Here is a 144,179-nt window from a genome sequence, read left to right as displayed (position 1 = left end):
TGGCTATGCTTTAATTTCGTCTTTGACCTATGGCTATATCTTAATGGCTACACCCTGAATTTGGTGAGGAAACAGTTCCATTCTGCAACTGCAAAAGTCTAAGAACTTCAGGACTGTCAATTCTGTTTGCAAACCAGCCAGTTCTTTACTGAGTTCATTTCTTTCTTGTAGCACCTTATAAAATGCAACCAATAACAACTGACCCATACAAAAAAAAAAGCCTCGGACTCCCACTTTCTGTTGGCAGAAGGTAGGCTGAGAAAGGTACTCAGCCACTCTAGGGAGGGTATATTTTTAATGCTTTTTTTTCTGGAAGTCGGCAAGGAAAATGGTGGAAAGGAAGGAACTCCCAGAGGGTGAAACCAGGAGCCAGTGGATCTGGGAGCTGTTCCCAGAGAGCAGAAGCAGGACCTAATCCAGGAATATTGTCTAACCCCAGGGTAGGAAGACCTCCCAGTATTTTCCCCAAAGGAAGAATCTGCTGTGAACCCCTGTTCTGTGCTTCCTGCTTGTCCCCCTTTCAAATGGGACAGTTGTGGCTACTCTGTCCCAGCTCTTCAACTGTATATTGTGGTTTTTTGGTGGGTGAATTGGGGGCAAATACTTGTCTCTTTAGTTCATGGGCCTCTGGGTGAATAGGCACTGATGGAGACAAGACTTCCAGCCTGATGCTGTGATGGGATTGGAAATTTTTGAACCATCTGGGTAGGAAGTAAGTACATTTTGCTCGAGGGAGGGAAGTGAATATTTGTGATAAAGATGACAGGCTGAGGTAGATTGTATTATTGCTCAGCAAATAATCCCCAACTGACTCCATGGCTGAAGTGGACTTCTTACCCCCTTAGTTGGAGCTTTGCCACGTGCCTTCCTTCAGCCAATGGAATGTGAGTGGCCATGATATGTGCAGAAGTTAAATGTACTTCTGTGGTTCATCTTGGCCCTATAAGGCCTGAGAATTCACCCAGGTAACTGTGCCCCTGTAGCCTGGGTCCTGCAAGGAGAGCCAGGTGGATCAGACCTGAACCACGTGGCTCTGGATGGAGCAGAGCCTCCAGGGCCAACCCACGAACCTGTGAGCAAAAAGTAATTGTTTTTGTTGTATTTGGTTGTATTCCTCTCAAAAATTTACTGTAAGATAGACTGAAAAAGTTTATTATATATCTAATCAGATTTCCCAAAGATAATAGGAGGAGGATGAAGAATTAAAGAGATGATGGCAGATACTTTTCCAGAATTGGTAAAGTTGTTAACCCTCAGGTTTTGGAAGCCAACAAATTCCAAGTAGGAAAAGTAAAATAAAAATAAATAAATAAATATTTTTAAAAAATCACACTTAGACATATTGTAGTGAAACCGTAAAGCTCTGAAGACAAAGAGAAGACCTGAACGGTTGCCAGGAAGGATGAAACATATCTCCTGCCTGCATGAGTTCTGTGCCTGAGGGGCTGCACATAGGAACAAACACCTACACCCTTTATTGGGGAGATTTGCCAGGCACGTGGCTTTATGGGTGTTATGTTATCTGGAAGAAACCTTGGAAGGCCTCTAATCTGGCCCCCTCAATGAGAGATGAGGACACTGGGTTCAAAAAGGGAGAGAGGAAATGTCTGCATCTGTTGTCCCATTTTCTTGGCAGATATGAGACTTGAGGCCACAGCACCCACCTCCCAGCCTGTGTTTCCTATCACAGAGGCTGAATGTTCCTGGGCCTGGCCCAGGTGGGCACACAGAGAACAGGTGCTTCTCAAAGCCATGTGACAGGGTCTAAAGGCAAGGAGAGCCCTCTAAGACCCTGATGCATGGGTTGTGTAAGCAGACCCTCCTTGACTCATGATAGATGTGCCTTGGAAGAAACTGCCTTCGACGTGATAGCTGGCATTTGGGGCCTCTCCTGGCACTACACACCCCCAGTACCCTTCCCAAGAGAGCACACAGTCCAAACCAAAACCAACCCCTGCCAAAAAAAGGCATGCCCAACCCTATTCAAAAAGTCCCCAGCTAGCCACTCATCCATCTTGGAATGACCCTCTCAATGCGGACACAGCATAATCTCTCTCTTATTCCCCGCCTTGCCGAGGTTGTTCTAAGGAGAGTAGCCGACAGAAACAGCACATAAAAATGAGCCCAGGAACAAAATCCCCAACTCCAGAAAGATGAACATCTATTTGTGGGTGGTGGACCCAACTTTCTGGGATAGCTTCCCACAGCCCAGGGCCATCTGCCATGTCCCATAGGCCCAAAGGTGTCAGTGCAATGGGGTCTCCATAGACAACAGTTGTCTCGGGAATCTGTTCCCACACCTTCCTCCTGGGCCCCGAGAAGAAAGGACAGACACAGCTGCAGGTTTTACAATGGCCCAGCCAACATGGGATACCAGATGCAAATGAAGAGGCTGTGGAATGTGTGGACTGGCAAGTGAAGAAACAGCATTTGTCTCTGAGCAGAAGCTGCTGGGCCTGGAGGTGTGACTGAGGCCATTACTCAGCTCAGTGACAACCAAGGGTTTCCATTACTTTCATTGAAAAATCATCTGGCTAGTGTTTCACTACATGGCACCCCTGGAATCACCTCACAAGTGGCTACTTATGGAGAATTCACTCTGTGGACAGCCTTGGACCATCCATTCACACTTGGTCAACTCCTGGGCTCCTGTGTTGGCTAAAGGGTGTGAATTCTCACATTAACCTGCTGAAGTTAATGCAGAAGAAGCACCTCCAAGAAAAGAAACTGAAAGTCCCCCTAAACCAAATGTGGTTACAAGTTGATAACATGAAATGCAACTCTCAGGCAATCTTACCTCTTCAGGATGTTTTAGGGGCCAAGAAACAGGCCACAAGGTCTTTGAATGGCCCAAAAAACTGTCACAACTTCCATGCACTGAAAGGTCATTCCTCTTCCTCACAAGACACCTCCGTGAGAGCCAGTGATGCTTCCCCTAGCAAGCGGGTGCAGACAGGAGCAGCGGTGAGAAGGTGAGCAGGACCACCTGCAGGTGGACACCGACACCAGCAGAACACAACAGCTGCCAACTGGAGCAAAGGCACACAGGACCATCCAAACAGATGAAAAGCAACTTTTAAAATGTGGCCCGCCACCATTCCGGGCAGGGACAGTGCCACATATTTAAGCTCTGAATTATAGCACCCTTCAAACTGTTTCCATGTCCTTTTGACATGTCTGCATCCTTCTTTGAGCACTTCTTTACTCTCTGGCATAATGCAGTGCTCCTGGCCTATCTTGTACTTTTCCTGTCCCAGTCCTGGAATCAACCGTTTCTCCAAAGTCCTGGTGTCCTTAGCAGAAAATGACATTAGAAACCATCATTGGAGCAACTAGACATGCTATTTGTTATATAAGTGTCATTGCTTCTAGGCCTGCCTGCTCTGTTGAAAGAGCTCAGAAGTACGCGCGCGCACGCGCGTGTGTGTGTGTGTGTGTGTGACATAATGATATTTTAGTCAATGACCGACCACATATATAAAGGTGGTCCCATAATATCATAATACCATGTTTTTACTGTACTTTTTCTATGTTTAGATACAGAAATACTTACCATTGTGTTACAATTGTCTGCAGCATTCCGTGCAGTAACATGCTATACAGGTTTGTTCCTAGTGCTACAGGCCATACCATATAGCCTGGGTAGTAGGCTGTACTATCTAGGTTTGTGTGAGTACACTCTGATGTTCACACAGCAATGGAATTGCCTGATGACACATTTCTCAGAGCATCTCCCTGAAGTTAAGCAACACATGTGTGTGCATATATGTGTGCGTATATGTATATTATACATTTACATCTACACTTATTTCTATACTTACATTGAAAACCATGAGTTTACATCAATACCTCCAATAACACTGGGTTCATTTCTAACTTTCCCACTTCCATATCTATAACTCTTGTTTTCTAACAATGAGAGAACTGGTCTGTTACCCTCAGTATGTTTACTTATCTGGTCAATCCTCCTATATGTAACCAAGTTCTTGGACCCATCAGGCTGCCACCCACTCAGTTACTTTCCTCACATGGCATTCAACCTCTGCCAGGCCCTATTCCCTGTTTGGCTTGCATAAATACTTTTCTTTTTAAAAATAATTTTAACAAATTATAAATTACCATAAAATTAACTCACTTTTTAGTATATGATTCAAAGATTTTCAAGTGAATTTATAAAGTTGTGTAACCTCCACCACAATTCAGTTTTAGGTACTTCCATCATCCTCAACAAACTTCCCAGTGTCCATTTGCAGCCAGTTCCCATCCCCAGGCAACCCTGATCTGCCTCTTCTAGAAATTTTATATAAAGGGAATTATATGCCTTTTTTGCATATGACTGACTTCACTCAGCATAATGTTTTTGAAGTTCATCCATGTTGTAACATGTATAAGTAGTTCATTCTCACTGCTACATTATATTTCATTTCATGGATATATCACACTTTGTTTAGCCATTTACCAATCGATAGACTGGATTTGGATCATTGCAAGTTTGGGGCCACTGTGTATAATGCCACTATGAACATTTATGTACACGTCTTTGTGTAGGCACGTATTTTCATTTATCTTGAGTAGTGCTGTAGGCAGAATAATGGGCTCCCAGAGATGTCCAGGTTGCTACTCAGCTGACCTTAAGAAAGCAAGATTATCCTGGATTATCTGGGCAGGCCTTGTATAATCACAAGAGTCCTTAAAAGTGGAAGAGCCAGAAGAGGAGGTCAGAGTGAAACAATGTGAGACGGACTCAATATGCTGCTGCTGGCTTTGAAGATGAAGAAGGTTATGAGTCGAGGAATTGTGGGTAAGCTCTGAAAGCTGGAAAAGGGAAGGAAAAATATTCTCCCTAAAGCCTAGAGAAAGGAACATAGCCCTGCCAACACCTTGATTTTAGCCCAGTGAGATCCTTTTGGACTCTAACCTCCAAAAGTGTAAGATAATAAATTTGCATTGTTTTAAACCACTAAGTTTGTGGTAATTTGTTACAGCAACGATAGAAAACCAATACAGGTAGATACCTAAAAGTGTATATTGGTTGGATAGTAAATTTATGTTTAACTTTTTAAGAATCAGCCAAGCTGTTTTTCAAAGTGGTTGTGCCATTTTATATTTGTATGAAATGTATGATCTTGCTCAGTTTCTAGAGCCTTTCAGGTGATTTTTACTGATTTTCTCCAGTTTTATCATTGCTTTTGGGGGAGAGGATTTTTCAAACTTCTCATTCCACCATACCAGAACCCAACAATTTTTTGATTAAATTATCTAAAGAAAAGAGGAGGAAAACAGGGAGGAAGCGGGGAAAGGTCAAATGTTTGTTGTTGACTTACTGGCAATACTGGAGGGCAACAGATTTCAAGGGTTCAATCACCTGCCCGTGTCTCATTAGCTGTATGACCCTGGGCAAGTTGCCCCACTTCTGCGAGACTGTTTCCTCACTATAAAATAGTACTGGCAATTATAGGATCTGCCTCCTAGGTTTGTGATGAGGATTAGATAATACAGTCAAAGTACATAGTCAGTGCTTGGCCCCTAAGAGCTCTCAACTGTTGACAATGTTTTTAATGGTAAGGGCAACAAGAACAGGTTAAATTTTGTAATATCCTGTTCTATTTAAGTAGAAAGATGTGTAATTGGAAAAACCACAGAGTATGCGTTCCTAGAAATGTAAACAGCTGTCTTGCCTGGCATATTTTTCAACTCACTCATTGACTTCAGGCACCTAAAATCTAACTACAGAATTTTACAAGTCATCTGTTGCCAATGACTATCCATATACCACCATGTCCTTCCATCAATAACAACCCTATACAATTGTATATGATTTATACTTTTTAAACATCTTTTCAGTATATACTTTCACAAGGTCTTCAGCCCAGTGGATAGATAAACCAAGAATTCTCTCATTTGACAGATTAAGGAAACTGAGGAGCAGAGGTGTCAAGTGATTCACTCGAGGTTCTACAGCAAGGAGGTGGCAGAGCTGCTTCCATTTCCTCCTCTTCATTGAATGTCACTGGTTTCTGCCCACGGGCATGGTTTCCTCCTCTCTCTCACTGACATCATTCATGTTTGCTCATTGAATGTGTCAAAGATTAGCTTTCATCCAATTCAAAGATGCTAATAACACACTTAATGTCTATGAACACATACTGATTTTATTATAATCCTGCTCCTCTTGCTGGAAGCAGCCATGCCTGGCTTGGTGGAGATTCAAGACTCACCATTACAAAGAGTAAGCTATGCTTAGGTTAAATTGGCGTTTGTTCTGAGCCCAGTGGCATTTTTAATGCATTTATAAAAATGGAAATGAGTCAAGGTACCCAAGGCCGATTAAACAGGCAAGTCAAACACCCAAAGAGCCCACAGCAAAGGCTTTGCCTGCAGATTCACAGCCCTGCCAACAGCTCCCATGCTCAGTCCTTCCGAAGGGCTCGCCTCCTCCCACAAAGCCCTATCAGGCCTGCCATCTTAGACAAATCTTCACAATGGCCTTACAGCTTCAGTCCTGTCCCTCCCACATTTCACAGATGAGGAAGCAGAGACTCAGAGAGGTTAACTGACTTGCCTAAGACACACAGCTGGCAAGTGGAGTCAGGTCTCAAAATTCTATGAACTTCTCATGCTGCTCCCGTGTTCACTGATAAAGAGACCCCCTCCTCCTGCCCATTCCTTGCTAAGCCCCCTCTGATCCAAAGAGCACAGTGTACAGGCTAAATAAGTGTATAGTACAAGAGAAGGGGTGTGCAGAACCATTTCAGCCACCACCCAAGGCCATCTCTGTGCAGCCTCTGCCCTCCCCAGGTTCATGTACAAGGTTAATTTCTGATTTGACGCCCTTGAAACAAAGAAGACTTGGAGATAGAAGACACTGGGTACAGAGGAGCAATGCCTCAGGGTCTCATGAACTTGTCAGTTTTACTATTGCTACTATCGTTTTTTGTTCTCTTATGGTTTTCGGGTTTGCTGCTCTGGGAAAAGCTAATCCATTAAATGAGCGATGCCTCATTCTCTTGAATCAAGTGTTTCACTTTGTAGAGGGCATGGAGAACAAGAAAGTAATGTGGAATTATACTAGATCCTGTTTAAAACCCAGGATAGATCAGTCAGAAAATGAAGAGCCATGTGTCTCCTCTGTCTCCTCGTCCTCTCTCGCATGCACACATATACATGACCAAAGTTCACATTCCAGCCCTAAAGGATGTTTTCTCAAGGCCCCTCTCCAAGCTGTTCCAAAAGCCTGAGAAGGCAGTCCCTGCATTCAAGCCTGTCCTGCAGTGACAGCCCGCCTGGACACTGCAATAGCTTAGTGGCAAGGGCTGCACCTGCATGACCTCAGATGTCAGTGAGGGTCAGGGAGCACCCCCCACTCATCTTCCAGAAAACCTGGAGAGACAGGCCACATATGCAGCTCTCCCTTGTGGCCTTGGAGTGAGACCATTGAGATCACCTGGCCTCCAGGGCTGCTCCCCACATTCCCCAGGGTTAGGACAAGTTGGGGATATGGAAAAGGGGAACAGACGAGACACTCCAACCCTATTTTAGAAGGAAGGTTATTCACATTCATTCATTCAGCCCTAGCCAGGGCTGGCAGACAGCGCACTAGCAACTGGTAACTATCACTGGCACAGCACTTCATGGTTTCCAAAACTACTTATTTCCCACACATTCTCTCTGGTGACTCACACAGGGCTCCTATTGCCAGACAGGGTAAATGTCATGCCCGTTTCACAGATGAGCACACTGATGTCCAGAAGTGACTTGCCCAGATCACAGGGCAAGGGAGTAGCAAAGCCAGGCTAGGAACCCAGAACAGAGATGTGCAGGCAGGCCATACAGGCCACACCGCCCAAGGCTTCAGAGCCGTCAGGGTCCTCTTGTAGCAGGGAAAGTGGGCTGAAGAGTGACACATCAGAAATGTTTTGGCCTCCACCTCAATTCCAGAGATGGTGGAGGTCAACATACACCTCCCTGCCTGTCCCGTCAGCACTGGGACGATCCTTTCACCAGCCAATCCCCACCCCACGTTCCCTGCACCTAACTGTTCTCATCTTTAAATGCACACGTCATGAGTGGCTTCCTCATGAGAGCGCCACAGGAATTGAGAAGGATAAAGCCCACGTGGGTCTGTTCGCCATGCCAGGCACAGGGTGAAGCGCTCCCTAGACATCAGCTCAATGTATTATGATTGCTCCTCAGTGTCCAGCCTGGGCACACCATCAGGGCTCGGCACCTTCACCTGGATTGACCAGGGCCCCCAGGTCAGTAGGTTGGTGTCTTCCCTGCCCTGGCCCCCCAGGAGAGAGGAGGGCAGTGGAGGGAGGGAAGGAGGGAGAGGAGGCGTCCGGCAGGGCCCTGGGCCACCTCGTGGCCAGGCATTCCCGCTCCTCGCCTTTGTCTGCACCCCTGTAACTGAGAGGCCTGTCTAGACTGAGCGGCTACTAGAAGTAATCCAGGGAAAATCTCCCTGAAACCCAATCCCTCCCCTTATCGAGGGGCAGGCAGATTAGCCTGATTGATTGAACAATGGACGCCGAGGCTTTAACACAATCTCCATGTGTCTCCCGTGCAGAAGAGGCTCTGGGCAGATGCAGGGCCTGCCTAGTGGAGGAACCTGTCCTGTGGGGTCAGCACCATCGGCCTCCCAGGCTGCTGGAGGGAGAGAGCTGGGAGGACCCACTGCTACCCGGGCGACACTAGAATCCTGACCACCACTTGCACCATGTAGGGGCTGCTTTCCCTGCACGATCCAGGTCCCTGGTTGGGCTTACGTGCTCCACATTGTGAGTGCCTGTCATCTTCGTCATCGTCATCATCGTCATCACTACTGCTATTTCACAGGTAAAGGCACTGCGCCTAAGCAACTTGCTCAAGGTCACACAAGAAGAAAACGGTACAGTCTAGAGTCGGCGCTGGTCTGTTTGACACTGAGGCCTCAACCCTTGCCCGTCCTCACATCCTGCCTCCTTGGTGTTCACACTGTTGTGGTCAGTGTGACACAAGCCCTGGCCATTGTTCCAGATGACCCTCCGATATCCGTCAGCAAAGCAGTCCTCAACACCACCATAGGTGTAGAAATGCTCTGCAAGCCACACACACCTGGCAGCCAGCAGCAAGGCCAAAGGGCATCATTCTCTTTTGTTTTTATCTAAACCACCATGATTGGGAACTAACCTATAAACAAAGGCAAGGCTGTCCCTAGCTGCCTGCACTGAGAGCCTTCCAGAGTGTGATGTCCAAAGAGAGGGCAAGGATACTGTCACACATGGGGACCATCAGGTCAAGAATAAAAGGGTCATCCTGGCCACAATCCATGGGTCCCCACAGGGCTGGCTGCAGGGAAGCCGCGTTGGTACATTCTGTAATCCATGTGCTCTGGGACAGCTTGCAGGCAGGGAAGGCAGAGAAGGCAGGGAGGAGATGGATGGATGGATGGGTGGATGGACGGACGGACGGACGGACGGACCAGTCACAGCCCGGCCCATGCCCAGCACAGATGAGGCTAGCAGAGGGCAGTCCATGGCAGGAGCACCCAAGTGGGCCACACCTGACTTCCACATACCTCCACCAGTCACCTGTGACCCTGGGACAGTCACCTACCCTGTCTGAGCCACATCAGCTTCATTTTACAAACAAAATACTAGCCACCCACCCCTACCCTGCTCTCCCAGGATAGATAGAAATTAAATGAACCAACCTGCACCCTAAATGTAGGTTAACCTCTCTCCATGGCAAGAGACTCAACTCCCTAAGAGTAGAGGCCCCACCCAGAAACTTTTGTTAAAACTCAGAATTGACGTAACTTACCAATGAAATGTAACTGTCTGATAGCAACAAGGCAGGAAAGTCACGTTTGACTGTCCTTGGAGTGCTGATCCAAGGTGGTGCATGCCAGGCAGCCCTTCAACACTGCCCACAGCACAGGGCTAGGGAAGCCTCTCTATCTCAGGCACCACCTGTGTGGCTCTGCAACACTGAGCAGTGTCTGCTAACAAGAGGGCTGTGGCACATAGGCCTCATTCCACAGATGAGGAAACTGAGGCCCAGGAATATTTCATCAAGGAAATAACATAGATTTCCCCTTAGCTCTTAGCAAAAGGGTTTCCATGGAAGCATTATCAGCTCATTAACTAGAGTGAGTAACACTGATCCCCCAATAATACCACTTTGAGATTCGTTTGCAACCTGAACAGCCAGCTGGGGTCCTAATTCATTTCAGCAAATGACTTCCAGTGCATGTCTGTCCTTGTGATCTCGGGTTGGATAATCCCTGCACTTCTGGTTTCCTGTTGGCCAGGTAACACCTGTGCTCCCCAGCAACACCCTCCCCACCCTCTCACTGTGCCCCACGCAGATCTATGTCTGCCACCCTCCTTGCTGCCCCACAACCATTCTTGTATCTTACTCCAGCTAGACCCTCAGCTCAGGACCTGGCCCCATTCCACCTTTGGGATTGCAGTCCCTTGGGTCCTTTTTTCTACTGCCTCAGGCAGCCAGCCTACCCACTTTGGAAGACACCTGCCCACTGGGCCAGAGGGCAATACCTTCATCTCAAATAATGGGCCAATTTCTTCCTGTGACTTTATTATCAGGCAGGGAATGGCCACTAAGGCCAGCCCTCCCTTACGGATGAGGCCCATGCCAACTGGGGAAGGGGTCTGGGATAGTCCTGACACTGGCATGATACCAGGTAGGACATGACCACGAGGAACTCTGGGTGCTAAGGACAAAGGGGACACAAAGGTAGGTGTTTCCATGCAATTCAGTGTGCATGCCAGCCCCTACGTGGGCAGCAGGGGTGGGGAGACAGCCAAGATCCAACTCCTGCCCTCTGGAACCCCATCCAACCCAGGCTTAGCATGCTGAGGGCCGGGAGGGGCTGGTAGCTGAGATGTAATTTTGGGGGGTTGCTCCCTAGAAGTGGGGCCTCTGGGTTCTGCTTTGAGAGACAGGCAGGAGGTCTGGGGCACAGGTATCCCAGGAGAAGGCAAGATGTGAGGGAGGAAAAGGCACAACTCAGTGGGACTTCCTGGGGTAAGGACATGCCGGGCTCAGATCACAGGTAAACTGTGCACCATGGGAAAGGAGAAGCCACTGAAGATGCAGAGCAGGGCTGAGTTCTCCAGAGGCCATTCTGGGGGCAGAGGAACAGGTGGATGGAGCACGCAGGCAGAAAGAGAACGGCAGTAATGGGGCATCACAGCAGTTCAGGCCGCAGAGGGCTCCAGGCTCTTTACCTTTTACAAGCTGTGTGACCTTGGGCAGATTACTTAACCTTTCTGAGCTTTGGTCTCCTCCTGGGTCAAATGGAGACTAAAACAGCAGGGCTGTCATGAGGATTGAACCTGATAATGCATGAAAAGCATTTAGCATGGTGCCTGGCACACAGTAAATGCTCAATAAATGTTTGCTTAAAAAAACAAAAAGGCAAAGGCTGACTTCTTAGAGCCTCCTCCCTCCCTCAATCTCCCCAATCAATAAAAGCAGCCCTTTTATCTAAATCCCCGGGACCAAAGGGAAACCAAACACAGCAGCTGCTGCTCAGCCTCCCAAGACCTGCGCCCCGCCTGCCCGCGCTTCTCCTGCTGGGGGCCCACCACTGCGGCTGTGGCCAAGGAAAGAACGCTGGCGCAGTGACCTGGCCGTGAACCTTCCCCCCAGCCTCCAAACATGCACAAAAGCATTTCGTCTACCTAAGCAACACAGGCACCACCCAGCCCAGCTCACCCTGCCCCACTGGGGAGCCCACGGAACCAGGGTGATCTGTGCAGGATTACACACCTGCCTGGGTTTGCTGCCTCAGACCAACTCTGGGACACAAGAAAGAAAAAATGAAAGAAAAATGTGTTCTTAATATTCATGACTCTGGGGGTATTTTTGAGCACAGCGCTGAGTTCCTCCGTAAAGAGAGAAATTCAATCCAGTGTAAAATGTGCTTGATAGAGGAGAGGGTAATACAAGCTCCTGAAACCCTGAGAACGGTTTGTTGGTCTTTTCACAAGAAAACTGTGGGATCTTCCAGGTGGGCCGAGAGTTTGGGAGGCACACACTCTGCAAAATTATCGGGGAAACAGATCAGCCCAGACTCTCAGGAACTTCAGAGACAAGTCCTGCTGGCTGCTGTTCTTGGTGATGTGGCGGTGGCCTGCTCCCTCGCATGGTCCTCGGTGGCTTGTAAACCATGGAAACATGCAGGCAATCTGCCATGGGCAAACACAAGCAAGATGGCATTTCACATCTGACAAGAGGGGGACTATTTCTTTGGCCATAGTTGGGTCACAATTTACTTCCTATAGTGAGATGTAGCAGAAAGATCATGGGTTTGGGGGTGGGTAAGATCCCAGGTTTGGATCCTATTTCACAACTTAAACACCACATTGCTTACCCAATCTGACCCTCAGCCACAGGTAAAACATGAAGAAAATGGGAGCTACCAGTGAGGCCTCTTCTGAGGGTAAAATTAAACGTGATTGTGCTCATAAAGTACTGAGCCCTGTGCCTGGCCCATCACTGGCACTCCCTAAGTATCTGTCCCCTTCCCTCAACAAGTGTCCATGTGGGAACAAAGCACATCTACACGCCCCCACACCAAAGTGGGTCAGTGAATCAGTTCTCTAGATAAGGCAAAATAATTTTTCAATGACCACCACTAGATAATTGAAATAAGGGATTTTTTTCCCCATGGAAATTATCTAAATAAGTCTCAAGTTTCTTGTGGCTGCAATAGACATGGACTGATAAACAAGGGACTTATTCGCCCTGGATGAAAATCTAACCCCTGGTCATATTTCCAGAAGACAGAAGGACAACCTTACCTTTTCAGAAACTGGGATAAAAATGCAATTCCCAATCTCACAATAATTGTTTAGTACAAAGAACCAAGCTAGAGAATCCCTGGGGAGATACAAAATTCATATTAAGATAGTAGAAATTAAAAGTCCTAATGAATGTGACTTTACTTTTTGACTTCACCTTAAAGAGAAGCTTTTGAAAATTGATTTATATTTTCCATTTTTAAGTGAGAATACCTACAATGAGAGTAGGAGGGTCTAAAATCAGAATTTCCAAATTAGACCCTGATTCTTGTTACTTAGTGAAACTTTCTGTCCACCGAAGGGTTTGGTTGGCATCTTTTTTTAAACTTTATTGGGGCACAATTTACTTAAAGTAAAATGTACCCATTTTGAGTGTACAGGTTGTGGAATATTGACAAGACCAACCTAGCACAGGCAAGATCTAGAACAGAGCTCCCTAAAATATTCCCTCATGCTCCTTTGCAGTCAAATCCCCTCCCCCAGCCAATAGTTTTGTTTGTTCTGAAATGACATATATATGAAATTTTGCAAGGTCTACAGTAGTCCCGCTTACTTAGGAGGGATACATTCCAAGACCCCCAGTGGATGCCTGAAACCACAGATAGCACCAAACCCTATATATACTATCTTTTTCCTATACATATATACCTGTGATAAAGTTTAATTTATAAATTAGGCTCAGTAAGAAATTAATAGAACAATTATAACAATATACTGTTAGTAAAAGTTATGCGAACATGATGGTCCTTCTCTTTCTCAAATATACCTCACTGTACCATACCCACCTATTTTCCATGATGGTTGGCCTGGGAAAGCGAACCCTTAGGTAAGGGCACACTCCTGTGCTCTACGTACTGTACCGTACTGTTCTCCTCAGCATGTCCTTGAGATCCATCTACGAGGTCATGTACATCAGTAGCTTATTGTTTTTTATTGCCAAGTAGTATTTCATTGTATGAATGTACCACAATTTGTCCATTCACTTACTGATGAACAGTTGGGTTGTCTCTGGTTTTTGACTCTTGTGAATAAAGCTATTAATATTTATATAAAAGTCTTTTGGTGAATATATGTTTCCATTTTTCTTGAATAAATACCAAGGATTGGAATATGTTAAGTGTGTGTTTAACTTTAAAAGAAACTGCCAGCCCGTTTCCCAGAGAGGCTGTACAATTTTACTGACCCACCAAAATACAACAGTTCCAGTGACTCCATGTCCTCACTAGCACTTGGAATTGTCAGGTTTTTTACCATGTGAAATATATTCTTACTCTGCAGATTTAGTGAGGTATAAATTACAGTGAATAACATTTCACCTGTTTCAAGGACTCAGTTTGATTAACTTTGGTAATTGTATATAGTTGTGTAACCACAAGCAAGATAGAGAACATTTATTTCGCGCAAGAAAGTTCCCCTGAGCCTCTCTGCAGCTGATCCCCTCCTCTGAACCCGGATCCTCAGCCACCACTGATCTGCTTTTTGTAACTGTAGTTTTGCCTTTACTTGAAATTCATATAAAAGGAATTGTACAATATGTAGTTATTTTTACTTAGCTTATTGTTTTTTGAGATTCGTCCACTTTGTTGTGTGTATGAATATTTTGTTCCTTTTTATTGCCAACTAGTATTTCATAGTATGAATCCTTTACAATTTGTTTATGCACTCACCAGTGGATGCTAACTGGACTGTTTCCAGATTGCTTCCATTATTCTTGGGTAAATAAGGAGCTTAATTGCTGGGCTTGGCAAACATGTTTAACTTTATAAAACACAGCCAAATAAACTAAACTAAACTAAATTAAACTAAACTAAAATACATAGCCAAACCCTTTTCCATTTTGTCTAATTTTGCATCCTCACACAATGCAAGGTATGAGCATTCTAGTTGCTCCATGCCTTTGTCAACAACACTTGGCACTGTCAATCATTAAAATTTTAGCCATTCAGTGGATGTTATTGCATCTCCCTGCTAAATAAAGATGCTAAACCTACAGTCATATGATTATCATCCATTCATATATGTCCTTATGTGAAGTGTCTATCCAAATACCTTGTCTGTTTTAACAATGGATTTTTTTCTTCCGCTGTTTTAAGAGTTCTTTACCAGATATTTTGGCTAAAATATTTTGGCTAAAAGTCCTTCACCAGATATATGTTTTGTGAATATTTTATCCCAGTCTGTCATTTGCCTGATTAACTGTCTTTTTTATTAAGACAGTTAATTTTTTTTGATTATGTGACTTTCTTCTCAAAGAAAAGATTATGATTTTTTGATTAGAGTGACATCTTTATGATTAGTGACTTCTTTCTTCTCAAAGAAACTTTAGCCTATTCCATTGTTGTGAAGAGTTTCTCCTATTGGTTCTTCCAGAAGCTTTTACATTTTAGCCTTTACATTAAAGTCCATGATTCATTTGAGTTAATCTTTGCATATGATCTAAAGTAGTAAAATCAAGCTGCCTCTTCTTTTCTATATAGCTAGCCAGTTGTTCCAGTACAACTGTTGAAGCAAATATTCATTCCCTTAGAGCCTCTGCTGCAAATCAAGTGACTGTATACGTGGCTCTATTTCTGGACCCTCTGTTCCATTCTTTTGATTTATATTCTGTCCTTACATCAGTATACCACTGAAGATTGCTGTACATTTATAGCAATCTGGGTTTTGAAATCAGGTAGTTTAAGTTCTCTAACTTTATTCTTCTTTTTCAATATTGCTTTGGATATCCTATTGTGTTTCCATGTAAATTTCAGAATCAACATTTTGGTCAATTTCTATTGAAAAATATGCTGTGACAGATGTGGATTGCATTGAGTCTACAGGTAAATTTAAGGAGAACTGACATCTCAACTATACTGAGCATTCCAACCATGAGCATGGTACACTGCTCAATACTTTTTTAAGTTGCTTTTTCTCAGTAATGCTTTGTAGTTTTGGGGGTAAAGGTCTAACACATATTCTATTAAACTTATTCCTTATGTAGTGTTTTTTTGTTGTTGTTTTTGTTTTGTTTTGTTTTTTTTTTTTGAGGTGGAGTTTTGCCGTTGTTGCCCAGGCTGGAGTGCAATGGTGCAATCTCGGGTCACTGCAACCTCTGCCTCCTGGGTTCAAGCGATTCTCGTGCCTCAGCCTCCTGAGTAGCTGGGATTACAGGCACCTGCCACCACGCCCAGCTAATTTTTTTTTTTTTTTGTATTTTTATTAGAGACGGGGTTTCACCATGTTGGCCAGGCTGGTCTCAAACTCCTGACCTCAGGTGATCCACCCGCCTCAGCCTCCCAAAGTGCTGGGATTACAGGCATGAGCCACTATACCCAGCCCCTTATGTAGTTTTTAAATGCTGTTGTAAGTAGAGTTGTCTATTGAATTATGTTTTCTAATTGTTTATTGCTAGCATTCAGGAAAATTCTGATTTTTGTAAATTGACCTTTTATCCTCTAAATTTGCTAAGCTCACTTATTAGTGCTACATGCTTTTTCGTAGATTCCTTAGGATTTTCTACACACGTAATCATATTGTTCATGAATGAAGACAGTTGAATTCTTCCATTCTACCTGTGTTAGCCACACTTCTTTTCCTTGACTGATGGTACTGGTTGCAGTCTCTAGTTCAACACTGAACAGAAGCGGTGAGGGTAGATAACCTTACCTTGCATCTAATGTAGAGGAATAGACAGTGTTTACTATGGCACTATTAGGTGTGAGGTAAGCTGGAGGTTTTCTGTAGATGCCGTTTATCAGGTTGAGGAAGTCCCCTCTGCTTCTAATTTGCTGAGAGATTTTATTATAGTAACGAGTGTAGAATTTTGTCAAATGCTTTTTCTGTCTGAGATAATCACATGGTTTTTTCCCTTTAATTCTGTTAATGTGACTTACATTTATTGATTTTCAAATATGAACTCAACTTTGCATTCCTAGCATAAACACTGCTCAATCACAGTATATTATTCTTTTTATACATTGCTAGATATGATAAAGTTATATTAAGGATTTTTACATCTATGTTCATGAGAGATGTTGATCTCAAGTTTTCTTGTACATCTTTGTCAGGTTTTGGTATCAAGGTGATGCTGTCCTCATAAATAAGTTTATTCTTATTCTTACCCTTTCACTGTTTTTTGAGTTAGGGTAAGTTTCCTATTTTTCATCCCTTAAATTCTTGATAGAATTCACCAGTGAAGCCATCTGGGCCTGGAATTTCCTTTATAAGGAGGTTTTAGATAACATATTCAATTATTTTGACAAGTAGAGGCCTATTCAGTTCTGGCAATGAGTCCTTGGATATGACACCAAAAGCACAATCCATGAAAAGAAAATCTGATAAGTCAAACTTCATTAAAATTAAGAACTTCTGCTCTACAAAAGACATGGTTAAGAGAATGAAAAGGCAAGCCACAGACTGTGGAAAATATTTGCAAAACACATATCTGATGAATAATTTGTAAACAAAATATACCAAACACCCTTGAAACTCAAGAAGAAAACAACCAACCAATTGTTTAAATGGGTAAAAGATCTGAACAGATTCCTCACCAAGGGAGACATTCAGATGGCAAACAAGCATATGAAACGACATTTAAAATCACATATCATCAGAAATACATTTTACCACACATTTCAGTACACTCATGTGTGCATGCGTAGTATAAATTCATTAAACAAAACTTTCATAAAACCATATTCTTATTAACGTTATGTACTATGAAATACTATCTTCATACTATTTTAAAAAGCAGAGATGTATGTGATGAACATTATTTGGTCTAGAAATGTGTTTTTCGAACTCTTTGCCTAAGAAATTAAACTTATTATCTCAAAAATTCACTTCAACAGAACATCCCATTCCCTGAAATAAAACTATTTATAATTATCACAATGATGATTGTAATGACATTAACGAAAAGAAATGCCTAGTGTATTCATGCTGCTAGTCACTTTTCTATATTCAGTTCAAATTCTTTAAAGTCTCCAAGATAGATCTTATAACCTCTGTTTTACAGATGAGGAAACCAAGTATCTTAGTCTGCTCCAGCTGCCATAACAAAATACCAGAGACTGGGTGGCTTCAACAACAGATATTTATTTTCTCACAGTTCTGAAAAGTTTAGGATCAGGGTGCCAAGTATCATCAGGTTCGGGTGAGGCCTGCTTCTTGCTATGTCTTCACATGGGGGAGAACAAGGGAGGGTGAGGGGTGAGAGGGAGAAGGAGGCAACGCGCCCTCCAGTCTCTCTTCTTATAAGTGCACTAAGCCCATTGTGAGGGTCCCATTCTCATGACCACATCTAAATCTAATCACCTCCCAAAGGCCCCATCTCCAAATACCATCACACTGGAGATTGGGGCTTCAACAGAGGAATTTTGGAAGGATACAATTCAGTCCATAGCACCATGGTTCAAAAAAGCTAACTTGATCAGTAAGTGGTAGAGGCCAGGCTATGCCCTTGCCTACCTGACTTGAAAACTCATGTGTTCAGTAGACAGCATCTCCTGTTAATAAAGCTGGGCTCTGAGACAGCCTCCAAGTCTGAGCTCCTGCTTTTACTAATGTAACACATTCACTGAAGAAAGCCGAAGCTGAGCAATGAAAACCAAAGCAACAGCTTTAAGAAAGAGCATGGGGTTCATGTTCCCATACCACTCCTGATGCCAAGAAGGTCTCTTGTGGGAAAGTTCATGAGACTGGGGCACGAGGGGGAACAGCAAGAGGAATGAAGCAGGTGCCGTGGCGGCCTGGGGTGCTCCTCTCTGCTGGGTCATAGGCCATCCCAGCCTTGGGCCCCACCAGCGCCTGCACCCCAGGCTTGACCTCTGGATTCCCTTGGAGTGTAAGGAGGCCTGCAGTGAAGAGGCGTCTCTCGTAAGATATAGGACTTTTAGATAAAACATCCAAAAATAAATCGGCCAAGTCCTAATGTCTGCCTATCACCAAGAAATACAGTTTTAAGAAGTTTCATCACATCCTCCTCACCCCTACCTGAACCCAGGGCCTCTCCCATTCTTACAGCTTCCTATTCAGGGGTGGGGGTGGAGTCAAGGATATCTATTGTTCCCATCATTCAGTAATGAAACAAGCCTTGTAAGCTGAAATTTTAATATATTTGTAAATGTTTTTCTTTAGATGTCAAAATGTCCCAGTGTCAAAACAGCCAAGTCAACATGCCCTGCTTCTGAATGGCATCCCTGAATCAGTCATGTCAAAATGCCCATCATAACACCTTCCTGGGTGGTTACCAGTGGGAGTGACAGATACATTAATCCACACCCTGTACTCCCAGACTGGGGGCAAGGTCACCACCCAGGAAATGTGTGTGTCACAGAGACCTTTGCTGTGAATCTGCCTGTGCCTGAGATGGAGGGAGGTGGGGGTAAGGAGGAGGGGACAAGGCTTAGTAGGTCCCCGGAGGGAACTAGGAGGCCTCTGGGAGGTGGCTGGGCTCACACCCCTAACAGGCACCTGAATGTCCACAGGGCAGATTCTGAGGAGACAGTGGAGAGAACCCTGGACTGAGCCTGGGTTCTAGACCCACCCCCGTCACTAATTGCCTGGACCTCAGTCTTCTCTGCAATAAAATTAAATAGAAATCTTGGTCCTGCTCAGTTATTCAATGAGACACGCATGTAAAGTGCTTAGTGCCTAGCAAATGCTCCATGCAAAACACCAATATTAAAAAAGAGAGTAAACTATAGACTTTACACATTCATAATTAATAAATACTACAAACAGCTCTGTATCCGTAAGTTAGACAATTTAAATAAAATGAACCAATTTTCCTTGAAAGACACTCACCCAAGAAAAAGTAGGTAATCAGAATAGCCCTTTGTCTGTTACAGATAGTTTGAAACATTCCAATAAATAAAACTCCAGGCCCAGATGGTTTCACTGGTCATTTCAACATAACATTTAAGGAAGAAATAATACCAATTGCACAAATCTCATCCAGAACATAGAAAAGCGTGGAAGACTTTTAACTTTTTTCATGAGGCTAGCTTAACTCTAATACCCAAACCAGAGAAGCACATTACAAGAAAAGAAACTATAAACCAATATTTCTCCTGAACACAGATACAAAAATCCTCAAAACAACACTAACAAGTCAAATCCAGCAATACATTTAAAAAAAAAATAACAACTGAGTGGGATTTATCCTAGGAATGCAAGGCTGAATCAGTATCTGAAAGTCAATCAATGCAATTCATTGTTAGCCAACTGTATTAATATATTGTAAAGCTAAAGAGAAGAAGAACTGTACTCAAATACTACATTGTAGTCTGTGAACTTAGTTTCTCAGTTATGAACTATGAGAGTCACATAACATGTAAGCAACTCATACAGGGTATGAGTTAGCGATTTTGAAACAACATTCTATGTGCTAGAGTTGAACAAATAAATAGATGTAACTGGAAATAATAAACCCTAGGTTTCTCATACTCTGAGAAAGCAATTACAAACAAGCAAACGCAGAAGGCTAGAATGAACACTGTGGTAGTAAAATTAGAGTCATCGATATTAACTAACAATTTTTAAAATATATTCTCTTAGGTAAAAACAAACAGAAATGAACATATGCAAGTGTTAATATACACACATATTTCCAAGTTCTGTGCACTGATAAAACCTAGAAGCAATGACATCCCAGTAGCAACGGGACATCTACTGCCCAGATCTTAGTTTCTAAATACCATTCTCTAATTTAAAACAATAACGACAACAACAAAATCAGGGCTCCTTGATTCAGTGTTTTATTCCAGGGCTGGAACAGAGAAAATACAGAAGGAACCTGGAGCATCTCACAGTGCCAGAAAGTAAAGAAGTGCTCAAAACAGAATGAGGACATGCATGCAGGGCATGGGAACCAGCATTGAAGAATTCCCACTGGCCAAAGCTGAAACACTTGGAACAACAAAACGCAAAATAGAATAGCCTACAGAATAAAATAAATAGACGTGGGTCAATACTGATGTAAGTAAATAAGGGAGAAGGGATAGCTCTTCTTTATAAGAAAAACTGCAATTAATATAAGCAGAAGGAATAGGGAAAGAGAAGATCACCGTTAGAAAACTATAGTAACTTGCAAACAAGATACATGATGGATGTTTAAACAAGTGAGAGAAACTTTGAGCAGAGATGAGAGATTTGCATCACCTCAAAATATCTCTTTCAAAGTATTTATGGATTACAAAGGGAAAGTAGTAACCTCCAGTGGAGGGTCCTGTCCACCAGCACCTGAACTAGGTGATCTGTGTCAACACCACCACAGTATTAAGACTTAATGACACTATGTGCCCCTCGCCATAGGATAAACTGAAAAGGCCCATCACTTCTGGGGAATCTTGGCCTAAAATGCACAAATGTTGGTCTAGTCATGAGGAAACATTAGGTCCAGCTTGAGTGACAGTCTACAAAATAACTCTTCAAGGTGTCAAGATCATGAAAAACAGTAAAGATAAGGAACTATCAGAGATTAGTGGAGACTAAGGAGACATGACAACAAAGCACAATGTGGGAACATGAATTGGCTCCTGGAACAGAAAAAGGACATACTAGAAACACTGGGGAAACCTGAATAAAGTCTGTCATTGAGTTAGCGGTACTGTATCAATGTTAACTTCTTAACTTTAATAATTATACTATGGTTATACAAGATGTTACTTAATATTAAGTGAAACTCAGTGAAGGAACTCTCCATGCTAATTTTACAACTTTCCTGTAAGTCTAAGTTATTACAAAATTAAAAGGTCTAGAACTTCCTTTAAGAGGGATTTCGCTCTTTAATGCACCCTGTCTCATACACACACACATGAATATATACGAGATAATGACATATATATAAGTAAAACATAATTTAAAAATAGCACAAGGAATAGAATGGAGTAAATGGAACTGTACCGTTGTATAGTTCTTACATTATAAATGAAGTGTATAAAATTAAAGATGCATATCTTAAAACTTAAAGCAACTACTAAAAACTAAAATGAAATGAAGATGCACCTAATAAACCATGAATGGAAATAAATCATAAAAAATTCAATTATTCCCAAAAGGCAGAAAGATACTTTTAACAAAGACAGTAAAAACAAATAGAAAAAGAAACAGCAAGATGGTAGACTTAAACCCAATCCAATTATATTGATAATTACATTAAATGTAATTCCAAAACAGTCCAATAAAAGGCAAAGGCTCTCAGTATAGGGGGAAAAAACCCATCAAAACTATGTATTCTCTAAAGAAACCTACTTTAAAATAAGACATAGATATATTAAAGTAAAAGTGCATTAAAATACATAAAAGATATACCAGGCAAACCTGAATCATGAGAAATCTGAAGTGACTTTATTACTGAGACAAAGTAGACTTAAAAGAAGGAATAATATCAGATAAAAGTGTAATTTCATAATGATAAATGGGTTAATTCATTAAAAACTGTAATTCTAAATATGAATAAACTAAATGACAGTATTTCAAAATACAACAAAATGAGAAAATATTTTTAACCCCAATGAAAAGTGCATCATATCTAAATTTGTGTAAGAGTGCTAACATCATGCTTAAAGGGATATTTGTAACTTTAAATACCTACATCAGGAAAGACAAATGATCTATAATAAACATTGAGACTCTACCTTAGGAAGCCAGAAAAATAAGAGCAAAGTAAATTCAAAATAATTAAAAGGAGGAAAACAACTGCAGAGATCAATGGACTGGAAAATGAATAAACAATACAGGAAAGCCAATGAAACTAAAAGTGGATAATCTTTTAAAAATCAGAATTAGACTAGCCTCTTAAAGAAAAAAAGACACAAATTAATAACAGAAATAACAGTAGACATTAAAATATTCACCTACTCGTCATCTAGCATTAGGTATATCTCCCAATGTAAAAAAAAAAGGGGGGGGGCAAAGAATCTGAATTGACAGTTCTCTAGAGAAGATATTCAAATAGCCAATATGCCCATGAAAATAGGCTCAACATCATTAGCCATGAAAGAAATGAAAATAAGGCTACAATGAGATACCACTTCATATCCATTAGGATGGCTACAATCAAAAAGATAGGTAATAGCAAGTGTTGACAAGAATGTACAGAAATTGAAGATCTGGTACACATCTAGTGGGAATATAAAATAATGTAGCCACTGTAGGAAACAACTTTGCAGTTCCTTAAAATGTTAAACAGACTTACCATATGGCCCAATAATTCTACACCTAGGTACATCCCCTATAGAACTGAAAACACATGTCCACACAAAAGTGTGTACAAGAATGCTCATAGCAGCATTATTCATAATAGCCAAAAAGTAGAAACAATCCAAATGTCTACAGCTGGTAAACAGATAAAATGTGGTATACTGATATACCAGGGAATATTATTCAGCCATAAAAAGGCATGAAGTACTATTGCATGCTAACACATGGATGAGTCTCAAAAATTGTATGCTAAATGAAGGAAACCAGATACAAAAAGCTGTATAATGCGGCTGGGCACAGTGGCTCACGCCTGTAATCCCAGCACTTTGGGAGGCCGAGGCAGGCAGATCACCTGAGGTCAGGAGTTCAAGACTATCCTGGCCAACATGGTGAAACCCAGTCTCTACTAAAAATACAAAAATTAGCCGAGCGTAGTGGCGCATGCCTGTAATACCAGCTACTCCGGAGGCCGAGGCAGGAGAATCACTTGAACCCAGGAGGTGGAGTTTGCAGTGAGCTGAGATCATGCCAATGCACTCCAGCGTGGGGAACAGAGCGAGACTCCAACTCAAAAAAAAAAAAAAAAAAAAAGGCTGCATAATGATCCCATTTATATGAAAAGTCCAGAATAGGAAAATTCAGAGACAGAAAGTAGATTAGTAGCTGCCACAGGCTTGGAGAAGTAAAGAATGACAAGTGACTGCTAATGGGTATGAGGTTTCTTTTGGGAGTGATAAAAATGTTCTGGAACTGGTAAGTAGTCATGGTTGAACAACCTTATGAATATACTAAAAACCACTGATTTGTACGTTAACTTTAAATGGTGGATTTTATGGTATGTGAATTATATTTCAATAATGAAATGAAAACCACACACCAATATCTGTCTTAAACACAGATGCAAAAACCCTTAAGAGAATGTTAGCAAATTGAACCCAACAATATATAAAAAGGATAAAATGGCCATATGTTGCTTATTTGAAAATAAATATAATTTACCAATTAACAGAATAAAGGATAAAAATATATATAATCATCTCAATGGACACAAACTGACAAAATTCAGTGCCAGTTGAAGATGACAACTCTCAGCAAACAAGGAAAGAAAAGGAACAACAAAAATTTATAATTTCACAATTTCCAGGGTCAGGAATCTGGGTGTGGCTTAACTAGGTACCTCAGGCTCCAGTATCTCACAAGACTGTCGTCAGACTGTTAGCCTGGGCTACAACCAGTCTCTTCTGAAGATTTAAATGGCAAGGGATACATTTCCAACTTCATTCACATGGCTGTTGGCAGGAGTCAGATTCTCACATGGCTGTTGGCAGGAGTCAGTTCCTCACAGGCTGTTGGGCTAAGGACCTCCGTTCTTTCCTGTTGGCTAGAAGCCTCCCTCAGTTATTTGCCCTGTGGGCCTCTCCATAGGCAGCTCACGACATGGCCGAGTTGGTTTCTCTCACAGCAAGCTAGCAAGAGAGGGTGAGCCCCAAGATGGAAGCCACAGTCTTTTCATAACCTAAACATTAAAGTGATAGCCAATCACTTCTGCTGTATTCTATTAATTGAGGCAAGTCAACAAGTCCAGCCTACACTCAAGGAAGTTGTAGGGTGTGAAAAACAGGAGGTGGTATCTTTGGGGACTATCTTAGAGACTGCCTCTGACAAAGGGCTCATGAAAAACTACAACTAATAGTACTAATATATTTAATGGTGAAAAATTGAAAGCTTTCCTCCCTAAGATAGAGAACAAGAAAAGAATATGCAGTCTCACTAATTCCATTTAACATTATACTGGAGGATTATTTTCAGTGCAATAAAACTAGATAAACAAACCAAAACTAAATAAATAAATGAGGCATAAAGATAAGAAAGAAATAAAACTGCCTCTCTCCTGAGGATATGATTGTTTATAGGGTAAATTGTAAAGAATATACAAAAAAATCCACACTACTAGAAAAAAGAGAATTTCACAAAGTCAAGAATAAAAATCAAAATACAAAAATCAATTATATTGTTATATTCTAGTACCAAACAATAAATGATATTTAAAACAGAATACTTTATTATGTATATTTAACCACAATGAAAAACTGGGGAAAAGCACAATACTATTTTCTTTTTTTTTTTTTTTTTTTTTTGAGACGGAGTCTGGCTCTGTCGCCCAGGCTGGAATGCAGTGGCGCAATCTCAGCTCACTGCAAGCTCCGCCTCCCAGGTTCACGCCATTCTCCTGCCTCAGCCTCCCGAGTAGCTGGGACTATAGGCGCCCGCCACCACGCCCACCGTGCCCGGCCACAATACTATTTTCAATAACATCATAAACACAAAACACTTAGGAATAAATTTAATGAAAGATGTGCAAGACCTCTACACTGAAAATTACACCATATTATGAGAGAAATTAAAGAAGCTTTAAATAAGTGGGCAGCTATACCGTATTAATGGATTGGAAGACTCAACATAGCTATGGTGTTCATTCTCTTCTAATTGATCTAGAGAATTAACACCATCAATCCCAACCAAAATACTAGCAAGCCCACTTGTAGAAACTGACGAACTGATTCGAAAAAGTTATTTGGAAATTCAAAGGACCTAAATTAGCCAAAACAGTCTTCACACAAAAGAAATTTGGATACCAACTGGGCCAAACAGACCTATGCAGAGTACTCCATTCAACAGCAGCATAATATGCATTCTTTTAAAATACATGTGGAACATTTTCCAGGATAAATTATACGTTAGGACACAAAATAAGGCTCAACAAACTTAAGATGACTGAAATCATATCAGGTATTTTTTCTGACCACAATGGTATGAAACTAGAACTCAATGACAGGAGGAATCTTAGAAAACTCACAAAAATGTCGAAATTAAACAACACACTCCTAAACAATCAATGGTTCAAAAAGGAAACCAAAAGGGAAATTTAAAAATATATTGAAACAATGACAAGGAAACACAATGTACCAAAACCTATGAGATGCAGCGAAGGCAGTTCTAAGAAGGAACTTTATAGCAATAAACACCTATATCAAAAAAGAAGAAAGATCTCACATAAATAGCCTAATATTATGTGCCTCAAGGAATTAAAAACAGAAGAACAAACTAAACCTAAAGTAAGAAGAAAGAAAAATTTTAAAATCAGAACAGAAATAGAGAATAGAAAAACTATAGAAATAAATCAACAAAACTAAGAATTTTTTTGGAAAAAAATAAGCAAAATCAACAAACCTTTAGCTAGATTAAGAAAAAAAGAGAGAAGATTCAAATAAATAAATAAAATTAGAAGTAAAAATGGAGACATTATAATGGATACCCCAGAAATAAAAAGGATCATAACAGACTATTATGAACAATTATATGCCAACAAATTGGATAACCTAGAGGATAGATTTATGAATAAATTCCAAATACAGCCTACTAAAGATCAATAATCAGGAAGAAATAGAAAGCCTGAACCAAACAATAATAAATAAAGAGATTGATGTAGTAATTAAAAACCTCCCAATAAAGGAAGTCTAGAGCCAGATGGCTTCATGGCTGAATCCTATCAAAAATTCTTAAAGTTTTCCAAAACACAGAACTGGAGGGAATGCTTCTGAACATATTTTATGAGGCCAGTATCACATTGATATGAAAGCCAGACAAAGACACCATAAGAAAAGAAAACTATAGGCCAATATCTCTGATGAACATATATGTAAAAATCCTCAATAAAATACTAGTAAAGCAAATTGAACATGTCAAAAAGATTATATATCATTATCAAAGTATATAAATCAACCAATGTGATGCACTGCATGAAGAAAATGAAAGATTAAAAAACCCACATAATCATGTCAACTGATGCAGAAAAAGCACTTGACGAAGTTTGACATCCTTTATTGATAAAACCTCTCAACAATTTAGGTAGAGAAGGAAATTTTCTCAACACAGTAAAGACCATTTCTGAAAAGCCCACAGCTAATATCATAATCATAAGGAAAAACTGAAAAGTTTTACTCTAAAAATCAGTATTAAAAAAGAATACCTACTATTGCCACACCCACTCAACATAGTACTGGAAGTACTAGCAAGAGCAATCAGACAAGAAAAAGAAATAAAAGGCACACAAATTGGAAAGAAAGGGGTAAAATTAACCCTATTTGCAGATATCATGATCGTTTATGTAGACAACTCCAAAGATTCCACAAAACAACTGTTAGAAGTAACAAATTCCGTAAAATTGCAGGACACAAAATTAACACACAAAAATTGCATTTCTGTATACCAATAATAATCAATCTAAAAAAGAAATCAAGAAAAATACCATGTATGATAGCATCAAAAAGGAATAAATTTAACTAAGGAGGTAAAAGAAGTGTACACTAAAAATTCTAAAACTGATAAAAGAAACTGAAGAATACACAAATAAGTGGAAAGATAGTGTATGTTCATGGATTGGAAGAATATTAGAAAAATTCCTATACCATGCAAAGCAATATACAGATGCAATGCAACTCCTGCCAAAATTCCAATGGCATTATTTACAGAAATAAAAAAAAATTCTAAAATTCATATGGAACCACAAAAGACCCCAAATAGCCAAAGCAATTTTGCAAAACAAAAACAAAGTTGGAAGCATCACACTTCCTGATTTCAAATTATATTATAATGCTAATCATCAAAACAGTATGGTATCAGCATAAAAATGGACATATAGACCAATGGAACAGAGTACAGAAATAAATCCGAACATATACATTCAACTAATTTTTGACATGGACACCAAGAAGACACAATAGAAAGAGAATTATTTATTTATTGAAGTCTCTTTGATAAATGGTGCTGGGAAAACTGAATATCTACATGCAAAAAAAGTTACATTGGACCCTTACTTTACATCATACACAAAAATTAACTCAAACTGGATAAATGACCTAAAGAGGAGATCTAAAACCAAAAAACTCCTAGAAGAAAACATAGGGGAAAACTCCTTGATCTTGGCCACTATTTTTTGAGATGTTAGACCAAAATCTCAGCCTTCAAAACCAAATAAATAAGTGTGACTATAGCAAATTAAAAACTTCTGTACAGCATAGGAAATGATGTAAAAAATGAAAAAGCAGCCTACATATTAGGAGAAAATATTTTCAAACTATATACCTAATAAAGGGCTAATATCCAAAATATATAAAGAACTCACACAACTCAATAGCAGAAAAATGACCCAATTTAAAAATAAGCAAATGACTCAAATACACATTTCTCCAAAGAAAACATAAAAATGGTCAAAAGATATATGAAAAGGTGCTCAACATCACTAATCATCAGGGAAATGCAGATCAAAGCCACCATAAGATATCACTTTATACCTGTTAGAATGGCTATTACCAACAAGATAAATGATAAGTGTTGACAAGAGTGTGGAAAAAAGGGAACCCTTGCCCACTGATGGTAGGAATGTAGATTGGTGAAGCTATTCTGGGAAACAGTATGGAGATTCCTAAAGAAATTAAAAATAGATCTGCCATATAACCCAGCAATCCCTCTTTTGGATATATACCCAAAACAAACGAAATCCCCACTTTGTAAAGGTACCTGCACTCCCATGTTCACTGCAGCATTATTCACAATAGCAAAGACTTGAGAAACAATCTAAATGTGCATCGACCAGAAGAATGGATAGAGAAATTGTGGTGTATATGTAAAATGAAACAGTCTTAAAAAAAAAGATTCTGCTATTTGTCATAACATGGGTGAACCTGGAGGATATTGTGCTACGTGAAATAACACAGATACAGAAAAATACTGAAGATCTCACTTATTTTTCATGCAGGAAAATACTGCATGATCTCATGTGAAATGACAGATATGTTAATTTTCTTGACTAAAATAACCATTTCACTATGTATATCAAAACGTCACGTGACACATCTTAAATATATATAATAAAAATGCAAATTCAGGTACAAATTTGAAGAACTAACATACCTCATTTTAAGACTTATAAAACTATAGTAATTAATACAGCATAATGTAGGCATAAAGATAATCAAATATATCATTGGAATAGAATAGATAATCCAAAAATAGACTCACACCTGTCTGATTTTTGGCAAAAGAGCCAAAACTATTCAACTGATAGAAGAAAGCATTATTTTAAAGAAATAATGCTAGACAGTTTTTAAAATAGTGACGAACAATTGAATATTGATATGGAAGGAAAATGAATTTGAAATTGATGATAGGGTCAAAATTCATTTTTACCCATATCAATAACCAGTTGTGTCAGCTTTTCTTCCTCTCCAGTGCTGGGTGTTGTTAATCTTTTTCATTTTACACATTGATATTATCATGGAAGAGCAGCAAACAACATTCTCATGTACTGCAGGTAGAAGTGTAAAATAGTGAAACCATTTTGGAAAACTGACATGTCCTTAAAAACAGCAAATATATATCTATCTACGACACACAATTCTACTCTACTACTCAAAAGAATAAAAACATATGTCTGCAAAAACACTCTTGTTCAGAAAAATTGAATATAATTAAGACACAAAAATCCATACAAAAGATCAATGAAACCAAGAGTTGGTTTTCTGAAACAATAAGATTGGTAAACCGCTAGCTAGATTAACAAAGAAAGAAAAGACCCAAGTAAGTATGATCAGAAAGGACAAAGATGACGTTACAATTGTTCCCACAGAAATACAAAAGATCCCCAGAGACTACTATAAACAACTCTATGCACATGAATCAAAAACTCCAGAGGAAATGGATAAAATCCTGGAAACACAGAATCTCCTGAGATTGAATCAAGAGGAGATTGAAACCCTGAACAGAAAAATATCAAGTTCTGAAATTAAATCAGTAATTTAAAAAACCTACTGTGTCAGTCTGTTTTCACATTGCTATGAAGAAATACCTAAGACCGGGTAATCTATAAAGAAAAGGGGTTTAATTGGTTCACGGTTCTGCAGGCAATTCAGGAAGTATAGTGCCAGCATCTGCTTCTGGCAAGGGCCTCAGGAAACTTACAATCATGACAGAAGGCAAAGGGGCAGCAGGCATGTCACATGGTGAGAGCAAGAGTGAGGGAATAAGCAGAAGGAGGTCCCAGACATTTAAACAACCAGATCTCACGTGAACTGAATGAGAACTCACTTATCACCAAGGGGATGGTGCTAAGCCATTCAGGAGGGATCCGTCCCCATGATCCAATCACCTCCCACCAGGCTCCACCTCCAACACTGGGAAAGACATTTCAGCAGGAGATTTGCAGGGGACAAACATCCAAACCATATCACCTACCAACCAAAAAAAAATGCCCTGGACTGGAAGGATTCACAGCCAAATTCTACCAGACATACAAGAAGAACTGGTACCAATCCAACTGAAACTGTTCCCAAAAAAAATCAAGGAGGAGAGGCTCCTCCTTAACTAACTCTATAAAGCGAGCATCAGCCTGATATCAGGCAGAGACATAACCAAAAAAGAAAACTTCAGGCCAATATTCCTAGTGAACATAGATGCAAAAATTCTTAACAAAATACTAGGAAACTGTATCCAGCAGCACAACAAAAAGTTAATTCACCATGATCAAGTAGGCTGCATTCCTGGAATGCAAGATTGACTAAACATATGCAAATCAATAAATGTGATTCACCACATAAACAGAATTAAAAACCATATAATCATCTGAAGAGATGCATAAAAAGCTTTCAGTAAAAATCCAGCATCCCTTCATGATAAAAGCCCTCACAGACTAAGCATCGAAGGAACATACCTCAAAATAATAAGAGCCATCTACTACAAACCCGAAGCCAATATCATACTGAATGGACAAAAGCTGGGAGCATTCCCCTTGAGAACTGAAACAAGACAAGGATGCCCACTGTCACCACTCCTATTCAATATAGTACTGGAAGTCCTAGCCAGAGCAATCAGGCAAGAGAAAGAAATAAAAGGCACCCAAATAGGAAGAGGGGAAATCAAATTATCTCTATTCACAGATGATATTATACTATACCTAGAAAACCCTAAAGATTCCACTAAAAGTCTCCTAGAACTGATAAACGACTTTAGTAGTTTCCAGATACGAAATCAACACAGAAAAATCAGTAGCATTTCTATACACCAATAATGGTCAAACTGAGAGTCAAATCAAGAACACAATCCCACTTATGATAGCCACAAAAAGAATATGATACCTAGGAATACAGCTAACCAAGGAGGTGAAAGCTCTCTACAAGGAGAACTACAGAATAACACTGAAAGAAATCAGAGATGACACAAATAAGTGAAAAAATATTTTATGTTCATGGATTAGAAGAATCAATATCATTAAAATGACCATACTGCCCAAAGCAATCTACATATTCAACACCATTTCTACCAAACTACCAATGTCATTTTTTGCAGAACTAGAAAACTATTCTAAAATTCATATAGAACCAAAAAAAAAAAAAAAAAAGAACCCAAATAGCCAAAGCAATCCTAAGCAAAAAGAACAAAGCTGGAAGCATCACACTACCCAAACTTCAAATACTATACTATAAAGCTACAGTAACCAAAACAGCATGGTCCTGGTACCAAAAAAAAAAAAAAAAAAGGCACATAGATCAACAGATCAGAACAGAAAACTCAGAAATGAAGCCGTAAACCTACAACCATCTGATCTTCAACAAAGCTGACAAAAATAAGCAATGGGGAAGGGAATCCTTATTCGATCAATGGTGCAGGGACAGCTGGCTAGCCATATGCAGAATAAAACTGGATCCCTACCTTTCATCATATTTAAAAATTAACTCAAGATGAATTAAAGATTTAAATGTAAGACCTCAAACTATAAGAATCCTAGCAGAAAATCTAGGAAATACCCTTCTTGACATTTTCCTTGGCAAATAATTTTTGGCTGAGTCCTCAAAAGCAACTGCAACAAAAACAAAAATTGACAAGTGGGACCTAATTGAACTTAACAGCTTCTGCATGGCAAAAGAAACTATCAACAGAGTAAACAGACAATCTACAGGATGGAAGAAAATATCTGCAAACTATGCATTTGACAAAGGTCTAATCTCCAGAATCTATAAGGAACTTAAATCAATCAAGCAAAAGAGCAGATAATCCCCATTTTTAAAATGGGCAAAGGATATGAACTGACACGTCTCAAAAGAAGACATACATGGGGCCGATAAACATATAAAAAAAAGTTCAACATCACTAGTCACCAGAGAAATGCAAATCAAAACCACAATGAGATACAACTCACACTAGTCAAAGTGGCTATTATTAAAAAGTCAAAAAATAACAAACATGCTGGTGAGGCTGCAGAGAAAAGGGAATACTTATACACTGCTGGTGGGAATGTAAATTAGTTCTGCCACTGTGGAAAACAGTTTGGAGATATCTCAAACAACTTAAAATAGCTACAATTTGATCCAGCAATCCCATTCCTGGGTATATATCCAAAGGAAAATAAATCATTCTACCAAAAAGACACAAGCACTCACATGTTCATTGCAGCACTGTTCACAATAGCAAAGAAATGGAATCAGCTTAGGTACCCATCAACTGGATTGAATAAATAAAATGTGGTAAGTATACACCATGGAGTACTATGCAGCCACAACAAAGAATGAAATCATGTCCTTTGCAGCAACACCGACGCAGCTGGAGACAATATTCCTAAGCAAATTAATGCAGGAACAGAAAACCAAATACCATATGTTCTCACTTATAAGTTGGAGCTAAACATTGAGCACACATCGACATAAACATGGGAACAATAGTCACTGTGGACTACTGGGTGGGGGGAGGGAGGGGAATGTGGGTTGAAAAACTACCTATTGGGCACTATGTTCACTAACTGGGTGATGGGATCTGTATTAGTCCGTGTTCATGCTGCTAATAAAGACATACCCAAAACTGGGCAATTTACAAAAGAAAAAGGTTTAACGGACTCACTGTTCCACGTGGCTGGGGAGGCCTCACAATCATGGCAGAAGGTAAAAGGCACATCTCACATGGCAGCAGACAAGAGAAGATAACTTGTGCAGGCAAATGCCCCTTTATAAAACCATCAGATCTCATGAGACTTATTCACTATAATGAGAATAACACTGGAAAGACCTGCCCCCACGAGTCAGTTACCTCCCACCAGGTCCCTCCCACAACACAGGTGAATTGTGGGAGCTACAGTTCAAGATGAGATTTGGGTGGGAACACAACCAAACCATATTAGGATCCATGCCCCAAAACTTAGCATCACACAATATACCTATATAACAAACCTGCACATGTACCCCCATATCTAATAGGAAAGTTGCATTTTTTAAAATCTTGTTCAAGAATGTTTGTATCAGCTTCACTCATAATAGCCTCAGACTGTTAACAACCTAACCTCCTTCAAAAAGAAAATCAGTAAGCAAACTGGTATTTTTATACAATGAAAATACTGTTCAACAACTTAAATAATGAAATACAGATGCATGTGACAGTATGGATGCATCTCAAAATATGATGCTGAATGAAGAAACCAGACACAAATGAGTACATAGAGTACATACTGTGTGACTTCACTTACATAAAACTCAAGAATAGACTAAGCTAACCTATAGTGCTAGAAATAAGAATAGCTGCCTATTAGAAGTAGGTGGGACTGACTGGAAGGGACACAAGGGACTTTCAGTGGTAATGAAAGTGTTCTATGTCTTGGCTCTGGTGTTGGTCAAAGGTGTGTATATTTGTCAAAATTCATCAGGTTACATATTTAAGCTATATGCACTTCCCTGTAGGTAAATTTTGCTTCAGATTTTTTAAAAAAAAGTGATCATGCTGGCTGCTGCATGAGAATAGACAGTCAGGCTAGAGGGAGTATGGGCAGAGAGCAGTCAGCAGGCTGCAGCAGTTACCCAGGGCAGAGACGGCAGCGACTTGGACGCAGTGGCAGCAGTGGGGAATGAGACAGATTTGGAATGATAGTCTCCTCTAGAGCATCTTCTCTTGGGATGACAGCCCTCATAAATCTCCTCTCACCCCTTTACAGTATTGCACCATGGGGCCCATTGCACTAATTCTACAAACACTATCGACAGCCATCCATGCCAAGTACCTGATCATTTTCCTCTTCTCAGGATTCTGTTTATATATATTGGGATCCTGCCTGTGTTCCAAACCAGTCTCTATCCCTTATTAGTGCACAATCTTGGGCAAGTTTAGTAACTTTCCAGAGCCTCAGTACTATTTTTATGTAAATGGAGATAATACTTACGTTAATCCTGAGGACTTATTACAAGGATTCGACGTAGATAAAATAATGCTTATTCTTAGGTTTAAATCAATAATGGCAAAGTGGCTAGTCCGCTATCTGGCACACACTGTGTAGTGAAGAAGGGATACACCCTTCCCTTCTTCCCTAGTCTCCCTAACTAGGTTGGTGCTTCTATTCTTGTCTTCCAGACCACATAGTGAGCCACAATGATAGGTGTGCTGCAGGTCCTAAATAAATATCTGCTTTGGTTATTGGCCAAAAATATCACAAAATAAGATACTTTGTGGAGTGGATTCTGGGTGCAGATTTGCTCAGCTGAGAATGTGGTTTTAGAGAACATGGCTTTGCCCTAATTAGAACCCAACAAAACTCAAAATTTCAAATGTAACTCAGATCTTTGTGGGCTCAGCTCAACTTTGTGGTTGCAAAATTTTCAAAAAATGTGGTTCTAAATAAAAGCTAAGGTAAAAGGCTTGTTTTAAAAAGAGCTAATAAAGACTATTGACTTAAATAGTGCTTTATGAAGCAATATTATGATGTATTAAAAGCAAAAAGAAAGAAAGAAACATATGGATTAGATTCCCCTGGAAATATATCAAGTTTTAAAGTGTAGGGAAATGGCACTCAGGAAAATATGGAGGCTTTGTTCAACTGAAAACACAAACCATTTTCTGAGTTTATTAAGACGTTTGCATCCATGTGATAAGCTCAGAGTGGGCTCCCTATTTTTTGGTCAAGTGGTATCAGACCACTCATCTTCAAAAGCCAGTCAATGCATCATGCAGCAAAATCAAACATATTTGAATAAGATAGAGACATTTTGTGAAAACACCAGAGTTGAGGGAGAAATGGACTTGGAATCAAAGCTAACTTGTCCAATGGGCTTCTATTTGCTTTCAACAGAAGACGACATATAGCTTCCAGTCAAAGATGGGGAATTAAACATACATTTACCTGTAATCCCTCGAGAAACACCACTTAATTAACAGTCAAAAGAATTTTGTTATGGTATAATCCCCATGGACAGTGAGAACAGGAAAGAATACAAGAAGAAGAACATTTTGGAAGCTGGACAAGTGGTAACCAATTTAGCTGATCTAAACAATTTATTCCTAAATCAACAGTAATAAAAGCCAGAAATCAACTAGTCAGGAAATGGCCACAATGTTATCTCTGGAAGTGAAGACGAATGTTCATCTAAAAAGAGGAGGATTGGTTTACAATCGGTTTAGGAAACTGCCAAACCTTCAGATACCTATCCTCATTCCGTCTAGCCAGGTGACAGCCTCTCCACCACTCCCGCGGAAGACCATGAGATTATTTTCTGGAAAGGATGAAATAGTATTAAGATCACCAAGCACTGTTAAAGGTGGATGTATCAGAATGAAAACAGAAAGATTAAGTGAAGTTTCACATGCTGTTATGGACTGAATTGTGTCTCCCCACCAATGTCCATATGTTGAAGCCCTAATCTCCAGTGTGACCATATTTAAAGATAGGGCCTTTAAGGAGGTAATTAAGGTTAAATGAGGTCATAAAGATTGGGCCCTGATAGGACTAGTCTACTTATAGGAGAGGAGGAGACACAAGAGTGCAAGCTTTCTCTCTCTGTGGACAGGCACAGAGGAAAAGCCATGGAGGACATAGTGAGAAGGCTGCTGTCTACAAGCCAGGAAGAGAGGCCTCACCAGAAACCAACTCTGCTGACCCCTTGATCTTGGACTTCCAGCCTCCAAAACTGTGAGAAAATAAATTTCTGTTGTTTAAGCCACACAGTCTGTCATATTTTGTTATGGCAGCCCCAAAGGACTAATATGCATATTGAATAAGGAGATGACGAGCCTTCGCCTGCTAAACTCCCAGAATGCTGGTAGTCAGATATACATCCTCCAGGCAGAAGACCGGAGAAGATTTCTCCAAGCAATCTGATTAGTTTCAGAGAAAAGACCAAAAAGATACCAACATAGACCAACATAGAGGATTTCTATGAAAACAGCCCAGGTAGATGACACTACATGAAGTTTATGATTCAAACAGCCCCACCCAAGTACCTGGAGCTTTCAGGTCAGCTTTGTAGTTACCTTCACTCTTAAATATGAGCAACAACCAAGAATCACTAGGCATTTGAGGAAACTACCTAGTAGAAAATATAGTGTACAAAACAAATAGGTAAGGAGAAGAAAACTTTGATAAAATTATTAATATTAGAGAATATTACATCTATGAAACAAGATGCTATTTTAAAAAGGAACATTTAGAAAACAGAAAAGAATTCTTAGAAATGTTTTTAAATGATGGTAGAAATAAATGCAATAAAAATCTCAAAGATTTAAAGAAATGGCTTAGAAAACAGAGAAGGCAAAACGATGAAAAATAAGAGAAAAATAAGAATATGGGAGAAAAAATTCAATAGATCTAATATTCAAATACTAGGAGTTCAGGGTCAGGGAGGAGGGTGGAACATAAGAGAAAAATGAGAGAGAAAATTATCAAGGAAATAATTTTCACAAGTAATAACCAAAATTGAAGGATGTGAGTTTCCAGATTGAAAAGACCTACTAAATGCCTCACACAATGAGCAAAAATAGATCCAAATCAAGGAACCGTCTGAAATTTCAAAATAACGAGGACAAAGAAAAACTCCTATAGTAAGAGAGAAACAAACAGTTTTCATACAATAGCCTTCTTAGCAATCCTGGAAGCTTGAAGACAATGGCACAAGTCCACCAATGTTCTGAGAGAGAACTATCTCCAACCTAGAATTCTATACCCAGCCAAACCATCAATTAACAATGAGAACTTAAATAATTAAAAAAAAAAAAAAAAGAATGAGGATACAGGCCGGGCGCGATGGCTCATGCCTGTAATACCAGCACTGTGGGAGGCTGAGGTGAGGGGATCATGAGGTCCGGAGATCAAGACCAACCTGGCTAACATGGTGAAACCCCGTCTCTACTAAAGACTCAAAAAATTAGCCAGGCGTGGTAGCATGCACCCACCTGTAGTCCCAGCTACTCAGGAGGCTGAGGCAGGAGAATCGTTTGAACCGGGGAGGCGGAGGTTGCAATGAGCCGAGGTTGTGCCACTGCACTCCAGCCTGGGTAACAGAGCAAGACTCCGTCTCAAAAAAGATAATAATAAAAATAATAATGAGGACACAATAAATACATTCTCAGACATGCAAGGTCTCAAAAAAAATTGCTTACCTCTTTGTAAGTTCATGAAAAAAAAATGTGCTTCATCAAAATGATGAAGCAACTCAAGAAAGAAGAGAACATGGAACCCAGGAAACAAGATTAGTAGGAAAGGAAGCCTGAGGAATTGCCAAGATATTCATGAAGAGTAGTCCTCAAACAACAGCTGAAGAGCAGACCTAGGAAGCACCTAGTCTAGCTCCAAAGGTTCCAGGAGAGATGTCCTCAAAAAGATGAAATTGGTAGAACCAGAATTGTGGATATAATTTTGAGACAAATTGTATTCAACTTGGGGAGAATTTGGTGTTGGATTGGTGACACATACATAAAAAACTAAGCAGAGGGGGAAAAAGATTAACTCCAGGGAATAAATGTGGATCAGGAAAGTACAAGTCATCACAGCTCAGCTGTGAACAGCGTTTTCAGGGTCAAAGTTGTATAATCACTGAATATTGATCTAATAAAATTACACTATAACTGTTTGGAAAGATGGCAGATGGGAAGCAGGGGTGTCGACAGGCAGTGGGGAAAACAGCTAACTCTTCTTCTCCAGTGAGGAGTCAATACACAATGCTGAAAATGGAAAATTCAAGTAGCAGAAATATAAATATGACATTTAGAGATAAATATTTTAAAAATTAGCTAAATTACTAAAAGTAGATGCCTCTAGATAGTAGAAAATTGTTGCGGAGGGGTGATGGAGAAGTCCAGGACTTTGTGTGCTTGCACGTGTGTGTTTGCAACAAGCATGCTAGAGCTATTCTACCCTCTAAACTATGTGCAAAGGTAACTTTTATTTTGAAATTAAATGTAAAACAAAAACTAATTTAAAAAAAAAAACTTTAAGAGAAAAAAAGGAGGAGGAGGAAGGGAAGCAGGGTGGGGAATGAGAGCAAAAAAGGCATGGCTGCTGTGCCTGATGAGAAGCCACAGGCCAGCTGCACAGGCGGCTTCTTCCAGAGGCTCCCACCTGTCTGACTGCACTCCTGACAGAGGCCTCCGCTAGCTCCCAAAGATTCAAGCACAGAAAGCATACATTGTTCCTCAAATTCCATACACTTGAAAACTGTCTGGATGGCCCTCACAGGAAATGCAGATTTGCACACCCATTTGGAAGATTCATTTTAGTCAGACTGACCCCAGGGTCTCTCCCCTGGAGAACACCTGCTTACCAGCACAGGGGTGGGGTTGGTTCTGAGGGTGCAGACAGATCTCAGCCCTCACCCCAGCAGCTGTGTATCCTAATTCAACAGGGGGACTTGAGAACATACAACCCACTGCCTATTCTTCAAGGCCTGGGAAGAACAGGATTCCCTGGACACTGGCAAGTTCAGACCCAACCCCTTCTGTTTCACACTGGTCCAAGCACCGCAAGACCCCATTTTATGCTTGAACCTTCTAAATAGGTGACTATGCCTGAAAGCCATTTCTTAAATAGTTCTTAGTAGGATCTTAGAGGAAAAACACTATCAGTCCAAGCACACCCACAAAACTTGGAACAGCATTTTATTTCTTAACTACTAATGTGTAGTTCACATGGTTTGACTTCTTCCTTTATAATTATAAAAGTAATTCAGGCATACAATAAGAAATTCTGACACTATGCATAAGTAGAATAAGAAGGCTGTCTCCCTGCCAGGCTCCCAAGACCTCTGTCTAAAAGTAATCACTGTGAATAGTTTCTTATGCATTCAAAGAGGGTATAATCTAGACATATAAACATATGTATGAACATATACCTTTCATTTAATACCAGTGGGAGTATTCTCTACATTCTCTACATAATGCTCTGTACCTTTCTGTTTCTGTACTTGACATGTCTTGATGATATGTTAAGATCTTCAATACATTATAGGCCCTTCATGTTCTAACAGCTTCAGGATATTCCATTGCATAGATGTACTTGGTTTAATCAGTCCTCTCTCTGTGGACATTTACAGTTCTTTTTTTTTGCTGTAATAAACAGTGACATGATGGATGTTCTTAAATTGATACCACTGCACTCATTTATGAACACGACTATATCCATAAGATGAATTCCTACATATAAAATTGCTAAATCAAAAGGATGGTACATTTTTCATAAAAATTGCCCAACTTTCCTCCAAAAGTCTTATACCAATTTACACTCCCTGCCCTGACTGACCATGCCTGTTTCCCCACATCCTTTCCAACAAAATGCATTACCAAATTTTTAAATTTTCATCAGCCTGCTAGTTAAATGCTATCTTGCTGTGTTAATAGGCATTTTTAAAAATGTAAGTTTCTTTTCATTTGCTTATAAGCTTTTCGCTTGATTATAAATACTTCTTTTTCTGTGAACTTCCTGCTCAAGTCTTTACCCAACTTTCCATTGAGTTATCCTTTTTTTTCTGATTTTTAAAGGTTACATATAAACTCAGGAAATTAGTCAACTTTGAAGAATTACACGCCTGACTTATTAAATGCTTTTTTTTTTTTTTTTTGAAACCGAGTCTCTCTCTGTCACCCAGGCTAGACTGCAGTGGCCCGATCTCAGCTCACTGCAAGCTGCACCTCCCGGGTTCACACCATTCTCCTGCCTCAGCCTCCCAAGTAGCTAGGACTACAGGAGCCTGCCACCACGCCTGGCTAAATTTTGTATTTTTAGTAGAGACGGGGTTTCACCGTGTTCGCCAGGATGGTCTCGATCTCCTGACCTTGTGATCCGTCCACCTTGGCCTCCCAAAGTGCTAGGATTACAGGCGTGAGCCACCGTGCCCAGCCATTAAATGCTTTCTTAAATATTAAGTCCTATAAGAAACGGGAGAGTCCTCCCCGTCTCATGGAAGCACCTAAAAGCAAGAGAGCAGTAACCACAACAGCAGTGCTAACAGGTGCACATTTAATAGGTGCTACTAGTGTGCTGAGCTCTGTTCTAAATGTTTTTCATACATCATCTCATTTAATCTTTACCATAACCCCATAAGAAAGGTATCATTACCCCCATTTTATAGACAAAGAACAGGTCTAGAGAGGTAAAGTAACTTGCCTAAGGTCCCACAGCCAGTAAACAGCAGAGCAAGGGCACAAAACCAGGTTTGTCCCATTCTAGAGACCCAGTTATTAACCACTCCCACACTGTATACTGTCTGCTTCCCAATGCTTGGCAGGAAGTAGGGACTGAAGGTCAGGTTGGTCACTCCAAACCTGGTGCAGCTTGATGCCACCTTGGAGATGCAAACCACCAGTCTACCATGTGGGATCTGAGGGCGGGAGCCAACTGTCCTGTCCTCTGCTGTGTTCTCAGTTTCTAGGAAGGTCTCTGACACAAAGTAAGCATGCAGCAAATGGTGGCAGAGTGACAGCGTGAATGAGGGAATTTACCTGACTTCTCACTTGACCACAAGCTCCTTGAGGGCAAAGACTCAGCCGGTCAGCTGTTTCTCCCCAAAGCGTAGCCCAGTGTCTTGCACAGAAAGGGAAAAATCAAACAATGTTTGCTGAATGCAGTGAGCCCTCCACCGTTTTTGAAAGATGGCTCTGCCAAGCTTCAGCTTTCAGTCCAGGTGGAGGAACACCACCAACTCCAGGAAATATTTTACTGGACAACACTTGACGTGTCTCCCTGGGGAAACCCCAGGTAAAAGGGCTGGAGGTCCAGGGAAACAGGTCAGGAGGATGAGGGTGGCTCTCCCAACTCACAATTCAAGTCACTGATCCCCTTTCCCCTCCCATGCCCCCAAGATTGTGGCCATTCATGTTTCTCAGCTGAGAATAACAGCAGTCCAAAGCCAGCACACAGTTACCTCCTAGTTCACTGAGTACAGACCCAGCTTTCTACATGCATTAACTCATCTGCTCTTCAAAACAACCATATGCAACATGCACTATTATTGTCCTTATAGGTGAGGAAAGGCACAGAGAGGTTAAGCAAGTTGCTCAGGGTAACATAAGGCAGAACCAGGATTTTAACCCAAACACACCACTGGGCTTTTCTGCCCAGCAGCAATGCTCTCCTCTCCTGAGGGCCCAGCAGCAATGCTCTCCTCTCCTGAGGGCCCAGCAGCAATGCTCTCCTCTCCTGAGGGCCCAGCAGCAATGCTCTCCTCTCCTGAGGGCCCAGCAGCAATGCTCTCCTCTCCTGAGGGCAAACCCCTCACATCCTGTTCATCCTTCCAGACTCAACTCCAGCCCTCCCCGCTGAACAAGGGTCCCAGTTCCCACCCATGGCCCTTGGGGTCCCTCAGCTGGGCATGACTTTGCTCCTGGTTCTGTTAGCCGCGGCAGGACCAGCCTAGTCTTGTTATTAAGCTCCTTGGGGTGCAAGTACGGACTCTCTATGAGGGCTTGCCTCCCCAGACTTCCTGTCTTCTGTCCCCAGCACCATGTGCCTGGCAGTAGGGCCCTCAAGGGCAGCCTCCCTAGCCTAGAAGAAACCTGTCCCCTCAAATGGCTTAGTGGGTGTAGGTGCCACCGGGTGTGCCCTTTCCTCTCCTGTCTGGCCGAGACAGCCCCTGACCCTGAGGGAACTGCAGTGAGGCCGCAGTGAGCTGGGCCCCCTCTCTCAGGCCTGGCTCCTTTAGGCAGGCATTCCTGCCAGTTCTGTGACCTGTGCTGAAGAGCCTGGCTCTGGAGTCAGACATGGGTTTAAATACGCTTACTATCCATATGCCATTGGACAAGTTATTCAACCTCTCTGAGCCTAGGTTTCCTCAGCTGTAACACAGGGACAGTAAGTGTATCCACCTCACACCACAAGGGCTTGGGGAGGATTAGATTAGTTGTTAAGACCCCTTACTTTTCCGGAACCTACGCTGTAGTCAGGCACTGGTCTCGTATCACCACAGGGACCTGCATTATGGAGCCCTCAGAGTGCCGAAAGCCCTGAGGAGCCTTTTCCCTGGGGAGTGGCCCTCGGCCTCCCTGCCACTCCCACGCAGGCCCAGCCCCCTTTCTTCATTGCAAGCCCAGGATCCCTGACAAGACAAGTTCTAGTCTACAGCCAAGTCCTGCTGGAGAGGCCAGATGACCAATGTCCAAGGCCTGCCGTGGCTCCCTGCAGCTCCAGCCCCACCATGCTCCCTTCCCCAGGTGAATTCTCAAGCCTGGCAGGACCCCTGAGAAGGGAGAGCCCAGAGAGAAAAGCTGTGAGGAGGTGGCACAGTCCTCACGCCAGATCCTCCACACCACCTGTCTTGTCGTTCACCTGTGGGCCCTTGTCCACTGGGAGCAATAACAGCTCCTTCCTGCCATCTCCCAGCCGTGCTGGGCATCCCTCGCCCACCCTTTCTCCCCCCTTTCCCTTCCCAGAGCTCGACTGAGCTCGCTCTTAATTGGCCTGACAAAAACAGTCACCAGGGGAAGTCCTTGAAGTTGGAGATTTCAACAAAGCTAAACCACTAAATCCCACGGCCGCCAGCCTGTCTTCACAGCTTCTCCGGCTCTGCCAGAAATCACACTTACTCCCATGCAGAAACCACAGCCCTGGCGGCTTCAGTGTCCTCCCGGCCCACCCCCACCTTGGGCCACCTTATCAAGGCAGGCCAGCCCATCCTTTATCTGCCTGCCATCCCTAAGTGCTTCCATTCCCCGACATGCCCCATAAAAGCTGGTAAAAGACAAAGCTGCCCCACTTTTGACATCACTGACTTCAAAGGCCCCGCATTAGGTGGGGTCGATCCAGATGCCTTGTCAAGTTAGGAGTGATGCTTGGTACTCCTGGGATGGCCTTGCTGGTCTGGGAATCACTCTGAGAGCCCCAGAGTTGCTCAATAAATGCACAGAAGTGGTTAACGGCATGGACTCTGGAGCCAAAGCGGCCTTGGTTCAAGTTCCAGCTCTGCAACTTGGTAACTGGGCAAGTCACTTACCCTCATAGACCTCAGTGTTTTCACCTGCCAAATGGGGCTAATGAAATTTTCCTATCTGGTCCTCCAAATGTCACTGGGAAAGGCTTTACATGGTGCAGAAGGTGTGCTCCTGTATAGGGATGGCTGCTTCTCAGGACCCCTGAGAGCCATCTTTATAGGGTCCTTGGTAGCAGAGAGAACTTTCCTTTCTGGAGTGCATCAGGAAAGAATGAATGAAGAAAGGACCTCAGCCACATGATATCCATAGCATCCACTCCCAATTCCCCACCACATGCCCAGACCCATCAGAGTTCAGGTTCCAAAGCCCCTCATCCTTTAGTGACAAAAATCTGCCCTCTAGGGAATAGGGAGTTATCATTTAGTGGGTACAGGGTTTCAGTTTAGTAAGATGAAAGTGTTCTAGAAATGGATGCTGGTGATGGTTGCAAAACAATGTGAATGTGCTTAATCCCACTGAACTATACACTTAAAAATTGTAAATTTTATGTTGAATATTTTGCCACAATTGTTTATTTTTTGAGATGGATTCTTACTCTGTCGCCCAGGCTGGAGTGCAGTGGCGCAATCTTGGCTCACTGCAACCTCCGCCTCCCGGATTCAAGCGATTCTCCTGCCTCAGCCTCCAAAGTAGTTGGAATAACAGGCGTACGCCACCATGTGTGGCTAATTTTTGTATTTCTAGTAGAGATGGAGTTTCACCATGTTGGCTAGGCTGGTCTCGAACTCCTGACCTCAAGTGATCCTCCTGCCTTGGCCTCCCAAAGTGCTGGGATTACAGGCGTGAGCCGCTGTGTCCAGCCGACAATTTTTTTTTTAAAGTCTGGCTCCTCCGCCTCCCCTCAGGTAGAGAAAAAAGTGGAGACTAATAGAAATAAGGTGCTTAGCTCTTCCAAGGGAAGGCTGCATAAGGGAAGGCTGACAGTGGAAATGAAGCCCAAGCCAAAAGCTGCCTACCTCCTGCCAGCCCCCAAAGCCATCTGTGGCCCCTTTAGCCCCCTGTCTATAGGCTGACCACATGAGCACAGGCAAGAGGAGATCTTGGCGAGGGGGAGATCTTGGCGAGGAGGACATCGGCCATGCTCATGCCCGCCTCCCAGAGGCCCTGGAGTCCAATCCTGCCTGGCCATGCCCAGAAACAGTGGCTGCTCCGGACCCCTGCTCCAGGTCCTCAATACAAAGAAATAAGTGCAGAAAGGGGAAGAGGGAAGAGGGAATTAAGTCATCCTCAGCTTTCTCCCAGGTTTCACTGAGAAGAATCAAGGCAGTTTTTGGGCCCATTGCCCAGAGACAAAATAGGAGATGAAAATATTTATTTGTTCCTAAGGCTCCAGCAATCCCAGGCTGAAAAGCCCACCTTGGTCATAACTTACTGCAGCTCGGCTGCTTCCAAGGCAGGCCCTCCCCACAGGCAGCCTCCCCCTCACTTGGCTCTTGGGGAAGATGTTCCACTGCCCCACTGGGTGGGGGGAAAAAGTGGGATCCCTGTCCCAACAGAAACTGAATCTATTAAATAAGAATTATCCCCTATTGGCATCAGGGAGCCATAAATAGCCCAGCCACCCCAGTTGAATCACCAGAGCTAGCACTGTGTCAGCGTTTCTGTATAAACCGGGGCTTGCTAGGGGATTAGCTCACAGCCATAAAAAATTTGCTCCAGGCTGAAACTTGGCCTAAGGAAAATCTCAGCCCGAGAGTAGACTCTGAAAAGAAAGCCAGGCGACACCACCCCTGAGCCTCCTGAGGACAAGGGTGCCGGTGACCAGGACCTCTTACACTGGGCTCTGTGGTCACCAGCACAGAAGTAGTCAGTGATTTCATGCACCAGTTGGGGTTGTCATAATTCAAAATTTGGGTTGTTTTTATTTTTCAAGCTAAAAGAAGGGGCATTTTCTGCTTTGAGAACTTTGAATAGATCTGACTTTGAAAATGTGTAATCCAAACCCTCCCCTTTTCCCTCTGACAATTAAATATCAAGCAAAAAGAGATTTGCCTCAGCAGGGAGCCAGTGCCCGTGTTGTTGCCTGGGACACTGTTGGGACAGTGGGTGCTGCCTCCCACCCCAAAGTTTTGAAAGCAAGGCCTGGGAACCCAATAGATCAGAAGGGTAGAATAACTCCATATAGGACACAGGCGTAGTCAGTGGGAAAAGGATGTTTTGTTTTGTATTTTTCCTCCCCTATGAATGGTCAGTCCAACACCATCTATTAAATAAAGCCAGGCCCTTCCACATTCCATGTACATAAATAACTTCCTGGTAGATTCATGATCTAAATGAAAAGAAAAACTATTAAAAATATTTGAATAAATTTAAAAGAATGTATATGTAAAGCCAGAGTAGGAAGGGCTTCATAAGTCATTTTTAAAAAGTCATGAAGAAAGAGAATGTTTTAATATTTAGACAATATAATTAGTTTTACATTTTTAGGAAGCCAGATTTGTCACAGATAAAATGAAAACAATAGATGGGAGAAAATATTTGCAATACATATGGCAAAGGGTTTATATACTGTCATAATAAAGGACTCCTACAAATTAATAAGAAAAAGTAAAGAATAGCAGAAAAATAGACAAAAAAAACATGAAATGGCAATTTAAAGAAGATAAAATGCAAGTTGCCAACAATGATAAGATGTGAAACTCCACTGGTAGGTAGGGAAATATAAATAAAACAAATGTGAACCACCAGATGGACAAAATTAAAATAGATTGGTAATGCTCAGTGCTAGTAAGGGTATGGGGAATAGGAGGTCTCATTCATCACTAAATGTGATGAATTGCTACAACCTTTAGGAAAGGTATGTGGCATTTTTTTTTTTTTTTAAGACAGAGTCTCACTCTGTCACGCAGGCTAGAGTATAGTGGCGTGATCTCGGCTCACTGCAACCTCCGCCTCCCGGGTTCAAGCAATTCTCCTGCCTCAGCCTCCCGAGTAGCTGGGATTACAGGTGCCTACCACCACACCTGGCTTTTTGTGTGTGTGTGTGTGTGTGTGTGTGTTTTTAGTAGAGACTGGGTTTCACCATGTTGGCCAGGCTGGTTTCAAACTCCTGACCCCAAGTGATCCACCTGCCTGGGCCTCCCAAAGTGCTAGGATTATAGGTGTGAGCCACCGCACCCAGCCAGCATCCGGTAAAATTTAAAATACCTGCAGTCTCACTTTAAGGAATATGTCCTATAGGCCATATCTATAAGAATGCTTATTGCAGCTTTGCTTGTTAGGGCCAAAAATTAAAAATGAATGTCTACCAGTTAAAATGTTGAAAAAAGTATGTCTGTGCTATCGAATATAAATATGCAGCTATTGGAAAAAAAGAATATTTACATTTACTAACATAGAAAAATGATGGATTTTTTTCATTTTTAATTCCTCATATAACACATTCTCCTTTAACATCTTCTGCTTTATTAGGGAGTTTATCTCTTTTTCTTATTGTTCTTTTATATCCCTTCATATTTTTCAAAAGTTATTCGTATGTATCTGAAGGTTTGAATTTGCCCATGCCCCTTACTGATAGGAGAGATGTTTTTTCAGCAAGTTTACTAGCTAATGTAATACCATGATGTGGCATTCACTAAACAGCAATGTAAGAATGTAATGTTTAACAGGAGCAAATTTTTATTTTTTTAAAAGAAGAAAAAGGTAAAATCTCTAAGTATGCACCTATATTTTTATTTAAGTTTTTGCATGAAGAAAGGCATAGAGGTAATCACCATTTACTGTTGACACTGTAACTTCAGGGGGATGGGATTGAAAAGGGGGACTCACAAAATAATTGATTTTTTCCTTATCCATCTTTATGCTGGGTTTGGCTTTTTATAGCAAACATATATTAGTTTCATAATATTTTAAGTAGGAAACTTTTCAGTCACACCAAAATACAAAGTTTATTGGTAGAGGGGAAGTGGCTGCAGAACCTCAAGGCATGCTTACTATTAATAAATACTATGGCGTACACTCGTCAATAGCCACTAAGAAGCAGCCAGAGAAGTGGCACAGCTTCTACACACAGGAGTTCACAGACAAGTAAGGGAGACAAAATACATGATGCTTTGAGAGAACAATTTTTTAAATCCATAGGGTGCAGGGACAGACAAGATATGAGCCTCAGATATGAGGGCTTCATGGTAGAGGCTTCTAAGGCCTTGAGAACGGGAGGACATGGATAAATGGCGGATTAGGGCCGTGCGAGAGATAATGACGGCATAAACAAAAGATCTTTGGATCTGAATGAGGTAAGGAGAAGCCAAGGGCCTAAGGAAGGGCCTGGCACACAGTAGGTGCTCAATAATGCTTCCCAAGCTCTGCCTGGGAAACTTCCTACTCTTCAGAAGGTGGCACTGGTAAAAAGAGTTTGCACATCAGTCTGAAAACCGCCTCTGCAAGGGATTCATTTTGGTTTCCCTTTAAGAGCCTGGTTCTCTAGGGAATGATTCACAACCAGACCGCCCTCTGCCCCAAAATACTGAGCCAAAGGCAGGCTCTCTGCATGTCTGGGAGCCCCACCAGGGAAGCACAAGCCTGAAAGACTCACTTCTAGGGTCACAAGAACAGTATTCACACTGGGGCCCAGCCACGGTCAGTTCCCACAGCCACCCCCAACTCCAGGTCAACTCACCCCCATCAAAACACACAGTCAGTTGCTATCATCCCAGGTATTAAAGTTCCCGGAGAGCAGCAACCACATCTGTCTGCTCACTCTTCTACATCCAGTGCCCAGCCAGAGTGGGTGCTCAGGGAACACACACTGAATTAATGTTTGTTGAGAGAGTTGGTCTTTGCAGCTGAAACCTCTGACTTTTCTCTCTGGTCTCTGGCAGAGGGATACTACCACCAGGGTCTGGGAAGTAAGAGGTGGAATCTGGGGGTTACAAGACTGATAAACAATGTTTTGTTTTTAGGGACCAAAAGAAAATAGTGACCCACAGCAATATTCTTAAGAGAGTATTTGAACTATGGAAGAGGGCAGGCTGTGTGTCATTTTCAATGAGGAAGGAGGAAAGGGAAGAGTTTGCAAATTATTTTCACCGGAGGCACAAGCAAGCGGTCTGTTTCACACGTGATTTCTAAAGGAGGAATGAGGAAAGAGGGCAGTTTTCCCACAAGCACATCCTTAGTGAAAAGCATGGCGGTTTATTTGTTTCAAGCCCAGGAATGTCTTGGTGGGGTTTTGATCCTAGATTGCTCAGGAACAGCAAGGCCAGCCATGAAGTGAGACTCATCCCCTTCCTGCCAGTCCCGTCTCTCAGCCTTCAGATTATTCATTCCTAACCAGGAAGCGGACAGGCCTCCTTGCTACAGTGCATGTGAATACCCAGGAGAATCATGCCCCCAGCTCCCTCCCCATCTCCAGTTCACAACTGGAGGTATTCACTTCATCCTGCTTAGCCTACGCCCCTTCACTGTCCTAAGAGGGTGCAGGAAAGACAGACAGGAGCTCCCAGGCACACAATAGAGGGCTCGTCCAACCCACCCCCTTATAAATTCTAGCTCAAAACCAGAGTGTTGAGTGTCCACTCAGCATTAAGCAAGGAAAATCTGCTCATGGACTCCGAGCTGGCAATCCCCAATCTGAGACTTGTGGCTTCCCTCCCAGAACCCACGAGAGTGACGGCTCCTTCTTCCCTCCGAGGCACTCGCTGCTTCTCCCAAAACACCAAAGTACTGGCTCTCTCCCTTAATTTCAAAATCTTTGGTTTTAAAAATGTTTGCTTTCTGCTCAGAGGTACCAAGATCCCTTCATTTATTCAACAAATATTTAGCGAGTGCTTCCTGTGAGCTAGGCTGTGATCTTCACAGTGATGAGGTAGCAGTGAAGAAAACAGACAAAAATCCCTACCTTTCAGGGCTTAAATTTTAGCAGAGGAGGCAGAAAGAAAATCTAATTAATAAATAAGTCATTTACCTAAGTGCTCTAAGATCAAGCCAGGCCCAGGCGTGGCGGGGTGGGAAGGGATCATGTTCAACCGGGTGGTCGGGAGGTTCCTTCCCAGCTCCTGCCTGTCCAGCCTTTATCTTCCTGCCGAGATGGTGTTATTATGGTTCCCAAATGTTTGAGGTTCAAGTGAAGAGTTCATCTGTAATGGGATTATTTCTCGCCCTGTTTGCTTTCATTACAGACCCACTCTCTCCAAGCATGAGAATCTAACCTTACCGAAAGCATATTTTGGTAATCTGATATAAACTAAATTTAAACTTTGACCTCCAACAATAAAAACGCTACTTTCCTTCTCTGAAGACCTGAAATTCAGATTAAGGGCCTGCCAGCTTCACTTTCCGGGTTTCTAACTGACTTCTAATTAGATTCTAAGCTTTACCCAGAAGGGGCTGGGGATGGGCCGGGGCCCATGGCGGACGGCAGCCAACTGGCCTGGTTTCTCCTCATTCCCATTAGAAGTCAGATGCTTCTAGCTTTCCCACACCCTGAATCCTGTGTTTTTGGTATTGTCACAGAGTACCAAGCTAGTGCAGAAAACTTAAAATAAAATTGCTGTCTCAAGCTACATTGCAAATTTGCTCTGATCCCGTTTTGCACGAACTGCTTTAATCCTGCTGCGGGTAAAGGTTAAGTATGAGCTTACTCAAATCTGCCCCCACGTCATGTTCTAATTCCTGTAGGTTATCTTAGTTAGAAATTAAGGCAAGCAACTGCGAGTCCACATGGGGGCTGTCTGCGGCCAGGGCTGCTCGCTTCGTCTGAGCCTTCAACAGCCTCGCCTGCCACCCCACTCGTGAACAATTTTCTGTTTTTCAGAGCTTGACATTCATATGTTGTTCAGGTTTGCTACACACAAAATTAATGCCATGCATTTCTTTTTTTTTTTAAGAAAGATATTAAATAAATGTCACAGTCTGGACCAGAATAAGCAACTGAAAATTCAAATTCAGGGATGTCCTACATTAATAACTATTCACCGAGGAAGCATTTCCTGTTTATACGTTGAGCTAATGAGAATCCATCACTCCTGTCAAATACACTGAACACCAAATTCAAATGTCAAACCAAATGTAAGAGGTCACACATTTCCTTTGCTAACTAAAAGTGTAATTCATAAATATTATTGCTACCAAACTCTCCATCTACAACATTTGTTTAGAAATATGCACATGTAATATAAATTGTGATTAAGTTAAATGGGTATATTATTTCCTGTTTTAAGGGCTAACAGCAGCATGAATTATGCTTTACTGCAAAGAAGGGCTCAAGTCACAAGCGGGTCTGCTCGAGCCCAGCCCCACATTTTACACCCCCAGATTGTTTTTTGCACATTCATTCATAAATACTTTACATTACCCAGCCGCACTGATAACTTTCACTTCTGCTGCCTTATAAAATAGCTCTTACTATTGAAAAGGTCAGCTAAATGGACGTAAACTTTGTATCTAGCTACACTTAAAAATAAAAGTGGAAAAACAAAGATTTACAAAGCCAGGGTCTTCATTTACCTCCATAAGCACAGTACCAGGATTCAAATTAAACTGAAACTTCGCATCTGTGGCATGATTTAGTGAGATGAGACTTGTTAGCCTGGGAAGTAACAACACAGCATTTTAACTTCCAAAATTACCAGGGAGTACAGAAACAATTGGGAAGCGACCTTTCATTATTTTTGTCAGCAAGTAAATTCAACTAATATCCTTAGTTCAAAAAACCTGTATACACATTAATATTTGTATTACTTTAGGAGGACAAAATGTATTCTAGCAAGGAAAACAAGGAAAGCAGAAAAAACAGAAATAGATTCTCACCTAACAACCTGATAGGGAAATGTCCTCATGGCATTCAAATAAAAGGGTGAAAAGAGAGACCAGAATCAAAGCTGACCTTTCCTGGTCATGCTCCGGCAGTTTAAGAAAGGCATATAGTTTCATCCCCCCTGCCACCCCCAAAAATTATTACCAGTGACCAAAAATAAACAAATAAATAAAATTTAAAAAGCAAGCAAATAAACCCTACCCTCCCAGGCCTAGATTGAGAGGTTTTCTCCCTATAGGCAAGCAGGAGAGCTTTGCTCCAAATCCTAGCAGAGCCAAGCCAAATGAATCCCACATCCACATCAGCAAGGCTCTGGCCAGGTCTCCCTGGGCTGAGCCCATGCGGAGGAGAGCGGGTGGGTCAGGTGCTCCTCGGAGGAGCTCTGACTCATCACTGTGTTCCAAACCCTTTCAAAGGGGAGCCGACCTGACGCCATTGTGCCAGACGATTTTGCAATGAAACTAAGTCTTTGATGTCACAGACTGAGAGAGAGGGATAAGCTGGGCTCTTGAATAGATAACCGGGATGACTCCCAGCTTTTGAAGTCTAGTGAAGAGCATTTCATAAACTCCAGATTTAGAAGCAGATAATTAACAGATACCATTGAGGCTCGTATCCGTGGCTACGGCTGTGACTGCTGCCCCACAGCCAAGACGGACACCCTGCCCATGTGTCACGAGGCAGGCAGGGGCCCAATCCTTACCTGCCCTGACTTCCCTGAAAGCTTAGGCTGAATGGGCAGATTTTGGTTCAAGAACAGGTGCTTCTGGAGGATAGATTTCTTTAAAGCATGTAGCCTTCATTCAATATTTCGAATTAGGCTTCTAATAGTTTTATCCTAGCACTTGTCCATCATACTATGATAGTTACGTCATCGGTTATATTAAGTGTAGCAACTTCAAATTTGTTAATTGTGATTTGAAGTCCAGTGAAAGAAATGATTTTTATCTCACATTTTTTATTAAAGTATAATTTATATAAAGTCCAGTGCTCAGGTCTTAAGTGTTCTGATCAAACAGTGTTGATGAATACACATAAAGCCACAGGACATTTCTCACACTTCCCAGGCAATCTCCTATCCCCAGAATCAACCACTGGTTTTATTTCTGTCATCGTAGGTTAGTTTTTCCTAGTTTGGATTTTCTTATAAATGGATCCCATAGTATGCACATTTTCATATGCAGCTTACGTCACTCATCATATGTCTGAGATTCATCCATGATGGTATTAGTTGTTCATTCTATTACACTGCTTGGTATCCTGTTGCATGACTAAACCACAGTGTCTTTATCCATTCCTCACTCATGCACAACTGGGCCGTTTGCCAGTTTTTGATTTTTATGAATGAAACTGCTATGAACATTCTTATACAAGGATTTTTGTGGAAATATATTTTCATTTCTCTCATGTAAATACCTAGGAATAGAAATGCTGGCTATAGGTAAGTGTATTTTTAACTTTTAAAGGAAGTATTAGTTTTCCAAATTGGTTATACCATTTGACACTCTCACCAACAATGCATAAGAGTTCCAGTTCCTCCACATCCTCTCCCACTTTTAGTGTCATCAGTTTTTTTCACTTTAACCAACTTCTAGTTGATATCTAGTGGTCACTAACTATAATTTTAATTTGCATTTCCCTGATATCTAGTAGTTGGTGTTTAAAACTTTTTCTTGTGTGTATTGGCCACTTGTATATCTTCTTTAATGATATTTCTATCCAAGTTGTTTTGCCATTTTTAATCACATTGTTTGTCTTTTTATTGTTGAGTTGCAAGAATTTCTCTATGTATTCCGAATGGAAGTCTTTTGTCAGAGGTGTGTTGGCAAATCTGTGGCTTGCCTATTCATTTGTTTTAACAGTGTCTTTGATAAGCAGAAAGATTTTATTTTATTGAAACCCAATTAATCAAGTTTTGCTTTTATGGTCTGTACTTTCCATGATTTCTTTAAGAAGTCTTTGCTACCTCAAGGTTACAAAAATACTCTGTTTTTTTCTAGTAATTTTATCACTTTAGTGTTTGCATGTAGATCAATGACCCATATTGAACTGACTTTTCTATATTATTAGAAGTAAGAACAAAGTTTTTTTTCAAATTAATATCTAGTTGTTTCTGTACCATTTGTTGAAAAGATTTTCCTTCACTACTGAATTTCTTTGGCACCCTTGTCAAAAATCACTTTCCCATGTATCTTGGGTCTATGCATGGACTCTATTTTGTTCCATTTATCTTTTAACCCATCCTTTCATCCATACCACACTGTGTTGATTAGTGTAGTTATACAGTCAGTCTTGTAGTCAAGTAGGGTAAATATTCCAAATTTGCTCTACTTTTTCAATATTGCTTTGGCTATCCTAGGTCCTTTGCCTTTTCATATAAATTTTAAAATTATTTTGTCCAAGATAAAAGCTTGCTGGGATTTTATTTAGGATTGGTCAGTTTGGGAGAAGTGACATCTTAATGTTGAGTCTTCTAATTCATAAACATGATATATCTCTTAATTTATTTACATCTTTAATTTCTCTCATCAACATTAAATAGTTTCCAGTCTTTCATATCTTTCATTAAATTTATCCTTAAGTAGCTGAATTTTTGTGCTACAATTACTATTTTGACATTTTCATTGTTAATTAATTGTTCATTGTTAACATATGGAATTATAATTTAATTATATCCTGCAACACTGCAAAAATAAATTATTAGTTCTACTTTTTTTTTAATCCCTTAGGAAACTCAAAGCAATCTACAGATTCAATGCAATCTCTATCAAAATACCAATGACATTCTTTACAGAAATAGAAAAAACAATCCTAAAACATATATGGAATCACAAAACTATCCTGAGCAAAAAGAATAAAAACTAGAGGAATCACGTTGCCTGACTTCAAATTATTCCACAGAGCTATTGTAACTAAAACAGCATGGTACTGGCATAAAACCAGACAAATAAACCAATGGAACTGAATAGAGAACCCAGAAACAAATCCACACACCCACAGAGAACTCATTTTTGACAAAGGTGTCAAGAACATAAACAGGGAAGACAGTCTTTTCAATAAATGGTGCTGGGAAAATTGGATATCCATATGCAGAAAAATGAAGCTAGACCCCTATCTTTTGCCATATACAAAAATAAAATCAAAATAGATTAAAGACTTAAATTTAAAACCTCAAACTGTGGAACTACTACAAGAAAACATGGGGGAAGATCCTCAGGACACTGGTCAGAACAAAAATTTCTTGAGTAATACACCACAAGCACAGGCAACCAAAGTAAAAATGGACAAATGGGATCATATAAAGATAAAAATCTTCTGCACAGCAAAGGAAACAATCAACAAAGTGAGGAGACAACCCACAGAATTGGAGAAAATACTTGCAAACTACTCTCTGACAAGGAATTAATAGCCAGAATATATAGGCAGCTCAAACAACTCTACAGGAAAAATTCTAATAATCTGATTTTAAAATGGGCAAAAGATCTGAATAGACACTTCTCAAAAGAAGATATACACATGGCAAACAGTCATATGAAAAAGTGTTCAACATCGTTGATCATCAGAGAAATGCAAATTGACACTACAATGAGATAGCATCTCACCCTAGTTAAAATGGCTTATATCCAAAAGACAGGCAGTAACAAATGCCGGCAAGGATGTAGAGAAAAGGAAACTCTTATACACTGTTGTTGGGAATGTAAATTAGTACAACCACTATGGAGAACAGTTTGGAGGTTCCTCAAGAAAACTAAAAATAGAACTACCATATGATCCAGCAGTCCCACTGCTGGGTATATATACCCGAAAGAAAGTAAATCAGTATATCAAATAGATATTTGCATTCCCGTGTTTGTTGCAGCACTGTTCACTATAGCCAAAATTTGGAAGCAACCTATGAGTCCATCGACAGACGAGTAGATAAAGAAAATGTGGTACAGATACACGATGAAGTACTATTCAGTCATAAAAAAAAAAGAATGAGATTCTGTCATTTGCAACAACATGACATGGATCGAACTGGAAATCATTACACTAACTGAAATAAGCCAGGCACAGAAAGACACACATTGAATGTTTTCACTTATTTGTGGGATCTAAAAATAAAAACAATTGAATTCATGGAGATAGAAAGTACAAAGATGGTTAACAGAGGCTGAGAAGAGTAGTGGGAGGGTAGGGGGAGGTGAAGATGGTTAATGGGTACAAAAAATAGTTAGAATGAATAAGACCTAGTATTGGATAACACAACAGGGTGACTATAGTCAATAATAATTTAATTGTACATTTTAAAAAAACTAAAAGAGTATAATTAGATTGTTTGTAACACAAAGGATAAATGCTCAAGGGGATGGATACCCCATTTTATATGATATGATTATTATGCATTGTATGCCTGTATCAAAACATCTCATGTACCCCATAAATATATACACCTACTATGTACCCACAAAAATTAAAATAATTTTTTTTAAGTTAAGAATTCCTTAGGAATTTCTCTGTACAAAATCATGTCACTTGTAAGACAATTCTACATCTTCCTTCCCAATCTATATATCCTTTATTTCTTTTTCTTATATTATTGCTTTGTCTAAGACTCCAAGTTAAATGCTGAATAAAAGTTGTAAGAGAGACATCCTTGCCTTGTCTCCAATCTGTGGAGGAAGGCATTCAATCACCAATAAGTATGTCAGCCATAAGTTTTTTGTAGATGTTATTTGGCAGATTGAAAAAAGACTCTTCATTCCTAGTTTGCTGAGAGTTCTTATCTAGAACGGATGTTGGGATTTGTCAATTGCTTTTTCTACATCAAAATGACCTTATAATTTTTCTCCTTTAATAAGTTAATGTGGTAAATTATATTGATTTTTTAAATGTTATACAATCTTACATTCCTGAGATAAACCCTACTTTATCTTTTTCTTTATATTATGGGATTTTATTTGTTAATATTTTGTTAAGGATTTTTATCAAAGATTTAGTTATGATAATGAGAAACTTTGGTTTATAACTTTCTTTTCTATAATTTCCTTGTATGATTTTGGTATCAAGATAATTCTAGCCTCATAGAATGAGTTGGAAAGTATTCTCTAATACTGTATTTTCTAAAATACTTGGTGTAGAATTGATATTATTTCTTCCTTAAATATTTGAAATAATTTGCCAGAGAAAACTAGCTGGGCCTAGATTTCTGTTTGTGGGAAGTTTTTTAAATTACAAACTCAATTTATTTAATGACTATAGGGTTTATATTTCCTATTTCTTCTTGGGTCCATTTTTTAAGTTATGTTTTTCAAGGAATTTGTCCCTTTCATCCAAATCATTGAATTAATTGTCATAAAGTTATTTATAATATGACTACATTATCCTTTTAAGGTCTGTAGGCTATTTAGTGATGTCCCTTCTTTTATTCTTCATATTGGTAATTTGTATCTTCTGACCTTTTACCTTCATTAGTTTTCCTAGGTGTTTATCAATTTTATTAATCTTTTTAGCAAACCAATTTCAGTTTTTGCTGATTTTCTTGATTATTTGTCTCCTATTTTATTGCTTTCTACTCTGATTATGGTTTAGTTAACTCATCTCTTTTAGCTTTTTAAGGTGGAAGCAAAGGTCATTGATTTTATACCTTTCTTATTTTCTAATATGAGCATTTAAAGCTGTACATTTCCCTTTAAATTTTGTGTATGCCAAAGATTTTGATTTTCATTACTGTTATCAAATTTTGATTTTCATTATCAAAATATTTTCATTATCAGTAAATTTAAGATATTTTCTAAATTCCCTCATGATTTCTTCTGTGACTTGTGGTTTATTTAGTCATGTGTTGTTTAATTTCCAAACATTCGAATAATTTTTCTAGGTATCTTATTGTTATTGATTTCCACTTTACATTTCATTGTGTTCAGAGAATATACTTAGAAATTCAATCTAAGAAGTTTATTGAGACTTGTTTTATGATCCAGTTCATCATCTCTTTTGAGAAATGCTTCACATGCATTAGAGAAATATGTGTGTTTTGCCTCTGTTAGGTGGAGTAATCTAAAAATGTCAATTAGATCAGGTTATCAGCAGTGTTGTTCAAATCTTCCATATACGCAACTAGTTTTTCAGCCTATTAATTACTGAGAGAGGGTATATTAAATTCTTCAGCTATGATTGGATATGTATAGTTTCCTTTAATTTTATCAATTTTTGCTTCATGTATTTTGGAACTTTGATATTAGGTACAAAAACTTTGGGGATGTTTATGTCTTCTTGATTAATTAAGCCCTTAATAGCATTATGTTTCTTATATCTTTTTATCAACTTGAAGTCTACTTCACCTGATATTAGTTTCACCTGTTTTCTTATGCACAGTATTTGCAGGTTATCTTTTTCAAATACTTTACTTTCAACCTGTTTGTGTCTTTATAAAGTGTATTTCTATAGTTGAGTCTTGCATTTTTATCCAGTCTGACAATGTCTGCCTTTTAATTGGGAAGGTCAGTCCCTTTATATTTAATGCAATTATTCATCTATTTTGATTTTAAACCAAATTTTGGTTTGGTTTTTATCTTCTATGCTCTTTGTTTTTATGTTCCTATTATTTTTAGGATGAAATGTATTTTTAGTATTTCATTTTAGCTCCTCTATTGACATTTTAGTCATGCCTCTGAATTATTTTTAGTGATTTCTCTAGTGACTGTAATCTTTATCTTTAATTCATCACAGTTTGCTTTCAAAAAAATATTCTATTACTTCCATTTTCTTTCAGCCTACAGAACTCCTTTTAGCATCTCCTGGAGATGGCTTCTTTCTGGTTTTGTCTGCTTGAAAACATCTTCAATTCACTTTTATTTTTGAATGATATTTTTATTGGATATAGAATTATAGGTTGACAAGATCTTTTGTTTTTTCTGGTAGCATGCTGAAACTGACATACTTTATCCTTTGTTTTCAGCAATTTGACTGAATCTGCTTGGGATTCTCTAAGCTTCTTGATAAGGCATATATTTACTCTTTAGTTTTAGAAAATGTTTTATTCTTTTATCTTTGAATATTTCTTCTTTCATGTTCTCTCTCACCTTCTTCTTCTAGGACTCTAATTACATATAAGACATTTGATATTACACCATAGAACTCAGATACTATTTTTTATTCTTTTTTCTTTGTTTCAGATTGGATCATTTCTATTGATGTGTCTTTAAGTTTTTTTCTCTTGTGTCCAATCTTCTAATAATTTCATTGACAGCATTTTTCATGTCTGACATCATGTTTTCTATTTTTTAGCATTTCTATTTAGATCTTTTTTTACATAGTTTTCATACCTCTGCTGAAAATCCCCATGTTGCCTTTTTCCCACTGGATCCTTTAGCATATTTATCTTAGCTACTTTACAGTCCCTGTCTGATAATTGCAACATTTGGGCCAACTTTGATCTGGTTCTATTGACTACATTGTGTCTTGACAAGTGATCATATCATTGTTCATTTGTTTGGGGGTGTGTATGTGTTTGGTAAGTTTATATTGAATGCAACACATTGTATGTAAAAAATAGTAGCAATGAGGCAAATACACCAAAAAATGGAGAACTGTCTTCCTCTATCAGTCTGTTGATGCAGGAAGCTGAATTAGTATCTAATCTGTATTTGAGCTGGGTTTGGACTTTGCTATTGTTTTCGTTACATTCAATGCACTACAATCTTCAGATTCTCTTACTGGTGGACTATTGCTGTCCCCCACTTAGCATGAAGCCTAGTGTAATAAAGAGTTTCTCTCAATTCTCCTGTACCACCTTAGACTTCAGCAGGCTCTGCGCTGTAGAAGAGGTCTCTCAACATTCCTGCCCCTCTCCTACTGTTATACTACCATCTGGTGCCTAATGCAAGGCCCAGCATTCAGAAGGATTTATTTAGGCAGCCCTACATACCTGGGCCTTAGAGAGGATCACTCTTAGATCTCCTCTCTCTCCCCCACGTGACATTATCTTGCACTCAGTGCAGAACCTTGAGCTTGGGCAGGTTTCTGGCCCTCACCCAGTAGCAGATAACAGCTGCCTTATACTCAGTGCAAGATCCTGAGTAAGACCTGGTTTTCTGCCCCTTTCTCAGCAGCAGATAACCACTGACTCTTGCCCATGCATGGTCCATGAGGGTTTCTCATGGTTTCCCTGCCCTAGCCTTAGTGTTGGGCAGGCCTTGTGTACCTCTACCTCAGGCATGCACCTCCCAGAACTTCCAGTGGCAGATAACCTCTGCCTATTACTCACAAAAGGTCATGAGCATGGGAGGGTTTTTATTAGTTCTCTTACTACAGACTTAGGCAGGTCCTGCACCACAGAGAGTTGTCTATCTTTTTACTCTGCCCCAATTTTTTTGTGTAAGCTCTCAGTGGAAGCCAAAGGACAAGAGTGAGACACCCCTTGTCTCTGCAGCTTACAATAATTTTAAACCATTAGGCTAGCCCATACTTGGCTCTTAAAACATGATTACACTTTCAGTTGTTTTCTTCTTACTATCTCTGTTGGTTACCTCCTCCTCCTGCTGCTCTGCCCAGGGTAATATCCTCGGAGGGGCTGCCACTCTTTTGATTTTAGTTCATTAGATTACCTTGTGTCCTCAGGGCAGACCTAAAAATATGTGATTTTATAAACTGTCTGGTTTGTTTTACTGTTAGGGTGGAAGCAACATTCTCTTGCATTTTTATATTCTATGTGGAAACTCCCACTAAATATGAATATTAATAATAATCTCTCTCTTTTGGTATAAATTTATATGCCTTAAAACACACTTTTACTTTTTGTGCATTTATTCTTCTCTAATGAAATTGAAATGAAATCTCATCCTTCCCTCTTTGTCCCATAGCTCCTTGCATGTGGACCTTAGTCACAGTAAGTAAGGTAAAAAGCTTGTGAACAATCAATCAAGGATTAGAATAACATTAGAATAATTATAATTACAAAGCAACAACAAAATTTGGTAGGGCACACAGCAGATAAAGCAGGTGTTTTATTTATGCATTATTTCATTTCTCAAAATTCAATGAGCTAGATGCTATTTTCTAGATGAGGAAATTTATGTTCAGAGAAATAAAATGACTTGCCCAAGACCACACAGCTAATAACTGGAGACACTGGGACTTGAACCCAAGCAGTCTACATTAAGGTTCACACTCTTAATCTCCATGTCATGAAGACATGAGTGAGGTGTTAAATGTTTACGTAAGCCAGATTTTCTTTCACTGATGATTTGACATCTGAGTTCTACTAATTCATATAGCTCTCCATGCATTCAGGGCCAAAGCAACACTCACATTTTTTTTTTCCCCTCACACATCTTGCACAAGGAATTGCTGCTTCCAGACTTAATCTCACCAGAATACCTTTACATCATTCTGCTGTCTTCAGGAGGTCCCTCTCCCCAGGTTACCTGCTCAAAATAACAGGCGGAGGGCCAAGATTGGATGGAGGTTGCAGAGTATGGCAGCAAAGCATTGCCTTAAGCATACAAATGACTCCTCGGGCAAATGCAGACAGATGTGACCGTCCAGAGCCAACCTCTGAGGGGCTGGAGCCTCGACAGATGGCCTGACTCCAGGAGAAAGTGGGGAGCCTTGGTGCACTGTGGGTCATCAGCTAATGCATCTAAAGGGCGAAGTCATGATTTTAAGGGGGCAGAAGGGAAAATTCATCTAACTCCACTTACAATTCAGCAGCATAATTTCCCAGACACATTGTCTAGAAATAGTGTGAGCTCTTTTTGAAGCAGCCTCTTGACTGTTCAAAGAAAGACTTCCCCGAGTCATTTTTAAAACTAGAGACATTGTCATTAGGGGAGAAGAGATCAAAAGCACCTTAATCTCCTCTATCAGCAGGCCAGCTACTTACAAAGTCTGAGAATGTTCCCCATGTGCTGCTTCCTGAGTCTGCCCGATAGTCCTGGGATTGGTACCTCGGATCGTAAAGAACAGAAATATGGTTTTACTTATGCAGGTCTCTATCTCTGGGAGATGCGTGGAATGATAACACAATGGCCCAATCGACTCTCACCCCAACGGCTGCTCAAGGGTATTTCCAAATTCATAATTGGGATAGCTGCAGTTGCTTTCTTTAAAGAGGGATCAAAACATTGAAATCCATCCAAGACCACTGCTATGTAACCTGAGAGCGGGCAGCATTCATTAATGGGACATGCACAAGGCACTTGCCCTCATGTTCTTAAATAAGATTCCTTCAACAATCCTCAGGGAAAAGAGGGCCCTATGTCTCCAAGTGCTCAAGAAGTCTCCCCTTGTATGAGAGGCTTACAATGCAGGCATACCTATCCAAGGCTGTCTCTTATACCACCAGGCTGCTGCAAATTAAGGGTGCATTAATAGAAGTATGCTTCTAAGAACACAGGAGGTAAGGCCTTTCTTGCTTCTATGGGTAAGTCATACAAGGGTATATGGCATTCGATGTCCTTGCGCTTTAAAGTGAACTTTGCCCAATTAGAAGGATCAGCACATGTGAGATTAGAGTGCAGCATAAAGAAGGTGTGAGTGTGAGTTAGAGTGTTAATCAACAGCAACTGAAATAAAAACACAACTAGGCTAAATTTGTCCAGACCTTACAACCATTCCATATGTCTTGGTCCCAGACCTCCTGTCACTCTGAGCACCCAGTGCTGCTGTTGACTAATACCCTAACTCACACTCACACTTTCTTTACTCTGCACTGTCATCTCACATGTGTTGATCCTTCTTCAACTAAACTGTGAGCTCCTTGAGGGCAAGGATGGTGGGTGATTAGTACACAGTGCCTGGCTTGCTCGAGACATATTTGTTGAATGAACAAATGAACAGACAGACAGACAAACAAAAGGACTGCCTTGGGAGAATGAGACCTCAGATACTCATATCCATGGGATGAAGGGATGACCCTGGCCTGATCATGGAAGGGGTAATGAAATTCCGGCCTGCCTCCCAGAGAGATGCCAGAAGCAGAAGGATTAGGCTCTTCCAGAGTCTATAAGCAAGCTGCATGCCCACTATAGAAGCAAAGTCATATATGCCAAATGTGATGAAGCCAAAGATAGGAGTCAAGTGGGGTCAGGAAGCTGTGGAATCTCAGGCAAACCCAGGCCAGGCTGTGCCTCTGCTTCCTTTTGCTGTAAATGACTAAAATCACAGATAGCTCACCAGGGTTGCTGGATGTATTAGTCCGCTCTTACACTGTTATAAAGACACTCCCCAAGACTGGGTAATTTATTAAAAAAAAAAAAAAAGAGGTTTAATTAACTCACAGTTCTGCATGGCTGGGGAGGCCTCTGGAAACTTACAATCATGGTGGAAGGGGAAGCAGGCATGTCTTACATGGCGGCAGGGGAGAGAAAGCATGTGACAGTTCAGGGAAAACTACCATTTATAAAATCATCAGATCTCATGAGAATTCACTCACTATCATGAGAACTGTATGGGGGAAACTGCCCCCATAATCCAATCACTTCTCCCCTGGACATGTGGGGATTACAGGTCCCTCCCTTAACACATGGGGATTACAATTCGAGATGAGATTTGGGTGGGGACACAGAATCAAACCATATCACTGGAAGAAGCAAATAAAATGCTATCAGTAAAGGGCACATTAGAAATTATAAAGGGCCCTAAATGGGCAAGGAGAGAAGACAGAGACAACAGAGGTAAGTGGCATTCTAGAAGGAGAGAACAGTCTGGCCTAGGACATGAGTGGAAGGTTGCAGGGAAGAGTTCTGAGACTGGCTGGGCCCAAGAGCACCCAAACCCTTCACTTGAGGGATGGCCACCAGGATGTCCTGGATGACATGAACCCAACCAGGAGGCTGGTGCCAAAGGGAGGCTGACAGCAAAGCAGGAAAGAAGGGAGCATCTCTGCACAGGGCCTGGCGGCACCTGTGTCATAATCTGCACACCCAGGACAGTAGGATGAAGCTACTGTCACTGTACTGTTACCAACACAACACCGATAACATACCCAGTCCCTCATAATTGTAGTCACCTCTTGCTTTGGCCGCCAGGAGACTCACAGTCTAATTTGCAGCCTACCCTCAACAAAAGCACTGGATCCATAATGGCCTTTCTTCCTCCCTCCCCCACCCTACCCCTGCACCTTTCCTATTAGACTGTAAGCTCCAGGAGGGCAGGAACCATGGCTGTTTTTCTGTTCACTGCTGTATCTACAGAGCCAAGCACATGGTAAATCCTCAATATCCTTGCTGAGTGACCAACCACACTCCTATTTTCTTACCCTTCCTTTCCATTTGCCCCAGGTTCTTCTTATTTAATGTTTGTCCTGCTGCAACATCAGTGTTTCTGAAAGCAACCACAGATCCTCTTTTGTACAAGGTGGGATATAAATAAACACATAAGGAAAAGAAGACATAACACATAAAGAATCCACAGATGCACAATTCCCCCAAGTAGCTTATATAACAGCATGGCTCTGCTGACCTGCCCCCACCCTTTCCAGAGGCAAGAGAGGCAGGTGCAGTTGCAGAAGACGCTGTTTCTAAAGGTCAGTTTTGTCCTTAGGAGGCCTTCCTACCGGGCTGCTCCCAGAGATTGTGTTAGCGCCAGGCCCAGCTGAAAGGTTGCCTAGCAACACTCAGCAGCCTCCGCGCCTCTAAATCCCTAATTTGTGTCTTACATGTACACAGCGCAGTGCTAGCATGACCCCAAGCAGTAGACACCTCTACAAATCCCCACCTAAAATAGGCCTGATCTGCCTGCATTAGCAGAGTCTGAGGCCCAGAACCTCCTCCTCTTCCTGGCCTGTGACTTCTAGCCTGGACACATGGGTGCCCATGGAGCCTAAGCACAGAGGCAGGCGCTTTGAGTCTTGATGCTACTGTGTCTGGTTCGCCAGGAAGAAGCAAGGAAAAGGAGATGAGCTTGAGCTTAAAGCCCATATAGTTTAAGCCCATGAAGATCCCATCACCCTATGAAGAGCCGCCTCATTGGAGATTTTCTGCTCTCAGGCAAACACTTTATTTTTCATCCAGAAGGGTCAAAAACATGCCAACGTGTAAATAAATGAAGTGTTGTTTAAGATCATGTCTAAACAGTGTGCAAAAATAAATATCCTCACTCTAAAGCAAGACAGTATACAATATCCATCTGTGGAAGCAGGAATACGAGGAGTAATTTGGGGGAAAATTGCTTTATGAGACCCAAATTTCACCTGTGGCTTCTCAGAAACCATGATAAAGAGCAAAGAACCCCAAACTCATAGACTTCCAAACAAGGCCCAGGGATGTGGACATGGGTTCTCATCCCTTCTTTCTGGCTCTAAGAAACCTTGCAGCAACCTCCTTGCTGCCAGTGACTGTAGATTTTACCGCAGCCTCTCCAACTGCTTCTCCCGCTTAACTACCAGGCAATTGTGAGCCACAGCACTGTCCACAGGAAAACACTCCTCTTTTCCATTTCACTGCAAGAGGAGGCCATGCTTTCTTGTACTGGGCCTAAAACCAGTCAACTCCATCTGGCCTCTGTCTCTAAGCCAAAAGTTAAAACTTTAAGCATTACGTACATAAAAAAACAAAAGAACAATTTCAGTTCTTGTGTTAAATTACATTTTTGATAGTGAAATGAAAAACAGATGAGGAGAAGGGGTGAAATCAAGACACTGTGGAGCTCTGATGCTCAGTACAGAAGCCACTAGTCCCGTAGGCCTATCTAAGTTAAAATTAAAATTAAAATTAAATAGAAGTAAAAAATCTAGCCCTTCAGTTGCACGAGCCAGAGTGGGTATTTCAAAAGCTCAATAGACACACAGGACTAGGAGCCACTGTGTTGCACAGCTCAGATCTAAAGAACATTTCCATCACCACGGAAGGTTCTGATGGACAGCACTGCCCTGGATGAGCCCCCGAGTGGACCATGGGCACAGAGGTCCATCCCCAACATGGCGGTGCCTATCAAGAAGCCCTGATCATCACTTCAGAGCTGGGTCCTGAGTCTTCAGTCTCAGAAAAACCTCTACAGCCAAGGCCCAAACACTTCTGGGAATTTTCCCAGGATCCCCAGTGCAATGTCTCACCCAGACTTATCCTCTTATCTCAACAAAAGTTCCCTTGTGACTCATCTCCCAAGGCCACACTGTCACACTGCTCCAGGGGTGCAGCGAAAGTGGTGCCCCACTGCCCCCCCACCACCAAGGATACATCCACCCAGGACCCATGAGCATGAACTTATTTGGAAAAATAAATCTTTGCAGATATAATTAAGTTAAAGATCTCAGGATGAAGACCAGGCTGACTCAACTAGGTTGTTCTTAAACCTGATGACAAGTGCCTTTATAAGAAGAAGAGATGTCACAGAGGAGGAGGCCACACGAAGACAGAGGCAGAAACTAGAGTTACATAGTCACAAGCCACAGCATGCCAAGGACTGCCAGCAGCCTCCAGAAGCCACGAGCAAGAAGCAGGACAGATCACCCCTCACATCCTCCCGAAGGAGTCAACCCTGCCAACACCTGGGTTTTGAACTTCTGGCCTCCAGAAATCTGAGAGAATAAATTTCTGTTGTTTTAAGCCACTTGGTGTGTGGCAATTTGTTGCAGCAGGCCTAGGAAACTAATATAAGGGGTTAATGGCAAATTATGACTGAATGGGTTTGCTCTCCCAGGAGAGATGCATTCAGCATGGACGCCTGGCCTGTGACTTCCAGCCTGGACCCATGAGTCCCCACTGAGCATGAGCGCTGAGGCAGGCAAGCAGACGGAGCCTCGGGCCCCAGGGCCACCATTTGATCTGCACGTGCCAGGAGGAAGTACCTGATGGCAGTGGCAGAGTGCAGGATGTGGGAGCAGTGAGGCCTTTGCAGCACCCCTCAAAAGATGCTACAGAGATGGCTCTGGTGCCCCCCACCCAGTCTCTCCTGACCTTTCTCCCCTTGTGGCTCCCTCCTCCACACCATCCTGGGCCACTGTGCTCTGCCCTTTCTCGCTTCTCCTCTCCTGCTGATCTCATTCCTACTCTCATCCCAAGGCTCATCTCAAAACCCATCTCCTCCAGGAAGCCTCCTCGGACCACCCCATCCCAGCATGACAGCTGCATGCCACGGCAGAAGGAGCCCTGAGTTCCAGGCGTGGCCTAGCCATGCCCTCCCTATGAGACTCCCATCAATCTCTTCATTTCTTTCTAGGCCTCAGTATCCCCATCTGCAGCATGAGGGGTGAGGCTAGACCAGCTCTAGGATTTCTAGCTGTCACGTAACACACTCACCAATTTGCACCAGTATTCACCTTTTTTTTTTTTTTTTTTGCCTGGCATGCAAGAGATGTCAAATAATAGCAATAAACATTATCTATTTATTTTTTGAGGCAAAGTCTGCTCTGTCACCCAGGCTAGAGTACAGTGGCATGATCTCGGTTCACTGCAACCTCTGCCTCCCGGGTACCAGCGATTCTCGTGCCCAGCCTCTAGAGTAGCTGAGATTACAGGCGTGCACCACCACGCCTGGCTAATTTTTCTATTTTTAATAGAGATGGGGTTTTGCCATGTTGGCCAGGCTGGTCTTGAACTCCTGACCTCAGGTGATCCTCCCACCTCAGCCTCCCAAAGTGCTGGTATTACAGGTGTGAGCCACCACATCTGACCTAATAATATTAATTATGAAATAAAAACTAGCAATTATGGAGCTGATCATAATGCTAAATGCTTTATGTGTGTTATCACAATAGCATTTTTTTGGATGGATAGATGCATAGGAGGAGGGGAAAGGAGAGGAAAGTGGGAGGAGAGGCTGCACTCTAAACAGGTCTCAGACTCATGAAGGTAGAACCCTTGTTTCCCTGGCTGGTCCCAGCACTGAGCTTAACATGCCACAAGGGGCTCAACACATATGGGGAGGGACACCAAAGAACTTACAGAAAGGAGACCAGATTTAGGAAGTATCTTACTTTTGAACAGGGTCTGCCCTTTCTCAATGACCTATCCACCCCCACCTGCTCCTTTGAACTTCAGAAGCTTCTGAAAGGAATCAGAGCTTCAAAGTAAGGGACTGCCAACCATAACAGGATCCCTGCACAGATACTGACCAAGTTGGGTGCATCTCTGATTTTTTTCTCCAGCCCTCTTGCCTGAGCAATCTGACACAGAGGCACATGAGCAATCAGCACGGAACCATCGACCCACAGGGTTAATCCCAATGTCAATACCTGCTAGATGTCAGGGATCCCCCGGGCTGCTGGCGAGCCATTTGAAATGACCCATCTGCTGCCACCTTGGCCTGCTCCTCTGGGCCACCTCTCTCCACCTGCACTTGTTTACTGTGAGTAACCTGACCCCAGTGGGCCCAACCCAGGTGTGTTAGTCCTGACAGGGCCAAGAGGCCAGGACAGCTGCTGCCTGGCCTCGTTCTCAGTACCCTGTGGAGAAGGGGCGGCTCACTGGCATTACCCCATCATTCCGGCACTAGGACACACGGCTGGCTTCCCTTGGGGTGGAACTGCTGGTTCCAAGGGCACAAGGCAAACCCTGTGAGGTCCTAGCAGCTCCTAGCGCATCTGCTAAACGTAAGGCATTTGCTCTCCTTCTCCCCCACGCCCCCAGGGAAGACGGCAAGGCCGCCGGTGCACTTCGCAGTGCCAGGAGAAAGGCGCCTCATGCTATTAGCTCAAATAAGGAAAATCATGCCGGGAAGATTGAATTTTCCGCAGACTTGTTTAACCTGGTGATTCCTGAGCACTTGGCGCTGGCAGCCACGGGGGAGTGGGCTGCCAGCCGGCACTTTATCAGCCACTTCTCAGGACTATTCCTAGGCTTATTAAATCAGCATGAGTCACTCCCTTGCCTTCCTCACAAGCATGAATCACGAATCATCAAAACCCAAGCAAAATGCATGACTCAATAGTTTCTTCAGGGCCTAAAGGGGCTAGCGAGCTGGCGGTAGGGTGTTGTCAACCCGAGACCTCTCCCTACCAACAAGCAGTACTTTCCAGGGAAGGCAAGGGGGCTGCCACAGGGCAAACAGAAGAGCTCAGAGGAACTTTCAAAGACCTTGCATGGGCTCAGAAACACGCAGACCTGGGCTCAACCACACACTCGCGCAGTTCTGCTGTATGCCAGGCACCTTGACAAACACACTAGAGGAGCCAGCAGAGAGCAGGACTAGCCATTCTCTGCCCCTACGTTGCTTACAGTCTAGAGGGAAGTGTTTGAAGTAGTTGGGATCCTATGTTTATTTCCTTCCTAGCTAGGAAAACTTGGACAAGTCATGTAACATCTCTGAGTCTCAGTTTCCCCATTCTAACGCCTGTTCACAGGGCTGTCCTAAGGATTAAAAGAGCTAATACACATCAAGTCCCTCACACAGTCCCTAGTGCATTGTACCTGCTCAACAAGCATTTGCCCTTTCACTGGAGAGAAAATGACCCGTGATGTCTTACAGAGTTCAGGGAATCCTCTGCCAATCCCCACCTACCCTCCCCTTTGCACCCAGACCTGAACTCTGGGCACCCCTGCAGCTGTGGCAGGAGAGGGCAGTTTGGTCCAGGGTTTCCTTCCTGGGACAACTGCTCCCTAGAGCCTCAGCACCAGTTTCAGGTCTTCCTTCCTGGTAACCCATGGCAACTTTTTTTCTCTGCAGCCTTTCTCCTCTGGTCTTTTGGCCAACAGGTCCTGACCACACTTTCAGCTTCTGGTCCTCATCTTTCTCCGAAGAGCTAAAGACTGCAATAAGCAGCTTCCTCCCTGCGGCCTGAGTCACCCTACCCTGCCCCTCCCTGCTCACTCTCCCAGAGCAAAAGAATTGAGTCTTCCACTTTAACCCCCACACTGGACTCCCCTACCTCTCCAAAAACAAACTTCTCTCCCAGACCCTCATTTTCCAGTCCCAGGACTGGAAACATCACCTTCAGGGCTGCCACATACAGGGCAAAGGCTGTGCACTGCCCAATAGGGTCAGGGAAGGTCACATACACTGACATGTGTGGGCACCCTCGGATTGAGCAATAAGGTGGCCCTGTGCCCGATGCATACATTGAACCTGCATTGTTGGCCAACATTTGCTGAAACCTTCTGCATGCCAGATCATCTCCTTTAATCCTCACAATCCTATCAGGCAGGAACTATCAACTCCCCCACATCCCTGAGCAAACTGAGATCAACACGCAGCGAATGCTGGAGCTGAGTGAGGGGCCTGAGCCAAGACCTGGAAGAGATGAAGGGTGAGACTGTCAGGTGGAGAAGCTAGGGTGTAGATAGCAGAATCGAAGAGGCCATGGGAGCTAAGTCAGGGCAGGGACATTCCTGGGGCTCTGCCTTCCTTCCTTCCCACCACTGGGGCTGGCCTCTGATGCTGGGAGCAACTTTATAAAAAGCAGACTGTCCTCACGACGGTAGGGAGGAGACTCTATCTACCCACCCCACTTAGGACAAAGAACTCTAGAAGAGGCCATGTGTCCACAGGTGATAGCAGGGCTGCCCTAAGTGAAGGGGGAAGTCCCTTTCTGGGGCCTCCACAGCCCAGTTGGAAACCCTCAGCCTAGAAACAATAGAACACAACAGACACAGTGACTGTGTTTGAGCCATTTCACTGTAACTTCATTTTCCTACTTTTATCTAGTCCCCAAACATTATATAATTTTTAAATGGAACAAAATTTTAGCAAATATCAAAGGTGGAACAAGTGGAGGCAGATGTGGAAAAGAAGAAGGAAGAGGAAAAAAAGAGAGAACATATGAAGATTGAGAAGGTGAGGGCCAGAGGAAACCATCAGAGCTAAATGTGAGACTTTTTGCCATTTTCAGGCCCATCTTTCCCGCAGAGGAAACAGTGATAGCTCCCACAAGCAGAGAGTGGGAGCTGCGTGAGGCCTCACCATCATCTGCAACAGAGGTCAGAGACACAGCCCGGCCCCTCTAAACAGAAGAAGGGGGCAAGAAGAAAGGGCCTGGCCAAAACTGGGGACTCCAAGCCACCTGTTTGCCCATCAGGGTCCCAGACCACAGCTGCCACTTTGGGCTGAAACTCCAGGGGCTCCTTGACAACTCCTGCTTCTAAGGAAGCATCTGCTGGTGGCAAGTGCCCGCCACCCACTGAGCCTCCTCCAACAAGGAAATTGGGACCCAGACTCCTAAGGCTAATTCTGAGCCTGTCCTTGACCTTCTGCTCAGAGCAGCCACCTTCACAACAGAGAACCCTTTGGGGCTGACCAAACACTTGCCCTTGCAGGCCATCACGGGAGACTGAGAGGAGCTCCCACCAGCACACACACACCCATCACTGTAGGCCACTAACTTCACAGGAGAAAGAGCCTTGCCTGGGTCCCAAGCACAGACACATAGCCACAAATAGGGGTGAGACAGTCAACAACTTTCCATCCCAGTCTGAATGAGGTCCAGCAAGGCCTTCTTCTAATGCCAGAACCAAGAGGGACCTGGAAGTGACAACTGTGTCATGGTAGGGGTCAATTACCCATGCTAGTAACACATCTGTGCTGGGTCTCAGGGTCACCCAGATGGTAGGGGGATTTATGGCCCAAACCTGACTTCCCAGAATTCAACGAATTCAGGAACAGAGAGAAGCAGAACCAGAAAGAGCTCTCTTCCAGGTCTCACTGGGAGCCAGTATATTTTTGGAGGGCTTTGGCCTCGCCGGCTTGCTGTACTTTATTGCTGGCAGAAAGATGGGAAATTTATTACTTTACAAATCATACCCTTCGCAGCATAAATGAACTGTCTGGCTGCAGCACGCTCGAGCCTAGATGATTTGCGAAATGTCTAATGGTAAGCAGGGTTATGCTATCTGCTTACGGCCTCCGAGACAAAAGCAAGCCGTAAGGCAGAGCATCTGCACAGTGTAACTCTAGGCCAGCAAATTGGCTGCGACGCGTAAATGTTGGCTCAGCAGCATTACATAATTCGGTGTGCTCGGCCGGGGACTCAGAGGAGCACAGGGCAGCCCCTCAGCCCAGGGAGTCGGCTCTGACAGGGCTGTGCGTGACAAGCGGGGCACCAGTGGAGTTCAGGGCCCAAGGTCAGGGTCAGGCCGAGCTCCACAGCCTGGCTAGTCCTGAGGCCTGCTAGTGATCAGAAGGCTGGGGCGGACCCTTGGGACTGCCACGGCAAGGGAGTGCTCTCTACATCCCTTCTGCTCCAAATTCCCCAAACCTGAGGTGAGGGGGATGGTCTTGAAATCATTACAGCCCCAGTGTGCAGACAGGAGCTGGTCAGCACCCACGGCCCATGGGCTGTTCCCTCTGGCCCGGCTGGCAAGAGGAGAGGACTGATCACAGGATCCATCATTACCACTGACAGGCTCATCCACCGCCTGTGATGCGGGATGTGACTAGAAGGGAAGGGAAGGCATGCCCATGTATACAGAAAACCGAGCAAGTCACTTGATCTCTCTGAGCTTCAGGGTCATGTGAGTGGTAGTGCAAGATCCGAAGTCAGACTGTTAGGATCTTGCTCCTCATGTATCTATGCTTTACATGGCACTTAACGCTCATTATCATCATGAAGCACTCAGAACCACCCGTGCAGTATGCATATCATCATCCCCATCTGACAGGTGAGCATATTGAGGCTCGGGAGAGTCATAGCACTTGACAAGGCTCATGCGGCTAGTGAGTGGCAGAGCCAGGATTCAAGCTCAGGATCTACTGGTTCTAAAGCTTCCGTTTTTTTTTTTTTTTTTCACACAGCACTTCTCTGCCTCTCATAATCTAGGGTGTCATTTCATGGCCCCCCATCATCTCACACTGTGCTGTTTGCTGGACCGGGGGGTCCTCAAGTGAGGCCTTGAAGGTTGGACTACTGACCCAACATAAGCTCTGCTGGGCCCAGGCATGCAGTAGAGGTATTGACTCAGACAAACCTTCTGTTCGTCTTGGCTCAGGGACTTGGGTGAACTTCCCAGAAAGGAGAGGAGCCAGCAGAACTGGCCCACTTTCAGATGAGCCAAAGGACACTGCCTGAGTGCAGAGACAATCTTAAATTCAGGCTTAGGATGTACAACCGGGAAAAGGTCAACTGGTACTGCTTCTCAGCCTGGCAAAGTCTTTAGCTGAAGAGTAAAAACAAAAAAGCTTTTGAACCATTGATTTAAAAACAGGGAATGGTATTTTTAAACACTTTAACAAAACTGTCTTGTTACCATGGCTAACTTTGTGCCACTTGGCATTAAAAATAAAAGGCTGTTTACTGAATACCTATCTAAAAATAGCCTCACTTCTACTCACAGCCTTGTGAGACAAGCAGTTGGCCCCAATGATATCATTCTCTCACTCACTCACCTAATACATCCATTCACCTATTCACGCCTTCAGCGAAGCTCTCTTCAATCCCAGCAACAGCCCAGCAGAAAGGGTCCTTGGGATTTTCAATTCCCTCCACGTCAAATGCCAAGTACAGATTAGACCCCATGATCTCTGGAGAAGCTTAAATTCAGCTAATGGACTTTTTATGGCATGTAAACTTTGCCCTCAGTAAGGAAGCCTATTAGCCACATAAATAGTGCACACATGTCCACATGAAGCCCAGACTGCAGGAGGGTGACAGTACCCACTGTCAGCACCACAGCCACCAGTGGGATGAATGTTTTCCGGCATTCCAACCAAGGCCATTGGCGTGTCTCCGTCAGAACATTTTTGGCACATAACTAATACCTTGTATGACAGCTGCTCAGGAGAGGGTGAAGCAGGCATTCACTTCTAGGTCTGATCTCTTAAGAGAGCCCCTTAAGGCCCAGGAAGCTTGGCCTTGACCTAGGCAGGAAGCCACAAGGGGAATATTCTGGATATGAGCCTATGCCAGCTTGAGTCATTCCACATCCCCTGCTTCCAAGGGCCACGAAACTAAAGGAAGTTCTTTACCCTGCAGTCACATACTCCAGGAGGCTCTCGTGGCTCCCCTGACCCCAGGGGTACTCTTGTGGAAGCACAGGGAGAGGAAGGCAGAAACACTTCTGGGCCCAAGTTTCTGTGCTCTTCTAAGCCAAGTGCCAACACCAAAACAGGCAAAGACAAGAGACTTTTCTCTTGGCACATGCATAAAACACAGCCCCTATGCACTTGTCTTGCACACCCTTTTCTGATGGCAACCTCCCCCAGAACTTGCCTATGGCAACAGCAGCCACCAGGAAAGTGACCAGGGAGGACAAAGACTCTGAAGACACCTCTACATTCCTTTGATGAAACCAAGCAAGGCCATTTGCTCCACAGATCTCACTGTGGTTGAGGACACAAGAAACCAGTGCAACTCAAATGTTCCAGAAAGCAGTGCCTTGTCACATGCCTGGGGCCAGGGGCACCTGGAAGAAGCTAATAGAGGCATGGACCCCTCTCCCCAGAAAAGCTCACACAGCACAACACTCATCCAATGTCAAATGATTCCTAAGCCCCTGAAGCTTCACAGCGGTGCTCAGATTAAGAAACTCTGTCATGAAAATTCCTTAAAACAAGAAGATCAAGACAGCTAAGTAATCTCCAAACCTGCCATTACTCTCCTAGCACCCTAAGCTCTGGGATGCACAAAGAAAGAACCATATCTATGGCCGTGAGAAGGCCCAAGAGCCCCTCTGCACCCACATAGAGTCTCTGACTTCATGCTTGAAATGGAAATGAGGACTCTAGCTCATGAATCTCCAAGTTTTCTAGCTCTGTTTCCCTGCCTGCACATGACTATCTGGCCCGCTCTCCGTGATGGAGATACCTCTGCCAGGCTTCAGCTTCTCAGAAGATTCTGCCTCAACAGACATCTGTATTGATCATGGCCACCACCTGCCGGCCCCACCCCTGGCCCACTGACAACATGCCTTGTATGTTTCCTCTCCCATCTGCTACCTGTGGCACCAATCTATGGGCTATCATGGACCTTTGAGTTGGGCCAATCAGATTCCCTGATTGAGTGAGGAAATTCCAGGAGAACCACAGTGCAGCAGCAGATAAAGCCAAAACATCATGATGCTTCCAAAAGCTGGCAGCCTCTGGTTCTTTCTGGGTTGAAGAGACAGGAGCCAAGGAATAAAGAAATCCATGCAGAGGAGATGGTGAGAGCCATCCACCATTAGATGGAGACAGGTTGGCATAGGGAGTGGCTGAGCCCCCATCTCCTGCCCCTGGGACCCAGAGGTACTATGACCCAGAACTCACCTCCCATGGCCTGAGCTGAACTGGGCCACGGGGGCACTGAAAGCCAGGGAGAGTCCATCAAATGTGTCTCCTTTGATTGAGGTCTTTGAACCCCAAAGAGCCTCTCCAGGAAAGGAGACAGGCTAAAGAGAGCCAACTCGTGCAGTAGGGAGGGCTCTCTGGAGCATGGCCCAGCATCCTAACCCTCTGGGAAACTTCTAACTGCAGATATCTAGACCTCATCCAAGGGCAATTGATTGGAGTGGAGCTGTCCGTGCACAGGTTTATAAGCTCCCCGGGTGCTCAGGATGCTAGGCAGGATTAACTTGGGCCACATACCCCATTGCCTGCCTCACCAAAATGGAATCTCCAGTGTGTAGATGGCAGAGAACAGAGTGTGGGGAGCACTGCTGTCTTCCAGTTCCATATCAGTCTGGCAAAACCTGTTCTCTTCTCTTGTGGACTTCCAAATGCCACCCAGCCTCCTCCAGGAAGCCTACCCTCCTTATCTGAGTACCATCTTCCTCATACCCTAGATATCCACTGTCCCCTGCGGTTTTCAGCCTATATCACATGTGGAACCTTTTTGGGGAGCTCCTGGCCTGCGGGAGAGAGGCCTGTGTCCTCTAAGGTGTGGAGCTGTCCCTAGGCTTCCACTGAGCTCTGCTCTAGGTTAGGCCTGGCTGAGGGCTGTGTGGGCGGGGCTGGAGGTGGGAGAAGGACTGGCTTGCTGTTGCTCTTTTGCATCTCTCGCGGGCTCTGTGGAGGGTGCACCAGTGGAGTGGAGACAGGCTCAGAAGGTATTCATTGGCAGAAGTAAGACATGCAGGAGAGTGAGTGGAGCAGGGAGGGGAACCGGCATGATTCAAGCTAACCCTTCATACCCCTTCTTTCTTAGTATAAGGCACTCCGAAAGTAGGTATGGGAGAGGCAGGAGTGAGAGAAGAGGAGGGAGGAGTCGTTCTGAAGCTCCTTCCAACCCAGGCAGGAGGCCGGCTCTCTCAGGCTCCAGTGCCAGCTACCGGCCTGTTTGCCACAGTTCCAAGCAATCTGGTGCAGCTGGAAGAGTGCAGGCATGGAGAAGGCCATATCATGCAAAATGTGCATTTGATCAAGGTTGAAAACATGGTGTAACATGAGTTCTCCTGATCTACTGGATTTCTACAAAAGAGCCCTGAACTGCTCAGTCAAGTTCAACCTCAGGTCTCGGGAAAAATGAGTTTGTTAATTCAAGCAATTCCCCAGTGGTCAGTAGTTTATACCACATGCTTTGAAACAATGTGGCCTAAGTCAGGGGAGAAGTTGAATTACTTCCTAGGGGAGAGCCAAGGACTATCTGTTAACCTTGACAGGCCCTGCAGTCTCCTGCGCCGGCTGGCTGGGCTCTCTGCAAGCCCCTTCCCATGAGGCTGGGGGGAGGGCTCCAGCTCCATGGCTTGCACATTGATGCGGAACAGCCCCCTTATTCAGAGAACGATAGCTTTCCTACCATCCCCCTCCTCGCAGGCTGGAGGGCTGGGGTCTGCCGTCACCTGCCTCTCAAGAAACCTGTGCCTCCAGCAGCCACCGGGATCCACCGGGACTGTGACCCTCCTGCCAAGAAGACCCAGGAAAAGCCTGCTGGCCACTGTGGATGAGAGGCAGGCTCCCACCTGCAGGTCAGTCTCAGGCAGGAAGTTGTGGGGAAGATCCTTTTAAGAGAAGATTAATTATTGCCAAAGGCCTCTAGGGCACCTGGTAAATTGCATTCCTTCATCCAGTGAATATCTATTGGACATCCATCATGTGCCAGCTTCACCACACTAACCCATAGGGCCTCCTGGATAGCAAAGTGTGGACCTGGGAGAACACACAGAGGATGACAATAATCACCACTAACACCTACTGATGTACCCTTTAAGGCCCTTCACGTGGATTAGCTATTTAATCCTCACAACAACCCCTGAGCAAGTACAGCCGCTATCCCATTGCACAGATGAGGAAACTGAGGCACCTGCCCAAGGTCACCCAGCTGCTAAGCGGTGCTATGGCGATTTGGACTCAGGAGGCTGGCTCCAGGGCCTTTGCGCCCTTTATCACCTCTCCATCACCATTCTCATTATCATTACAACAAAAGCATTCAAACTCCCTGCTTCTCTGTCCCAGGCAGGAGTACCTGGCACCCAGGCAGTGGTATTCTTAGGGTAAATCCAGGGTCTGAGTCCAGAGCCCCTACCATTGACCTCCCTGCGCTGCCTCTCAGTGGAGTTCAGACGAGTTATTTCATTTCTCAGCTTCTGTTTCCCTCACTTTCAAAAGGCAATAGTAATTACCCATAGGGTTCTTGAGGTAATTAAATGAAATAATGGATAATAAAGTGTTTGGCATGGTGTCTGCAAATAAGAACCTACTAAGTCGGCTGCCCTTCAATTTATAATTATTAATAACATTATTGCATTAATAGGTGATACATGAAATTCCAGCATATAGAATCCCTGATCAGGCCAAATCTGGGGGAAAAGAACCATATCCATAACACTTTCATGATCATAACATTATTCTTTCCAACTTTGGGCTGATCAGGGTTTATAAGCGCTCCCATTTCACCTTTTACCAAAAGAAAATATCTTTCCTTTGCATCACGATCAACTGTCCAATGTTCTCCTTTTCTTCCATCCTCCTCCCTCCTCACATCCCCATTGTGACCCCAAGCATAAGTACCAGGGCCACCAGGTGTTAAGCAACAGAAGCTGCCACTATAAACAAGACGAGGAAAAAGAAACGCTTGCCACTTTTCAGGGATTTCAGCATCAAAACCCCCGATGAACTTGATCTTTTTTGGCAGGGTGTTCACTTGTGGCTCCTTCCAATAAGTCAAGCAAGATGGAAACATTCGAGCGATACAAGGCAGAGCTACTTGGGGAAAGAGACACTGGTATGCCACATCAGCGAGGACCACCAGGAAAGACGATTCCTTTCCAAATTCCAAGCCTCAACAAAAGCGACCACAGCAGTCCAGACTCCTGTCTCTAATCCCTACTTCCCCACGTGGACAAAGAGTGGGGATCTGTTGGCCTGAGCTCATGGGGTTTCACATCAGCCCAGCAGGACAGAATGCATCCCTCCTGACAGCCAGGCACAGGCTGGGGACCAGAGAGACCCAGCTGTCTCCACAGGGCAGGGCTGACACAGAGCCAGGGGAGGGTTGTGGCGGCCCACACTGCATGTCTCTACAAGGTGAAGGAACTCCTCATGTTGGCTGCTGAGCTGAGAGGTCACAGCTCTGCCTCACAGCACCCTGGCCAAGTTTTCCATGAAATCATCCAAAGCCAACAGGAGTTCCGGGAACCATCCATCTGGAGCTGCAGCTTCCTCCCTGGCTGTGGGGATCTTCAGATCCCTTGGGCCTGGGATAAGTCCACTCTCCACATATGTAGGGGAAACATGCCAGAGGGCCAGCCCTTGTTCCCAGACACAGCCCTGGCCCCTAGCAAGCCTGCTCAGATGCAGGGGGATGGTTACAGCAGACCTACCTAGCTGGCTAATGTCTCCCTAGTAGCCAATTGCAGCATTCACTGAGGGACTAGGCAGTCATGCAGAGGCCAAGCTCTAAAGGGCACCCACCCCAGCCTGTCCCCCAACAACCCAGACACATAGACCCACAGCTACATCCCTGTGCAAATGCCATAATCCCAGCTTGGCTGCACGAACATGCGCACCTCTCCCATCCATGGCAGCGGGCCCAAAGGGCAGGCAACTGGCAGAAAGCAGCTGGACACTAGGGGTAAGCTGAGGAAGACCAGCCCTCGGCCCCTTCCTCTCTACACAGAGTGGTGGAGAGACAAGGAGGAGCGAGGGGTACTGACCCGGGCCTGAGGAACACCTGACCCAGCAGCACAGAACAGAGATGAGAAATGGGCCCCATTTCCATCCCCCAAATCCTTCAAGATGACCACTGAAGCTGCAAAAAATCAATTTTCTGCAGCTTCTTCGGAAGCCAGGATTTATTTTCTGTGTGTGCAGAGCTATTGGCTCAGCTGTTTCCCATCAGCTTCCTGCGTGCTTCCAGGCAGAGCACGGCCCACTGCCTCCCTCTCCTTCTTCCTCCCGCAATGCTCAAACCCACACCCAAGGTAGACCCCTGGGAAAAGCAGAGGGTCTTGACTTGGGAAAATCAAGCCACGTGTCAGGAGTTCACCCCTGGATATCACCACCTCATGTTTCCAGAGTCCCCAGTCACTTGCAAAGGACCTCACACATGCCCCGGCTAGGAGACAAGGCTAAAGCCTGCGGAGTCAGAGGACGAGAGAGAGAGAGAGAGAGAAGGGGCAGGACAGAAGAGCCGCTGGACCCCAGATTCACAGGGCACAAATGCATTCTCTAGGTGGTAACATCAGAGCCACCACTTCTCAGTGTCAGTCCATATTTACTGAGTGCCGACTGCCCGGGACCCTGTGCCAGAGCTGCGCCCCAACCCCATCCATCCCGAGCTTCATGATAATAACATTATTCTTTCCAACTTTGGGCTGATCAGGGTTTATAAGGGCTCCCACTTCACTTTTTACCAAAAGAAAATATCTTTCCTTTGCATCACGATCAACTGTTCAATGTTCCCCTCCCACAGGGGTCCTCCTCCCTGACCTATGTAGTCAGGCCCCTGACAGTAGTGATCATGGACTGAGATGCATGGGCAACACCTGTCACACATACACGCAGTGGTGTTCAGCAAGGGACACTGCAGACCTAGTCAAACCCCTGGGGGCACCTTTAGTGAAGGCTTTGTGCCTCACTTTCTCTCCACAGTCATTCTTGGCAAATCCCGGCATGGTCTGCGTTTGCTCTCGATCAGTGCTCTCAAGGTGTGGTCCCTGGACCAGCAACATCAGCATCATCTGGGAACCTTGGTGAACTGCATTCTCATGCCCCACCCCAGGTCTCCTGAATCAGAAATCCTGGGGTGGAGCTCAGCCGTCCGTGTTTTAACAAGCCCTCTAGGTGATTCTGCTCAAGGTTGAGAACCACCGCTCTATGCGCCCATGTTGTGGGGGGAACAGGCTGCAGGGGTGGGGAGGGGTGCCACCCAGCTCCTCCCTCTGCCCTCCCTCAGCCAAGGTGCTATGCCAACCTGTCAGCTCACAAGCCTGAGGGAAGCCTTCTGCCCCCCAGGCTTCTCCTCTGTCTGGATCTGGGGTCCTCCTAGGCCCCCACACTAGGCTAGCTACCCCACCTCTTGCTGCAGGCTCCCAAACCCCCATGTGCTGATGAATATAAAATCTTCATTCTCAGCATAATTGAAACATACGACATGCACTGATCACATGCCCGTCTCAGGGGTCTTTGCACTTGCTGTTTCCTAAGCTAAAACCCGCTTCCCCAACTGGTGTGCTCCACTCCCTCACTTCACACAGGTCTCTGAGTAAACACCACCTCTTCAGACAGGCCCACCCAGACCACCTCGCCTAAGGGGAATGCCTCTTTTGCTCCATCTTCTTACCCAGCTAACTTTTGCTTCATCTCCACCGAATATTTTGTTGTATATCTACTAATTTGTTTGTGAGGTTTTGGTCTGTTCAGGGTTCTTTTTGTTTTGGGGGCTATTTCCGCCTCTAGATGGTAGACTCTACGAGGGCAGAGCTTTCTTCATCTTTACTCACTGCTGCATCCTCCCTGCCTAGAACATGCCTGTCACGCAGCAGGAGCTCAGGCAACATCCCGGGTAAATGAATGGATATGTATATAGAAACAAAAATTAGCGCAATCCACTCCTTGTATTTATCACCCTTGAACACACAAAAGCCAAAGCAAATTTGGAAATAAAATACAAACAAAACTACCAATAAAATTAGATGATGTGTTTTGCTAAAGTTAAATTGCCAAGAATGGGTTTAATAGCAGAAAGATGTGGCCTCGGGCCAGTTCTGTTTCTGTATTTCAATTTAATTAATACCAATGCAGAGAGTGAATGCCTGCAAACAGATGTATGCAAACAGACAAAGTAGCATTAATAACTTTAAGGCTTTGTTTGTAAGTTCGGGTTAACCAGCCTTGATACAAAACCAAAACCCTGCACACAACCCTGAGGCATCAGTTTTAATGAGGGATTACCTGATAACTCTATAAAGCTGTCCTGTTCACTTGAAGCCACATTAGCCCATGGTGCTACTAAAATCTGCCTTAAATAGACACTTAGTTCATTTCTTCCTAATTCTAACTCCAGCAATCTCTTCCTCACATATTTCCCAGCACATTTATTGCCAATGAACTCTAGCAAGATGCCACATGGCAAGCCAGAATCTGTTTGCCATATGAACGTGACCCTGGTCACCAGCTAATGGGTGCCTGGCCTCCGTCCTGCCCACAGGCATGAGCTTTGTTCCACCTTCACTTTGTCTAAACAAATGCAAGCAAACTGAACTTCCTTTGTACTGTGGACCTCAGCAGTGTTCAGCCTTCCCTCGGTGCAAACACAAGCAATCGAACAAACACCATTACGAAGACATGTAAAGGGTCTCTTCAGTGGTGCCGTAAATCCAAGTCACGAGGTGAGTACTCAGATAATCTTGATGAGATTGTATGAATTTTAACAGATTTTTATCAAAATGAAAACACAGACTTTTGAGAATTGAAAAACAGGGCTCCAAGCCACTGATGTCTTCACCTATTCCAGGGCCTGGACACTTGTCACCAGGTCCCCCTGAGCAGTATAGCAAAGCACTGACGTGCCAAATTCCAGCACACAGACCAGGCACAATCTTACTATCCGAAAATGCAATTGGTAAGCCACCACAAACTGTTCAAGTTCCAACCACAGCTGTGCCCCGCAGAGCTGTGAATCGTCTCACTGGATTCACACGTGTTGAAAATGGTTCTACAATTCTGGCATCTGCCAGAGCTTTCCAGGGATGAAGGCATAATGGGTGCCAAAGGTTTAATTAAAAATTTATGGAAGAAAAACTTACGCTTGAGAACATTACATCCACTCTCTTCAGTTTGAGTTTTAGTTCCCCTGCCAGTGTGGACAAGAGTGCCATGATTCTGTTTCATGACAACTTCTAAGTCCCGAGCCTCGCACCTGGAGGGATGCCGGCAGAGGTCATGCTCTGAAATGGGGCCAGCCTCAGCATCCTGCCCAAATGTTCATCCAGAAGTGGCACCTGCCCTGGGGGGTGGGGGGAATGGTGCCAAGATCAGCTGCCCTGGAGGCAGATGCCAGGTTCAGTTGGCCAAAGGGTCATCTTGTCCAATCTCCTGCCAGCCAGCAGGTCCCCAGCAAAACCATGGGATTTGGTGGATTCTCCTAAGACTCAGCTCCCCAGTCTTAAGCAAAACCAACTCTCCTTCTCCCATCTTCCATCTCCCCAGCTTCTGAGGACAGTGCAGGAACTATCCAGGGAGGAGACAACTCTCCCCAGCCTTTTCTCTCTCAGCAGGAGAGAGTTTTTCACTCAGCGGGAAGAGTTCTTACAGAATCTAGAAAAAACAGCTCATGCTGCTCTCCATGTGGCCTGAGGACTAGCCCTTACCCTCCTGTGGCTCACTCTCTCCCACACGCCAGGCACAGCCTCTGTCCTGGCACACACCCTCCAGTCTCCAAGAGGAGGAGGGAGTGCCCTGTGTGTCGAGAAAGCATTGCTCTGTGTCAGTCATCTGTATTCACCACCCAAATCAGGGGCGAAGCCAGGAACTCACGAAGACAAAGGCCTGGCAGCCCAAGCAAGCTGTGGGCAGGCGGCAGGCCAGCCAGGACCCAGCAGCAACAGAGAACGGACCCTGGGCTGGCACAGCAGCCAGCAGCAGCAGCCCTCACCTCCCAGGGACGGAGCCGCCCTGCCAAGGGCCCTGAGGCCTGGCTCCATGCCCACCTGCCCCTCACCTGCCCTCAGGGAAGCTTCCGTGCTCTTCCATGTTGCCAGTGGCCCTCAGGATGCCTCCCAGCAGGACCCTAGTTTCAGCTCAAGAACCCCAGAAAGGAGTCTGGGGTCTCAAGAAGAGGGGTTTAGCCGAGCTCCCCTACAACCTAGCCCAGCCTTTTTTTTTTTTTTTTTTTTTTTTTTTTTTTTGAGACAGGGTCTTGCTGTTATGCAGGCTGGAGTGCAGCGGCACAATCACAGCTTACTGCAGCCTCGGCCTCCTGGGATAAAGTGATCTTCCCACCTCAGCCTCCCGAGTAGCTGGGACGACAGCTGCATGCTACCATGTCCAGCTAATTTTTTGTAGAGAAGGGGGTCTCTCTATGTTGCCCAGGCTGGTCTTGAACTCCTGGGCTCAAGCCACCTGCCCACCTCAGCCTCCAGAAGTGCTGGGATTACTGGCGTGAGCCACTGTGCCTGGCCCTAGCCCCGCCTTTTTTTTCTTGAGGCAGAGTCTCGCTCTGTTGTCCAGGCTGGAGTGCAGTGGCACAATCTTGGCTCACTGCAACTTCTGCCTCCCGGGTTCAAGCTATTCTCATGCCTCAGCCTCCTGAGTGGCTGGGACTACAGGCACGTGCCACCATGCCTGGCTAATTTTTGTATTTTTAGTAGAGACAGGGTTTCACCATGTTGGCCAGGCTGGTCTCAAACTCCTCCTAGCCCCTCTCTTGATGGAAGAGAACCCAGGGCTCCTCCCAGAAACACATTTTGGTTAACTGCTACCTTCTTTTCGTATCTCCTCACTAAAAAGCCTTTCTCTAAGAACCCTTCCTGACAATCATTAAAGGAAGGGGGACATAGAAGTGGCAAGTGCATGCAGTCTGGTCAGGTTGCCCACCTCACAGCAAATCTCCCCCTCTGTCTCCCCAAGCCAGGAGACTGGGCGGGATGGGTGGGGCAAATCTGACCTGGACCCCTCGGTAACCAGTGGGTAAAAAGGGCAGGCTGGTTCCTGCTCAATGAAGTCATGGCACAGTAAGGTGAAGGTGCCCCGACGGTGGGGAAGGGCCCTGGCAGTCACCCACCTTGACCCAATGGGGCCACAGAAAAGTTGTGAAGAGGCCTTGGAAAAGACTATCTGGAGGAAGACTTGAAAGGCTGGGTATTGGCTTGGACCCTTGAGAGGAATCATCAGCTAGTCTGTGAATCAGGGGCCTCCTCTGCCTGTAGTTCCTAAGCACCTGCTGGAACTGGGAGCTGTGTTAAGGCTTCTACAGACATTCAACCTTCCCAGTGGTCCTAGGAAGTATATGATATCATTCCCAATTAGCAGATGAGATGACTGAGGCTCAGCCTGAGGGGCCCATGGTGCCATTCCACAGGTGTTCTTCACTGCCACTCCACGCTCCTGAGCCACACCCTCCTGCAGTGGGGAAGCAGCTCCTCCCTCTGACCATGAAGGCCCAGGGAGAGAGACTGACCAACTCTGACTCTGCCCTCTGTGACCACTGTCCTCGGCCAGCCCTCTTCCATGCTGTGTTAGTAACTGCATGGCCCCACCCTACCTGGCCTACCCTGGCCTCTAGCTCCACTCACATGCCCTGTGCACTCCCTCTCCACCTTCCTGGAGCACATCTCTGGCACCAGCACTCACCTACTCCAAAACCTTCAATGGCCCCTGATTTCCAGACTCAAGTGTGGGCAAGCCAGTCGCTGAAGGCCTTGTGTGATTAAGTAATGACTTCTCCTTTCTAGAGGTCTTTTACGGGACTTTCTCCTGTGGGGATACCATCTCCCACTCCAGTGGGACTACCCATTGGCACACTATCCTGGATCCTTGCTTTGCCTGAGATTTACCTTCTGCCTGAAACACCCCTCCATGCCCCAAAGACTTCAAATGTGTGCAAACCCAAGGCTGCTGCTTGGAACTGGTGAGCATGCAGAACTGTGAAGAGAGCTTATCAGCTGGGGCAGGGGCAACATGATGTGGGAGAAGACTCAATGGGTACACAAGCAGGCCACTGGCCTGAAGAGGGAATTGTGGGCACTCTCTGCTCCACACTAGGGTGCTCCCAGAGGGCTCTGCACACACTGCCCCTGCCCTGGCCCCTTGGCTCGCCATCTTGGCCTCCCTTAGCAACAGCAATGCTGAGTCATCCCTCTCCCATGGGCACGCAGCCCTCTCAGTTCTGTACAAAGCACAGCCGCAGCCACACAGCTCTTACGCAACTTGGCCCTTCTCTGTAAGGGTGTTAGAGGGTGCTGCTGGAGTGGGCTCAGGGCTTTCTCTCAAGCCCCATCTAGGGCACGTCTCCACACTCATGCCCTGCACTTGGAGGCTGGATGCTAGGCGCACCTGGGCATTGGATGGGTCTCTGCCAACCCTGAAGCAGGCATCTGGATGCAGGGATTCCTGAGGAGGGCGGTCTGAGGCAGCACTAGTTCACTTGAGGCCTCTGCTGACAGCAAGCGGGCCTGTCAGCAGGGCTGGGTGCCTTCTCCTGACCACATGCCTTTATCTGCCTCATGCCCCTGTGCTTCCCAAAGCTACCGAGAATCCAGAGGCTGAGCCTCAAGGCGCTGGGCTAGGGGACTGGAGCCTGAGTTCCTGCTCTGCCAGTCTGCTCGGAGCCAGTGTGACTTTGGGGAAGTCCCTGTTCCTCTCTGGACTCAGTTTCTACATGCATAAAATAGAAGCTGAGACTAGACTGGTGGTTTCCCAGCTTTGTTCCTGGAAGCCCTGGAGTTCTGAGGAAGGATCTCAGGGACCCCTTCACAGGCATGTTGCTAAACCCAAACCCTTCTGCAGCCACACCTGGGGCCTGGAGGCCTATCAAAGCTGAGACCTCTGGTGCCTGGTGCATAACCCTGGGCAAGTGTTTCCCTTCACAAGACTGAACTCTGGCCTCACCCTTTCTTTCCACTAAGATACAGGCTTCCACGAAGCCACAGAATGGGGACCTGGCCTAGAGGTCAGCGGGCCTCCATCCTGGGCAAGGCAGAGCAGGGCAGGATGAGGGAGGAAGTGCCAGGCAAGAATGATAGCAGGATCTCGGCAGGAAAACAAGTCCAGAGTCCATGCCCCATAAATCAACACAGTGAACTAGTTACAAAGTTGCAAGAGCTACAAAGACAAGCAGGGAGCAGTGAGGCAAACAGAGATGAGCAACACCAGAGCCCTCTGGAGGAACAGCAGCAGGAGGAGGTGCTTCCAGAGCCCAGAAACCAGGGCCACCCAGGAGGAACTAAGGTCACCTAAGGGCCTCCTCAATCTGGGAGAGCTGAGGCCACAGAAAGAGGCTGATGAATGATGGCTAGAGACACAGAGAAGACACAACTGCTGCAGAGACACCACCAAAGCCAGAGCTTGGAGGAGACATACCCTTTCCTCTCTCTTCCGCCTGCCCTCCAATCTTCTGTCAGTGCCTCTCATTGGCCAAACTTGGCCAGAGTCAGTTTTCAAGGAAGCCTGGGACCTGTGGTTTGCAAGGCCAGCCCTTGGGATACAGAGCCAAGCAGGGGAAGGGCAAGAATGGATCTGAGAGCAAAGAGGCAAATGGCAGCCATGAAGCTACTCTCAGACCCCCAGAGATCCCTGCCCTTCCAGGTCCTGCCCATACGCCAACATCCAGCTAAAACCATCTTCCCCCAGGAAGCCTGGGTTGCTGGTTCTGGGCCAGCCTGGATCTCTGTCTGGCCACACTCTGGCCTTGGTGCCCCCTTATCCATACAGGATCAGGGCAGGAGGCTCCCACTGCATGCTCTCCAGTCCCATAGATGTCCCTGAAGCTCAGCAGGCCTCTGTCACAGCTGAGCACAAAGGCTGACGAGCCTTTTATCCTCAATTCCCCAGCTGGGTTTCTTTCCAAGAAAATTTATTTTTTCCCAAATGAATATTCCCAGGTCATTTCTTGGGAAATGTATGTCATTGTCATTGGTTTTAAATAACTGGACTGGATGGATGCACAAAAGGAAGCCAAGCACTCCCCTGTAAAATTGCTCTAGGGCCAACCTGACCTTAGAGGGGAAAGGAGGAGGGAGTGCTGCACTGCCTCTGAGAAGACTCACTGAGAAATGCATGTTTAGAGCAAGAGATTCCTGAGGTCCTGGACAGAGGGAAAGATTTTCACTTCACTGAATATGATGGGATCTGGCCCGTCTCTTCCAAGGACCCTTCCCACCCCTGCCTGGCCCCAAGCCCTACTGCTCCCAAGAGTCAGCAGTGGCCTTCTAATTGGCCATGTTCTCCATCCTCTTTTCCCAAGACTTGATAACCCTGAGAGTTGCATTTTCAAACAAAGGCTTGACAATGTCAACTCTCCCCCTATTACCTCTCTGCTGTTTCCCAAATAAACTGCAAGCACCAGAATCTGAGAGATGAGGCCAGTGGAGTGCCAAAGCCAGCTCCTGCTAGCTCACAAGAACCTAGTATTCAGTGACATCAAACTGATAACTTGAAATCAGCCATGGTGGGAATATTTACACCATGGAAATTGGCAAATGCCTCACATCAGAGACTTTTCTACTTTTTTTCCTGAAGAGCAGCTGGTTGTTAAATGCTTACCAACACACCACTAAATGAGGTCTTTGATGTTCTGGGCACATATCACCCTAGCCCCCTCCACCACCACCAATCCCAGTCTCAAGTCCCGTTATCCTCTCTCCCACCCTCTCCCTCCCAGCTGTTCAGCCAACACACCAGGTCTTCCCAAGCCTCCTTGGGAAGCTCATGCTTCCCCCCTGCTGCCAGAGGAGAGAACATGAGGGTGCTTCCATCCTGGGTTCAGATCTATCTGTGGAACATTGGGCAAGTTGCTTGCTCTGTTCTCTCACCTATAATAGGCAGACAGCAACACAGGCCTTCATGAACATGAGATAGAAGCATAGCTGTTGCAAGTTCAGCACAGTGCTTTCCAAGGATGGGATCAGACAACGACAGCCCCTTCTCTACTAGCAAAAATTCTTTCATGCCTCAAGGTTCAGCCTGAATTCCACCTCCTTTGTGAAGCCAGATCTGTGAACCCAGCAGAAATGTCCTATTCCCTCCTGGCAGCCTAACCCTGGTGACTGTAGCTCTGTGACATGAGACCAGAGTCCCTTGTGAGAGCAGAGCAGACAGCTGGCAGGTGAGGGGCAGGGGTGAAGAGAGGGGGACAGGATTTACATGCAGATTCATGAGAAGCAGGATTACAGGGCTGACAAAGCTACCAGGACCGCTCATGCCCTTACCCATGGACTAGACAGACAAGAAAATAACAGAAAAAACTCCTTCCTAGGATAGAGGCGCTCCCTCCTTCTGGCCTCACGCACCTGCAGGCACCTTCCTGACAGTGGCAGGAGGGAGATACAGCATGTGGGACATGTGGCCTTATGTGAACTCGGCATGAATCAGCCTCACAAAACTCACCTCCAACCACCAGCCCACTTGCAAAGGTAAGGGAAACGTCCAGAATGTGGACCCCCATCAGCCCAGCCCAGATGCCACTGGCTGGCCAGGCCACAGGAGCTCTGCTGTCTTTGAGATGAGAAATGCCACTCTCACTGCTTGGCTCCTGCCAGCCCTGGGCAGCTGAAGAGGGACAAGGCTGGGAGGGACTAATGCCATTTCTACCTCTGAGGAGGGCTGGACTGCAGCAGAACCCAGGGTGGTCAAGGGGGCACCTCCACCTTCCTGTGAAGAGCTCAGCAGATCCCCAGCAACTGGCAGATGTTGTTATTCACAACTTACTTGCTGTGTAGCCTTCAGCAAGTTGGCTGACCTCCTTGGGCCTCAGTTTCCTCCTCTGTAAAATGGGGGAAAAAACAGTACCTTTTCCTAAGAAGTTATGAAATAAGTGATAAAGTACTTCAAGCTGTGTCTGACACACAAGTGCCTAATAGGTGTTAGCTGTTATTATTTATTACCCCCTTTTTACACAGGAAGAAAGTGGACTTTAAAATGGAACTTGGATAGACATAATTTGGAGTTTTTGTCCCAAGTCTCTGCAGGATCAAATCTCTAAAGGAAATGCTGTGGGTGAGCCTAAGCCTGGAGCCTCCGAAAGAGAAAAGCCTGTGTCTCTTCTGTCTCCAGCAAGGACAGTAGAACAGGGGTTCCTGAAGGTCTGCCTGGAGCCCAGCACTGCGTCTTCTATCACAGGGATCCTTGTTGCTATCAAGGGCCAGCATGGCCCTGCTCAGATTCCACTTGTAAAGTGTAAACTACAGAATCTCAGGTTTACAAGAAACTCTAATGACCATCCAGGTCCACAGCTGCCCACAGAGGCCCTTAAAACCTCCACCAGGACATTGCTTGAACACCTCCAGGGATGGGGAACTCAGTACCTACAGAGGCCTCACATTCCACTCCAGATGCACCTGAAGAGAGGGGAAGGGGAAATAAGTGAAGGGGTCAGGGAGGCTGGTACAAAGGCCGATTTTGCCAGTTTCTCAGTTGAGCCTAAGACAGGGCCAGACTCCAGCCACCCAGCTGCCACTACTGCTCCTGCCCAAGAACTCCGGTTCTCTAGAAAACTGAGAGCCCCTCTGGGAGGCCAGGCTTGGCAGGAAGATGTGGAAGCAGGCTGAGCCACAAACGAACTGGTTCCATACCATTAGGCAACAGGAAAGAAAAAGGGTGGCCCCGGGCCGGGCGCAGCAGCAGCGGCAGTCACGGAGATCAAAACACCCAGATAATGAGCCGAATTCTTCTCCCAGAGACACCAGCTAACGAAGGGAGCACAGGAAGCCCCATGTCACGGGCCCAAAGTGTTTATACAAGTGTTAAAAATACATTTCAAAAGAAAGCAGGGAAGCCCAAGGAAAACCCTCTGCCGCCCTTGGAAAACGGTTTTTGCAAACCACGTTAATTTGTTTTCCAAAAGGTGTTTGAAGTCTCCCTGTGTACCCCCTGGGCAACTTTAATTCCACCTCCTAATCCCCTATTAAACCTGATGCTCACTAACACAGCCCACTTAGGGGATTATGCTTTTTATTCTTCATTATACAGATACATATTTGGGCCCATGTGTGTTCCTATGTTGTCTTGTAAATTAAAAAGCCACTGTCAGCCACACTTCTCCAAGGGGCCCGAAATAGCCTGAGTGTCATTACGGCACTAAGGGGATTTGAAATGAAGTTTAAAGGGTCAGAGAGTGTGATTTTCAAAATTAATTTCCAAAGCCTTGTAACCTTACAGCCAGAGATGAATGGGTCCGTGGGAAACGGCGAGAAGTAAATGTGCGAAGAGGCTAACCAGAGAGGACGGGGGGGTCACCTTTGCCACACAGAGCAGAGGTGGCTCCACAGTTCCAGGGGTTCGGCATTCTGGGGGGAAACAGGAATGCAAGCAGTAACTAGTATTTTCATCATTGTCAGCAGCAGGCTGTTTCTTAAATACCTACTACGTGCTGTTTCCACACCTCAACTCATTAAATTCAGCAGCCCTCTAAGGAGAGTATTATTGTCCCTATATTTCACATGAGGACACTGAGGCATGGAAAACTCACGTGACTCCCTAAGATCCCATTGAAGAAATGGAAGGGACAGAGTAACATTGGATAACGTTGAGACCCATGAGATGTACTGAGCTAGTAGCACTCAATAGCTAATGTGTCCAATCCAGTGGATATGCATGATCTCATTAAACCTCCACCAAAAGCCAGAGAGATAAATCCTGTCCTACTTTACAGATGAGGAAGCTGAGGCTCAGAGAAGTTTTTGTTTTTTTAAGCTGTCAAAGGTCACACAATTAGTAAGGACCTCGGACTTGAACCAAGGTCAGTGAGACTCCAGAGCCTAAGCCCCCAACTTCTCTCTGACTCCACAAACTCACAGCATGCTCCCCAGCTGTAGAGAGCTTCATAATGGTAGCATAAAAGATGTGACAAGGCAGCCTCCCTCCCACAGGCTCCAGCACCTCAGCTAGAAAGAAAGCCCTGTGGGTTGAAGTAACCTAGGAAGGCCCCTTGGAGGAAGGGTACAAGAGGCAGGCTGGGGAAGAATGGGCTGAATCAGTGAAGACAGTAGAAGTGGGTCAAATGACCTGCACAGGTAGAAAAGGACATGTGTGCTCACAGGCACCTGGCCAGAGATGTCAGGAGACAGATGGGCAGGAGGATCAGGAGAGAGGTCTGGTCTGGGGACAGATATTTAGGCAGAGACCCTAAGAGCCTTAGGGTCCTTCCACCAAATCCTCTCCTCTCTGCCTTCCCTCCAGTGACCAGGCCTGAAGATGGCATCCCTGTTCCTAATCAAGCTGGCCCCTGACTGTGCACACCCTAACCCACCTCCCACACCCTCTCAGTCACCTCTCCTGTCCGTGTCCCCACTCTCTTTGGATCATTACATTTCCCCTGTCCCCTGGATCAGCCTACAATTTTGCTGTGATTTCTCCCTAATCTTAAAAAACCTTGCCTTGACCCCCACATCCCTCTCAAGCTGCCACCCTATTTCCATGCTTCCTATTTTGGCAAAAACCCCTTGAGAACTGTGTAGATCTGACATCTCTTCTCCGCCCTCCCGAATCAGGCCTCATCTCCACCACTCCACCAAACTGGCTCTCACTGAGGTCCAAGCCAACTCTCAACGGTCTTTCCCATGAACACGTCCTTTCTCCTGCCTCCCATAACACTGCACAGCTCCCTGGCTGTACCTTCGCAGGCTCCCCTACTACTTCCTCCACATCCAAGTTCTGCATTGCCTGAGGGCTTACTCCTCTGAGACCTCTTCACTTGTCTCCTCTCTCCATCCATTTCATCTAGTCCTGTGGCTTTAGGCGTCACTTAGTCCTGTGCCACTGCCATGCCATGTTGCAACAGGTCTGTCTCTAACCCCTGCCTCTCCTCTCAGACTCAGCACAACCAACTTGACATCAGCATTTGCATGTCTAGTAGGCCTCTCAAATCAGACTGATCTTCACTGCCCACTGCCCCAAACCTGCACTTCCTCTTCTCCTCCATCTCAGCAAACAGCCGTTGGGGTGAAAGAAAGGGGGAAGTCAGGAATAGCTCTTGGCTTGAGCAATTGGATGGATAGAGTGGCGATCCATCAAAGTCCTACTGACTCTACCTCCAAAACACACCTTGATCCATCCCTTCTCTCCCTCCCCACTGTCCCACATGAGCCTACACCATCATCATTTGCACCTAGACTCCACAATAGCCTCCTATGACCTCTCTGTCTTCACCTTTGCTCCCTACAATTCATTGTTCATTCAACAAAGGGGTCTTTTTAAACACAAATCTAATCATGTCACTGCCATCGCCACCCCATTGTGCTTGGATGACATCCAAACTCCCAGACATTGGCCAGGACAGCCCTGGAGGATCTGAACCCTGCCTGTCTCATCAATGTCACCATGTGCCACTCCCTTCTGGATTCCACGCCCAGCTGGATTTCAAGGTCCATTCTCTCCTTGAACACACCAAGCTTGTTCCACCCCCAGGGCTCTTGCAGTTGCTTCTTTGTCTCCTTGTAATGCTCTCTCCTGATCTTCTCACAGCTGACTCCTTGCCATGCAGATCTCCACTGAGATGTTACCTCCTTGGGGAAGCCAGCCTGACCACCCATCACATCACCCAGGTTTAATGCTGTACAGGATGCTTCTCACCCCTGACAATCTTCGTGTTTGTTTATATGTGTGCATGCTGTCTGCATCTCACCAGAATAGAAGCCCCAGGAGGGCACAGACCTTGTCTGTCATGCTCATGGCTATGGCCCCAGCATCTAGCACAGTGCTTGGCTTAGATCTGACATTCAGTCACCATGGCATGAATGTCTGCTTCCTCCCATCTCTGCATCCCTCCTCCCCGACCCACCTACCTCCCATAAGACCCTGGTCTTTCCCACGAGGCTCAACATGGTGAAGATTGAGTGTTCCGAATAATGTGAGGGCCTGGGGTTGGGGGTGAAGAGAGTGGAAATCTTAGTGGCCATCTTTGATCTCCCAGCCTCAGCTGCCCCTTCCACCTTCCCACTGACCAGGCAAAACCCCTTCAGACCTGTATGTGGCCCTGGGTCACACCTCCCCTCAGCCAGGGGACTGCCAGGCAGGCAGCCTTGAGCTTGGGAATACCCACTCTGCAGTCAGACAGGCAGGGCCCACATTCTGGCTCCCCCATTTATGGCCAGGGGACTATGTAGAAGTCTCTTTAATTCTCTGATCCTCAGTTTACTCATCTGGAAAATGGAGCTAGGAACAGCACCTTCCTCTTGGGTTATTGTGATGATTTGAAGGAAATAATCATGTAAGGAGGGCCTGGCACATAGCACCTGCTCAATGAAATCGAGATGTTGTGGATACTATGGAGCCATCGTAGGGTCTGGGAGCAGGCCTCGGGGAGAACAAGGGTTCCACGCATGTTCCTCCTGAACCAGGGCCAAGTGGAGCCAACAGATCTCAAGACTAAGAACTCAACACTGTCTCTGCTAATCTCACCAACAGGTTCAAACAGCCACACCTCCTCTGCCCTGCGTTCCTTCTCAGTCAAATGACAGGGCCTTGAGTCAGTTCATGATGAGGTGACATTACAAATAATGGAACCTACTTATGCTGAACCCAAGCTCCTCCCATGTAGGGTGGCAGGCAGGGAACTGATTCCCCCCTTGACACACAAGGCACTGAGAAGACAGATGGTCCACACACCCTGAGTGCCAGCACCAGATCCGGGCACCATCCCCCAGGCCCAGCCCATGGAACGTGATCTGGACAATGGGATGGAAGGCCTGCACAGGGCCCCTTCCGGAGGGACAATGCCAGCTAAAACTCAGCACACCAAGCCTGGTCCCAGGGTTCCTTCTGATGTGTATTTAGTAAAATGTGACTGTGCATCTTTATGTCCTCAGCCTACCAAGTAGCTAGACACAGCCCTACATGCTGGGTCAATTGTACCATAGTTATAACATTAAGATACACTTAATATCCAAAAAGTAAGAGCTGTAATTACAGCCACATTGACAAACCTTTCGTCCACCCAGCCCTTGACTGCCAGCCAAAGAATTAGAGACTGAACCCTACAGCCTCGTTGCCTGGCAGGTTATACCTGGGCCACAGGAAAATATCCAGCTTGGAACAGTCTGCAAGGTATGCATGGCCCCTGGAGTCAATCTGGCACCAAGATATCTTGGCCTGAACACCCTTCCCAGCAACCAAAACCATCACTGCCAGCCCAACACCGTCAATGCCACTCCCAAGTGCTTCCCAGCCTGTAAAAGAGCTTGCTCACACCACTCCACTGGCATGTGAGTAGCCCAGGGAAGAAAGAGGGGTGGGAGTTGCTGGTCCCTCTTGATAGGCAGGGACACTAAGAACCAAAGACAGGCAGAACTTGCCCATGGCCACACAACAGTTAGGAAGGAGAAACTAGAAATCCAACAGCCTGACCCCTAACTCCATGTTCTTTCAACTCCTCTGTCCTAAATGGGTGAAAAAAGCAACAGAAATGGACTGGCTGTTATCATTACTACCCCTTTTATATCTCCATTGGTAAAAACAAAATTAAAACTTCTTCACAATGTGCTGTCTTTATCATTGTTTTCAAATCCATGTTATTATCTGGGCTTCACCACAAGCCTCTCAGGTTGGTATTCATCTCCACATCTTACAGATTGTGAACTGAGGCCCAGCAAGGCTTCTGGCTCACCCAAGGTCACGTGGAACTTCAGAGGCAGGGGCCATGTCTCCTGACTGCCAGCTCAGTGCTCCATGATCTCCACCCACCACCTCCCAGGCCTAAATGAAACTCCACCCTAGCTTCCTGTAGAACCACAGAACCACAGTTCCTCACCAACTACCAGTTGTTGGATGTACCACTCTGCCCTCTCCTGTACCTCTCTCCTTGCTAACCTCAGCCCACTGACCATGAGAAAACAGAGTCCATGGCCCTTGACCACGGGGCCTCTGGGATCCTCTGGAAGCCCCCATGAATGTACTGAAACATACCTGCCAAATATCACAGCAATCAGATGATCCTTCAACCCTTCCTAGAGCACAGCCAATGACGCCCCCCAGCTGGGTGGGGCATCAAGAAGGGGACAGATAGCACAGGCAAGGGGCTAACAAAATACACAGACCCCAGCCCAGAGTTCTAGGTGGGCCTGGGTACCCCTCAGCATTTTCCATCCCTCTATTCATGCAGCCAGCCACTCAGCCCACTCATTTCTGCAGAGGTCGGCCCAGGCTAGAGACCCTGCTAAGACCTAGCTTTACCCAGGCATAGCCTGGGCATCACAAGTGTATCATCCCCATCTCCAGGCTTATCTGTGGTCACTAGTCAAGGGCAAGCACTTAGGACACCTTTTTCCACCTCTGGGACATCTGGCGAACAAGCCCAAGCCTCGAGTGAAATGTGCAGACATTCTCCGTGGGACAGTGGTTCAGGAAGCTGACTCTGGGACAACTGAGCCTGACCAAACAGCACTGAGTGGGGGTGGGGCACCTCAACACAGAAGGGGCTGGTTCTCGGGGAAAGGCTTCAGCCAATACTGGAGGGATAGGACAGGGCAGGATAAGAGTCTGCAAACATTTGGAAGGCTCAAATACCCTGGAAGGATGGAATTACCTTGCCTAGTAGCCAAGTGTTTTAAGGCATCAGGCAAGGCCTTGCCCATAATTCACTTTCTATCTGTACATGGAAGTCCCACCAAGGATGAAGGATATGGCTGAACACTGGACCTGGTCTGGAGTGGAGTGGACTCTGAGAATGTCTGTCTGCTGACACTACCCTTGTTGCACTTCCTGGGGTAGGGACAATAAAGGGGACCCATGTGACCAGAGTCTCCACATCATCCCAGATGCTGGGCTTCCAGGGAGTATGGGAGGAACTGCTTAATGCACATCCCAGTAGCACTGCCTCAGCACCACATCAGAATCTTCCTGGAGAGGGGCCAACCCCTGCCAGCCTCTCAGGATCCCTGAGTGCCTGAGCTCTTCATACAGATTGGGCAAGCGAGGCCCATAGAGGGTCACACAGGCATAGAGGGTCACACAGGGTCACACTGGCCCACTGCCAGGTCACACAGGCACGATAAGAGTTGGGAATACTGCTTTCTCCTGATGTCCATGGGTAGCGCCATGCCCCATTAGCAAGGCCTTGGCACTTTTTTTTTTTTTTTATCTTCCCAGGACTTTTCCCACAGTTGCTTGGGTCACTATGAAACAGGTGATAGGTGGCCCTCGAGTGTTGTGACAAGAGCCCTTTGCTTTATCAAAGGAGCTTTCCCATAAAGCGTCCTCAGTTCCCTGAACGTGGTCTCTCCAGGGCTGATGGCACAGAGCAGAACGCATGCCCAGAGAAACGACGAGAAAATGGGTATAAAATTACATAATAATGTCTGAGGCACACACTGAGAAAATCAATGTTCTCTCAACCATGGAGACCCACTGGGAAAAGACAAGGCGAGATGACCAAAGATTTGATAGGTCTTTTAAAGCTTTGTTTGGTCGAAATAGTTGTTCTTATTTTAAAAACTTCTTTGTCGCAGATAAAATTGTTCTCTAATTTGGTCATACATTTGGATTTCATTATTTTCCGAATGTATTCCAGACATCTAAAATTAAACAGATGTCATCAACCCCGTTTAGACCTAAAAGACTTGTAACCAAACAGTGACTTCAACCCCAATACAATACCGACTGGGAACACTGTGTTTTAGTCATTAAAAGTTTTAAAACTCTGCTCCATTTTTCTCATTTCCTATAATGAGATCTTTTCCCCCTCCTTGAAATACGCCAATTCTTCAAGGGTCAGTGGAAAGTCAAACTGGAGAGTAAAGCAAATTTAAATATGAAAAATGGAAGAGTGAAATATGAAATCCTTATCCACTGAAACCCTCACTGAGAAACCGAAGCTCAATTTCATTGCAAAGGAGAAAAACGGTAAGGCAGAGATATAGAAATAGTATGAGTGCAGGAAGGGGATTTGGCTTCTAAAGCCTGAATTGTTTTATCGTTCCTTTTCTGACAGGGATTAGATTAGTGAGAATCCTCCAAGCTTGCTCAGGGCGTCCTGGGGACAGTTAAGAAGAAAAGACAATTCTTTCTCCTCTCCAATCCTCATCTCTGAGCTCACCCCCAAATGAATTTGTTAAACAGCATAACCAGGTCAGAGGAAAGTGCCTATTGGAGATGCCCAGAATTCACAAACAGGGGCCTGTGGCCACCAGGGAAACACCTGGGGAGGGGCTGGGGAATACATATGTTTGATGTTTGGAGGTCACATTGGGAATTTGGCTGTATAATGTCTTCATGAAATGTCCTAAGCAAAATGTAAATAAAATAGAGAATGGGATGAGAGAGGGACAGAGACCAAAAGAAGACCTTTGCCTCTCTCATGGGAACTTGAGCCATTGAGTCCTGAACTGGGAGGCAGGCCCCTGCCCCCAAGCCCAGCCCCACTGTACACAGCTGGGGGCTTCAGGTGGGCCTGCTGCCCTCAGAAGCCCAAGCCCAGCACATCGCCCTGCCCTCCCAGCTCCTCAGGCCCCATCCTTCCCCACTCAACCCCCAGCCACCCCTCGCAGCAGAGGCTATCCAACACAGGAAGGAGGACAGGAGAGCTCCAGCCCATTCACCTGCACTTCCTAATGCTCACAGGGAAGCAGCGCGTTTGCCCCATAACTCACCCCCTGCCCAACACCCAAATAACCCTCTGCCTAGGGTACTCTGGGAGGAAGAGCACCTCGAAATATGAGAAACCAGCTTACTTCAAAAAGACAGCACTTCCTAGGGCACCCAGCCCCAAATACCTGTTCCAGGAAAGAGGTTCAGGTTCCCGACCCCAGAAAGGGATATGGCCACTAATCTGCTCCTGCAGGGACTGGCAAGATTCTTGTTGGGGTCTGCCTTGTTTACCCCAGAAGAGGAGGCAGGAAGTCAAAAGACACAAACCCAGCTACCTCAGTTAGAGGACAAAGTCAAAAGCCACCTTTGAGGTGGGCAGGAGGAAAAGTGATGCCCCTGAAACACACATAGGAACGGGCCCACATTGGCCCTGAGTTGGGCCCCTCTCATGTGTCCCAAACTTGCCCATCACTTGAGATGGGCAACACCTCTTGCCTCCCCCAACAGCATCCAGAGAGGTGCTCACTCCTCAATGGCAGGCGAGTCACTTAGTGTCACTGGGCCTCGATTCTCAACTGCACCTCCCGATGATTTGTGAAGATTCACTCCCCCAACTGGCGAACAGCTTGGCCCCAGGTGCAACCCTGGCTGGCCCTCCAGGGGGCTCTGCTGAGGAGTACTGCATCCCTGGAGTTCACTAGCGATGGCTGCCTTAATTGTGGGAGAAGAGAAAAATGACAGCATCTAGTTCTCCTAGTCACCAACCCAGAATCAGCCCATCTTATTTCACAGGTGTAGAAACTGAAGCCCAGGGATATAAGGTGAACCTATGCAAGGTGGTCACATTGGAACAGAAGACCAAGTGCTCAAAAGTTGTAACACTGGAAAGTTAGCAATGTGCCAACTGGTAGATTTCAATCTTCAGGGTTCCCTGGATTTGAATTATGTTGGATTTTTCAAAGCACTGTAATCCACTATCTTAGAGTAAGCCCTACACATTTGGAAGAGATGCATCAGGTAGGGGAAACCGAGGTCAGCTAGGTGAAGTGACACTCCAGCTCACATAGCAAGCCAGTGACAAAGCTGGGAGGAAAACTCAGGCCACTCTTCCCATAGACCACCTGCCAGTCAAATTGCCACTGTCACCCAACAATACTGACAAGTTAGGGCTGCCAGAGGGTATTATTTAGCTGGAACAGGGAGGAAGGGGAATGTGGATAAAGAACTGGCTGTCCAATAGCCTGGCAGGGTGGAGGGGGGTGGTAGTAAACAGTAACAATTTATTAATGGTCTTTACATCACTTCAGAGACTTGGAAGGGAGAGCCAGCTGACCAATAAGACATCATTACCCCCAGACCCCTTGAGCTTACTCACACAAAGACTTTTTAGCCAGCAAACATCACTCATTTCTCTAATAGGTGGCTGGCAAAGCTCTTTTAGTACCTATAATAAACTGAAGTCACAAAAGGGACAAATTAGCTGGCAATTGTTTGCTGGTAATTATTTATTTTACCAAAGGATTGTTTTCTCTTTATCCCAGAGTTCTTATAAATAGCAAAAGCCCTTCTAGCATTTGAGTATAATCCCATTCACAAAGGCTCTGAGTACACCCAGCCATTCAGAAGCTCAGAGCTACTCATTAAGTCGGGACTTGACAACTGCCCTGCATAAAGCACCAGATCCTTGGCTCATGGCTGTTCCAAACTCCAAACCCAACCCCAAAGATCATGGGGGGTGGGGGGCATGTTTGACCACAGAAAGGATGCCAGGGAAAGTGGGCATGGGCTCCATGATAATCCCCAAAGTGGGGGCTGGAAAAGCTCTGGTCCTTGTTGAACCTCAGAGAGCAATGTTCATTGCACAGGTGCAGATGGAGCATCTGCTGTGTGCCAGGCATTATGCTAGGCATGGGTGAAATGGACAGCAAATCCAACACAATTCCTGCTTTCCCAGAGCAGGGGTGGGGGGTGGGGGGGGAGGCAAAGATCAAGACAAATATCAATCAGATAGCCACACTAATGAATATCTAACTGCAAAGGCACCTAAGGATCCTGAAGGAAAGGAACTCAGTTCCAGAAGAGCTCCCGATAAAGACACCTGACCTAGCCTGAGGGGAGGCTTTGCAGGAGTTGAGATCTAAAGGATCAGCGACAGTTAACCAGACAACAAGGGGTAGAGCAGAAAGAGGTCCAGGAAGAGGCCAGGGCATGTGTCAAGGCCCTGGGATGGGAGAGAACATGGCATGTTTGAGGAACTGAGAAAGGAAAGCAAAAAGTGCCTGGGCAGCAGAGAGCAAGGGGCAGAGTGATAACAGACGAGGGCTCATCGGTCATGCTAAGCAGTCTGGTCTTCATTCAAAGAAAAATGGGAAGCCATTGGAAGGTTTAAGAAAGTGAGAGCCATGATCAGTCTTGGGTTTTGAACAGATGGTTCTGGGTGTTGAGTGGAGAAAGGACTGCAGAAGAGCAAGGTAAGATCAAGGTGACAGCAGGTGGCCAGCTAGGATGTGCTGTCCAGATGAGAGGTAAAGGTGACTGGACCGAGGTGGCAGCAGCGATGATGGACAGAGGTGGAGAGACTAAGGAGCTGTTGGACATAAAACTGACAAGGCTTCAGGATGGATTGGACATGCGGGCTAGAGAGAGGGCGTGTCAGGGATGCCTCCCAGGTGGCCCCTGAGATGGAGACACTGGAAGAGGGGCAAGGTGACTGTGCTATGCTGGGTGGAAGGGTCAGGAGTGCAGCCATGACCATGGCTGTCTCAGATCCCTTTGAGACAGCCATGCAGAGGGAGACATGGAGGGGCCAGCTAAGTACCGGAGTCCCACAGGAAGATGCAGGCATATCCAGCCCTATGGTCCTTCAGGATGTTATAGGGCACATGTCTCTCCCCACAGCCTCCTTTAGTTCCTCCTTTTAACTCTTCTTATGAAGCGATTTCACAGGGAGATTGCAAGATAGAGCTGCTTGCCACAGAGTCAGACGTCTTCCTGCATGAGGGAAATCTGTCTTCTCTCCCTGAGGAAACAGAGGAAGGAAGCCTCAAATCTGGCAATGGGGTTTAAGTGTAGACACTCAGGAGAAGTCCCTGGCTCTGAGGGTGGCAGGCTGAAAGGCTTGGGTAAGGAGGAGTCTGGGCTTCCCTTCCCCTGGGGTTTCTGAGACAGGGTAAGATAGATGGCTATCTCTGGGGATGCCTAGAATCCAGTGCTGCCAAGAGGTAGGGGACTGGACCTGAGGAACCGAACCGAGAGGCTCCCTGCACCCAGGTGACTAAGTCATAGTCACAGGAACTCTATACACCCAGTAACAATAGCTCCATTCACCAAGTATTCCCAGGCACAGTGCTCAGGGGCTTCATCCACACTCCTTCATTTGATTATCGCAACAATAGCCCTTGGTGAACACTAGTCCCAGGTGAAAGATACAACACTAAGGCTCAGAGAGGTTAGGTAACTTACCCAAAACCACACAGGAAGAAAGGTACACTGCTAGGATTCGAACCCTTACCTAATACCAAAGCCCACACTTCTTCCTCTCCCTTCTCCTCCAACCCCCTCCCCACTCTAGCATTTAACTATATTTGAGAAGAGCCTGGTACTAACGTGCTCTTAGAAATGTTAATAACGTGGGCTATGGGCAGGGTAGAAAAAATCTGTAGCAGCATTTCAATACAAATTATAAATATAGTAAAACTTATAACACACAACTGCATCCCACAGAAGGAAAATTCAACTGCTCATTAGCAAAAAGAAAAAAACCTGGGAGAAGAGTCTGTAAGAAGCATACCTTTGTAGAAACAGAGAAAAGATAAAGCTTTGTGTATAGTTTAAATATATCTAATACATTTTGCCAAAGCACCTTTCAGAGATGCCGTGGCCATTTTCACCTGCATTACATGAGGGTTCCTACCCCCACATCGTCACAAACAAGAAAGTTCTACCGATTTGTAAGAACTCTTGTATATTCTTCATCTATCATATGGTACAAATGTAATTTCTCTGTCGGTTCTTGTCTTCATAATTTATTCTTTAGGTTCTTTGTCTAGATTTTAACTTTAATAATCTAGCTTACAAATTAGCATAAATTTATACTTTAAAGCAAAAATCAAGGAATCTGTCACCTATAAAGACAACTTTCTGCAGGATTTTAATTCTACTCTCCATGGTTGACAAAGCCACCGCGTCTGGGGAGTGACAGGTGAGGACCCTCCAAAGGGAAGCGGGTCTGTCCTGGGGCTCACCTAGAGTGGCTGTGGTGGCCAGTGGGTAAGTGCTCCCAGGAGAGACAGCCGACACCTGCTGTCCTGCTGGCAGGGTCCTGGAGCCAGCTGCTGCTGCTTGACCTTCGCATCAGGAGGCCCCACAGCTGCAGCCAGTAGCACAGCACCCAAACAAGAGAGCCACGCAGGAACCTAGGTAGCTAGCTGCATCCTCCCAGGGATCACACCCCGTTGGGAGGCAGCTCCACGCTCACTCCAGGCCTTCACCCAACCCAGTTCTTTGTCACACAGACACACACATGTGCCCAGCACGTCTCCAAAACAGCAATGATCCAAATGAGCCTGTGCAACTCAAAGTTGCTCACAGGTCTCAGGATGGAGAGCAGGGAAACTGAGCTCCCCGGCCTTCCCTACACCCCACGAGAAAAGAGCCAGGAGCCAACAGCAGGCCTTCCAAACGCGCTTTTCTTCCCCCTCACCCATGTTGTAGGACAGGGGTACCAGAGACACACTGAGCAGCACACGCCCATCTGTCCCCAAATTGCTGCAGAGGGGCCACGTTGGAGGGCTCCCTCCACAGCACCCACCCTTCCCTCTGCGTCACCCGTAACACTGCAGGGGGCTGCTGCAGGGGGATGAGACCTTCGAACACAGGAGCAGGCACTGGGGTGAGACCCCCACAAATTTTGCGGAAGCAGCTGCCTCTGCCTGGGACCTCAGAGGTTACAGGCAGAGAGGGCTCGGCGGGTGACAGGTTCTGGTGCCCCCCAGAATGTGACCTACCCAAGGACCCGTTGCTTCCTGGAAACAGGGCCTCTGAAGCTCCCCTTTGACTCTATAGCTTTTTGTCTCTCCCCTTCCCCATGCTGCCTGGCTATGCAAACAAAGGCATGTTTGGGGGAAGAAGGGCGCTCATATTTAATAACCCTCAAATTGGGCTCCACATGTGGCTATTGTTAGACAGATTTAAACAGCAATTACAGAGGTACCTCCTTCCTCCTCAGCAACAACCTAGGCCCTTAATCCAGCTAAGACCCAGAGAGTTTAGGGCTGAGCTCACTGAGATGAAGGTACCAGCTTAAGCGAGGCCTGCTCAGGACTGGGGGAGCTGGAACACAGACAACGGCCCTCCCTACATTTACTCCTTCTTGCCAGCCAAAAAAAAAAAAAAAAAAAGTGGGGGTGGCGGTGGGGGCTGAAGATGGGGTTGCCTGGCTGAAGTCTCTGTGGTAAACTGGCTTCCAGAGAACTCACATGGAAAGCTGCAGAAACGTTTGGACCAAGAATTCAGAAAGGAAGGCAACATGCCCCCACAGGAACCTCGAGCTCAGGCTGAGGCTGGGGGATGGGGGCTCCTCCTTCTAGAACACTTCATATTCAAGGCTGCCAAAAGTCTGACCAGAGTAGAAAATAAGTTTCCACAGGGAAAACATGGTCAGGGAGTGAGGAGAGGGTTTACAGAAAGAGGCCAAACAATGCACTGTGAGCATGCCACCTGCGTTTCTGTCCCCTGCCCCCCTCTCTGCTCCTTCCAGTTCCCCAGCCAGAGGTGCCCTCCCCACCCTGCACTTGTCTCAGTCCCCCACTTCCCATCAGGCCCAGCTGGAAGGTTCCTGCTGCTGCCCTGGAGCTCAGGCCTCCTGAGATGGTACACACACCGACTGTGCAGGGTTGTGGAGCTCACGGTGCTGATGGTTGGACCTTTGAGCCACCAGGTTCCTCACCCACTTGGGTAAAGAGGCACTGCAAGACAGAAGGCTGTGACTTCTCTCGGCGGGCCTGGGCTGGCTCTATCAAACCAACCTCCACTTTAAGAAGCAAGTCCTTCCTCCTCGTCCCAGTGTCAGAGTGGGGAGTGAGCTACCCACCACTGGAAGCCTTCCAGCCGGAAGACCCCTCGCACTGTGGACATCGCAGGACACTGCCTGGAGGCTGGAGGAAGCCACCACCTCTAGCCTTGAGGGCCTATGACTAGTGAATCGGCATCTCTCCAATTACCATCCTTTCAACCCTGGATTTTCTCATCTAAGTTTTCTGAGTATTATTTGGTCTGCCTTATCACAAAACAATAATGAAAACCATTTGGTGTCAACTGTAATCTTGGATCAAGGCCCAAGCCCGTTGTTGGTCTAGAGAGGCAAAGGAACTGCAGCCAGCCTTCACTGAGCACCTCATCCCGCCAGGCAGCACCATGGTAGAGCTAGAGGTGAAGGCAATGGCTTTGGACAGCACAGACCTGGACTGGGATTCCAGCTTCACCACCTAGCAGCTGTGCGACCCTGGGCAAGTTACCTAATTCTCTAAGCTTTCATTTCCTCCTCCACAAAGGGAAAATACCAATACAACACTAAGGGGCTGCAGAGATGAATTCAGTGAGTGTGTGCAGCCCTGGACAAAGCTTAGTTCAGGACCAGCAGCATCAGCATCACCTGGGAACTTGGTAAAAATGCGAACTTTTCACCTTAGACCTACTCAGTCAGAACCTCTCAGGGCGGGTCTCAGCAATCCCTGCTTCATAAGCCCTCTGGGTGATTCTCACGTACACTGTAGGTTGGAGAACCACTAAGCTGTGTGTGGAAGGTGATTAAGAACTGGCATCTGCCACGCAAGCTACAGTCACAACTGCAAGAATCGCCATCTGCCCCTCCTGTCTCCCTGGAGACAGGAGGCTCAGAAAAGTCAAGTCACTTCTCCAAATTCAAACAGCTAGAACCCAGGCAATGTGACTGCTGGGGCCACAGCCTTCCCACCACACCCTGCTGTCTTCCATTTAAAGCTCAAATCCTAATGCGGAGTAAGTGCTGAGGATGTTCTTTACAGGGCTAAACAGAGGCGAGTGTGGGTAATAGTTGTAAACACTCTATCACTCTGCAGGGAAAGCAAGAAGACTAAGAATAGAAATCATCCTTCCTAAAATATAAGGGTGCAGAGCCTCTCGGGCCAGAGATGACTTCATTTCTTAGGAATAAAGGGCACTGGATACACAGAGGGTTCTCCAGGACACAGCTGCTGGGTACTCTTAGGAATGCCCAGACATCTTAACAGCACTAACAGTAGCTATTTGAGCTATCTATTTCTTTAGTACTTTTCTAACACAAAATGGAAAACACAATTATCAGCTAGTCATGAACTTTGTGACTTTCTCTCCAGGTCTCAGTTTCTCCATCTGCAGACAGGGGAAGCAGTAAGCACCCAAATGCTCTATAGCTTGAGGAAGTGCTGTTTTCCCCTTCCCCATCTGCAATTTGGGCTGAGGCCTCCTCCCAAGGACAGGGTCTCCTTAGCTCGCACTGCACGGAGTCCCAGTGCACGGTGCACCTACTGTGTGCAGACCACTGGTCACATCCGCAGCAAGCACTCATATAAGCCTGAGCCCCAGGCTGACAGGGAGAGAGAAGAGTGTGTCGGTATCTGGGAAACCATTTTGCAGAGAACTCACAGAAACCAGGACCACTGCTGCTCTGCCTCCATGCCTCATCATGTCACCCCAAATTAAAGACCTCTGTGGGCTCTTTGCTTTCAAGAGAAAATTCAAGCTAAATTTAATCTGCCTCAACACCCTGTCTGGCAAGCACTAGGCCCCCAAAAAATGCTTTCATACCAATGCACATAAAGCAATTCACTCACGGTACACCCATCCCCAAACTCCATAAAACCCTGCTGGCCTTATCAGCCCCTGCAAAGCTCCTACAACCACAAGACTGGCACACGGCCTGCAATTCCACCAGGAGCTGCTCTTAGCTGGCCCTCACTCACCACACTCTAGCCACACTGATGGTTTTTAATTCCACAAGGAAACCAAGCTCTGCCCCTACCCCAGAGCCTCTGCAACATGCTAGTCCCTCATCGGCACTGCTCCTCACTTACTGGGTTCCATCCCAGTCTTTACGCCTCAGCTCAAGAGTTACCTCCCAAGAGAAGCCACTCTATCCAGACTAGGTCCCTCTATCCCATTTGTTTAATAGCACTCTTCACAACTTGCCATTGTCTTTTAGTCTCTTTGTGCTTTATCTGACTATCCTTCCCACTTTAATGAAACAGCTCCAGTAAAGTGGGCACCATGTCTGTCCTGCTCACCCATGTATTCCTAGTACCTGGTACACTACAGGTACAAAATGAATGTTTGTAGAATGGGTGGGTGAATGACTGAGTTCCCAGGGAGAGATATTAAAAATAATTACCATCATCCACAATGAATAAAGGGAGTGATGGGGTTCCCTGGTTGGGGAGGTGTGGATGGGGCAGGCAGGGCAGGCTCCTGCCTCCCTCTCAGAGACTGGTGGGACAGACAGAGAATGGCACCAGAAAACTCACCATAGGACCGATGGTGACATTCTGCCCTATCACTAGCTACCCCTGAAGAGGGCATCTCAAACAGCCTATGGTCCATGACCACAACATGCAGGCCAGGGTCTGAGCCCTAACGGAGGAGACCTTTCCCTTCCCAGCCTACCTGTACCTTCTCAAGGTCTGCTGTGGGCCAGGGTCACTGGTGGGAGATAGGGAAGGGCACCCTGGAGATGACAGCAGTCATCGGCACCATGTTGACAGGCCCCAATGGGAGCCTGATCTCATCACGTCTTCCCTGCTGACAAAAATGCAGCTCCCTGGGTGGGGACACTTACAGAGAACATCAGACCCCATGCCCAACCCCCCATATAGATCCCAGCCAACATTTCCAGTTTGCGAGTTTCTCTAAGCAGATGTGTGCCAGACTGGGCTGGATTACCATTGTAACATTTGCCTTTCATGGGAGTCTAAGCTTCTCCCTCCCAGACTTAGATTTGAAACAAGCTGTGATGGATGTTCATGCTAATAGGAAGACTAACAGCTGGTCACCATTTATTTATGCAAAGAACTTCACGTGGGGAGAAACGTCTACATACCACATCATCAACTAGACACCATTCTGTTACCACGCACAGGCCTGCCGTGTGGGGCTTCCTGATAAATTAGAGTCCTCCTGTCCCCATGGCTCCTCCTGCCCAGGGATCCCTGACTGAGGAGGAGATGAGGCTGAGGAGGGGGTTTCTCCTCGCATTCATGTCCTCACTCACTCCATGGCCCCAGGCTGGAGTATTTATATAGCCACATTGGCTGCTTGCAGCCAGCGAGGTCCATTAGTAGGATGTAAACAGCTCTCAGCTCTTCAAAGGCCAGGGCCAGCCACTCTGTGGGGTCTGAGTCAGCCTGCCAGGGGCTCGCGTTTCAAGCCTTATTCATCTTCCTGATAACTTCCATAAAGGGCCAATGCTGCCTTCCTGGTATGCTGGGCCTGCCAACAGCACCCCCAGTGGGATTTTCACAAGAAATTGGCATTCACTAAGCTCCTGCTATATACATAACTCTTTCCCAGTCACTCTGGGGAGGGAGAAAAGAGCAGAAAATACATTCACTATCTTTTAGGCCATAAGGCGCATGTGGGTAGGAAATATTATGAGTCATCACACAGAAAACCCAACCAAGGGCAGAGTGACATCGGGAAGGGCAGGGTGAGCCAGGAGGGCATAGAACTTAGTGTCCAAGGACATGGGCCACCTCTAGAGAGCCTGGGGTTTGAATGCTAATTGCCTTAACTGTGTGACCTCAGTCAAGTGGCTTAAACTCTCTGGGCCTAGGTTTTCTCACCTACAAAATGGAGATGACAGCAATAAGATTATGGTGAGGACTAAACAAAATGGTACATGGAGAACACTTAGCATGATGCCTGGAAGAGAGTAAGTGCTCAAGAAACATCAGCTGTGGTTCATTACAAGAGGAAGCTTTCTGGAGAAGGTGAGTTCTGAGCATTCAGAAGAAGTGAGGAACACAGACCCCTTCCCTAGCTGGTCATCTTGTCTGTGGGGTGGTGACATTGGCACACACTGCCTCTCTGATCCAGAGTACAGAAGAGGGAAAGACCATTTGCTGGTCTTCTAAGTGTGGACAAAAAAATCCACTCCTAAGAGGCACTCGGTCTTCCAGGAAAAACGAGCAATCCTATAGCAAATTAGCCCATGGAAAAGATTGCCCAAAAGTTCAGAGTCAGATTGTCTTTAGTCTGGGGTAGCCCTGTCACTCGAGGAAGCTGAGCCTGGCCACAGCTGGGGGTCAGGGCACAGGGGTGGTGGGGCAGAGAGACAGTATGCTTCCTGGCAACACTCCCATTGTCATCACTGCAGAGAGGGGCTTGGAGGAGAGGAGCACCAGCCTTGCACTTTGAAACTGTTACTGGCTTCTGACTCAGACCAAAGAAACCAAACCAAACAAACAACTTCTTTGATTATGCTGGGAGCATGCAAAAAGAAAAACAACAACAACAAAAAGCCTTCATCTCCTGGCCAGACTTCAAGTCAGAGCGTAGAGGGAATATCTGCATCTGTGCAGATTTTCACAAAGCACTTTCTCATCCTTTGTCTCAGGGTACCCTTACAAGGATCCAGGGAGGCAAGCAGAGAAAGCATGAGTATCATCTTCAGTTTGCAGGTGAAAAATTCGGGTTCAGAGAGGCGAAGGGACTTGCCCAAGGTCACAAGTGACAATGTGGCAAAGCTCAAACTCAAACCCAAGTCTTCCAATGCCTGATCTAGTCCTCATTGTCTTCCCCACCTGACTCTCTTCCTACCAGTCCCAGCTGCCAAAAATCAGGGCTGTTTGGACAGATAAAGAATATATACAATTAAAAAAAAAGCTTTCAACCATGCATGAGACTCCATGGGAGCAAACGATATATTGCATATGGCAACTTCCTTCCCAGATGTTCCCAAGATGGCAAGAGAGCTCCCAGAGGGAAGAGAACAAGTTCTCAAGAAGGAAGCAACTTAAGTTCTGCCAAGAGGGAATGGCAAAATGAACTACAGCATGTTCACACTGTGGAACAGCAACAGCCACAAGAACAGAACAAGGCTGATCTTGATGTACTGGCACAGGAAGAACACTGGGGCACTGACGAGTAAGAGCCACAGTTGTGAATGAAGCATGCTGTATGATCCCATGGATATCAAACAAGCAATGAAAACAAAACCACATACTGTCTCTGGATTCATAGACACATACGTAAATGCACGGAAAAACATCTGACAAGACCCACCCTCTATCAGATATCTTCCACTTGCCCCTGCAGGGCCACGCTCCACCCTCTGGGCCCCAGGAGGTGGCTCTATATGAACTGCATCAGTGGGCTGCCTTGCAGCACCAGCAGGAGACCAAAGGAAGGGGAGAGAATGAGGTTGGAATACTTACTGGGTTGGTGCAAAAGTAATTATTTTCCCAGTCCTCCCACCAGGAGGTCTCCAAAAACTGGCCACTTCCCTCAGCCAAAGATTACGGCTCCTTTCAAGGTGCCCACACTCTCCTCTTCCAGGTTCTCGTTCTTTGGGCCTAAGGTGAGAAAGGCTTTCTGCTGTAGCAAGCCCTGGAGTGCCGCACTATGCTTTGTGGATTCCCCTGCCCACAACTTTACAATCTTGTCCTTATAGTAAAATTATCCTAGTTAGAATGTGCCATCTGTTTCCTCCCAAGACAACACTCAAGTTATCCGCTGAGGGGGCAGTGGAGGAAGAGAGGAGCAGGCACTGGTAGCTGAGGCTTGGTGATCTATAGTGGCATTAGCCTTTGCAGTAATTATATGCTCGTGTGTTTACTTTGTATCATGGAAAATTTCAAGCACATGCAAAAATAGAATAGCGTAACAAGGTCCCAGGTATCCATTTCCCAGCTTCAGCAATCATCAATTCATGGTCAATCTTGTTTCAACCATGGGCCTACCCACTTCCCAGCCCTATATTATTTTAAGGCAAACCCAAGACATCGTATGTTTTAAATTTACAAGAAACTATATTTGTATATGGCCTGGGTAATTAAAATTTAATTAAAAACAAAGAAATTCTCAAAACTAGAACTTCTGATGGTGAAGAGACCCTGTCTTTGTTTTTAGATTTTATCCAGGCCAAGGCTTTCCCCCTCCTGTTTGCCCCAGAACCACGGCTCAGAGGCTGGCCAGGTGGCCCTGTTGGCCCCTTCAGTGGGCTGGGGGCCCAACTAAGACTGGAAGTCCTTGCCAACCTGTCTTGAATGTGGAGGATCTTGTTACAAACACAAAGCCACAGGAATACCTCCCATCTGAGCATCAGCTTCTAGTTTTCACCCAGCTAGTTTTGTCCCTTGGTTTCCTTGTTTTGTTTCTACTTTTTATTGAAGGACAACTTTACACTTGTGAGATTCATTCCATATTGTTACATATAATTGTGGACTGTTTAGTTCCACTACGGTATAGTATTCCATAGCATGAATTTAAACCACAATTCACTTACCCAGGCACTCTTGATGGGAACTTGGGTGGTTTCCAATTTGGAGCTATTACAAATGGTGTTACTATGGACATTATACCATATGTCTTTTGAGGTTCATATGTATGCATTTCTGTTTGTTGTACACATAGAATGGAATGTCTGGGTCATAAGAAGACATATGTTTAACTTATCCAAAGCGTATGAGATTTCTGGTGTTCAACATCCTTGCCAACACCTGGGTATCTTCTGGGTTGCTTTGCTTCACTTTAGTCATTCTTGTTGATGTGTTGTGTCTCTCGTTGTGCTTTTAATGCGCATTTCCCCAATGACTAATTAAGCCGAACAGTTTTTCTTATTTTTTGGCCATCTGCATATCCTTTTATGGAGTACCTTTTCAAGTCTTTTGCACATATTTCTAGTGGGCTGTCCTCTTCGTCTTATCAGTTTGTAAAAGTTGTTATATACATACACAAGTCACTTATCAGTTGTAGGTTTTGCAAGTATCTTCTATGCTGTAGCTTGTTTCTTCATTTTCCTAATGCTGTCTTTTCATAAGGAAAAGTTTGTAGGTTTAATATTGTCTAATGTATAAGCTTATTTTCTTGTACAATTAATAGTTTTAGCAACTTGTTCAAGAAATCTTTGCCTATACTACTTTCAGTTGTTTTGAAGATTCCTTTAGGGAAAAAAAAAGGCAATTATTGGAAATTGAGTAATAAAAGCCTTAAGAAACCCCTAATGCAGACACCAAATCAGCCACTCCAAGAAGGAATCAGTATGTGGTTACTTCATTGGAAAGACAATCTCCTGATTTTGTGATTCCCTAGTTAGCAGCCACCTGTAAGAACCAAAGCTCTTCTTAACTGTAAAGGTGAAGAGAAGGCGGCTCAGACAAGTAATCTCTACCAAGATACAAAATGTAAAAACTTTGACTATTTTTAATGCTTAAAAGAAAAGTACCAAATACTTAACAATATGCCAATGACCAGCTTCTCATAGATGAGAGCAGGAGTTCTTGAACTCTAAGGAATGGTAGAAAATGCTAGCATTAAAATTGAAATGACTTCCACAGGACAAGTGTTTTTACACAAAGACGGAAACAACAGACACTGGGGTCTACTTGAGGGTGGAGGGTGGAAGGAGGGAGAGAAGCAGAAAAGATAACTATTGGGTACTACTGGGGCTTAGTACCTGGGTGATGAAATAATCTGTACAACAAACCTCCACGGCACGAGTTTACCTATGTAACAAACCTGCACATGTACACTCGAACCTAAAAAAATAAAATTTTAAAATAAAAATTAAAAATTAAAATTAAAATTATTTTTTAAAAGAGAGACAATTCTCTTTCCATAAGGCCCTTCTCTCTCCCAAGAGAGGTTTGCATCCTCTCCTGTAGGAAAAGATTTCTAAAATCTTCCACCAGGGGGCATTTCTCCCACTGAAAATAAGTGAAAACATGATCAACACATTCGGTGGTCTTACCAACACCAACTATATTAATCCAAGTAATTTTTAAAGCATTTGTTGAAATGACAAAGATTCCTTTGAAAACCAATGTTTTCACTGTTTAAAGAGCAATACGTCCGAAAGGTAATGGTGGCTTCCTAAATCCAAACCACTTCAAACATCTTAAAAAAAAATTAACATCAACAAAGGGGAAAAAACAACAAGCAAAAATAAAATCTATGTATGACTCATGTCTTTGTCATTACTAGGAGTCACATAATACTATGAATTCCAAATTACATTTCAGTAGAGAAGTACCAAATTCTAACAAAGCACCTACCATTACTGGAAATCTGTAGGTGTAGAAGGCAGGAAACGGGAGTCTTAAGAAATTTCATGGAAACAAAAGGAGGAGAGAGAACAAACAAGACAAACAGAATCACCCCAGAGAGGTACAGTACAGCACTAAGTGCAAAATAATGAACATAAGTCTGGAACTTCGTAGTTTACAGTAATGGCTGTCAGGAAGGTACTTGAAAGTGAGTAGGGTCAGAAGTGACGATGTCAGAGAAGCACTGCTTTTGGGAAGAGAGGAAAATAAATAGAAAATAGGTGTCTCTTAGAGATATGGCAGTAAAGAAAAAGAAGAAATTAAGCATACTGCAGGGGAAAAAAAAAGAAAACACGACAAGCCCTCCTACTCCCTCTATTCATTCAATAAACTGCACTTCATTATATTGACAGAAGAGGGCACTCTTGAAATAGGCACTCACCACAAAATGCCTAGGAATAAAGGGAAAACTCGTACTAACTCCACATTGTTATTAGTATTCCTTGGCTAATCAGTGGAGCTGATTTTTTTTTAAAGATAAAATATGCACCAAAACATTTCAACTAATTAAAATTCTCCCCCACAAAGAAAATCAACCATGAAGCAGAAGTAAACTGTCATGTAACATTCTAAACTGAGTTAAATATTATAAAATAAGCATTTGAATATTGTTTTAAAAAACTAGAATCAGAGATTTAAAACTTAGAAAAGAACCTTTTAAAATCAGGAAGAAATGCAATGGGAGTTGATCAATTTCAGGAAATAAATTTAAGAAAAAGACCAAAACTATTTCAGAAATGAAGAACAAATTACAATGTGCCCAAGAGAGAATAAGTTCAAATGAAAATTTAATAGGGAGCATTAACAAAGGTAGTGAAACAAAAGCCAAATGAAAATGAATTGAGAACGAGGTTAAAAAAAAATCAGCGAAAGTGGTTGAAATGGAAGGCAGGCAAAGATGAGCTAACTTATGTATAATTGGAGTCCATGAAGAAGAAAAATAAAACAATAAAATAGAAATATTTGGAAATATAACCCAAGAAAACTTTCCAGAAATAAGATAAATCCTAAATCAACATAATGAAAAGGTCCACTGTGTGGCTTGGAGAAATGATCTAGAATGAACAACTCTGAAACATATCCTAGTAAAACTACTAGATTTTTATGACAAATAAAAAATCTTCACGACTTTCAGGCAAAAAGGTCAAATTTTATTCTGATAAAAAATGTAGGCTGACCTCAGGCTTTCTAAGAACAACACACGGAATTGGGTAAGAGTGGAACAGCATTTTCAAGAAACTCTGAATCACCCCAGAGAGGTAAAAAGTATAGCACTAAATGCAAAATAATGAACATGAGTCTGAAACTTAGTTCACAGTACTGGCTGCCAGGAAGGTACTTCCTGGCAGTGAGTAGGGATTTTATATCCATCCTTCATCCAACCAAGTGATAACTGGGGGAGCTTCTGCAAAAGAACCGATAACCATTTAATACATTTAATTACAGAGCTAAGATTAAAACTAGGGTGGGGTCATGGTATCAGAAGATTCTGTAAATATGACAAGTTCTGACAAAGTAGAAAGAATGTAATCTTAAAATAGTACCCAAAGGAGAAAGCAAAATATGACCATTGATTGCCGTTTAGGTAACAGGTGAGAGTCAAAGGATATCATGTAAAACTGACAGACTAGATAGTAAAAGTTTAAGAAAGGGGAGAATTAAGGGCACTATAAAAGGTATAAATATGATGGCAACCACTAGATCAAAAACATAAGCCTTTCTAAATGCCAAAAGAATTTTTAGACAACAATGAAAATACATCAAATAGAGAAAGAAACTCAGTAAATAAAACAATACAATCAGCACCTCAGCATCCTACTTAATATGGAAACACTAGAGGTATTCCCACAAAAGGAAAGAGCAAGGCACTTTTCCGCTATTAACATTGTGCTGGAAGTATTAGCTAACATAGACAAGAGAAAACAAAAGGAGGCTTGAGGATTAGAAAAGAAGACAAAAAACTAACTCTATTGCAGAGGACACAGTAATTTATCAAGAAATCCTAAAGAATAAATGATAAAACTCACAACTTCTCAAAACATTTATTCTCAAAATTCCTTTACACTCTTAAAAATCAAGGACCTCAAAGAGCTTTTGTTTATGTGGGTTATATCTATTGATATTTACAGATTAGAAATTAAAACTGAGAAAATGTTAAATATTAATTTTAAAGTAACAATATAAATGCATATTTTTGAAAAATAACCATAAACAAAAACTTTCAGTGAGAAGAATGACAACATTTTACATTTTTAAATATTTCTTTATTGTTGAGCTTAATAGAAAACGGCTGGATTTTCATGTTTCTGTAGTCAATCTATTATGATAGCACACACTACATAGCCTCCAGAAAACTCCACTGTACACTTGAGAATGAAAGTTAAAAGGGAAAATTATGTCTTAGTATCATAAATATGAGAGTCTTAGTAACATGAAAATGGTTTTGACCTTGTGAATTCACTAATAAAATCTCAGGAACCCCCAAGGGTACCCAAACCATATACTGAGAGCCACTGAACTAACTCAAACAGTAAAATATTCAGCAAGTCAGTAGGACATAAAATAAACACTAAAAGTCAGTGGCCTTTATAGGCACAAATAATAACTAATTATAAGATGTAAACAGAAAAGAAACTTCCATTTATAATAGCAATGAAAATAATAAAATACTCAGAAATAAATCTAACAAGAAATGTTGAAAACCTATACAAAGAAAACCATAACACCCTCCTAAAAACCATAAAAGTTGACTTGAATAAATGCAAAAGATACCCCTTGTTCATAGTCAGGATGTCTCATCATTAAATTAATGATGTAAATTTAATTTATAAACAGTTATAAAATTACTCAGTTAATTTCTAAACTTAATATGATGCCTTAAAAATTCTAAATGGCTTTTTTCTGTAGCCAGACAAGTTGATAGTAAGGTTCATATGGAAAAATTAACTTGCAAGAATTGGTAGGCGGGAAAACACTGAAAATGCAAAGCTCTAAGGAAGGAACCAGCCCTACCAGGTATTTTTAAATATTATAAAGCCTCTATAATTAAAGGTATGGTAATAGCACACAAAGAGACAGACCAGTGGAATCGAATTCAAAGACCAGAAATAAGCCCAACTACATGTGGAAATCTAGTATATGAGAACAATGATATCTCAAATCACTCAAGCAAAGATGATCTTATAATAAGTGGTGTTGGTATGGATAGACATTTGAGAAAATACAACTAGATCCATTCCTCACATCTATGCAAAAATAAATTCCAAATAGACTAGAGATCTAAGTGTAGAAAATTAAACTACAGTAGTACTAAGAGAAAAACATGAGTGAATTCTTCTATAACCTTGGTATAGAAAAGCTTTCTAATTATGAATCAAACTCCAAATGAAATCAAATTTTAAAACTGATAACTATAATCTTAAAAATTTTCAGAGCCAAAAAAAACCACCACAAGCAAAATCAAAAGACAAACATCAAACTTGGAGAAAATATTTGCAACTTGAAGAATATTACATGTATCACTGGTAAGGAGCCAATACACCTTTAAAAAAAAAAAAGACCTCAAAAAATCCTATAGAAAGACAATCAACGATATAAATAGACAATTCACCAAGAAGACATTAAAATGCCTCTGAAACCTATGAAACAAAAATGTTCAACTTTACACACAGAGAAGTGTAAATTAAGACTTCCCTATGATACTATGTCCCATCCATCAGATTGGCAAAAATTCAAAATCCCAACAATACATTCTGTTGGCAAAGCAGGAAGGAAATAGGTATGCTCATACATCATGGGTGGGAATGCATATTACATAACCCCTAGGAAGAGGAATTCAGCAATACTAACAACACTACATATTCACTTAGTTGATCCAGCAATCTTACTTTTCTAAAAAATTACCCTAAAGATACACCTCCCACAAGAATATACATACATACAAGTTTATTCATTGCATCATAATATTGAAAACTACCTAAATTCTCAAACACAGGAAATTGGTTGAAAAAAAAAACTATGTTACATATATACAGTGGAGTAATTTCCTGCTGTAAAGAAGGATGGAACAATCTCTATGAACTGATATGGAGTGATTTCTAGAATATATTGTCAGGTGGAAAAAGCAAGGCTCAAAAGAATACATAATATATACTAGCACTGTGTAAGAAAGAAGAGGAAACTAGGAAACATACATGCATTTGTTTATTTTTGCCAAAAAAATCATAGGAAGGAAAAATCAGAAAAATATAAAATTGATTACTTTCTGGGGAATGGCAGAGGAGACAGAGTGAAAGGGATACAGAAGTGACACTTTTCTCTTTTTTTTTGTATAACATTTAATTTTGGAAGCATATTCATAAACTACAGAATCAAAAAACAAGGATGAGGGGAACAAAAACCAAATTGAAAGCAAACGAGCCAAACTGTATTGCAAATAAATCCTAAGAAAACCGCTGATGAACCCAAATTCAGAACCACACTGATGCGGGAAAGCACTAATCCTAGTAATTGTTGAACAAAGTATATTGACTATATGTCCTCAGCATAGAAGAAAAAGAACTGCAAACTAATTGTGAACTCTTTCACTTAGACTTGTTTCTCACAGCAGTATGGGTGTACCAATTTTGAAACAATCTTCTATATATAGTATAGGATTGAGACTGAGTAAATGTGAAATAATGCTGGAAGTCAGAGTTCTAAACATAGGGGAGATCCAAATATGGGAGTAGGGACACTCATGACGCATATATATATATATATATATATATATATATATATATATATACACAAAGAGACACAGACACACATACATTTTCAAATATGTATGTGTAACTCTGAATGTGTATGTGTATGCATACAGACTTGTATATTTCACAGCTGGGATGGATAGGGGATATATGTGTATGTGTGTACATATCTATCCTAGATTTGAAGGAGCCTGGAGACAATGACACTCCAGTAGTGTTAGGCATAGTCAGTGCCTAGATCTTGGTTTTTAAATACCATTCCCCACTTAAAGGAACCAGAGTTCCTTAGCAAAACAGCTGATGCCAGGACTAGGTCAGGGAAGGTAAAAGGTAAGCCTGGAACATCTTGTTTATGCCAGAAAATAGAGAAGTATTGAAAGTAATGATGGTGGCACATGAAAAGCAGACAGGAGACAAGCCTGAAGGAGATCTCACTGGCTAAACCTAGGACAATTTGAGCACAAAACAAATAATGACAATAATATATTTGAGCCCACTAAATAAAACAGGAATCAATGAGGCTATAGTGATAAAGCAGTAGCAGCAGCAGAAGAGGAGGAGAAAAGAAGAAAGGAGAGAGGGAAAGCGGGAAAGCTCAAAATCAGAGAAGAATGCTAAGCGGGAAATATGCAGAAAGTAACAGCACTGGAAAATCACCACGTTCTGACCATGCAGTAAAGACTGGCGGAGGCAGGACTCATCAACAGACACTAAATTCAGCAGGAGGGGTGGGGTGTAGATTTTGAGAAGGAGCAGAATATTTGCACTTCAAAGTGTCTTCCCACAGATCGATTATTAGTTATAAGGGAAAATGGTAACTATACAGTGCAGGAACCAGACAAGATTTTGGCCAGGAAATCAAAGTTAACATCACCAATGAGAAGCAGACAGTCATCTGACAAACCTAAACTGAATTGGAATATTCTACATCCTGACCTGGTCTTCAAGAAAACATCAATGTCATAAAAGACATAGGCTGAATAACCACTCCAGATGAAAGGTTAAAGAGACCTGACAATGTGTGACCATAAACGCAATATGTTCTCAACAAAGTACTAGCAAACCAAATTCCGCAGCACATCAAAAAGTTAATTCACCATGATCAAATAGGCTTCACTCCTGAGATGCAAGGTTGGTTCAACATATGCAAATTAGTCAATGTGATTCACCACATAAACAGAATTAAAAACAAAAACCATATGATCATCTTAACAGACATGGAAAAAGCTTTCCATAAAATCCACATTCCTTCATGATAAAAACCCTCAAGAAACTAGGCATTGAAGGAACATACCTCAAAACAGTAACAGCCATTTATGACCAATCCACAGCCAAAATCATGCGGAATGGGCAAAAACCGGAAGCATTCCCCTTGAGGACTGGAACAAGACAAGGATGCCTACTCTCACCACCCCTATTCCACATAGTACTGGAAGTGCCGGCAAGAGTAATCAGGCAAGAGAAAGAAATAAAAGGCATCCAAATAGGAAAAGAAGTCAAACTAACTCTTCACAACGATTCTATACCTAGAAAACCCTAAAGACTCCACCAAAAGGCTCCCGGAATTGATAACTTCAGTAAAGTTTCAGGATACAAAATCAATGTACAAACATCAGTAGCATTTCTATATATCAATAATATTCAAGCTGAGAAACAAATCAAGAACACAATCCCATTTGCAGTAGCCATCAAAAAATAAAAATACCTAAGAATACATCTAACCAAGGAGGTGAAAGATCTCTACAAGGAAAACTACAAAACACTGCTAAATGAAATCATAGATGACACAAATGGAAAAACATTCCACGCTCAGATTGGAAGAATCGATATTGTTAAAATGACCATACTGCCCAAAGCAATCTATAGATTCAATGTGATTACTATCGAACTACCAACATTATTCACAGAATTGGAATAAAACTATTCTAAAATTCATATGGAACCAAAAGATTGTGAATAGCCAAAGCAATCCTAAGCAAAAAGAACGAAGCCAGAGGCATCACATTACCCAACTTCAAACTACACTGAAAGGCTACAGTAACCAAAACAGCATGGTTTGGTATAAAAACAAACACATAGCAAACAGAACAGAACAGAAAACTCAAAATTAAAGCCACAGACATATAGCTATCTAATCTTCAACAAAGTTGACAAAAATAAGCAATGTGGAAAGGACTCCCTATTCAATGAAGGATGCTGGTATAGCTGGCTAGCCATATACAGAAGAATAAAACTGGATCCCTATCTTTCAATGTATACAAAAATTAACTCAAGATGGATTAAATATTTAAATGTAAGACCTCAGATATAAAAATCCTAGAAGAAAACCTACAAAATACCATAGGTTTTTGGCAAGGCCCTACCCATTGGCCTTGGCAAATAATTTTTGGCCAAGTTCCCAAAAGTAATTGCAACGAAAACAAAAATCAAACTAGTGGGACCTAATTAAACTAAAGAGCTTCTTCACAGCAAAAGAAACGATCAACAGAGTAAACAGACAACCTACAAAATGGGAGAAAATATTCAAAAACTATGTATCTGACAACAGATCTACAAGGAACTAAGATCTACAAGGAACTGAAACATTGAACAAGCAAAAAACAGACAATCTCATTTTTTAAAATGGGCAAAAGACGTGAACAGGTATTTCTCAAAAGAAGACATACAGGTGACCAACGAACATGAAAAAATGCTCCACATCATTATCAGAGAAATGCAAATCAAAACCACAATGAGGTACCATCTCACACCAGTGAGAATGGCTATTACTAAAAAGTCAAAAAACAACAGATGTTGGCACTGCTGCAGAGAAAGGGGAACACTTACACACTGTTGATCAGAATGTCAATTACTTCAGCCACTGTGGAAAGTAGTTTGGTGATTTCTCAAAGAACTTAAAACAGAGCTACCATTCCATCCAGCAATCCCGTTACTGGGTGTATATCCAAAAGAAAACAAATTGTTCTACTAAAAAGACACATGCACTCATAGGTTCATCACAGCACTATTCACAATATCAAAGACATGGAATCAACCTACATACCCATCAATGGTAGACTAAAGAAAACATGGTACATATACACCATGAAATACTACGCAGTCATAAAAAAGAATGAAATCACGTCCTTTGCAGCAACATGAATGCAGCTGGAGGCCATTCTCTTAAGCAAATTTACACAGCGACAGAAAACCAAATACCACATGTTCTCACTTATAAGAGGGAGCTAAACATTGGGTATTCATGGACATAAAGATGGCAACAATAGACACTGGGCACTGATGGGGCAGGAGGCAAGGATTAAAAAACTAAAGGCCAGGCGCGGTGGCTCATGCCTGTAATCCCAGCACTTTGGGAGGCCGAGGCAGGCGGATCACAAGGTCAGGAATTCGAGACCAGCCTGACCAACATGGTGAAACCCCATCTCTTCTAAAAATACCAAAATTAGCCAGGCATGGTGGCACATGCCTGTAATCCCAGCTACTCAGGAGGCTGAGGCAGGAGAATCGCTTGAACCTGGGAGATGGAGGTTGCAGTGAGCCAAGATCGCACCACTGCACTCCAGCCTGGGCAGCAGAGCAAGACTCTGTCTCAAACAAAACAAAACAAAAACTAACTATGTGGTACTATGCTGGGTGATGGGATCATTCGTTCTCCAAACCTCAGCATCACGCAATATGCCCAAGTAACAAACCTATACATGTACCCTCTGAATCTAAAAGTTGAAAGAAAAAAAAAAAAGAAACAATATGTGATCATTGCCCAGATCTTATGCTGAAAGGAAAAATTTGGAATGTAGACAGTAGACTGGGGTAAATAATAGAGTTAAGACTAACCATTCAAGGCAAAAGTCTTCCAATTCTGAAAGGGCCTTTTGAAATCTAGACTTGGCAAATGCCCCAGCATATTCTTCCCCCACAGCTATGTCACACTGCCCTTCCCCAGTGAATATGCAGGCATTCCAAGAAGGGCAACCAGCTGGGCCCTGAAGAGGGCAGCCCCAGAATCATCAAGTTTAATCTGCCCAAAGAGCATATATGACTTAAGTGGTTCCAGCCTTCTACAGTGGATATACTTGGCAAGAACATACCTGTAGGATCCCCTGGAGAAGACAAGGCCATTATGGAAGCCTAGAATCAAGGGGTGTGGTCTTCTTCTGACCCTCTGCCAGGATGGACATGGCCCAGAGGGCCAAAACCCAAAACTCCCCAGCTGGAGCTCAATGACCTGTGTAGATCTGGCAGCAACCCCAGGCCTTAGCAAGCCCCTGTAATCGTCCTCCCAATCCTGGCCGGCCCACAGGAGCTGTCAGCAGCCACCCCAGTGACTCACCCAATATAAAAATGGTGGGGGGGATGGGAAATGAGTGATCATTCACTTTGAAATGCATTTTTTTCTTCTTGGAGATTTATTCTGGATTATTGCATCTGACACCATTCATATACTGAGAATAGCTTTTGTGCAGGAAACAAAAGGAAACTGTGAGATAGCTTTTATTTTATGTTCTTAGAGATTTATTTGGTTGGATTATATCTGGCATCAGGACGCCCACAGCTCCATCAGATTGCAATGGCAGAAGACAGGACAGACCAAGTAAGGAGCCCACATTTTCAAAGCCTTCAAGTTGCTGCGGCAATTCTGGAATTTCACAATGTTCTCCCACATAGCCAGGTGAATGCTACAAGATTCCAGTAGGACATCCAGAGGAGAGGGAGAGAGAAACAGGGACATGGAAATCCAGGGAGAAAGGCCTGACATATGCAATGACAGTTTTATCGTCTCCTTTAGTTCTTCTAAAAGTATTTGTTCCTATGCTCTTGAATCTCATTTGAGGTCAAGATGCAATTTCAATTCAAGCTAATAACAAGGGCTCTGAGAGTGGTGTTCTGCTTGCTGGAGTCAAAGCAATGCTCAGCTGTCTATGCTGAGATCAGGCAGAGAAGAAAAGCAGGGCTGAACTTTATCTCTAAAATGAGGGTGACCTAGAGCATGGCCTCTTGTGGGGATTAAGTGGCTAATAGCAATGACACTCAATGGTCAGAGCACATGCTAAGTGATTGCTTGACAACGAGTGACCCACTTGACTGTTGTGAAGTCCATTTTGCCTTCTTTCCTCTCCAGATAAATACCATGATGAATTCCCCAACTGATAATCACAGAGAATTCCAGTGTTTTACAAAAAACAGTCTTATCACCCCCATATCCAAAGTGCCACTATAGCCTCATCACCTCCCGGCTTTGTGAACCAGGAAAGCATCAAGGTCTTCCTGAACAGCTCAGCCTCACAACCAAGAATGTTCCCACTTAAAAGACCTTCCAACACTACATTTTCTTTTCACTGGCCCCTGGAATATGTTATCTTGGGAGAGGGAAAGTTAAAACAAATGAACTCGCAGCAGCTGGGGAGGAAGACTGAGAATGACTCAGGAGTCATTCTACCTCCAGACAGGGTAATTTCCTACCCAGTCATAGGCAAGGTCGAGAGCTGAGCTGCATCTTAAAGCTGCCTGGGTTGAGAGACAGGAGTTTAGTGATGTAAAGAATAACTGCCAATAAAGTACTTTCTCTTTTTATTTGCTACAATTCTGTGAAAGTCTCTCAGTTCCAGATGCATAAAACTGGAGAAGCAGTCCACGGCTCAATCACCCACCTTCTCTTCCAAAGAATCCACAAGGACTAGAGGGACTGCATCAGCAACATGCCGGGCGGAATCACTCGGGGGCCTTGGAAGACCTGTTCTATTTGCTTCTGAAGGTGAGAGAGTGGAGGACCCCAGAGAGTCTTTCCTCCCATGGAAAATTCTCATGACTGAGCAGCTTTAAGCTCTTTGGAGCCCTACGGGGCTGAGAGGGCTACTTACAAGAGAGGTTGCCCAGACTCTCCTAAGGCAGTCGCATAGCCTGATTTTAGAATAATATGTGGCCACAAAAAGAAGTCAGTCTGCTGGGATTCCTCTGGAGAGCCTGAGAAGGGGGACAGGGCAGCCAGCTGGCTGGCAGCCACTCCAAGCACAAAGGTGGGAGCCAGCTGTGCCAGGTGTGTTTAAAGTTCATCTTACCTTTGGTCCCCCAATACCTGTGTGATGGATGGCATTGTGGGAAGGTGTATTCAGCCAGTAATGCATTTCTGTCAGAGTGGCTGGAAATAAAAGGGAGATGATGGGAGGGGGGCTGCTTTTGTGCTCGGGGTAAATAACCAGTCGGCTAGGGTTTTTCTTCTTCTTCTATTCATGTTCATGGGGCCAGGAGGGACTAAAAGTTTACTGACTTTCCTAACATTCCTTCTTCTCCATAAAAATGTAAGTCCAGGGTAGGTAGGATTCCTCTCCCTCCTTGGCTGGCCAGCCTCAGAGATTTCAGTGAGCCACTCGCAGTCCCTGAATGCGCAGACCTGGCATAACAAGAAGATTTCTGACTACGGGGCATTTCTCCGTACAGAACGGCTCCAAAGGCAGTCGGCACCCAGGAGAAAACATGCCAAAGAATTTTTTCTACATTAAATTACGAGGTGAGCTGAAAAAACACAACTAAATCACCCCTAGTCCAGGGCTTACATGAGCCCCTTGACTAAGAAAATAACTTTTCAGGACTAGGTTCTGAGCAGCCATTTGGCCAAATACCAGAGTCTCTTTCTATGATCTCAGAGACCAGGAGGTAAGAACATTTTGGCCTCAGATAAGCCAGGAGACAATCACCTAAAAACAGACATCCTTGGGCTTTGACAGCCAACTCCCTCTATAGGGGAGAGAGAAGGTGTCTGGGTTAGATACCCGTGGGTCCTGCTGCTACCAGCTGAAGGCCCCATGGGAACTGCTTGACCTGTGCTGGTAAAACGAGGGTGCAAGGGCAGTCCAGCCATGCTGGACGCGCAGCATGGAGCACGGATGCCCTGCTGCACCCAGACGCCAAGTATCACGCTTGCACATGCTGCAGGCAGGTGTGGCCAAGCAGGACACAGCCTTTGTGTATAAAACCACCACAGAACGAGAAAACATTGCGTCTGAAATGGGGCCAAGGCTCCTCCATTGACAAACATCAACTGTGATTCCCAGCCCCTTCTGAAAAGGCCTAGGGGAAAGTCATGGCTCCAGGCCCCCTTCCCCAAGACAGGAATGAGAGTATCACCACACACAGCCTCTCCCCTCAGTGCTACTGAGCCCCATGTGACATCCTCACAGGCCAAATCCATTCACAAAACTCAGTCCCCTCAGGACATAGATATCTAGTTTTGCCCCCATGGTTTAGAAATATAGCTGCTATACTACCTTCTACCCCAAACCCAAAACAGCCACCAAGAGCCCCACTTTGCTGGAGACTTCCTGATCGGGTTGTTTGTGTGGGTAGATCCAAGCCTGTTTGTGGTGGATACCTAGGAACCCAGCCCCTGGGAACAGAATGGCTAATCCATGATATTTGAGGGTGGTCCATGACTTCCAATGAAAAGGCATGGCACTGTCCTTGGATCTGAAGCTCCTCAAACCTTCTTCCTGACTTCCGGCGGAAGCCCCTGTGCTGCTCTTGGGAAGTAGAGCCTGCTCCCAAGCTGAACAAGCGGGTTTATACCCCGCTTGCCCCACTGTACCCCGCCAAGCAGGGCACGCCAGCAGAACTGTCCAGAGGAAGCCATGGTGCAGCCCGGCTCCCGCTAAGGCTCTCCCACCGCACTGTCTCAGGAGAGCCCGGGACGGCCTGGCTCCTGCTCTCAGAGATACCCTCAGCAGGTCGGCCAGCCCAGGACGTGGAGCGCACAAGTCATGAATTCCAGGCAAGCCGCTGAAGCGCGGCTTCTCCCCGTAGCGTCAGCACCACCGGCGGCCAACAGGTGGCAGGAGAGCTTCGGGGAGCGCGCACCTGAGGCCCGCGGCTGGGTCTCAGGCTGCAGCGGCAGAGGCCGAGGTCTCCCTCTCGCCGCGACCCACGGGGGAAGACAGAGCCCGCCGGGGCCAGGAAGAGAAGGCGCAGAACGGCGTGCGGGAGCGAGCTAGCGGGACCTCTACTTTGCGCCGCAAGTCGCGAAGCAGCTCCTGGCCGCCAGCCCCGCAGCTGCCCCCTCGGGCCTCCCTGGCTGCGTGCAGACCCGTCGCGGGACCTGGCCGGGAGCCGACCTCGACTCCACCCCCGGGGCTGGCACCCCCACCCCCGCAGACCCCAGGCCAGGGCCAGACCATCTGGGCTGTCCTGGGTCCCGCGGCGGGGTTTTGAATTACTTCTAAATCATGTCCTTTGCTCCTAAAGAGCAAGCAGGCAGTGGCCGATGGAGGTGAGAGAGACAGCCCAGAGATACGGGGTCGTGGCCGTCATCGGCACCCCTTGTTGGCTTCTTGCTACAAGCAGTGATGATAAAATTACGGTTTTTGTGAAAACCAGAATGGTAACAGAGGAATTTTTCCTTTTTATAAATAACTAACATTTCCTACCACCAAATTCCAAAACTGCCAGAGGGAACCCCTTCCGCAACGCCACAGCACTTTGTTCTGCATTGCCCCACACTACACAGACAGCGAAAGGAATCCATCAGGTTTAATTTGTTCTGCTCTGGTCAGAACTGAGGTCTCTAGAAGCCTCCCATATACTTTACCATTTTAAGTTTGAGAACCCTAAACTAACGATGTGAAACTAATGTAGTGTAACACCAAGTGCCCTCTCTGCCAGTAGAAAATAATTTCTGCAGCGCTTCTAAAAACCAAACCAAACCAAACAAATAAATCAAATGATTTTACAATGTGGAAAAGCCTGAGCGAGCCGGCTGGGCCGTGGCTCTGTTTGGGGGAAGCAGGCGGTTTGAGCGGCTCAGCGACTCAGCCGCGAGCAGCTTTCCTGGGCTGGGGTGTCTGCAGCTGGGAGCGGCATTCGAGCTCTGGCCCAGCAGGCCTCGGGAAAACAATCTGGGCCACAAATTCAACATGACAGTTTTAACAAATACGATTTCAACTTTTATATTTGGATTTAGGAAGGAGATGATGGCCTTACCCCGGAATCACTATTAAATAATAAGCTTATAACATATTTGCTGACGGCAATATAGACCCTGCTTCAAATTAACTTTAAAATGTGCTGCCGATACATACGGCTTATACTTAGAAAGAAAACAAAGCTGGTGACCGGGCAGATTGAGTCAGGAGGCAAATGTACAGAAATGTACACAGAGTTGATCAGAGTTTTTGCTACCTGAACAGCCAAAGGAGGCTTTAAAATTCAAGTTAGTTCTTTAAAGACTTATAATAATAATTTTCCCCCAACTGATTAGAATATCAGTCTTTAAACATTTAAAGCAAGCTCAAGTTCTGACCATTTCAGCTTCTCAAAAGTGTAGACATTTTTTAATGCATTTACTTTATTGTGAAATTGCAATATTTGTTAATGAAAGAGAATTGGTTGCATCTGTCTATTTTACAGGTTTTTAATATCCACTAGTCATTTGACCAATGTAGAAAGCAAATAAATATTTTCCCCTCATGTCATTTTTTTAATTTCCCAGAAACAAGTGTTCCTTTATTATCTGTGACCTACTCAAATGAGAATTATTGTTAAAGAGTTGCAGGTTTCTATACCTGCTGGAGTGTTTAGAGCCCAAAGCACTGTATTTCTCTAGAACATTTTTGTTGAGCTTTAACACAGTCTTACCTGCATATCTTATATTACTTGGAATTGGGTAACATACATCACTTTGGAAAAGATAAACAGGCTACTATAAAAGACAGGAAATAAATAACTCATAAGGTCACCTTTGGTTGAAGCAATCTTATTCTAGTACTAGAAAATATTCGTTTATTTTTTTAAAAAAAATACAGACAAAGAAGCAAACCTGTAAGAATTAACTAAAGATTCAAATAATACAACTGTCTGTTGCCTTGTGTCCATGTGGGGTTTCACACAAAATTGGGTTTGAGTTTATTGGAGAAATTAAGGTTGTTTGAATCAACACTGAGACGTAGGTCTACAAATCATTTATCACTCACTCATTCACTAGCAGAAAAGCATCTATGGGACCCTTTTGTATGGGAAGGCTTGCGTTTCTGAGAGCAGAGGCACAAAAGAGAAGCCTTCGTTGTTGGTTAAAAATGATTACAGCTAATACCTGACCATGGCCGATTTTCCTGTCGTTCACTACTTTAACATCGGAAACATGTGATCGGCCCTCCAGATGCCCATTATTAATTGCATGCCCTTTGATGTCTGAACATCGATGGAATCTACAAAAGCATTAACGTAAGAAAATATGCCTCCTGAAAAATTCCCAAGTCACTGACTGGTGATCGGCGCATGTTCCCATTCGTTTGCTCACCTTCAGTGGCACTGTGAAAATAGCCCCAAACCCCAGACATTTTGCCACGAGTTTGGGCAAAAAAAAATTTCAAGACTTGTTTACAGTTTCTACTTCAAGTGGGGGAAAAAATGGCACATTTGCACATTCAAGAAGTATCTGTGTAATTTAAGATAACACATTTCTAAAATGCTTAAGTTTCAGGAATTTGCATGAACATAATTATAAAGAAAGAAAGAGAGGAGAGATAAAACAGTTAAACAGTTCCACTGGACAAGTGAGTAAAGGCACCTCGTTATAAATATCTCCACTTCGCTATGTTTATTTTCTCCCAAGAGACAACTTTATTTTTTAAAGGCTTATCATGAAGGAAATTGCTGACTATAGGTAAATTTCTTTTCTCAGGCGGAACTCAAAGATACTGTTATAACATGGTTTCTTGTGTGCAATTTCAAAACAAACAGACTTTTGTTTTTACGAACCATTTATTTGGGGGGGGGGTTATTTGAAGAAAAATTTTCCTCTGCAAAGAAAAATTTATAAAAAGCTACATGTGCAGATTACTTGACCCACTGCCTATCATAACATCTTTACACATCTCAAGGATTTAACATAGTGAAAGGAAAAGAGTAAAGAGGGTTTGAAGGGTAGCCCAGCGCGGCTTGCATGGATGGCTGCTTTCCTATGCAGAGCTCAGAAATACATCCATCCCAGAAATATTTGTTTATCATGAAAAAATATTTGAGCCACTCATATTGAATTCTTTCACATTTTTGGGCAAGGTCTTTTTGCCATCTGGAATTAGGTATGTTAGTGAAGCTTATATTTTCAAATATTAGATTTTCTATCATTGTCTGAAATTCTCTCAAAGTATTGAATTGAACAGTCTTACCTTACCAAAAATAGAGGTAGAGTGCAGCAACTAAAAATAAGAATGTTTAAAGAAAAAAAAAATCTCTTCCAAAGAGTGAAGCTGAAAAAAGTATCACAGTGTACATCTTTCTAAGAGTTAAATAACCTCCGACAGAGCTACAATAAAACTGATCGGCATTCGCTATCTGAAATGATGTGCAATTAAAAGCTAAGTAAATATTTAAAACAATCTTCCTTGCTCAAAAGAAGAATTGGAAAATTAAACATTTACAGCCAGAAATCTTGGAATCTCGATTCTTATACTTTGCAAGGGTACAAAATAAATGTGGAGATGCAGTTACCAATTCTTGAAAGATTCCCTCTGCAAACAATATCATGGCTTCTACGTGTGTGCAAGCCCCGCAAACATAATGATGCATTAGCTAAACATAAACCCTCTCCGAATTCCTAGTAAATCTAAATATGTACGAAATTAAAATGGAAACAAGGAACAAGTCTAGTGTTAGTCCTTTCAAAATACTAATTTAATAACTCTCCAAGAAATAGAGTGTTTTAGGAAAGGCAACCCAGATGTCAGCATATAAAATCAAGCTATAAAGCGCCCTTCAAGTATATTTCAATCATTTTTAAATATTTACATTTAATAAGGACAAGTTTTTATGGCAAGAAGAGGTAATTACACTTATCATTCATGGAAAAATGTACTTTTAATGGCTTGTATATTGATTTGCAAAGGTGAAATAGTAACCTAAAATATGTAATTGTCTTTTTTTCCCTTCTGTTCAGCAATTTGCTGCTCTGGCAAAGCAAAATATGAAATGCTAGATGTGCCGCTGTTAGCGGCGGTGAGGCCGGTGTTGAAAATATTCACTTACACACATTGTTCCCTCTTTTCTCCACGTCTCCTATTATGCTAAACTGAAACCCCAAGTATTTGTGCTTTGGGGGATAATTAGAAGAATCTTATCGGGCTTTTATAGCCCTTCCTAATGAGGCTATTTATTTGGCAAACATTAGCCAGCCGAAGGATTAGTATCACCTTGATATGGACCTTATTGAAGCTGCTACCCTCTTGCCTGCTCTGCACAAAAGCCTATCTTATCAGCAGAATAGGCTCGGTGCAGGCAAGTCATGGCTTCTGAAAATTCACCAGGGGTCAGCCTTCATTAGTCAGAAGTTCTGACCAGGAGCTGAGGCAAATTCAGGTTTGGCCACTTTGAGGCCAGTAAACCCAATCAATTCAGGGTGGTGGGTTGCTGGGAAGATGGGGAGGGGTAGGAGCCCAGCAATCATCTGGGTGAGTCTTGGGAGAAATATCACCAACATTCGGCACGCAGAGTTCACCCCTGGGAGGGATCCAGGCCTCCAATTCCCAGGGACCTTCCTCCTTACAAGGAAATAAATCCACTTCGGGGATCTCAGAGAGCAAAATGACATAGGCTTTCTCTACCTGTCCATGTCAGCCAGGAAAGCAAGTCAACGGGAACTGGTTACCTGTCCTAAAATACCTTGCTCCAAGCCAATGCCCTCTTACTCTGATGCTTTGACAGAATCCCAGAGGGAGCGTCTTAATTTGATTAAAAGTGATTTTGAAAGTAATTTAAAATGAATTCATAAATAAAATACTCTCACCTCTGGCAGGGAGGGCAAAGGGCTTTGCATGTCTGGACTGGGAAGTCCTGACACATTCTGGAACTCTAAGAAGAACAGACTAGAGAAATAAACCGTTCAGGCAAGCTTTTCAAAATCAGCCAACGTGGAATTCTTAGTCCAAGGCTTCTGACTTCATTTTGGGCAACTAGGCTGGAGGGGACAACCTTGGGGTGGGATGACAGGGGTTAGGTTTGCAAATGACCTAAGGTGAATAAATATTTGTAAAACACTTTGAAAGTTAACGAGCTACACAAGCACCTCGGCTACAGAAAAGGCCTCCATTCCGTCACTTAGGAAATGTTTCAGGGGATCTGATATTTGAGGCCTAAGTCAAAATGTGGCCTGAAGGAGCAGACCCCTAAGGGCAGGTGACCAGAGACTCTGGGTGGCAGAAGGCTCCATAAAGAACACTGTATTGTGAGTTTGCCTCGAGAAAGAAATTTTCAGCTCCAAAATCTGCCATCACTGACTAGCCCTTTCTCTGTTGGTAAGCCTACTTGTGGGTTCTCTCTTGGAATGCCTGGTGACCACTCCCTTCTGGGACCCTAGACCCCTAGAATAACTGCTAGGGCAAGATGGCCATTCTGAAAGGCTGTCACCCCTCCTCCTGAGCTAGGGCTTGACAACGTTCAATCCTTAGAAGGGAGTGAAGACTGAAGCTGCTGGGTTGGCCTCCCTGCCTTTGTCTAAGACAGGCACTCTAACCACAAAAACAACTCTTGCAATTGGCACCGCTTCCATCACCATAGCAACTGGTGCTTCTAGAAAGGCTAAAGCATTGGTTTAAGATTCACAGCCAAATTTAAATTTCCTCAGCTCACTTTGCTTCTCCCTCATCCCCTACCCATCCTCTGGGACTTTCAAGAGCCTGGGGCCTTAGGCAGCTGGCAGTCTGCATAGCAACACCAGCCCACAGCTGCTGGGCTCTGCCTGGGAGAAGCGGCTGTGCACCCATGCCCAAATGCTGACTGACCACCCTGCTGAGACAGGTGAGCCCACTCAGCCTTCCGCTGGGTTTCTATAGCAACGGAATATTTGTTGGACCACTCATGGGGGAAGGGGAAGCAGGAAAGGTAGATTTTCATTCCTGTTATGGAAGCAGCTTGGGTCACAGTGAGCATTTAGGCCTCACTTGGCCAGAGAAGGCCAAGCTGGGCTCTGCTCACAGGGCAGCAGCCTTGAGATACGAGTCACTGACACCAGCAGGCTGGTGAGGAGAAAGGCATTTGGGGTCCTTATCCCCCACAACCACCACCCTCATTAGATGGTACTTAAACTAATATAATCTAAAGCCATGGATTCTGCCCCCCTCACACAACACGATACCCCATAGCCCCTCAAATACCTACTTTGCTTGAATGAAAAGGCACACTAGCCTCCAAACTGCCCCCAAAAGGAATAAGGATGTATTTGGGACACTCAGGCCGTGCCCCTGGACTGTAGAGGTGGGGGTTGGCAAGGACATAAAGCAGAGTTTAGTCTAAACCTTGGCCTCTTGCATACGTCTTTGGCTGCGTCAGTCTCCCCGGCTGGGTGAGATATCTGTTCCTGACTGTCTGGGTCAGTAATAATTTGCGATGAGGGCCTATTCCACAAACTAAGAGAGACTGGAGATGGGCTATTAGCTTCAGCTCCTTTCATGTGGAATTACGTCTACTGGCACTAATATGCCATCATTTGAAAGCCTTAACCCAAATGGACGGGCGTCTGCCCCAAGCCAAGGCCGCCTGGACCAAGGCAGCGGGCTCCAGTCCATGTGCTAGCTATTACAGGGTTGTTTTGTCCCGTCCCCAGTCGGCATTTGTTGCTGCACACTGAGAAACTGCTGTCAGGAAATGTTCTTTTCTAAATTACATAATTAGGGTATTGGGGAGTGTAGTGAAGGCAGATTAGGGGCATCACTTGTTCTTACTGCAAGCAATGATTCAAAGCACATAAGTAAACACTTAAACTACGTGAATGGTTTAATATTGATTAAACAATGATCTCCAAGACTAAACTCTAAGCATGGTAGGTAGAAGGCTCTGGAAGGAGAAAAAACAAAGAGTGGGCTTAATGGTGTGCATTGATTTACAGAGAAGTGTGGACTTTGACCTGACAGATCAAAATCAGGATTTGCAATGATTACCCAAAATACAGTCCTAGGGTCCCACCCCTGCAAGCTGATGGTGAGGCTGGGGGCTGAATGGTCAGGGTCAAGGATCAAGTTCTTCCCTCAGAAAGGCCAGCTTCTCATCCACACCCACTTCCAGAAATGGAAACTCAGGCAAAGTGTGGGCTCAAATTGCATTTCATTTATTGTTTCTAACTACGGGCCACAGACTTCAACTTGATTAGAAAATTGTGCTGACGCTTCCTGTGAAGCATATCCTGAGACTTCCAGAGGAACTTCAGAAGGGAATTTTTTGCATGTACCCACTTCTTCCAAATGGCATTCCCCCTGCTTGGCAGAGCCTGTGGCCACACGTCTGCCCAGACGCCTGGACAGGAGACTCTGCCAAGGAAGCACTGTTGACCAGCTTCTTGGGCTCCTGTTGGGAGAGGGAAGGTAGGTTCCCTCTAGGATGTGGCTGGAGGACACAGAACTGGTCCCCACTCATTCCTGAGACCACCACCTGTCTGGGGACAGGGTCCTTGCCAGGGGGGAAGCCCAAAAGCCACCTCTGGCCTCCTGTGAATGCAGACTCGGCAGTCTCCACTCGCCTCCCTAACTCCTGGCTCGTGCTTTGCATTTTCTCTCTCCCTCATCTGAACTCAAGGCAAGACACTGCCGATTGAACCGGGAGACAGCTGCCAATTAATAATAATATCAATGATACAAATCATTGACAGTTTTGTAAAGCTTACCTTGTGCTAAGCATCGTAAGCTCATTCTTCATCATACTGAGTCATAGCCACCCTTTGTGGTAGGTATCAATATCCATCCCAATTTTTAGATGAATAAACTGAGGCTAAGGGCAACTTACCCCAGATCACACGACAACGTCATACATTTTGTTTACTTTACAAGCACTCACATAGCTCTTATTTTGTGCCAGGACTGTTCTAAATGGTTTTAAACTATTAACTGGTTAAATCCCCAATGCAACCCTGAGTAATAGGTGTTCTTCTTCTTTTTTTTTTTTTTTTTTTTTTTTTTTTTTTTTTTTTTTTTTTTTTTGAGACAGAGTCTTGCTCTGTCACCCAGACTGGAGTGCAATGGCACGATCTTGGCTCACTGCAACCTCCGCCTCCCCAGTTCAAGCAATTTTCCTGCCCCAGCCTCCAGAGTAGCTGGGATTACAGGCACCCACCATCATGCCCAGCTAATTTCTGTATTTTTGTAAAGACGGGGTTTCACTATGTTGGCCAGGCTGGTCTCAAACTCCTGACCTCAGGTGATCCGCCCGCCTCAGCCTCCCAAAGTGCTGGGATTACAGTTGTGAGCCACCGCGCCCAGCCTTCTTATTTTAAAACGAGCAAACAGACACAGAGAAGTTACTTGTCCTGGGTCGAACAGCCAGTAAGCGACTAAGCCAAGATTCCAACATGCGCTCTGACTCCAAAACCCAAGTTCTTAGCCTCTCCATGGGGCTGACAGCAGTCTCTAACAAAAGAAGGAAAAGGAAGTGCCGCTGTGAGAGGGAACAGCCGTGGCACTGTGCTGATGTGAAAAGCGCACAGGTCCACAGCCCACAGGCCTGGGCCCCAGCACCAGCTCTGCTGTGTGGTGACTGGGAGGCCTCACCACCTGGATGCTAAGGTGACTGGTGGGGACCAGGGACCCTCCAAGGTCTCAAAGTCAGCCTCTAGAAGATTCATGGGGGGCAGGTAATTCTGCCAAGAGCCCTAGAAGACTGGAGGTGTCCTGCTCTGCTCCTCCCCAGCCCTACTCCCACCCTTCCTCACCTTCCCCCTTGAGCCAGGCCTGGGGGGATTATCTACTGGGGAATTCATATACATCCCCTTCCTCTGCATGACTGCTCAGGCTCCTAACTCCACACACAACCAATTCAAATGACGTTCCCATTTCTGCCAGTGCCCTGCAAAACCAATGGGGGCAGGATACAGAAGGCACGCAAAATGAAAATCCTGCAACGGTTTATTCCTTCTCGTGTATATGTTTAAAATATGTCCAAAAAATAAAAATATCCCCCAACCCACCCACATAAACACACTGCCATAAACAGCTGAAGGGCTCCGTGTGGAAAATCCATCAGGGTAACTATGGACAAAGCCATTCAGGCTCAGCCCCAGTCTAGCCTAGGGCCTCAGAGTCCCCAGCCTCCCTTTGCTAAGGGCTGGGCCAGCAGCTGGCTGTGGGACCACGTGGAGGCTTCCTTGCTCTCCATGTTTCCTATGGCTCAATGGCTCTGTCCACTGTCTCCCAGCCTTGAACAACCTCCAAACATCTGGGCTAGGCCATGCTCACTAAATTCTATTCGTAACCTCCAAAATCAACACTTATGATTGCTTTCATGGTCATTTGCAGACATGCATAGAGTAGTGAAACACCTGAGTCACCTGATGTACAAGTGTCCAGCTGAGGTTAAACCCTCTGCCTTCTTGTCTCGGCTCATACTGTAAACAAGTGTCCTTTCTTTCTTTTTTTTTTTTTTTTAAGATGGAGTTTGCTTTTGTTGCCCAGGCTGGAGTGCAGTGGTACGATCTCGGCTCACTGCAACCCCCGCCTCCCAGGTTCAAGGGATTCTGTTGCCTCAGCCTCCTGAGAAGCTGAGATTACAGGTGTTCACCACCAGGGCCAGCTAATTTTTACTATTTTTAGTAGAGATGCTTTTTCACCATGTTTGGTCAGGCTGATCTCAAACTCCTGATCTCAAATGATCCTCCTGCCTCGGCCTCCCAAAGTGCTGGGATTACAGGCGTGAGCTGCCACACCCAGACAAGTATCCTTTCTGCCGTGTGTAGGGTTATGTGTTTTTTCTTTTTTCTTATATTATTGTTCTTTTTGTTGGTGGTTTTGCTGTTTAAAATAGCCCCCAAGAATGCTTCTGTGAAATGTTCCTAAGAGCAAGAAGGCCATGATGTACTTTATAGAGAAAATAGTTGTGTTAGATCAGGGGCTTCCAATCTTTTGGCCTCCCTGGGCCACATTGGAAGAATTGTCTTGGGCCACACATAAAGTACACTAACACTAACGATAGCTAATGAGCTAAAAAAAATCGTCCAAAAAATCTCATAATGTTTTTAAAAAGTTTATGAATTTGTGTTGGGCCACATTCAAAGCTGTCCTGGGCCTCATGCAGCCTGCAGGCCACAGGTTGGACAAGCTGTGTTAGATGATAAGCTCCATTCCAGACATGAGTTACAATGCTACTGGCCATGAAGTCGATGTTTCTGAATCATCAACATATATTAAATAAGGTGCTTTAAACAGTAACACACATAAAACAAGGTTATGTATTGATCAGTTGACAAAAATGTGACCAGAAGCTCACAGGAACCTAACTTTGTATTGTCCCTAGGAGCAGTGGTTTAGTAGTTGCTAATTCGGTGTTGGTGGGGACTTTATAGAACATAACTAGTGCAAGTAATGGGAATCGACCGGAGTTTCGGTCCTTGGGAAGATGGGGATGCAGGAGACAAAGTGCCAATAGCTAATGACAACTACTATTCGTGGAGCACTCTCTTCCTGGGCCAGGCCCCTGTTACCTCACAGAACACTGTCTTTTTCTTTAGTCCATTTATGCCTAGTGTTCCATTATTGGAACACTGAGCATGTGGGAGTTATTTATATCCTACTGCTCAAGGTCACCACCAAGGTCTGATTGCAAAAATTCAAAAAATTGCAACCTCAGGCATAAATAGGTTAATAATCATGTCTAACATAATAATAATGGCTGCTAACACCAAGTGAACACTCACTGTGAGCCAGGCACATACCAAATGCTTCATATTGATCACACAGATCTCATTGAATCCTCCCATACCTGTGAAACCTGGGGGGTTTTAGGCCTCATGCCTGCTGTTCACAGCACGTGTTCAGCACACTCACCTGTCCCGGGTTTTGGGTTTCTCATGTGGCAGGCTATGCCTGGTTGGGAAAAGCCATTGCTTCAAGGATTTTTAGAACATTTTCCAGCTCTGGAGTGCGCAGTGGAGGATGAAGGAACCAGGGACTCAGCCTGCTTGACAGTGGCTAAGAGAGCGGGCAGCCAGCTCATCCCAAGGATGTGCCACAAGCCTAGTACCACTGAGTCCCAGCCAACCGCAAGGCTGAGCTGCTCCTCTGCTGACCGCAGCAGGTGCCATACTGACATCCCTCCTTGTGACTTAGCTACCAGCAACTTGCTCTCACCCACCTTGGTGTGGAGGGAGAGCCCAATTCCCAGCCTCAGCTTCACCCCAGCTAAGCTGCGAAAGCCTGAGCATGGTAGCACTTGGCACATCAGTGGCCCTAGGCCACAGTCACCTTCCCCAGGTGACCCTGAGCAAGCAACTCACTTCTCCTACCTGTGGTTTTTCCTGCCTACAAAGTGGGAATAATTACACTCCTGCTTCCAAGTTTTCACATCTACTATCTCACAATTTTAGAAGAGAAACAGGCAGGGCCAGTTAAAAAAAAGAAAACACAAAGACAGTGATTGTTATTATTGCTGATAACATTAGATGAATAAAGTAATATTCCCTGGACACTAAAGAGAAACAAAGTGGCAGCATTAATTATCTCATTTTTGACATTTTTCATTATGGCAGGATAGGTGGGGCTCCTCAAAAGCCAAATGCTCAGAATATTCCTGCCACTGAGCTGTCCATGGGAAGAGGTGTATAAGGCGTCTACTGACCACCAGGGGAACTAATCCCCTCTAGGTTGCTGCCAGTCCTACCCACAGCCAGAAAGAGTGAGAAAGGCTCAGAAACAGCCCCCAACAGGTGAGGAGAGGGAGCAAAAGCCCTTCTCAAAAGCAGGGCCCCAGAGAAGATATAAACAGGGCTGAGCAGCAGGATGGGCTGGGACAATTCCCTCCTCCTGCTGCGAGGTGGAAGCTGTGACCCTGCAGTCCCAACAGCCCCACGTGCTTCTTGGCTGCCCCTGCCGGAAACACGCAGGGCCCAAGCCTGGACAGCAGGAGCCCAGGTAAGCGGCCCCAGGTGCAGAAGTGGCCTTGGCCACAGGAAGTCCTGTCTCCCGCCTACGGCTAATTGCCACCACTGCAGAGGAGCCGAGCTAATTATACAAAAGTATGTGGCTCCCACATTCCTGGGCCACCACACACTTGCACACATCTCACAGGAGACCAGCCTGACTCCGGCATCCACCCCAGCCCCCTCCTGGCTCCTCTGAGCCTCCAGAGATGTCCCCTCTCCTGCAGCCTTCTCTATAAGCTCTTCAGGTAAGCCCCAGCAGCAGTTCCCTCCTCTCTCCCTTTGCCTGCCTCTGAGGCACTTAACCCTCATCTTTACCTAATGTAAATATTTAATCCTGTACATTTAGGATCTGCCTGTCACCTGCCTCCAGTCTGTTCTCTCATCATCCAAATGGTCTTCCTGCCAGACCCGGGGCAGACGCAGGACTCCAAAGGGCTCTCTCTCCCCAAAGAGCTCCCCCCCACACAGCCCAGCACCTAGCTGACAGTAACCATGCATGGGGGGTGACAAATGTTCGAACCAGTTGTGCAACCTCAGTCAACGTGTGTGCTCTGAGCTTTAACTTTCTTATTTGTAAAATGAAGCTACCACCACCTGCCTCACAGAGTTTCTGGGGAATTGAAACCTAGCATGGTGCCTGACGTATAGTAGGTAGCCCATAAATGCTTACTGAATTCCCAGCAAGCATTCGTGATGGGCTGGGGCCTTGCGCATCTAAAACAGAACTCATCCACCCATGTGCAAGTATCCTTCCCTCCCCGCACCCACTCTAACAAGAACTCAATGCCAGCCCATCCCTGCCTCCGTGATGCACTCAAGAGCCTGGTAGGCAGGACAGGGGAGGATGGAGCTAGAGAAGGGCTGAGTTGAGAGACAGGGTCCACCCACATAATCAAGTGCTGGAGAGGGGGCAGGAGAAGAGAAAAGGAAAAGCTGGATGTGGGGAGAGACCCTAAGGGCCGTGGGTGGCCAAGACCTGCACTGGCCAGGGCTCAAGAGTGCTGCTGGGGCACAGGACAGGGATGCCCAACCTTCAACCTTCTTTCAGAAGACAATAAAGGGACAGCCTTCTAATTACTTCTGGCTGCCTGAGTGTGCAGAGACTGGGCCATGAGGGGCCCTGGGGCTAGGAGGATGACACACCCTTGTCTTTGTCCATGCTCTCAACACTCCTGTAAGGCAGATTTTTGTCTCCATTAAACAGATGAGAAAACTGAGGTTCAGAAAGATTAAATGACTTGCCTGAGGTTACACAGCCAGTCAGAGCCAGAGCCAGGCCTCCCTCCAGATCTGCTGTCTTCTGAGCCTGTGCTGCTAACCATGTCATGCTCAGAAAGTGGCATCACCGCGCGGTATCACTGCTTTACTCTAGAACATGGGGGTGAAGACGTGCCCACTGGGTGACTCCTGCCACTTCTTGAGGAAATGTGGTCTCACCTCAGCAAATGGGGTCCTGAGCCCCTACAGAGTGTCGGGGTACCAGGCCCCATGGGGACACACACAGGAAGGATAGGCCGGCTGGAGGAGCCCCTCATCCTGCAGTCCTTTGCCAGCAGAACCAGCACCAACACAAGGGACTGTGTGGGGTAGTGACAACCACCAGCACCAAGGGCGGTGCCCTGAGCCAGGAGAGCTGCACTCGGCCTAAGAGAGCTAGGAAAGCTAGGGAGGCTTCTCGGAGGTGGTGATCTATGGCCACCTAGGAGGATGAGCAGGACTTAAATAAAAGAGACAGGGACCTGGGTAGAGGAAGTGAGATAAGCACAGGTGTGGAGGTGTGGGGGCACCAGTGTCCCCTGGGGAGGAGGGCAGACAGTGGGACCCGTGGATGTAGTAGGTGTGCAGGCTGAGATGTGGGACATGAGGCTGACTCCACAGGGCCTGTGTGCCTGGGTGAGAAGTCGGGACATCCTTCCAGAGGCACCAGGGAGGGATCTGGTGGTGGTGAGAGAAGCAGCACTGGGCAGGGACCTGCCTTCCTCCCCCAAGATGAAGTCTCCCCAGATAGCAAGGGTGCCTTGGGCTCTCTCTCACCTGAGGCTCTCAGGCCCTACTGGAGGAGGAAGGTGCAGAACATGGAGCTTCTGAACCAAGAGAAATGGTCTTCCTAGCCTTCTGAGGGATGCATTCCAAAGCGAATCGAGATTATATGTTTCAGAGTAAAGAGAAGGGCGGTTAGGCTCCCCTGACCACCACCTCACCACCTCCCATGGACCCTGCCCTACCTGCCATGCCTGGCCCATGGAGAGAAGCTCCATGATGCCACTGGCAGCACCCACAGGTGGGCCAACACTGCAGCTTCCTCAACGCTGCCCTGCCTGGTGCCCTGGGGGGCTCCCTCCTAGGCAGTCCACCTCCTGTGCACCCTCACAGAGCTGACCTTCCCTGAGAAGTGTACCAGGCCTGCCAGAGGCCACTCGTCAGCCTGCTGCTGACATCCAGGCCTTTCCCTATGCTCTCCCCTCTGCCGTGACCACATGCCCTTTCCCCCATACCCTCCATTCCCTGCTTCTTCAGGTCTCAAGCCAGATGTGCCTTCCTCCCGGAAGCCTTCCCCAAGCGGCCCTCCTCCGCATGTCCACAGCCTCAGTGCAGTCATCAGTCACCAATGCCTGTCCCAGTCAGTCATCCCCATGGGACTGTGACCACCTGAGGGCAGAGGCTGGTGTGTCCTCTTCACCTAGGCTGTATCCCCAGTTCCTGGGCCAGGCCCTGGCCCATGGTTACTGCTTGATAAGGACCACCCGAAAGAAGGATTCCCACAGCCCAAACTTTCTCAGACACCATTCCCTAACCTCTGGACTGAAGGACTCCATCCCATCGCCCAACTAGACTGTTGTCCCTCTAGGTACCAGTCCCACCATCCCCTGGGCTTGGCACTTGCTCGAGCCTCTAAGAAGAACCCATTGTGTGCCAGCCCATCCCTGCCTCCATGATGCACTCCAGAGCCCGGTAGGCAGGACAGGGGAAGGATGGAGCTGGAGAAGGGCTGGGTTGAGAGGCTGGCACTCACTGGAACCTCTAAATGGACTTCCCCGCCCTGGCATGCACCCCACCCAGACAGCACTGGCTCCCTGTCCCTGAGGAAGAAGCCCAGCAGGGACTGGAGGTCCAGAGATCTCCCACCCTGCTGCCTGGCTCTTCTCACCACCAGCCCAAGGCCTTTCCTTTGCCTCCCAGGTCACTGGGCCCAGGGCAGGCAGCTGGCTCCCTCACACCCTATGATGCCTTTGGCTCAGCCAGGCCATGGCTCCCAGGCCCTCCTCAGGCAGATACACTTGGTCCCTGTACCTCCCTGGGCCTCAATCCCTCATATGTAAAATGGATTCAGCACCTGAGAGATCTGGCAGGAACCTGAGGGGCTTTTTGACACATTGGTCCCCTCCCCTGTTCCTTTAGAAACTTAAGGCAGGCCCAGGGAACATATGCAGAAGGGGAAAGGAATTGTTTTCCTTTGACTTAGCTCAGTACTAACTTTCTAGAAGGCAATTTAGCTAAAAGTATCAGAAGCTTAAAAAACACAGACACCTGGGCCGGTCATGGTGGCTCACGCCTGTAATCCCAGCACTTTGGGAGGCCGAGGTGGGAGGATCACAAGGTCAGGAGTTTGAGACCAGCCTGGACAATATGGTGAAACCCTGTCTCTACTAAAAATATAAAAAAATTAGCTGGGCATGGCAGTGCACACCTGTAATCCCAGCTACTCGGGAGATTGAGGCATGAGAATCATTTGAACCCAGGAGGCAGAGGTTGCAGTGAGCCAAGATCGTGCCACTGCACTCCAGCCTGGACGATAGAGCAAGACTCTGTCTCAGAAAAAAAAAAAAAAAAAAAAAACATAAAATAAAACAAAACAAAAAACACAGACACCCTTTGACCCCAAAATTCAACTTCCAAACTTTTCTCTTAGAGAAAAGTACACCAAAATGCTGGAACAAAGATGTTAGTTACAATGTAGTTGTGAGGGCTAACACTCAGAAATAACCTATATATCCAAATACAGGAGTGTGGTTTTGAAAACTATAGTATATTCCTACCACAGGCCAACATTCCTACCATGCAACCATCACAAATGATGGTGTCAGGGTAAAAGGCCACCATGATATATTATTAAGCAAAGAGAACAAGTTTAAAAAAATGGATCATACTATTTTGTAAGAAAAAGTAACACATATATTTATAGGGGAAAAAACTTCAAAATGTTGACAGTGATTACCTCTACTTTTCCCAGTTTTTCTAATATTAATATATATTACTTGGGCAGAATAACACTTTTAAAACAATTGTTCATTGATAAAGCCACTGGTTAGATGTCAAAATAGGAAAACCCTAATAATAATCCCAGCCCCACCCCGCCCCCACCTCGCAACATACATACACAGGAGTTGGCACTGAGGCATATACCTAGGTGTATGCATACACTTCCACTCACCCACCCAGCCAAGCCAACTCACCAGCCATCGGCCCAAGGCTTATTTTAATCCTCAACTGAAACTATTACAACTAAGCAATACAATCCACTGCACTCCAGAACAGATTCCAAGTAGCCACCAGCCTATGTCCTCTACAGGCAGTACCCAGCAACTCCCTGCAGGAGGTGGTAGTAAGACAGCTGCGCTCTGGAGAATGACCACCGACCTCAAGCTCCCAGGGAGCACCAGAGACATGCAATGCTAGGAACTAGCCATGGCTGTGAACCAGCCAGCCAGCAACATCATCGACCTATCAATTGCAGTGATAATTCTCTTAGGAGCTGATGCCTTCATCCATCACACTGAGGCCCCATAAGCACCCCTTTGGGTCTTCCTCATTCTCAGGGTATGGGGATGGGGCATAGGTGGGTGTTGGCCCAGACTGCTGGTCCAGCCAAGCCCATAAACAAGGCAGGAAAAGGACGGTGTGACATAATGCCAACTCCATGCCAGGCATGATGTTTGGCACCAGACACACTAACAGGCCTCAGAGCAGTTTGGCAAGGAAGATGTGGGACTCCAGGATCCTCATCTGTAAACTGGGCATGACTTTCCCAAGGTCACACAACTAAAAGGAGGCAGAGCTAAGATTTGAACTCTGATCCTCCTGCCTCTTCCATGAGCCCATACTTCCAACATGACAGGGCTGACTCAGTTCCCTGGTCTCATGACCCACACTCCCAGGACCTTCAGGAAGTCCATGGCACCGGAATCAAAGCTGGGTGAAGCACATAAACACAGGGCCGATTCCTCTCCCCAACCCCTCCCTTGCTCTTAACACAGAAGAGGCTGGGGCTGCCCCTCTGCCATCGTGTGCTGAAGAATATAACATGAACCAGAAGAAAATATCAAGAAAGCACTCACCTGGCCCGGAGGCTGCGGGTCACCTGGTTCCATCACAGCACAGAGGCCTTGTCTGAACTATCCAGAGGCAGCTTGGGGGCTGCTGTAGAGGCCTTGGCTGATGTTATTAGGGTGGACCTGAGTAGGTGGTGCTGGGGGAGACAGGAGAGAGAAAAGAGGGACTCACTGTGCAGGTCTCCACTGCCGAAAGAACAAAGCAAAATATTTTCATTCATGAGTTCATCCAGCCTAAACACGCACCTAATCCCTAGGAACTGACAGTGCAAAACAGCTCCCAGGAAGAAGAGACACAATGCTCAGTTCAAAGGAGGAAGGGCTGGGCAATCACTTATCACCTGGTGACCATCTGCGGAGTCAAGGAGCTTCCTGGGCTTAACAAATCAGGCCAGCCAGAGAGGCCAGCTGCTTAAATGACAAGGGCCCAGAGTGTCACCTCTTGGTCTGACCACCATCCTGCCCCTGTGACTGGACTCCAGGGCAGAGGGAAGGGGCCCTTTCTGCTTGGTTACTGGGTGCAGCTTGGTGCAGCTTCACTGGAAAGCACAAAACGAACTGTGAATTTTCTGTGGGTACAAATGATATGCTCAGTTTGGGTGCTTTAGCTTCATAAAATTTGGCACCACTAGGAAGAGAAGTATGCTAGGAAGAGAAGGGCAGGGCTGCAAAAATCCAAAGGATTCAGACATTGTTCCTGCTGAGTTCGAGGGGAGAGGCCCCCCTCCCCCAACCAGGAAAATGCCTGCCTGGTACCACCTTGATGCACAATTAGTTTCTCAAGGGGCTGCCTTGCTAGACCAGACATTTTTCTTGAAAATATCCATCCAAATACAAGCCATGGGGATTACTTTTTTTTTCTTTTTTTTTTTTCTTTCTTTTCTTTTGGTCTACTAGAAGTCCCTAAGGGCAGTCATGTCTCCCAGAAGAGATTACAAATTTTGGATTGTGTAAACACTCTCTGCCCAGAAAGCACCTATGGAGATCTTCGTTATTCCAGCCAACCTGCCTTCAAAGGTAGAGAACCTGGCCAGCTCTGCCAGAAAAGCCTCCAGAACCAGCCTTTGAGGCTAGGAGTGCCCCAAGCCTGCTTCCTTGAACCCTCAGCCAGCCTTGCATGGGGAGGCAGGGATGTTGATCATTGTCTCTGCCAGGCTGGTGCTGAACACAGCTTTGCAGAGCCCCTGCCTCCCTCTTTTCCCCCTTCTCCATGGTCACCGGGCATCCAAAGACCCTTCCTGGCAGAGCCCAGGAGTGTGCTTGAGCAGAAGGTGCATCTTTGCCCATATGTGTGGCCCCCTCACAGCTGCTGCTCTGCACTTTCTCCTTGGCCAACAGCTTCCCACGGAAAGACAAGGAGGATCCCAAAGAACTCTCAGGTGTCTACATGCAAGTGAGCCCCAATGTTCACTGCACCACCAGCTGCCAGGCTGGATGCCATACCTTTCACATGCTCTGTGCTAATAATCCTCACTCAGCAAGGTAAAGTCCCACTTTACAGATGCGAAAACTGAAGTTCAGAAAGGTAAAACAACTGCCTTTCATAGGTAGTAAATGGGAGTGCCAGGACACAGCCCAGGGCTCCAAAAGACACTTGAACAGAGAGACAAGACCCAGGCAAGCCCAGAAGCTGCTTTCTCCAAGGACGTCCTACTTGGCAGCCAACTGTTCTGAGACTTCAGGAGATCAGCGGCCCTTAGGAAAGAGATTTTCAGTGTCAGTGATGGTAGAGTGAAAGCTAAACATGGATCTGAACCACAAAAGATCCTGAATAACCAAAGCAATCCTGAGGTGGGGGCAGTGGGCAGGGAGCTGTAGGCATCACACTACTGACTTTAAAATGTACAACAAAGCTATAGCCACCAAAACAGCATAATATTGGCATAAAAACACACAGACCAATGGAACACAATAGAGAGCCCAGAAATCCTTGCATCCATAGCCAAATGATTTTTGACAAAGGTGCAAAAACACACATTGAGGAAAGGACAGTCTCTTCAATTAATGGTGCTGGGACAACTGGTCATCCACAAGCAGAAGAATGAAATTAGGTCCTTATCTCATATACAAAAATCATCCCAAAATGGATTAAAGATTTAAATGTAAGACCCAAAACTATGAAACTACTGGAAGAAAACATTAGGAGAAATGCTTCCTGATGTTGGACTGGGCAAGGATTTTTTTTTGATAAAACCTCAAGAGCACAGGCAACAAAAGCAAAAATAGACAAATGGGATTACATCAAACTAAAAAACTTCTACATAGCAAAAACAGACAACAGAGCAAAGAGACAGTCTACACAGTGGAAGAAAATATTTGCAAACTATTCATCTAACAAGGGTTAATAACCAGACTATATAAGGAACTCGACTCAATAAAGCAAAACAACCCAATTTTAAAATGGGCAAAGGAAATGCGTTAATAGACATTTCTCAAAAGAAGACATACAAAATAGCTAACAGGTATGGGACAAAATGCTCAACATCATTAATCATCAGAGCATCATTAATTCATCAAATCAAAGCAATGATGAGATACCACCTCACTCAAATTAGAATGGCTACTATCAAAAAGACAAAAGACAACAAGTGTCAGCAAAGATACGGAGGAAAGGGAACCCTAACACACTGTTGGTCAACATATAAATTAGTACAGTCACTATGGACAACAGTATGGAAGTTCCTCAAAAATAAAAAACAGAACTACCATATGATCCAGCAATCCCACTGCTGGGTACGTATCTGAAGGAAAAGAAATCAGTATGTCAAAGAGGTATCTGCACTCCCACGTTGATTGCAGCACTATTCTCAGTAACCAATGTAAAGAATCAACCTAAGTATCCAATGATAAATAAATGGATAAAGAAAATGTGGTATATACACACAATGGAATACGAGCCAGCCATTCAAAAGATTGAAATCCTATCATCTGTGACAACATGGATGAACCTGAAAGACTCAATGTTAAGTGAAATAAACCAGACACAGAAAGGCAAATACTACATGATCTCTCTCATATGCAGAATCTGAAAGAGTTAATCTCACAGAGAAGAGAGTAGAACAGTGGTTACCACAGCCTGGGGAGTGAAGCCGGAGAAAGGATGTGGAAAGGATGGTCAATGGGTACAAAGTTACAATTAGAAAGGAAGAAGTTCTGGCATCCTATTGCACAGTAGAGTGACTATAGTCAACAACAAGGCACTACAATATCTCAAATAGCTAGAAGAGAGGATTGTGTACATTTCCAGCACAAAGAAATGATAAATGATTGAGGTGATAGATATGCTAATTATCCGGATTTGATCATTATACAATATATACATGCATCAAAACATCCCATTGTACCCCATAAATATGTAGAAAACATGTGTCATTGAAAGCAATTTTTTTAAACCCTGGATCTGAAAGTGGCCCACTCCACCACT

At 44.6% G+C, this 144,179-nt stretch overlaps 2 long non-coding RNA genes across 2 annotated transcripts; one reads left to right on the top strand and one right to left on the bottom strand.

Annotated features, from left to right (window-relative positions):
• Positions 1–39,296: 39,296 nt before the first annotated feature.
• On the bottom strand, positions 39,297–140,894 carry LOC129533450 (uncharacterized). Its single transcript, XR_008679698.2, has 3 exons — positions 140,762–140,894; positions 60,893–60,956; positions 39,297–39,395 (listed from the first exon to the last, which is right to left on the bottom strand). It is a non-coding gene; the product is annotated as an uncharacterized lncRNA (long non-coding RNA).
• LOC109027083 (uncharacterized) lies at positions 66,733–78,669 on the top strand. The gene is made up of 4 exons (XR_002006226.4): positions 66,733–66,783; positions 67,097–67,296; positions 75,607–75,758; positions 76,925–78,669. It is a non-coding gene; the product is annotated as an uncharacterized lncRNA (long non-coding RNA).
• Positions 140,895–144,179: the final 3,285 nt, after the last annotated feature.

This window comes from Gorilla gorilla, chromosome 4 (genome assembly GCF_029281585.2).
Source record: "Gorilla gorilla gorilla isolate KB3781 chromosome 4, NHGRI_mGorGor1-v2.1_pri, whole genome shotgun sequence".
Lineage (NCBI taxonomy): Eukaryota > Metazoa > Chordata > Mammalia > Primates > Hominidae > Gorilla > Gorilla gorilla.
The sequence above is the reverse complement of the archived record's forward strand: the minus strand, read 5'-3'. Positions and strand labels throughout refer to the sequence as shown.